Source organism: Hibiscus syriacus, unplaced genomic scaffold (assembly GCF_006381635.1).
Source record: "Hibiscus syriacus cultivar Baekdansim isolate YM2019G1 unplaced genomic scaffold, ASM638163v2 tig00113721_pilon, whole genome shotgun sequence".
NCBI classification, from domain to species: Eukaryota; Viridiplantae; Streptophyta; class Magnoliopsida; order Malvales; family Malvaceae; genus Hibiscus; species Hibiscus syriacus.
The window spans coordinates 1-130,803 of NW_024063468.1; the positions used below are offsets into that span (position 1 = coordinate 1).

The window sequence follows — 130,803 nt, forward strand, 5'->3', positions numbered from 1 at the left end:
CCCTGGAATATCATTTGACGTTTTTATTGATATGTACGCATGCTGGGGAAAGCCTCGAATATCCAATCTACAAACAATATAATAACAAAATTAGTATTGTTAAATAATTAATTATAATTTTAGAAACATTATAGAAATTCTTACCTTAAAGGCCCAAACAAGCCTGACAAAGTGATTTGGACCATCGCCCGCAAACTTTTGCGGTCATCAAAGGCAGACGACAACTTAGTCCAGTAGCTTTCCATATATAAGAACCCCACGGAAACAGATTCCATGCATTCAGGTCCTCTACCAATATTATTAGCTCCCGATGAATAGGTTGTCTGGCCTCTCTGCCTAAAAAGCCGGCATACACAAGTAGTAGAAGGCATACTCGGACAACATCGACGTCTTCCATCCGAGTGAAACCAGCTTTCTTATTAAATAATTTCTTCAGGTCGTCGACATGTAGGTTCGGCTTCTTCTCCATTGACTCATCCGGAAAACCCGGGATACCATGATGGGCGGGCGATATGACGAGTACCGGCCTATCATCGTGTCCGAATCGTAGACCAGTGATTAGAACTCCTTCCGCCCAAGCAAGTATACGCTGGTGGAAAATGAAACCATATCTCTTCCTCACCACGTTGTATACTGTCGGGTAGATTTGATGTCATGGTCTGAAGCCACAAATGGGTCAAATTAGCATCTCCACCGGATGCTGTACTCTCAGCCTGGCCCGAAGCAGGTTTCCTCAACAATTGTCTTTGAGCAGTGAAAGCTTCTTTGCAATTGTAGTGGCCAGGCTGACTTTATTTCTCAAGGTCAATTGAGCCGAAAAAAATTTCTACAAAAACAATAAACATACCAAGTTGATATACCAAAAACTACACTGTGAAGATATACCAAAACAATAAACATAAAAGTAGTAGTTTATTCTTGAAACTAAAATTGCAACACTGTTTTGTCTTTTGGTTGAAATGAAAATCGCAACGAGAGAATCGCAACGCGAGATGACAATCGCAACGAGAGAATCGCAACGCGAAATGAAATCGCAACGAGAGAATCGCAACGCGAAATGAAAATCGCAATGCGATTTTGGTTTCGCGTTGCGATTCTCTCGTTGCGATTTCATTTCGCGTTGCGATTCTCTCGTTGCGACAGTCATTCTCTCGTTGCGATTTTCATTTATCTCGTTGCGACTCTTCTGCAAATTGAAACTTGAATGGATTGCATTACTTCAACCAAAGACAGAACAAAGACAAAGACAAATACTAACTTGAAAATCGCAACGAGAGAATAGCAACGCGAAATGAAAATCGCAACGACAGAATCGTAACGCGAAATGAAATCTAAGTGAATGGTTAATCTATTATTGAAATGACCAGTAAACTTATCATCAGTTTCAATATGAAAAACCTACAATAATGCAAACATTTCAAAATAAAAATAATTAAAAAAACTAACCCTCGGAGGTTGATTTTCCATTTCTGAATATTGTGAGGGATTTCTGACCGTGAATGGTTGTGAGGGATTTCGCCGGAGATGGGGACGGAAATCTTCGGAGATGGGGACGGATTTCTTCGCCGTAGAGAGAGATGGAGATGGGACTGAGTTGTGATTTTAGGTTTTAGGTTATGAGTTGCGATTACGGGATTTTGTCTTAATATTCTTTTTGTAATTTGAAAATAAAATACGCGTAGCGATTATAATGGCGCTTTAAATATCGCGTTGCGATTTACGGATACGCGTTGCGATTTTATGTATTATCGTTGCGATTTACGGATACGCGTTGCGATATACGGATACGCATTGCGATTTACCCATACGCGTTGCGATTTACGGATACACGTTGCGATTTACGGATACGCGTTGCGATTTATGTGTTCGCGTTGCGATTTTCATATTCGCGTTGCGATTATGGAAAATCGCAATGCGAATTTGTACTATCGCATCGCGATTTTCAAGAATCGCGTTGCGATTTTGGAAACTGATTTGCGATTCTGGAAACTGATTTGCGATTCTGGGGATCGCGTTGCGATTTTTATTTCGCGTTGCGATTTTGTTGGTCATTTTGGCAAATCCAAAAAAAGTTGGTTAAAATCGTATATTATAACTTTTTTTTGGTCACTGAGGCGATTTTCTCTTTTATAAAATCCCGAATACTTTTGAGAGTTTATCGTGAATCATTATGGAAGTGTTAGTGAATCACGATGGGAATTTGAGGTCCATTCACGTTCGAAAATGGCAAATGAAATACCCAATTGCACCTCATGGTTTGTACTAAAATTAGAACCATTTGGTCTTTTTGCAACATGAATGTTGTGGTTATAACCAGAATGGTTTTGGATATTTTTGAGATCTTAAGGAAAGCTTAAAAATATATCATTTTACATATTTAAATTAAATAATTTTAAAATTTATTGTTTTTCCGATTTCTTGAGACTTTATTCTTCTCCGATTTGAAAGAATTGAATTGTGGATATAGCATGAATTTTAATTTTGAACATTAAATAAAAAAATTTGAAAAAGACTAAAATTAAAAGAATATTTGATAAATTGAAATAAAATAATTTAAGAGAAAAAATATAATTAAATGAATTAGTGAGAAGAAATAAAGACGACGAGAATTAAGAATTTTATGTGATCGAAAAATTGAAAGAGCCTAAGCCGTAAAGAAGGTGGGAATAGGTGTAGGGATGGCAACTCAACCCGAATCCGACGGGTTCTGACCTGATCCGACCCGATCGGTCGGATTTTTTTAAAAAAAATTCGGGTTCGGGTTCGGGTTTTTTTTAAATGCACTGTTTGGGTCGGGTCGGGTCGGGTTTAGGGTAAAAAATCCGACCCGACCCGAAAAATATATATAATTTTATCTTATATTTAGGGATAATTACAATAATATCCCTCCATATATAATTTTTTCAATTAAGTCACTGTTTTCATTGAATTAATTTTTTTTTATTATTTCGGGTCGGGTCGGGTCGGGTTTCTAAGTCATATTCGGGTCGGGTCAGGTCGAGTGAAACATTAATTTTGTCGGGTCGGGTCGGGTCACGGGTGGAGAACCATTTCTTCTCGGGTCGGGTCGGGTGGCCCAAAAACCCGACCCGACCCGACCCATTGCCATCCCTAAATAGGTGACGAAGCTGACATTACTTACTAATAATTGATAAGGAAAAAATAAAAACGAGATCATCAAGAAATAAATCACATAAAAAAAGAGTAGACTATACAAATGGTCCCCTGATTAGGTACTATTTAATAAGTCCATTGACTATATAGTTTATAAAATGATCATCTGACTATAGAATGTTACTTTGTTAAGTCCATCGACTATTAAAAGTTACAAAATACTCACTCGACTATTCATTACATTCCAGACTCGTCATTTTCAGTTAAAAATTGGCGGTTGTTTAAGCTGAACGTTAACATGATGATTGAGATATGATAATCGTTTGAGATTCTGTGATGAGATTTTATCATATCATAGTCAACGGGTTAACGTTAAGCTCGGAATATTGTCTATTTCTTTTTAAAAACATGACGAGTTTGAAATATAATGAATAATTGAGTGAACATTTTGTAACTTTTAATAGTTGAGAGACTTAAAAACGTAATACTTTATAGACAGGACCATTTGTGTACTTTACCCTAAAAATAATATAAAATTTGACGTTCAATTCTTTTTTATATTTACGAAGTAAAAGATCACTATAAACTTAAAAGTAACAATGATATCGAGAGGATGAGAAATTAAAAAGTGCACATCTCTAGATTGTAAACAAATGTGTCGAACTTCCAATTACAGAAACTAATAACATAGCCTTAAAACAAAATATGGCAACAAGATCAGCTCCCGCAAGATCGGTCGTCACTCAAAGATGCATTTGTTTTTGTTTTGCTTGTAGGGTCAAAGGGTTTGTCAATCAATGATGATCAGTAAGGTTCCTCTAAAGATTTCATCTGATCCTCAATGTCGGTCAGTAGCTGCAGTCGATGAAACGTAATATGCAGCAGAAAAGAGGCCATGGACGAAGCACAAAATGCCTCCGATGGACAGGAAATGGTGGTGCGTGAACCCACAGGAAGCTCTGGGTTTGTTGTTTGATACCATCCCTATCACCAGTGTCGACAATCCAACCGCCAGTATGATCCTGATCGACACACGAATTAAGTATGGAATAAGATACACTCAGGGATGGATCAGAATTTCAATGCTTGAAACTGCATTGCGAGCAAGGAAAGAATATAAAGAATACAGTATAAGTTTGGAAATATTATAGTAGTGCTGTAAAATGAAATGTTAGTTAACAGGAAAATAATATAATTAGAAAAAGGGGTAAATTACATCAGATACCGTTGAATTTTATGTATTATATCGTTTATATTACTGAACTTTCAATTTTATCAATTATAACACTGAACTTTGATTTTCGTTTGAATTATACCACTGAATCGTTAAATTGTTAATAGCGGGATGTGGTCGACGGCTGCCAATGTGGCTGATGACTGTCGATGTAGATATCTGATCAAACGACGTCGTTTTGATCCGATTGTTAACGATTTAACTGCCAAGTGGTATGATTGAAACAAAATCAAAATTCAGTGCTATTATTGGCAAAATTGAAAGCTCGATGCTATAAACGATACAACGCCTAAAGTGACACACAATCCACAAACTAGCCAATGCAGTGATGCATACAAAAGATATATTCACCAATGCTCAACCGAGAAAAGAGAAATAGATAGTTTATAAACAAATCACTTCCTTTTTCCTATTTCATGTGGGATTTAACTTTGCATATTCTTAACCTTTCTAACAGTATATGGCTAATTACCATGTGAAAACGAGACAAGCCAATGAGAGTTGCCTGTTGGGTGAGGCTCTTTGGAACTCTTCTTGAGAACAGACGCACATGCAGCCACCAAGAAGGTTAGTGAGAACGTGGGCTAGGCTAAGCAGTATGACTGCACCCAGAGCCAGCTTGAAAGCCTCATGGCTAGGGTCTCTGCACTCGAATATCCACCCTCAAGTGCTTAACCTGTTAAACCCAAAAAAACAAACTCACATTGAAAATATACCCTGGTGAATCAATTCATAGAGCATAAACAAATTTACGTAAATTCTTTGCCATGTGATCGGAAGATACCTTGTTTTGTGCAACTTCGGCTTGGATGCCGAGAATCCCAGCTGCAACATCCAGGGCCACAATCAGCAGACAAACGAGAAGGCCTTTGAGTTTAAGCATAGTTTTTTTTGTTCCAAGAAACTAAGAGCAACAAGATAATAAAAATGGAGTTGCATGTTAATTATATATATATATATATATATATGCTAGAAGATACCTTTGTTTGTGAATACTTAAGGTTGCTTTTGTGTTTTTTCTTCCCTTGTTGGATACCTTTCATGGGGAAGAAGGAAAGTAGGGTATAAATCAATGACCATAAAGGCACTTGGATTTTGGGATTGGCAAAACCTCCCATTTCTTGTTCATGGAGTCGGTGAATAGATGGGCACGGATTATGGTAATATGACAAGTACGTATGGATTAGGATATTACTTTAATATCTAAACTATCAGTTTTGGTCTATTTTAGTACGATTATTCAAAGTTTAAGTACTAAAACAGAGCAAAATTGATAGGCACTAAGTTTTTTAACAACGGGTACTAAAGTGAAATGAAAACTAAACATTATACATTATTTTAAAAAAAATTAAAAGTTTAAATACTAAACAGACTAAAATTATAGTTTAGATATTAATGCATAGTTTACACAATGGATTACGTATCTTTAAAATATGAAATTGAGCTTTGTATGCGTTGTATGAGCCAAATCACATCAAAACGAACCATGGATTGGAAGGAAATCACCAAACATATGTTAGTGGTAATTGATTGATTGTATACCACATACCAATAATTAAAAGGGTAAAATATAAATTTCATCATTCAACTTTAATCATATTATTGTTTTACCATTATATTTTTTAATTTTTTAATTTGATCATTCAATTGTTATTTTTTTGGTCACTGCGGCATTAAATCATAAATAATACGGTAGCATGACCTAATTTTTTTTGCTGATGTAGAAGTTATATGTTGTCTACTTTTTTTATTTCTCTTCTTTTTTTATTTCATTATCTTCCCAATAAATTTAAAACTTTTAGATTTTCATTTCTGTGTCATGTCGTCATTGAAATTGTTCTTCACCGACCACTCAAGGTACTAATGAATTTGTCTCATTATTCCTTATCTCTATCATTTAGATTAACTATGAAACTTCAACTCAAAACACAAAGAAAAATGACTCTAATCTATAATTTACGTTGTTGATCATCATAGAATCATGATATATTAGTTATTTTTTTCTTCTTCATCTCTCCAAGAAGAAAATGATCCGTTTGAAAATCAAAATGAATCCAAAAGGTAAGTTAAAATTTTAGAGAAAAAAATTTAAGGGTAAATTATGCGTTTAATATCTAAACCATTAATTTTGGTCCGTTTTAGTACCTAAATTTTCAATTTTTTCAAAATCATACCTAAAGTTTAGTTTTTGTTTCATTTTAGTACCCATGTTCAAAATTTAACGTTAATTTTTGGGGGGGAAATGAAAGTTTAGGTACTAAAATGAACCAAACTAATAGTTTAGGTACTCAATGCGTTAAGTTTTTAATGGTGGGGTACTAAAATGAAACAAAAACTAAACGTTAGGTATGGTTTTAAAAAAATTGAAAGTTTAGGTACTAAAACGAATCATAATTGATAGTTTAGGTATTAAATGCGTAATTTACCCAAATTTTAAGGATATTTCATAAATTCAAAAAAATTGAGATTCTTTTATAATTATTAAAATATAGATTTTTATTATAGTACCATTAAATAAAATAAAAAAATGTAACAATATCAAAATAAAGTTATTAAATTAAAAGTTAATATTTAGTGAAAAATACATAATGTTGAGGGATGAAATTTGTAGTTTATTTAAAAGCTAAAGTATACAAATGGTCCTAAGATATTATTTTGTTGACTCCCTCAACTACTACAAGTTACAAAATGATCTTCCGACTATAGGGTGACATTTGTTGAGTCCCTCGATTATTAAAAACTACAGAATGGTCATCCGACTATTCATATGTTTCAAACATATTCTATTTTGTTAAAAATTGACGGTCGTCTGAACTGAACATTAACATGCTATCTGGGATATAATAAAATCTGATGTCATAATCTCAAATGATTATACCATTCAAACATGTTATCTGGGATATAATAAAATCTGATGTCATAATCTCAAATGATTATACTATTCAAACATTTCTGAGATCATATTTTATTATATCTCAATTAACAAGTTAATGTTCAATTCAGACGATATTCAATTTTTTTAACGTAAAAGGACCATTTAGAACATATGAATGGTTGACCATTTTGTAACTTTTAATAATCGAATGACTCAACGGTACTCTTTAGTCGGAAAACTATTTTGTAACTTTTAATAGTTGGAGGACTCAAGAAAATAATAATCTATAGTCGAGGGACAATTTACATACTTTATCCTTAATTAAAACGAATGGAACATCTCTTGAGGAGGTGGTAGTGGTTGAGGAGGGCAACCTTGAGAAGGTTAGAATAAAGGAACGTGAGCTAGGTTAGCTATGCCTTCAATCTTACTCCTTTATTGGCATGTGACAAAAAAAACAGATCCAATAGTTCTTGAAATTATAGGAGTTCAGCAAAGGATGGGCACGGGATCTGAACTCGGGTTTCGACCTGATTTTATCATGTTGGATTTGAATTAAATCAGGTCGTGTTTTTAGAGATTATGTTGAGTTGGGTTGAGTTAGATTTTAGTTTAGGGTTAAAAATATTCGATTCAATTCAATTCGACTCGATTCAAATAAATTATAATTTTACCTTATATATTTAGATATAGTTACAATAAGATATCTTTATACATTACTTTTTAAATTAAATTCTTATTTTTTTTATTAAATAAAAGTAATATTTTTTTATAAATATATTATTTTGAGTCAAGTCAAGTTCGTTTTTATCTTAAAATGACGGGTCATATTCATATAAAGTGAAGGATATATAATTTTCAGATAGGTTCGGATTAGATGAAAGATGTATAATTTTTGGATCGGATCAAATTAATTGAAACCCGACTCAATCTGACCGATGACCATCCCTAGTTCAGTGGGCTGGGTTTGGAACATATTGGTTGGGTTTCGAGCTTTTGAAGTATATCTTGCATGCCCAGAACAAGTTCATGTATTGTCCACGAATCAAGCAATCAACACAAACTTTCTTGGAATCCAAACAAGATTTAACGATATACCAAAGCAAAAGGGGAAAACATCAAGCAATATAAGCATGAATCATTTATCCCGCCATATTTTAAGTAGTTGAACTTCTGGTTCAATATTATATTTCTCATCTCTGTCTTTACACGCCTTGTTGCTTATCGCTTGTTGCTTGCGCTCTTTCATGTCCGTTCACCCCATCATTTTTTAGAGTCTTCCCTTTGGTTATATTAGTTGAGAAATCACCACATTGATTCTGCATCGCTTTGATCGAAATTCCCTCATTTTCGCAGATCACCAATGTCAGTTCCGTGACTAAAGGAATCACTCTTTTCTCTTTGTCCTCTTGCCCTTATAAAGAATATGGTTAGTGGCTCTGTGACTTTGGCCTTTTGGGTGGTTAAAAATGTGATCTTTTTCTGAGGTGGGGTTTTGTTTATTTTGGGTCATGGCGGTTTGCTGTGATCTTGAAGTGGATGTTAATGGAGAAGAGACTTTCCTGCTAGACAAGGTGATTCTTAATTCTTGAACTTTGATTATAAAGTTCTACTTTTTAAGGGATTCTCTGAAAAGTCCTGGTACCCTGAATAGCTGAACTGGTTTTTGTGATTGTGAATGTATTATGAGCTTCGCTGCTTTTGTTTGTGTGTCTGACTTTTGTAGTGCGGAATTCATTTGATTCATTACAGCTCCATAATTGTTAGATTTTACTGTAAATTTTCTATGGTGCATCTCCAGTTGCACCTCTTAACATTTAATATCATGTGGGTCATAAGTTATTTGTAGTTTTCCAACATACTTTCCCAAGTCCCTGAATTATTATTAGTTCAGTCTTCTTAGCATAAAATTATGCGTCGGTCGTGTGGACGGAGGGTTGTTTTCATGGCATTGTTTTCATGGCTTGGCAGGAAATCATCTGTTCATTCTCGGGCAGGTTAAGCAAACTATTGGTAAATCCACAGGTGCCAAGAGAAGTAGAGTGATATTCCATGACTTTCCTGGAGGGGCAGGGAATTTTGAGCTTATATCAAGGTTCTGTTACAGCAATGGGAAAATCGACTAAATCCGTCCAACATTTCCTCGTTATATTCCGCAGCTCGATTCATGGAGATGAATGATTCGGTGTCGGGAAACCGTAGTCTATTCGAGAAGATTGAGAGATCCGTTGAAGAGATCGGTGCTGGACTTGGTCTGATCTTGTGGGCTTTGAAGCATGGCCAAGATTTACAGCAGGCAGCAACTTCTTCAGGTATACTCGAAAGATGCTTGGATTCACTTGTTTGCACGGCTGGTCACTGACAACGAAGCAAGTCCTTGTGCATCTACTTCTTCGGATAGCCTTGGGTTTCGGCTCTCGTGCGATACCAAAAGCCGAGTTCGAAACAAGGCTTCTCTCGAGCATCTTCGTGGTTCGAAGACCTTTCGGTTTTGAATCCCAACACGGTTGAAATGCTGATAAAATCTATGGTGTCTAAGAAGTACGATCATGTAATCATCAGCCGGTTCCTCGTCTACTACCAGAGTCGAAGTTTCGTAATGCCTCATCGGACAAGAAACACAAAGTTCTAGAAATCGTGATCGATATGCTCTGCATTCTCGATCCGAATTCTGCTTCGTGCAAGAGTTTGTTCGGGATTCTTCGGTGGTGCTGAATCTGAACATAAGCAAAAGTAGCAGGAGCAAGTTGGAGGATATGATCGGTTCTCAATTGGATCAAGCAACTTTAGATAACCTGCTAATTCCATCTCCATACGGGACAAGTTACATGTATGATGTGAATCTAGTTCTTAAGTTTCTGAAAGCGTTTCTTCGACGAGACCGGCAATCATCTCCGATTCGAACAAAAAAGGTCGGCAGCTTAATAGACAGCTACATAGCAGAAGTAGCTCCGGACCCTTATCTGAAACCCTCCAAGTTTCGAGCTTTGGTAACGGCCCTGCCGGATTCTGCAAGGGACTCCGAGGACGAACTATACCACTCCATCGACATTTACTTGGAGGTGCATACAGGGTTGTGTGAAGAAAGAATAAAGATATGTTGTGCACTGAACTATGAGAAGCTCTCAACAGATGCTTGCAACACCTTTCCCGAACGCGAAATTCGGATCCAAGAGCGCGGTGCAAGCTCTCGCCTCCAGGCAGTTGAAGCTAAAGAATTTTCTGCAGGGAACTAATCACACAGATTCATCTTGCAAGTTCACTGAAAATGAAAAGCTTGACATATCAGCTGACAATGAAAAGCTTAGAGAACATTTACAAGGGATGCAAAGCAGGGTGATGGAATTGGAGAAGGTCTGCACGAAATGCAGAACCAGATGGCCAAATTCATGAAATCAAAAGAGGCAGCAGCCCATACCCACTACAACGAGGTCAATGCCTAGATTCTGTTGATGAAAGAAAATGTGCATAATATGCATTTCTTGATTATTTCTTCAGATACTTCTTAATTTTTTTTAAGATAAAGCCTTTAAAATTTCACGTACTCACATTTTTAAACAACTCACAAGCATAAATCAGATATCATTGTTTTATGGTAAATTACGTATTTAGTACCTAAACTATCAGTTTTAGTACTTAAACTTTTAATTTTTTTAAAAATCATACATAAAATTTGGTTTTTGTTTCATTTTAGTACACTATCAAAAGTTTTGTGAAAAAAATAAAAGTATAGGTATAAAATGGATCAAAATTGATAGTTTAGGTACTAACGCGTTAAGTTTTTAACGATTGGTACTAAAATGAAAAAAAACTAAACTTAGGTATGATTTAAAAAAAGTTTAGTACTAAAACAAACCAAAATAATTTAGATACTAATATGTAATTTACTATTGTTTTTAATATACAAAGCAAAGCTTCTCGTATTAAAAGCTTAAAGATCATTCCATAACACTTTGAATTATTTATCATCATTTATGTATGATATGTCATTTTTATTATTATTTAATATAAAATAAAAACAGAAGGTGGGTGCTACCGTCGATCGTCGTAGATGGTGTTTGCAGGGATGGCAATTTCACCCGCATTTGACGGGTTTCCACCCGATTCGACTTGATCAGGATGGATTTTTTTTTAATTTTGAGTCGGGTCGGGTTCAGGTGGAGGGTGAAAAAACTTCGACCTAACTCGAGGATAATATGTAATTTCCTTAAAATTTTTATTATATTTTAATTAAATCCTTAATTTATACCAGGTCATGTCGGGTCGGATGTAGGATATAAAATTTTTGGGTCGGGTTTGGGTGGGGGAGTATATTTTCGGATTGGGTCGGATTGACCAAAAACCCAATCCGACCCATTGCCATCCCTAGGTGGTCGTTCAATCCCAAATTTCATGGGTCTCTTCGCCTTGACACATTGAGTCTGAATCCAACCTCCTTGCTCCAAAATCCACAAATTGAAAATTGAAAGTGAGAAAGTCGAAACGTTTTAGTCGAGATTTACGAGTTTTTGATGCATTTTTTTGTAAAAACACCCACCAGATTCCGATTCAAGTGGTTGAGACGAACCAACCCATGCAATTTGGGACTGAACGACAACCATCTACTATAGTCGACGGTGCCCGACGATGGCGTCTAGTCACATCCTATTTTTATTTTATATTTTTAATTATTTTATATTAAATAATAATAAAATACGATGTCATACATAAATACTAATAAAATAATTCAAAGTGATCAAAACATGAACAATTCCAAATTTCAATAAGTAAATTAAAAATTGAAAGTGTAATGAGTAAAATAGGATAGATAATCTAGTTAAGTGAGGAATGATATAATTTACTCATGAATGAAATTAAAGTTAGGGTACTAAGTTGAAAGTAAATTGTTTTAACTCCCAACTTAAAAGAAGGTACAAAGCTCAGGTACTAAATGTATATTTAAGCCATATATATAATCCATCCATTCTCAGTAGATGAGTGCCTTTCATGGCTGTACATTGCAATGAAAGAGGTTCAAATAAATAAGGGAGACAAATCCAAAAAAATGGAAAATTATACTGTAAGCATCCAAAATGAATAGTATATGCCACTTTGAGCGGTATTCTTCTCCATCCGGACCTCTAGTCCATACCTAAAAACATCCACCATTATACTGGAATAATTATTTTTATTTTATTTTATTTTATTTTATTTTATGTTGCGATTGCTTTGTTGTTTTATTTTATTTTATTTTATTTATATTTAGATAATTATTAGATTTCAACATATTTGTTATCTGAATTTACATTATTTATATGAATAGGTTTATTATAGGACGATCTTTTTAATTCAAATTTTTTCATTAACAACACTAAGATTCAAATACCTCATCCCACTAAACAAACTAGTTATTGATAGATTCGTATTTAAATAATTAAAAAAATTATAGACATCATATTCGTTTTGTTATTCCTATTATTTTAAAATTATAAAGTTGTGTATCGATAAAATTATATTTTAACCTTTGATAATTATAAAATTTAAATGTAATCCCTTTAAAATTATATGATTAACACAATGATAACATTGTATTTTTTTATTAATATGGATAAGTACAAGGTGATAGCTGTTCAAAGATAATTCTCAGTCTTTTGACGTTGAACGCTTACACCCCTGATATTTATGGTGTTCGAACCTAAGTTCTCAAGGAATAACAATAATTCTTTTATCACATAGACCACTTGATTAGAATAACGCATGGCTGCCGGTGTTCGTTACATAAAGATAAAACATTGAAAGTAGAGAGCCACATGCGGTGCTCCATTGTGGTGGTGCGAGTAGATGGAAGTGGCCGATTTCCGACACTCTGCCAAAATGTTTTCCATTTGATTTGATCGGATCTTTAGGCCACCAACTTCCTTTCAATTGCCTTTGCACTGACATGATGATCTAAACGACTATTCGATAGATCTTAACTCCGTTCGTGATGAATATCGATGAACATTTGAAATTTCTTATAAAAAAGGATGAATACATATCCCAAAGATACATTAAACCTGAGGCTCTGAGCAATGCAGACCAAATGTACACATGCGTTTTTGCAATTTGGTGATTCAAACAATATATAGAAACAGTGTGGTTGACTTTGTGGGTGGGAAACGAGTCGAGTTTGAGTATTGTTGAACTTGATTCGAATTTGAAATTATGAATTGAAGCTCGAAATGTAAAAAAAAATAAGCTTAAATCGATTGAAGCTCAAACTCAAACAGGAATTTGAACCTTAATACATGAAAACTTTATATTGTATTTTAAAAATCAACACATAATATTATTAATAATTTATTTTTTCAAAAATAAAATATTAACATATTATGTTTTCAAGTTTTTTTCACGAGCTTTTCGAGTCGAGCATCAAATAGTTTGTTTCGATTCATTAAAAACTCGAATCGAGTATTTATCAAGATTTGACTGAGTCAATCTCGAGTAACTCACGATCTCAATCTCATTTAACGCCTACGGGTTACAGCCTAGGGGGAATGCACCATGATGTTGATATTGGGTGGGTATGGGAAGTGTGCACCCAACCTAGGCGCCATAACAACACTTTAGTATTATCTCCATATGTATGCAATATTTTCATACCCTCAACTACCAATACAAAAGCACAGCTTCCCCTTGCCCATGGTTGAACCACATATCAGCCATGGCAGCAGACGCTTCTTCTTCTTGGTTCAGGGCTTTTCTTGTGGTGTCTTTCCTCCTCCTCATGCCTTTCTCCTTTGGTAGGTTCCAAGGCTTTCAGCAGGCGGAATACTCGGTTGAACAGGAATTCATCGTCTTTGATTTGCACTGCAGATAATGTAGGTATGGATTCAATTTAGTTTAGCAAATGGTGTTGATTTAGTGTACGTATATATATATATATATATATATATATATATATATATATATATATATATATATAGACATGTTATGAAGGAGATGATGGGATTCCAGATGAGTGCAACGAGGAAGCTTTTGGTGGTGGGTGGAATGCTGGATTATGATGATACTGGAGCTAACCAAAGCACGACCCTAGGAAAAAACCTGGCAAGCGTGATCATCCTTTTATATTTACTTAATAATAATCTAGTACTAGTATATAAGATCCAATTATGTTGATACTCCTGCTGGTTAAAAAGTATTGGTATTTTCTTACTTTGAGCCTCGTTCCTCTTCCGAAAAAAAAATGGGTTTAATGATTCCTGAAGTCCTCAAACTTTTTTTTGTGGGGGTTGGGGGGTATTCAATTCAATCTAAAAACTATTTTACATTCAATTAAGCTCTTAAATTTAGAAAACCAATCATGTGATCTTTTTGACCAACGAAAATTATTGTTAACTGTTACGGTACTAAGCTAACAGTTCATGACAATGACATAATAATCTATGGTGTTGATGAAATATCCACTTATAAATGATGATGTTTAAAGGCCACGTGATGGTCTACGTCAAAGGAACATATTGATTGATTTCCTGATTTTAAGATCTTAACTGAGTGCAAAAAGGTTTAATCATTGAAATGATTTTTTCCCTAAAATTCGAAGTCCTCAGGAACCATTAAGCATAAAAAATAAGATCCAAGTATTGAAGTGTATGTATATATATATATAACCGTGGGGATATTAAGTAGTTTTTAGGTTATAATTAGAGAGAGTAATAGTTACATTCTTAATGAGTAATGGGTATATATTTAGTAATAATTAATGAAGTTCTTGAACTCTCTTAATGTTGAGATTTATGCTTGTATAACTAATCCTCAAAAAAGAATGTTTCTATTAATATATTGTATTGTTTTTACATCTTATTTCTTTCATAAGAGAGACATGCTGAGTAGTACGGATCATATAATTTGTACCAGATATTCCATATGTTAAGAATTACTCAAAGAAGAAATGTTTGGAAAGTCAAATTTTATAATTGATCCATGCAGATTATAAAATTATGATATACTTTTATCAGCTCATCCTATGCAAATAAATATACGTATTTGGGGGAAATGGCCAATTATGTTTATTATGTGGGTCAAAATGCTCATTCATGGAGGAATTAGGTTTGCATTTTCTATTGGGAACAAATGCAAAATTGTTCTTAGTGGCATTGTAATCTATATGCTGTGCATTGCTTATCAATTATCATAGAGGCGATGTAATTTTTAAAAATCAACACAGAGAAACAAATATAACTAGACAGTAACATTCTGAATTTCATTAGCCTACATCAATTTCTCCACAAGTGCTAGCTAACACATACAGTTCCCATTATACAGACTATTTCGAATTCTTTCATTTGTATGTACACAACTGATAAACTCAAAAAGAAACCTGATACGACAACCATATTCCGAGTGACACGACACCAACTGTAGCTAAAGCTTGTCCGAATTCAAACAGAAATTTTGTTGTTCAACTGGCAAATTCTGCCACTCGGTATGCCTGAGCAATGGTCAAACCAAGGAACATAAAAGTTAACAGTGGCAGAGGAATGCGATGTAAATTCATAAAGCAAAGACTGATCAGATTCACTTCAAAGCTAAGACAAACTAGTAAGAGCAACAGCATTTTGTCACTTGATATCCATTTCCGTGTAGTTCCTATTATGTTTCCCCATGCTACCTAGATTCTAATGTTGTAATAAAGGACTGAGACCAAGGGCCAGAGACTGTTCTTTCTAATTTTTTAAAATTACATAGGATTTTGATTTACAGTTACTGCACATGTCATTCGGCTGGTGGCTCACTGGCAGCAATAAGCCTTTAAAGGGAAAGAGTTGGTAATGGTTAATTTAAAGACTAATATAATAGCTAAGCATAGGTTCTGTGGTAAGGTTAATCCAAACGATGTCCAGTCAGCTCAATTTATGCTTTACAAACATAACAGAAATCATTAACTGGTAGAAAAAGCTGCATACCCTAAATCAGCAATGATAATGCTGACATTGTCTTGTGAGCCTTTATCCTGCAGCAAATAAATCATTAACTTTTGCAGCAAATAAATATATACAAGTAAAATTAATTGAAAAATACAAATTACTCTTGCAATTAATTACCAGAGCAGCTTGTGCAAGTGCATCACATGCTACCTGAATCAGGAATAAGGGTAAAGTTACAACTAAACCAAGGTACGAATATCATCTGCAATTTTATTATGTATATCTGATAAAAACTGGAAGATATGATACAGTTATTTGTGATGAAGTTTTGTATAATGTATAAATCACCTGAACATCTCCATGTTCACGTAGTTGATTCCGAACAAAAGCAACTGCATCTGAACTGAAAGAGAAAAAATCATATATTTGTCAGACACATCCTGCTACAAACTGAATTTACAGTATACTAATAAAAAAAAGCTTTATGTGCAATAGCAAGAGTTTAAGAGCATATATAGTTAAGGAAACCTGTTTATGTAATCCCATAAACCATCAGATGCCAACAGGACAAATTCTGCATCTGACCCAATAGCTACTTTAAAAGTATCTGGAGATGCAATAACCAAGTCATCATTGAAGACTACTCTGAAATAAAATAAACATTGAAAACAAAGCAACCTTGTAATTTGAAACACGATTCAGATAGTCCGCCTTTTGCTAACTAAGGAAAACAACTTGAGCTAGATTTTACTCTAATTACTAGTATAACATAAACCAAGGCTCAATGAACCCACATTAAAAATGGGAAGATTAAACTGAAAGGAACTGTAGAAGATATACCGGGAAATAAATTTTTCAGACCATCTCCTTTCTTCAACTCCCTTCTTCAGCATTCTGAGCAAATTATCCAAACCATCATCATTATGTGTATGCATAAATGTATTCAACATAAACTACTACGAAAGAAGACTTTAAGTTGAGAGCAAGGAAAGAACCGAACTCATTCTTCTTTGTCTTAAATCGAGTGTCACCAAAAGCACGGGATACAGCAATGTCACCACAAATCCTACCATTGCTAATCTATATGGACATCATGGCAAAAAGATTTATGATCAGAGCAGTGTGAGTAAGTACAAACTTATTTTGAGGCACTCGAGTTCCGGACTATATTTTAATATAACTCACAATATATGGAATCTTGTTGGTACAAGAAAGATCAGTGATACAATTACTATTTAAAATAAAATCATCAAGAACAGAAAAAAGAAAAGAAAAATAATTAAAAAGAAAAAACACACCCATCCACCTGCTTCTCTAATTCTTTTAATTTCTTGCAAAGAGGCCTGGTTGCTCCCATAGGGTCGGTGAGAATCAGTCAAGACCTGTGCTTTTCCAGCACGAGACAGAACCTGCATCAATGTATCAGCTGACAAAAGAATGAAAAAGTGATATAATCCACTCAAAATAAAGGTTTTTTTGTCCAATTCTCATAGTGTTACTCTCTCGAAACCCAGAAGTATTAGTGTAAGGATTCTAATGTTAAAAAAACTTTAATACAAAAGCTGAAATAGGAACGGGCATCCATACCACACAAGATCACCAACATGAGAAATGAAGATCACTTCATTTCCAACTAACATGACAGTGGCTGTTGAACCGGAATCATCGTTGCCATCTCCAATCTTTTCAAGCCTTCAACAAAATGAAACACCAGCTAATCCTTCAACCATAATATACAAAATTCTACAATTATATCAAGACTACTAAACTAAAATCCAATTTCAATATTTGATTGTTCCAAAGCATATTTCCATTTTGCTCACCAGTTTAGCAACTTTTTATCAGTAATTTCAAAAGCATCCGCTAACGCTTTCTTAATAGAGTGTAAATCTCCGTTCAACAATACTCCACCTTGCAAAGCTGTAACACACTCTTTATACAGCTCATCTCTGCTTTAACCCGAACCATCTCAAATCAATTAGTATTTGCTAATTAGCTAACAATAGAAGATGCAAAAGGAAATTCATAATAATAATAATAATAATTTCCATGCCTGAGATACTTGACGGAAGATACGCCGCCATGGCCATCAAAGACAGCAGCGAAGGAGAATCCATCAAGGCCGTCCGATCGTAGAACCAAATCATCCTCCATCTCCTCGCGCCTGCCCTGCACGCTGGCGGACCCCAACGGATCCCGGAGACATCGGCTAGCGAAGAAGGAGCGTTGATTGCAATTGCGGAGCAACGGCATGGGATTCTGGATCTTATCGCCGTTGAGGTAGTTAATGGGTTCCTGTAAGCGGTTTTGGTATTGGAGCTGAAATTGAACTGGATTGCAAGGAATCTTTGTAACTGAGGAGCGGGTAACGCCATTGCTGTTGGCTGACTCAGTACGAACCGCTGAGTCAAAGCGGATAAGTTGGGGTTACGAGTTTCGGTTTTTGTGTGGATGATGAGAATCTCCTCTGTTAACTGTGGGGAAGGTGTGTGGCGATGATAAGAGAGTGAAATTAATCCTCAAACTGATTTAACGGATTGATTCCACGTGGGCTGTGATCTTCTACGGATTTTCCACTACACTTTGAGATAGTATTATCTGTTCTGCGGTTCAGATTTCGCCACATCAGATAATGAAATTAGCTTATTTGCCCTTATCATCGACTGGATACTTCACTTATAATGAAATTAAACTTGAGCTATGGGCACTCATGTTTCTGTAGCCTCAGCTCTTGCCAACACATTAAAAGTCTCATTGGTTCTCTTTATTTAGGGTATACTACATTATTAGTCATCCATGAACTAATATGTTTTCGTTTTGGTCACCATTCTCTATTGTTTTATATTTTGCCACCATTGATTTTTAATGTAACATTCTTCTAATTGTCATGACAACAGAATTTCACTCTCAAAACCTACATATTTTTCTATCTAATTTTGAAAAATACAACGTATTAATATTATTGATGGAAATAAGTTTAGTTATCGATCGTTAATGTTTCATCTCTTCTGATTTAAACGAGAGTTGTGACCTGTGAGAAAATAATTATTGACCTATATTTGAAAGGAGAAAAGAGTAGATTATCAAGAGGAAGAAGAAAGAAGGTCAACTGATTATGCATGATCCATCCTCCTTTCCCATCTTGATTCGAGTATTTATGATCCATCCTCCTTTCCAATCTTGATTCGAGTATTTATAACGACCTTTAGTGCGTATGACAATTGTAAGATCATCTTGATCTTGACTGTCTGTAGAATAACATATTAGGTAGATCAAATAAATTTTGACTTGATTTTTTTATGGAATGTCACATGAGCCTTTAAAAGATTTTATCTATACAAAGTAGTTGACTAGAAATTTGTATTCAAATCGACAAATTAATATTGTTTAATCGGAGGCCCAATATTTTTATATTTTTTATATTTTTATTACGTAAAATAGATATTTAATTAAAAAATATAGAGAAAAGTGTATTATAACAATTATTCTAAAATATATAAAAGTCAATTATATTATTATTCTTGGGTCGGGTCAAGAATTTTCAAAAGAAAATAACACTACAAGATCAAGTCGAAATCCGAAATCCATTGGGTTCGAGTCAAATGTCCTTCCCAAGTAAAGGCCAATTTCACCTCATTCAAATAACTTGCAAATACTAAACCCTAAATCAAGGAGGAACAAGGATCCATTAAAACAAAAAAGAAAGAGAAATGGTGAATTTGAAACTTAACCAACTGCTTAATACAATCATCAATAAGTCTTGAGCTTATTGTACACTATCATTCAACCTTTAATTGTTTTTATGTGCATATGCATGTAAAATGTTACCTTTTTAAAAACTTCAGGTGAATTCTTCCTTCAAATAACCTGCGGGCTTGAAAGGGTCGGATTCGGCGTATGCATCCAGACGGTAGAACCCGGAATCATTGACACGGTTATTGAGCACATGAAGTATAGCTTTCTTCGAGCCTCCGTATTCATCCCGGTTACTCTCGATGTATTCTTTGGCCTCAGCCGCTACATCATTCACGAAATCGAATCATATGGTATCGTTCGCCAAAGATCCTGGCATCTTTGTTTTCTTTCACTACTGCGCCGTTGATAGTTGATCTCCAGTTTCGTTGATGTTGTTCCGTTTCTTCCATTGATTGTTTTTTTTCCTTCATCCGCTGCTGCTATTTTCGTTTGTTGTAGATCTAAATCAGTTCAACTTTTGTTGCTTTCTCCATCGGATTGTCACTTTCCTCAGCTGCCTGCGCCAATTTTCTGCAACCCATTTTATTTTCATAGCAATACCAATTCTCTTCTTCAACAATTTATTCACTGAATCAACCTTCTGTTTTGAACCAATGGTGACAAACACCACTTTGGACAGAGTGTGCCCTTCCCAGGGATCCCATAACAATGTCGAACTCGAAAACCCTGCTCGCTTTTTCGTCGACGAGCACAACAAGAAAGAAAACGCGATGGTCGAGTTCGTGCGAGTTGTGAAAGCAAGCAAGCAAGTGGTGGCTGGGACGCTTCACCATTTGACGGTGGAAGCTATCAATCCCGAAAGATGTCCATATACTGTAAGCTGTGTCCACAAACGATCCTGTAGTTCATGGTGCTACAATCATGCTGTGAAGACTATACAACAGAGATCCAATTCGCTGCTGCCTTACGAACTTATAGAATTCGTTTATGCCAACGCCGAAGTATCAAAAGATTTCGCGAAACTAACATGCTTCTTAAGTTGAAGAGAGACAATGAAGATAAGAAGAAAGAAATGAAGGTAAACAAGATAACGGAAGGAAACGTCGCACTTCCGATTCAAAGTGAACGGAAGAAAGCATCGACACTTCCGATTCAAACTGAACGGAAGGAAGCATCGACACTTCCGATTCAACTGAACGGAAGGAAGCATCGACACTTTCGATTCAAGTCGACCGGAAGGAGGCGTCTGCACTTCGATTCAACTAGAACAGATAGTTTACTAAATCATTGTACAAATCTTCGTTTGAGCAATTTCGACCCAAAGTGCAGGATTTGTCATTTGATCAAGGAGAAGGAAAAGAGTAAGGAGAATATTGGAATATGTTCTGGAATACATGACTTCATTCTAGAATATGCAGTAACGTGTGTATGTGATGCTGATGTGAGCGTTGTGTGTGAGTAAGTTGTTATAGCTGTTAAGAAATATTGGATTCTGTTTATGAGTTTGTTATAGAGGTTGAGTACACTTGAAATTACAGCTTGTATATAAGCTGGCTGGTTGTAACGTAGTTAACAATGAGCTTAATGAATGTTATCAGAGGTTATTCATTGAATTCTATCTTCTCAACACAACATTTCATCTTCGCCTGAACAGACACAAGCAAACTGAACCTCCACTCCCACGTAAACATTGCAACTAAATGCCATTAAGCGCAATATTTTCACCATGACAACACATGCACATCCATACGAAGCAAGGACCAAAGATAGGTATAGCTCGAAATTCGTTTCGATACGTATAATAACCTTGACTGATCCTAAATGCCGGAAGATTTCCACCGTGTACGGGAACGTACAAATTAAACTAACATTTATTCGTGATTCAACTGCTAAATTAATCCAGTTTTGGTGAAATACAAGCAATGTTGAGTTGATTCACAATATATACAAAGCAACATTGAGCAGATATAACCCACAACAAGCAACTCAATCAATATCTAAGTTGTAATTTTAGCATGCAATTCCAATATGATTATACAATTGCTACTGAGAAAAAAAGGATGAATGCTCAAACATCTTATCATTTTTAACAGACACCAAAATTGTCTTGCCAAATCAATTAGGAAAAGTACACAAGAATTTAGGACTACTGAACTTTCAAAAATTACAAAATGGTCATAAAACTTATCGAATTGTTACATCATGTCATTGCAATGTATAATAATTGTAAAAATTCGATAAATTTAATGACCATTTTGTAACATTTCGATAAAATTTAATAATCATTTTGTAACAGTTCGATAAATTTAATTACCATTTTGTATTGTTTGAAGGGTAAATTACATGTTTAGTACTCAACTATCAATTTTAGTCCGTTTTAATACAAAAACTTTTAATTTTTTTCAAAATCATACCTAAAGTTTAGTTTTTATTTCATTTTAGTACCCCGTCGTTAAAACTTCAGTTCTTGTTTCATTTTAATAATTGTTCAAAATTAACATTAAGTTTTGAAAAAAATTAAAAATTTAGATACTAAAACGGACCAAAAATTATAATTTATGTACTAATCGCGTGAAAAACTTCACGGCGGGTACTAAAATGAAATGAAAACTGAAGATTAAGCATGCTTTTGAAATAATTGAAAGTTTAGGTACTAAAACGAACCAAACTGATAGTTTAGGTACTAAATGCGTAGTTTACCTTTTGTTTTTTAAGTTAAGTGACCAAAACGACTGTTTTAGCATACTTAAGTGAACTCGTGTGTTCTTTACCCAATAAATTATCATATTCACAAGAAAACAAAGAACTTAGAGATAAAAATATATAGCACAAACCAATTTTCTCCGACTCCAAACACGGCGACCACCGCCATCACTTTGTGACCGGCAAACAACCTGGAAAGAACTATTAATCAGAAAAAAAATATTTTCGGGTAATTCAACAATACAAATAAAATGGGTTTCGAAATATAAAACCTGTGAGCTAAATGGGTGTCGAGGTGCCGTTATTAGTCCCTGTTCTGGCCTGGGTCAAACCAAGGGGAAAAATCCCAGAAAAATGAATTGAATTTAATATTACAAAGAAGATGGAGGGGCCTAAATTGGAAAACAAAGAGGGTTGAACCTTTACCGATGTAAGAAGCGGTGAAGAAATTTGAGCTGGAAATTGCAAACGCCATGCCCTTGTTCGAGCTATGATAGTTCAGGATTAGGATGCTCTGAGCTAAGAGAATAAAAGGTAAGAGTACGAGAGTTTGAAACGGCAAATATAGATGCCGTTTTACTGCGAGTAAAATGTGCCTGAACCCAAAGATCCAAACTTGTTGGTAAACTACCTCATTAGTCATGAAACTATAGGTTTTGTTATATTTTGGTCATTAGACTAAAATCTTACAAATTAGTTTCGGGATGGAGAAGGGTTATGGGGGTGAAGTGTTTGGGTTATCTGTTAGGTAAAGAGTTTTTTGGGACCAGAATAATAAATTTATAATTATAAAGATTAAATTTATTAAATTATTTAGAACTAAGATTAATTATTATAATATATAATATTGAAGATGATTATATATCACATTATCATTTTCATTATCAATTTAAATGCGGTAGCCCAATTGACAGTAATTTGTAACATTGGTAACTAAATATACAAGATTTTTAATTTGGTGACCAAAATAAAACAGGCCCATGATTTGGTGATTAATGGGTTAGTTTAGCCAAGCAATTTTTATAGTATAAGTTATGTTGTTTTATAAAATAATAATCTAAGTGTTGAAATGTTGAGTATTGAAAATCAAATACTAAAAAGTTAAGGATTTTATGTAAACTTTTATCATACACAACCCTTGTAATGTCAAAAACATTAACATTATTAGCAGCCCAGTTCCATGTAAGACATATGACCTATGTTACCCGATCTATCCATGTAAATAAATTATGTTTTTATTCTAAAATATATTGGCAGTAACTTTTTTTATATCACCATATTCGATCTATTAAATTATTAATCCGAATCGGATAATACAGAACATTGCAGTCTTTCTTAATTTCAGGGGAAAAATGAAGCATTGCAGGAAAAAGCCAAAACAGAGACTCCTCATGTTACAATTTACAATAGCGTTCTCTCACCCTCCCCACAGTTCTTAATTCAAGACAGAGACTTAAATAAAACACACCATTGTTTTATGCCTACATGACATGCACAAAAGCTCATTATAAGTCCAGAATTATACCATCTGGAGTCGGATTACGTGGAGACGTCAGTTTAAGGTCCGAGTCCTAGGAATAGCTTAAGGTACATCTTCTTGTGCTGAATCAAAAACCGGTTGAGCCAAGTGAGACATCAGTTTACAATAACAGTGCTAAGAAACGAACAAAGACGATACGAGAGACTACTGCTTAGGATGAAGCCTTGAAGCAAGCTTTGGGCTCTCTCGGACTGCTCTGGAGTACCCGATATTTGATGATCTTTTGCGTCTCATCTGGTCTATCTTCTACCAGAGTCACATTGGCACCAGACAACTATACCAAAAATACATCCACCAAGAGATGAATTACTTGAGATCTAATTGAATCAAAGTAAACATAAACAAAATATGTACTTGAAAGCAGTGATGGTTACCTCGCTGATCTGCGCCAGTTTGTTTTTCGATTTTGCTATCAGCTTGGTAACAGCATAATCCGGTATGACAACTTCAAGTGTACTCCTAGTAACAAGTGGTACAGCGATCCTAATAGAAAATTACAAGCAAGAAAAGCACTATTTATTAGAATAGCCTTTAAAATACTGGAAGGAATTAAAAACCTTCATTCTCTAAATGGAATTTTCTTAAAAAATAATGCAAAACTTAGTCACCTGCTAATTGCACTTGGTACATCTTCACGCCGTTCATACAAGCAAGAAAAGCACTATTTATTAGAATAGCCTTTAAAATACTGGAAAGGAATTAAAAACCTTCATTCTCTAAATGGAATTTTCTTAAAAAATAATGCAAAACTTAGTCACCTGCTAATTGCACTTGGTACATCTTCACGCCGTTCAGATTCGGTCTGCTTCACTGTTTCCGCACCAGATTTCATAACTTCCTATAAAAAAATAATTAATTTCTATAACCATGTTCTTAGAATGAAGAAGATGGCCCTGATGCACTTCAAGATGTTCAGTTGTGCACCACATAGCCGTTAAAGATTTTCTTCTAAAGAAACTAAAGGAGAACTTGATGCTAAGATTGGAGAACTTTTTTTTTACTACATATGCAATGGAAAAAAAAATACCAGCGGTGAAGCAGTGAAAGGAAAGTCAAAATCAAAAGAAAGCACCATAAGTACAACCTTTGATGATGATGGCGTTGCTGGAGTTGGCACATTCTGATAGGCTCCAGCAGGATGGTCATTGGCAGTTTGTCCATCACGAGCTGGAGTTAGGTCTGGAGAATATTCCCAATGGATGTTGCAGTGATAGGTGTGCTAGAGGTGGAGGGTCCTGAGAGAATTCCCTATACAAGTAACTGCGTAATCGTGATGTGATCTCAACAAGAGCATCTCGAGCTGCCTTAATCTCCCCCACAATCTGCAGAGTAACTCAAAGAGCTATTCAGAATATACAAGGTAAATCCATCCTATAATCTCATCCATCATTTATTAAACTTGACAAACTCATGGCCAAGAGATAGAAAAACTTAAGACTCGAGAGTTTGAATCTTCCAGCCTTGATTTAACTAACACCGAGAAGCTAAGATCTCTTTGGTTCATAGGAATAGGTATCTAATTAGCAAACCTGCACAATGTCATTCAGTCCTGATACACAAGAAGGAAGTTCTTCTCCTGACAGTATCTGTATGTTTGCACCGGTTAATCTTTTCATTTCCGATAATGATCCATCTCTTCCCTCTAAACATCCAATTTCACTCGATGGAACAAGCAACCTAGTAGTTACTATGTTATCTTTATCAGGAACAAGGTCAACAATCTGAGTTTGGATATGCAATAAAGCCTCTTGAGCTGGAAACAACTCATCATCAGGACCCTAAGGACAAACAAAACCAAAGATATGTTAGAAACCTTTAAGAGTAAAACTTGTAATTGACAATATCTGATTCAAAAAGCTAAAATGTGACAGAATTTATCACCCAAAATCAGCTGTGGAAAAGAAAAAGTCCACAGGCTAAAGAAAAAACTATCCACCCAAGTGACTACATGTTATTAAATAAAAATAGAGAGACAGTAAGTACCTCCTCAGAAGAAATGGTAATTATCTGCTCATCTGACCCTGCCACGGGATCAGCAACCTTGACATCCACACCAATTTCAGTTTTGAAGTAAATCTACTATGCCATCTGGCTCCCCAAAAACACTATCAACCTTGTCAATAGGGCAAGTATCCGAAACACAAGATCCTCACCATACAGAGGTTGTCCACTGTCAGCCATAGGAGCAGTCCCAGCTTCAATGAAGCCAGATGAACGTGAGGAATAATTGTTGCCTCTGTAATTCATAGTAGAAATCCGAGAACCAAAGAACCATCCATAGATGATTTACGTGAATATGTTTACCGGTGGAATATAATCATCATCAGGGGAAAACCACTCTGGTGAATGCATCCGTCCATGGAAATTACTGCGGTCACGATGCTGACTCTCCCTTAAGCGTGATGAAATAATTGCTATAGCATTTTTTACAGCACTTGCATCACCTACAACCTGCATGACAAACAACAGTAGAAACATAAACCATTTTCAGTAACTTCCACAGAGGGAAATTGGGAGGGAGAAAGAAGTTCAAACTGAATATGCTTAGATAGATATTGTTGAACCAAAAAATCTTTCCAGAATAATCATGTTTGGTAGCCAAACCACCCATAACAAATAGCAGGATCAGAAGCATTATTCTTTGCAATGCATTAGGACAGTGGAAACAATTCAATTTATACGGATCTAAACTACCAACTTGTATACCCATTTGCAGCCTCAGCTGCATAGAATACCTAGATTTGGAACTTTATCAGCAATCATAGAAATATGGTTAAGTAGAAACACGGGATAAAGTGGAAGACGATAATATTATGCAGCATTCATATGAATGATGATAATATATTTAAAGATTAATAGAACTGACGGGACCATCAAAAGAACTTGGATCTGATAAGGAAGATACATTCAAATAATAGATAAGCATTATGTATAGAATGCCAATATAAATCCTGATAGCTTTCAAATACATGAAATATTCCATCAGTGAGCTATTATGAGAGGAAAAACTACATTGTGCGTATTTTTCTTGCCCAAGAACCCAAGTATCTACCGAAACAAAAGCAGATGAAAATTAAACCATGAATGTGGCAACAACTTGAATATTGATAAAGCCGCAGATTGGGAAAAAAACACAGGAATGCAATCAGACTACAAGGCAAAGAATTTGAAATTCCCAAATAGAAGAAGTCAATCTTATTTGAAACAATATGCCAGCTAAAACCTCCATAATGAAACCTTTTGAAGACCTTAAGCATCTATAGTTTAATAACAAATAATAGGTATTTGTTTCAGCAAAAAGGGCAACTTGTTTAACATGAAGACAATATTACCAGAGCCGCAGTCCAGCAATGCCACTGCCGATGTCATATACTAGTATTAGATTCTTAATAGAAGTTTCTCCAAAGGAAAAAGCAATGAAAGGAAACCACATTAGTAACTCCTATAATCCATGGGTAGCATTCATTCAGGTCAAGATTTTGGATTCAGCTCACCAAGACCTGAAATTCTTTAACTGGTGCATAAACATTTAACTGCCCAATCATTCCATTAAGCCATTGCATTTAAACACATCATCAAATTTTGAAAACCCCAAAGATTAGTATTTGTAATTACGCCTAATTTTTGTGCAATAAATGCAAATCCAAATGCAGTTGGTCGCAGACCTGAACAATCTCCTCAGACATGGAAACGCAACGGGGCAAGGTATGGTCTCTAGGCAGAATCCTAATCTGAGTCTTTGTTTCCATTCTCATTTGCTCAATAATCTTTCCTCCTTTCCCCAATAAAGAACCCACATGCATCCTCGAAACAACCAACCTCGTCGCCACCCTGTTCCCTCCTCCTCTCACCACCGCTCCGTATTCCTCATCCTCCTCTCCTCCGCCACCACCAAATCCAAACTGCGAATCACTCTCCAGAATCCTCTCATGTATAAGGAACAACGCCTCCTGAGAAGAGGAGAAAACGCCGGCATTCTCCCTTCAGGGTCACGGCGACGCGTGTCAGATATCTCGATGATACGTTCTTCGTCGCCGGGAATCAGCTCGTGCACGTTGATCCACGCGCCGGTGTGCTGTCTTATGGACTTGATAATGCTACCCGACTTACCGATTACACCCCCAGCCTTCATATCGTGGCATAGAATGCGGTAGCTAGTGGTGACCATAAGGGAAGAGTCTTGTCCACCTCCTCCTCCTCCACCCCCGCCGCCGCTACCGCCACTGCCTTTATTCGAAGGTCGACCGTTGTTTCCTCCGTTGTTATTGTTGTTGGGATTGTTTCCACGGTGGCGTTGACTATCAGGGAGGTAGTGACGGTTGTTGTACCGAGGTTTCGTCCTGCCCATGGTCTCCCATCATAGTCTTGGTCATAGTAATAGTTCCTCTTGGATCTAGATCTGTCCATCTAAAAATCACTACTAAACTTTCCCCCTTTTAAAGGTTCTCAACTTTCAAATAAAAATGATTCCAATCTGTTCCTTTCGTCAATGTTTCCCGGACGATGGCTCAGCTCCTTGTCATGGATCGGGTCTAGGGTTTTCACTTTTCAGAGTAGCAAATCTTTGCCCTCGAGATTTGTCCGTCTCCTCATACTGTACCTTCAGTTATCTTCTGTTTGTTTCTGGGGAAAATCTTCGAGAAAATGCAAGCGTTGATGGGACATCTAACTGGAGACGAAGAATCTGAAACGAGCACAGAGCTTCTTAATGCTAGCAGTCATACGGAATTTCAGCTGCAAAGGTTTTTATGCACTTTTTCCAGTTGAGATACTCTACTCGTGGACACGCTTCAACGGCGTCGTTTCTGATTTTATTTTCCTTATTTTTTGTGTGGAAATAAACTAGGAAATGAGTTCGGAACCAATTTAAACTAATGATGATGGGAGTCCACAGCGAAATTCATTATTACGGTCACTTGGTTTAGAAACTATCGCCACCCATAATATTGAGGACAATTTACATGAATGACCACTTAATTATGAGGCGTATTTAATTTGATCACTTATATATTATTTGTTTCAATTATATCAATTAATTATCTAAAATATATCAATTAAGTCATTTATCTTACTCGTTTAACGGGTGTAAAAATTGGTATATGTACACATTTAGTTATTGTTATTTATAGATTATATCCATTTGATCTTAATTTTAATTTAATTAAAATATTAATTTTTAAAAAATTAAAAATGAATACCAATTTGATATAATTTATAAGTAATAAATACCAGATGTATAATTATACCGGTTTTTGTAACTTTCATGTTAACATTTTTATTAAATGTTAACAACACGTGGTTTAACTGATATCATTTAAATAGTTAAATGATTTAATTGAAAAAATAATAAATCAATGATTAAATTGAAAGTGTCTCATAATTAAGTGGTCGTTCGTGTAATTTATCCAAAAATTAATTTTAAATTATTATATTTTTAAGTGTTGTGGTCCCTCGTAAAATTAAATGATTAATCTGATTATTAATAAAAATAAAAAAGGCTTTTTTTTTGGTACATATAAAGGTTTTTATTAATAGAAGGGAAATCATATTTTCAAAAAAGAGAAATAAAACGAGTTTATTTTTTTTTTACAATTTTTATTTAGGGGAATAGAACGAAGAATTTTGCTCTCAATAAATGTTGAACCTATGACTTAAAGAGAGGAAATAAGTCCCAATTAAATACTTTTAATCACTGATTCTAGAGATTGTTAACAATTTAATTTATAATTTTAATAATTTAATATGATGTTCATAATGTTACATTTTTTATAAGGAATTTATGTTTTTTTGTTTAGTTAATGTAATATGATATTTATTCAAATATTTTAGTATAATTATATATTTACACGTAATTTTTAAATAATTTTAAATTTAATTTTAATCCAATTCAGAGAGAAAGAAATGAAAAATTTTAGGGAAAAAAAGTAAAATACTCGTAATAGATTTATAACTTATAATTTAAGGGAGTTTGAAGAAATAAAGACAGATAATTTGATTATCTGACTAAATATACATGATCATTTACACATGATTATATTTATTATAATTGAATCAAATTGATTATATGTAACTTTATTATGAATTTTGGATAAGTTTATGACAAATATCATATATTAATATGTATATTATTATTTTATATTGATTTACATTATTATTTTTAGATTTATTTTAAAATTTTGAATATCGAAAGTATAATATTTTATTTAAAATTTAATTTTAATTATAATAAGATATTTTCATATATTATTTTTATAAATATTAGTTTAAAATAAAATTAACGATTCTAATTGAAATTTATAATAAATTTTTTATTAAACTTAATAACAATGTAAAGTAACTCGATTCTAACAACCCTCTAAAAACTTAATTATTTATATTATTATAAAATTAAAATTAAAATCTTATTCTAAATTAAATTAAATATAATTATTTTTGTTATGAAATAATATTTTATGATAAGAATAGATTAAAAGAGGATGTGAGGAAGAAGAAAAAAAACAAGTGTTTAATGGCAGAATCCTCTGAAATTATTCCCTCAAACTCTTCCGATCCAAAACTGCCTAAGAAGCAGCGCAGTCGAGAAGAGGCTCCCCTTGATCCTCCCATTGATGGCTCCCAAGCGCCTCCTCAACCCCGATCTCCTACAAGGATATGGTCACTCGAGGTAATATCACTGATTCGGCAGAACACCTTATCGACCTAGATGATGATGATATCGAGCATAACGAGGATGATGTCCGTTCCGGCTCATCGGAGGGGATTCCCACCATCGATTTTTTCTGAAAGAGTTCAGTCGCTAGCCATCAAGAGCATGGATCTCACGCTGGTTATCAAAATTCTCGGCCATCAAGTTGGCTACAACACTATCCAAAACAAATATGCGGCATTTGGAAACTCTCCCACCAGATAAATTTGATTACCAAACGGAGAACGGGTTTCGTGGTCGCTTCGTTCCCATGACCGTTAGCATCAACCTCTGGAAACCGCTCGTCTCTAAACTTGTTATTAATGGTCACACAACTTATTGAATATGAGTCACTGCCGACATCTGCTTCCATTGTGGTTCATATGGCCATTTAAAGGACTTATGCCGGAAGTTGTCCTCTTCTTCAATGCCAGATTCCATGCAAGAAGACAATAACCACCAGCCAACGCCGGTGCCTGAAGACCCCACTCCGGCAGGTCCCTTAAGGCCTTGGATGATAATCGAAAGTAGGAAACGAAATCCTAAAGCAACCATTCCGCTAATCAAGCCTCCAATTCAGCTGTTTCCAAATCTGTTAACCCATCTCTAATCCCGTGTTTGAAGATAACCTAGATTTCCAGCAATTAAAGATGACAACTTAGCAACCGGTGAATCTCATTCCAGGACCCAAACCTCTCAGCGTTCCTACTCCTGAAGTTTCGGCTGTTACTCCTAAGCAACAATTGGCCAAAACAAAGGGAAAACAGGAGGTCAATCTCAGGAAACCCGCGACCTTGACGTTGACCACCAAAAATCTGAGTAATTTGATTTCCAAAAATACGAAGCCATCCCATGCAGGGGATTGTGAACAACCCATGCAGATTGATGGCGCTTCCCACTCCAAAGACCGACATAAATCCTTAACTACCCTCGATCGCTTTAAGCATCAAGCTGTACTTCTCTCATCAGATGGTCACCTCTCTATTTTGGGTGTAATTTTATCGGGAACTCTCCTGCTCATAAACCTGAAGCCATGATCGAGTAGCTTTGTTTGTATCTCCTTTCATTATCTCATTTACTTTATTTTATTATGAATCTCAATATCTTTATTTGGAACGCCTAAGGTTGTGGGATATTGTTTGTTTTGTTAAAACACGTATCAGTAATTCCTCTACTGACAAGGCCATTGCTGCTCTCAGTATCCCTAATTCTTTTCGAGTCGAAGCTGAGGGGTTCTCTAGGTTTGACCATATCCATATCGAAGTCCTCTTTAGCCATTTCAATTCATCGATTGTAAGGTTCACTGTAACTCTAAAAATCGTACATTATTGGCCTCTTTCATTTACGCTAACCCTCATTTTGGGACTATCTCCGAACTCTCTGGTCACATCTCCGACCCTAGATTACTCTTGGTGACTTTAACGCCATGGTCTCCCCTGAGGACCGTAAGGGTTGTTCGATCAACTCTAACCTGATCAAAATTTTATTTCCACTTTTTTAGTACTGGTCTCCATGACTTGGGCTACCAGGGCTAGCTTCACTTGGTACAAATGAATTGTACTGTCCAGCTTGACCGTTGCCATTGCAACAACCACTGGCTTGAAACTTTTCCCGATACCATGGTCCTCCACTTACTTAGAATGAAATCAGACCATAGACCCCTTCTTATCTCCATTGGTAATTCTTCTTTTAAACGATGGAAAGGCCCTTCCCTTTATTTTGCTGGCTGGCTTCACCATACCGACTTTCATTGTCTTGTTAATGAAAACTGGAACAATAACCCTTACAGTCTATCCTGAGACCATCAGCAATTTCTCTGAATTGTTGCTACTTGGAATTACGAGGTCTTTGGCTCAATTGCTCGCCATAAACACTCTATCATGGTCAGGCTCTGTGGCATCCAGAAAAACCTGGGTCGGAATTGCAACCTGTACCTCTCTCGTCTTGAATCTTGTCTTCAACTTGATCTCGAGTAAATCCTTGACCAGGAGGAATTATTTTGAAAGTAAAATCTCGCTCAGGTTGGATCTCTTTTGGAGATAGAGACACCACTTACTTCCAAAAAAAGGTCATCCTCAATAAAGATCTAATCATATTTACTCTATTCAGCTTAAATTTAAGGATTGGTACACTGACGACGATTCTATCCGCGCTAACGCTATTAATTTCTTTCTAGATTTGTATTCCTCTAAAGGGCACACGATTGGAAAATTTCCTCTTTTTGGTTGTTTTCCTCATATTTCCTCTGATGAAATGCATCTCCTTGACCTCATTTTTGAACCCCTGAAATTAAAGATGCCCTGCTTGCTATGTCCCCCATTAAATCTCTGGGTGTGATGGCTTGCACGCCTATTTTTCTAAAAGAATTGGGAAATTACTGGGCCCTCCATTTGCAAAATGATCCAATATGTTTTGTTGCCTCTGACATTGACCCCTCATTTAATAGAATTATCCTTGTCCTTATTCCTAAATCCCCTAGCCCTAGGAATTTTAAAGAGTTTCATCCCATTAGTCTTTGCACTATTTTCTACAAACTCACCACCAAGATCCTTATTCGTAGACCCAAGCCTATCCTCCCCTGACTAATTGCTCCTAACCAAACCAGCTTCATCTCTGGTAGAAGCATCATGAAGAATGTGATCATCAACTAGGAACTTATCTACTCCATGAACTCTAAAAAGGACCACCTTGGTTGGATGGCCATCAAGGTTGACCTTGGAAAGGCTTTCGACTGCCTTCGTTGGGATTTCATCTTTAACATCTTACTTGAAGTTGACTTCCCCCGCTTGCCTCCTGTCTTATCTGTCATTCCTTCTCTTCACCCTCTTTCCAAATTCAGATCAATGGCTCCCTCTCCAAAGCCTTTACCCCTGAAAGAGATGTTTGTCAAGGCGATCCCTTTCTCCATGGCTTTTTGTTCTTACCATGAAAATGCTTGGTCATTATATCAAGCAAGCAGTTACTGATGATTCATGGATTCCCTTAAAGTTGGTTAGAGGAGGTCACCCGATCTCCCACCTCTTCTTCGATGATGATCTCATCTTGTATGCTAATAAAATCTTGGGTGAGTTTGGCCTTTTCTCTGGTCACAAGGTGAACAAATCCAAATCCTAGGTTTTTTTTCTACAAAAACACAAATCCTGAACACGCAAATGTTATTAACTCCTACCTTAGGGTCATTCAACTTCCCGACCTTGGTACCTATATAGGCATCTTGGTCATCCATAAACGAGCCACATGTGATTTCTATATTTATTCTTGATAAAATCTGTAAGAAACTTGAGGGTTGGCCGATGCAAACCCCTTTTATTGTCGGTTGGGTTACCTTAGCTAATTCTGTCCTTTCAGCTATCTGACCTACTTTATACAGTACGGTCGCTTACCCTCTCGCGTTTGTGATGACATTGAGAAACTCATTCAAAACTTCATTTGGGGATCAAACAACCACAACCATGGCATTCCTCTGGTCTGGTGGGATCTCCTTACCCAAACCTGCTCCATGGTGGCCTCGGGATCCGAAACTCCACACCCAAAACTCTGCTTTCCTGATGAAGATTTGTTATACCCTTGTGGCTAACCCTAATAGTTACTGAACCTCCTTCCTTCGGCAAAAGTATAAAATGACTGAAGCTTGCCTTTCTTCCATATCTCAGGCTAACTACTCATCTGTAGCGTACTCTACTAATATTTAGCCATCATTCCAAGGTTTTATTTCATGGTCTATTGATGACGATCATCCTATTCGTTTTTGGCATGAAATTTGGACTCCTCACCTCGATCCCCTCCTTAATTGGCAGAACCACTATTGTTGATGACAACCTTCTTGTTTGTGATGTGGTTCACCCGAATGGTTCTTGGAATTGGAACCTTCTTTCTCAACTTCTCCTCCCAGAAGTAGTCGAGCATATCCTGAACATTCACCACCGAAACCTTCCCTTAGTCGTGAACGTTGTTACTAGATCCCGAGAAAACATGGCCTCTTCTCTATCAAATCAACCTATCATCATATCTCCTCTGACGATTGGGATACTCGGGATAAGAAATGGAATATCATATGGTATTCTCCCATCCCTGAACTCATCTTGGCTCTCCTTAAAAGACAGGGTCTTCACCAATCTTAATCATTGGCACCGGTTCACCGATGAACGCTCCTGTCATGACTGCGATCTAGGTGAAGAAACTACTTTGCATATTCTTCTGATTGCAAAATCACGAAATACGTCTGGTGCTCTATTCCCCAATCTATCAGATCCTTTAATTTTTTGAGCTTCCCCTCTAAGATTGGCTCCTTAGAACCTCAACTCCACCACAGTGTTTCACATTCTGATAATTTAAAAATTTTAGTTAAATAAAAAATTGAAATTATATATATCTAAAAAACATAAATTTTTTGAAATAACACCAAAACTTTAAAAAATTTCATTTCAACTCCTAAACCCACGTTGGTCATTGTATTTTGCCATCAACGAAGCTCCTCTTGACCTCACCTCCACATGACGACCAAAATCCCTATAAAATCGTGATCGATTGATGATGAATCGATGTTATACCCCGCAAATCCTACGATGAAAATCATAATCCACGCGATTTCTATTGCCAATCGACAACAACTATGGCGACGTATGACTTGGAGGATGATAAGAATTATGTCGTGCAATAGTATTTGGGGCCAGAAAGGGCGGCAACAACAGGTTAATGTTAGGTTTTGTGGATTTTAGAGATTTTGGAGCTTTTATAATTTAAGATAATAAATCATCATATTGTGACACATATCACTTAACAGAATAAATTAACGTTGTTGACAACTCGACATCTAAAATAATAATGTTAAACACCAAGATGAATAAAAAATACTTTAGATATAATCGTGAAAAATAATATAGTTTGTACTTATATTTAAGCCTTTAATAAATTAGCTGTTGATGTTGTTAAAAAATTCTTACTTTTCATAATATTTTCTTAAATTATCATTTATTGGTAGAGTATCCCACGTGTACGGTCTGATAAGCTTTGGGACATGATTACCGCGGTCGGTGCTTTGCAATTTTAATAGGAACGAAATCTAAATTGCGACTTTGACCAATTTCGCGCCAACCAATTCTCCAACGTGGAGAAAACCAATTGGCGTCGAACACGTGTCGCGATCAATGCCCCAAAACCCTATAAGTATCATCGTCCTTGGACACCTTCTATTTTATCTTCCTTTATATTCTGGAAATGAAGAAGCCTGAATCATCTTAGTCTCAGATCGTATAAATAAAACTATAAATATAAAAAAGAATTAAAATCATATTATTTCAAAAGATTTGTATCTTCTCAGCAGACTAATTCTCAATTCAATCGGAAAGACGATGCCGTATTGCGAGGTAGGGAAGACGCAGAGCACCGAAGACGCAGCTCTAAACGATGGGATCCAAATTTATTACCGGACTTACGGTCACGGCCCTACCAAAGTCCTCTTAATAATAGGTGATTTTTTTTTTGCTTTACTTTCGAATGTTTGTTGAATGGTTCGTTGATATCGGGTAGCTGATATTTTGGTGAATGAATGGTCAGGATTGGCGGGGACACACGACTCATGGGGCCCGCAAATCAAGGATTGACCGGAACCGATACGCCCAACGACGATGAAGCCACGGCGGTTGATACGGAATCCGACGGAGCTCACAATGCGGTCGGTGGCATCGAGGTTTGTTCCTTTGATAATCGTGGGATGGGCCGGAGCTCCGTTCCCACCAAAAAATCAGACTATACGTGAGTCTTTTCCTTTGTTTTGTTTTTTGTAGCACCCAATTTTTACCATGCTTTGACTTTCAAAATATTTTCCCCCTGTTTTATTATTTTATTCAATAAAATCACTTTCCCCTGTTTCCTGGGAAATCTGTAGCTCGTAATTTGTTAAATTCAGTAAATATTTTTAAGTTAAGTATTAAGCATAGGATTTTGTAATGCGTTTGCTTACTTCCGGAAGTGAATTCTTAAAAAAAATTCGGGATGTTGAGTGCAGGACGAGAATTATGGCAAAAGATGCAATTGCCTTATTGGATCATCTGGGCTGGAAGAGAGCCCATGTTTTTGGACATTCTATGGGTGAGTGAGTTCATTGGAATTTTCATTGCTCAAATTCAATAAATTCAGAAAGGAAAAAAAAAAAAGCCTTCTAAGTTTGTATTAATGGCAGTTGTTCCTCTTTACTTTATCAAGAAATTGTAATCTTTCTTTTAATCTAAAGCTTGATTGAATTTGTTATACAAAAACAGGAGCTATGATTGCTTGTAAGATGGCGGCACTGGTGCCTGATAGAATTCTTTCTTTGGCATTACTTAATGTAACGGGTGGAGGTTTTGAATGTCTCCCAAAGGTATCTTTTTTATCTTCTATTTGGCCGTGGATTGTCTTCAATTTCTTTTTCAGTAGTCATCATTGATGTGCACGTGATCATTAAAAAAGATGAGATTTTACCTGCTGATGAAATGGGGGGCAGATGAGATAAGTTCAGGCCGATACAAGCAGTAGCCAAACAGAGTGGAAAATTCCTTGACACCTGCACCAAAGATTGCAACCGTTAGAAAGGACTGCCAGCTGTCATTCCTGGTTTGGTACATTGTGAATGAATAATACACTGAATTAAGAAAAGAGAGGCATGAATTGAATGAATGAAATCTCAATTTTTCTTAATCCCTTTCTTCTCTTCTGGAACCTTTTTTCTCGATAAATCTCTTTTCTACTTGAGCTATAACACACACTTGGAATCATGTGCTAAACAGTAGAACACAGAGGATAGATTTTGCTACTTTATAGCGGATCACTTTTCAGTTTTGGAAAACGAAACTATGAAAAGAAAAAGAAAAACCATTATTTGTAGTAAAAAAGGTTTATCATAATCTGCTAAGCAGTTCCTCTCTGAGTTTAGAAAGACTTCTTTGATCTATCAAGTTTCTCCAGATGTCAGTTCTCACTGTTACATCTTTGTTTCTGAGAAAGAAGCATAACAGTTAATTCCCAGTCATCATCCAATATGATGATGTTTGTACTGTTTATAACTAGGAATAGAATTATCTTATTGATATAAAGTTAATTTGTTCCCATTGGCTATACTTTTGGATCTTACATCTGCAGGACCTGGTGTATTTGTTTTACTCTCTTGCAGCTTGACCGGAAATCTATATCCATTGCAATTCAATTTTTGAAGGCAAAAACTCCTGAGCAAAGAGCAGCAGTGGACTTAGACACGCACTACTCAGAAGTAATTTTGTTCTTTGTTAACAATATCTGTTCCAAATTACCAATGTCTTACTCATATTTGGACATGGATATAGGGATCTGCCATTTCCAAAAAAGAATAAAATTAACATATTTGTTTCACGTACTCAAAAGCAGTATCCAATAATCACACCCCTATCTCTATTACATAGAATGTGAAATTGCAGATAACTGTATTTGGTTGTGAGTTATGACAGTGAGGTTTAGTTTAGCTTATGTTTTGTGACTCTCGGAACTAGTGGTCTGCAATGTCAAATTAAGAGTCTTGTCAGTTGAACAAGGTCAAATTTGATATTCAGTTATATATGTTTTTCATGCAAAAAAGCAACTCATAGAATTTCTTTGTACTTATGATTGCAGGAATTTCTTGAGGAGATCGTTGGTTCTAGCACTAGAAGAGCAATTTTGTATCAAGTAAGTACATAACCTAGTAATAAAAATATATTTGTTTGAGTGGATGTTCTGATTTTCTTGGTGATGGATACATGATACTGCACTATAGCATTAGCTGGGCAACATATTGAAGGGTAGCATTTTTTTCTGCATATTGAAGGTTCAACAATGTCCTGGTTGCTTTTGATTGAATACTCAGACATATGCTTCATATTAATTATAGTTGCAAGAAACCATCATCATTTTTCCTATTGAAAATGCCTCTAAAAATGAAATATGCTCGTCATCTTTATCTCAAGGATGATGCTGTACTTAACTGATTATCTATCAAAGTCATTAGACTTGGTTCTTTTTATTATTGTTTGTCAGGAGCAATGATGCAAGGTATCCAGCTAATTCGATGTTTTTCCAACAATATTACTGTTTATAAAATTCTAGATCAACCCTAAGATGGTAATGGCAAGATGCTTGCTTGTTCTTGGCAGGATTATGTAAAAGGCATAACAGCAAGTGGCATGCAATCTAACTATGGGTTTGAAGGTCAACTCAATGCATGCTGGAGACATAAAATGACCCAAGCAGAAATTGATTTAATCCGTTCAGGTGGATTTCTTATATCTGTCATACATGGCAGGTACTACATTTTTATGACCCTGAACAGTTTTCATAATACTTAATACTTTCAAATTCTCATAGGATGTATCAATCTATGGCTTTTGAAGAATATAAATATTTATAGTTAATTGAGTTTTTAGATTTTAGTTGCATTACACATATATTAGAATGATTCTATCTTTTTCCTAGTTTTAGCATGTGGTGAGAGAAAGAGAATAAAACCATCTTCTTTATAACATTCTTATCCTCAATGAATATGGCACGTTATTTGTGGGTTAGATTAATCAATTGTTAATGCTTCTAGTTCATACATAAATCTACTGGTGTTTCAGCAAGTTGCTGCTGATATTAGAATTAGATAATGTAATTTCTAGGCCTAGTAATAATTCTCTGCCTAAAATGGGGTATAATCTTTAATCTGTAGGTGCTCCCTTTTTTGTTTTTTCGTGTAAATGGACCTATTTTGGTAAGGTAATTTGACTCGATTGTTACATTAGTTATTCAATTAATTAACTGTGAGAATTGATTTTGATTAGAACTGTGGGTATAATTTTAAGCCATAACTTTAAAAAAACTTCAATTATTGAACAAAGTTCAGTGTGGGAATTTCCTGTTAAATATCAGTGTGCTTTATGATGGTTGGTCTGCTGTGAAATGAAATACAACTTAATTGCAAAACCAACCTTCTCATCTTCCTAACGGTTCCAATTTGCAAGTTGAACTTTGATACATATATATAGGATGATCCACTTACACTAGTGTAAAACCAAGTGAGCTTTACATACCTCCATAAGTTTTTATACGACTAATATTTTAATCATATACCATTGAATTTATCAATATCATTATACTTATTATGCATGTAAATTTCGAATCAATTCAATATCTTTATCATGTTGATCCAAAATAACTAATTCGTTAATATATTTAACAGATGAAAAGTTTTTACATAAAATAAATGGTTAGATATTTTCAATTTAATTAAAACTAGACATGCATAATCTACGGGAATAGAAAAATAAAAATTCAACAGTTGGCTGGTTAAAATATTAATTGTAGAAAATCTTATGAAGGTATGTAAAACTCACTTAGTTTTACACGAGAGTTGGTGGATCTCTCCTCATATATACAAACAAGTCTGACAGGGATTGTGATGTTCTATATCCGAAATAAACAGCAATATCCGAATTTCTTTTATGCATCATGATGATAATTAGAAATATATTACTCTGCTAATGTAACATTTTCTCAATGTGCAGGCAAGATGTCATTGCTCAAATAAATCATGCAAGGAGGCTTGCACAGAAGCTACAACCTGTTGCTAGAATGTTAGAGTTTCACGGGGGGCATCTAGTAACTCACGAGAGAACAGATGAGGTAACTTTTCGTCATCAAAGTGTCATTTGATGTAGGCATCACAGTCGTTCACCCCCGAGAATCTTTATGTGGTTCAAGAGAACTAAAAAGGCACTTTCAAGGTTGAAAATGTTAACAAAAGTACATGTAGAGCTAGTAGAATTGAGTGGTGAAAGTAATATTCTGGCATGTGAATGAATGATTAGTTGATGCATGAGAGTGGAATAATAACTTACAAAGTGGGTGCCTTATACTGTATCTCAGTACTGATAAAATTTATAGGTTCTAATTTACTGTATTTGCCTGAGGGAAGAACCTTTACTAGACTGAATTATTCACAAATTTTCAGGTCAATCAAGCTCTTCTTGACTTAGTAAAGGCATCGGAAATGAAGATGAGCCCGCATGACTGGAACAATTTCCCCAAGAAAAGTTCCGGTGTGTGTTCTTGTCTAAATTTGAAATTTCTTTTCTCCTGCACCGGTCCATCAGATTGAGTTCAATGCAGTAAATTTTAGTATTCCTCCCTAATCTACTTATGTTTGTAATATCTAATTTTGGCTTCTACTTTATTTGAGTTGTGTAACAGAAGCGTCAAGCAGAACAAGCGTAGAAAGGGAAACTAACAGAATCTTGGCAAAGATTCACGTTTACATATTATATATTCAGTCTATTTATGATAGCATTGAAGTATGCAAGAAGTGCTTTACGGAGGCTAAAACCAACTAGAGTTGAAGCTTCTTCCCAAAAATAGTCCCATTTTGTGAACTGGTAAATTCTGTGCATCTTTAACTAGGGTCTAAAACTAGGTTTAGGTTTTACTCCGTACAAAGGACGAAAATGAGCAAGGACAGAAAATTTGTTAATCAAATAGTTAAGATTCGTGACTATTTGATCAACTATTTTTCAGTCCAAAGCCTTAGTGTGGAATAAACCCAGACTCGACTTAATTTGCTTGAATCTTCATTGTTTTTATTTTTTGCAGGTTCTATAAATTTGTCACCATTGTGACACTACCCCCATCTACATGGTATGTTATCATGCAAACCATATAAATATGAGCCAAACCAGCAGGTGGAAGGTGGAAGAGAAGGCTAAGTTGGTGGATCTGAGCAATTAAAATGCTGTTTCCTGCCTGCCTTCCCATTGATTCTTTGTACCATATAAAGATGAGGAGATGACTTTTATATTAACCAACCCAAAGTATAAGATGAATAAATGTTGGCATGGAAGGGAACAAGTTTTCTTTCATAAAGCAGATTACATTTCTTTTAACTAAAATGTAAAGAGTTGCCTTCTGCATGCAGTTATGCATGTATGCTTCCATGATTTCCACTCACAAATTTATCTGTAGAAATTGAATAAGATTCTTAAGAACGTAATTGTTTGGTGTATACGGGGATGGAGTTAGGATTGAAGTTGATAACTACAAATTAGAATATAATGATGATTAAAATTCTAGGGTAAATTATGTGTTTAATTCCTAAACTATCAGTTTTGACCCGTTTCAGTACTTAATTTTTTAGTTCTTAAATTATTAGTTTTGGTCCATTCTAATATCTAAATTTTTTATTTTTTAAAAATCATACTTAAAATTCAATTTTTGTTTCATTTTAATACTATGTCGTTAAAAACTTTAGTTTTTGTTTTATTTTAATACCCATTCAAAATTTAACGGTAAGTTTTAAAAAATTGAAAATTTAAGTATTAAAACATATGAAAACTAATAGTTTAGGTATCTAAAATGAAATAAAAATTAAATATTAAGTATGATTTTTTTTTTAAAAAAAATTGAAGTTTAAGTACTAAAATGAATTAAAATTGATAGTTTAGGTATTAAATGTATAGTTTATCTAAAATTTAATTATTAACTAAAGTTATTTTGTTAACAAACATATAGTTCAATGTATTTGTTTTCAAACAATATTGATATGTTAGTTTTAAATAAAATAAATTAACAAATGATTAGATTTAAAAGTAAGGATAAAATTCAAATAGTTTAGGATACAATTTGTTTAAAAAAATGATAATTGATTTCTAAAATTAAGTGAAAAATAAATTTAAAGGATAAAAAGAAAAAGGAGGAAGTGAACATACCTGACTCTTGCCGCCTAGACGTGCTTTCCGTCGTTCCATACACATCATTCTTATCATCACGATTTAAATAGTGATCCGTTATCATAATAATATCTATTATATAGCGATAGTGAAGTCGTCTGAAACCGCTATTATATAATTATGATATTTATAATTACCGTAATAACATTTGTTATATTAACAATTATAATAAACACGACGTAATAAAAAATACGATCATAACCATAATTTAAATACCTACGTTGAACAACCGAACAAAGTTGCCCCCTACGAAGCCAGTATGGAAGAAAGAAAAAGCGCCCAAAGAGAGAAGAGATGGAGATACCTAAAATAAAGGAGAGGATTCTAATATTATGCCAAAATAATATACCCCTGATTTGGAATATCCTTCTCATTTATGCTATTCCCTTGGATCTCTCCATTATTTTATTTCAATGTCATATCTAAAATTTAAAATAAATTATATATTCGATATCTTAGTTATTTTTATATTTTTATATTTTTATTTCGATCACCTAACTATTTAAGATTATATATCGAACGATCGTTAACATTGTATCAATCCTTTTTGGCATTAGGACACTTCTAACCATGTGTTGCAATGCTTCATTAGCATGTTATTTGATGTTATTTTAGTTGACGACCAATGTGCATATGGATTAAACTGTTCTATGCTCACCCGCCGCCTTGCACCGGCTGAATTCGGAGTAGTAGGCCGGCTCTTATTCGGCGATTGAGGCCTGCTCATAGACCCCGAACGTAAAAGTGGGAATCGATGCGGTGATACCGTTGGCTTCTCTGGTTATACGTATAAACATCATCAGTGGCAGTATATACAAATACAGTTCGAAAATATAATGAAATCTAATATGCATCCAACCTAGTTCTTTCTTCGGTGTCGTGACGGTAAAGGAAAAGGTCGAAGATCGCTGTGGAGGCCGTGGAGACAGTGACGGAGAACGTCCTTTTCTGAAACTACCATTGCTTGAATAAATATCAGTGCTTCTAATCACACAACTGAGAGTACATAACATAAGGATTTTTTATGATGCAATGTTAATCCTTACCTGACTGAAGCTGTCGGGGTTTCCCGAACCGAAGATGTCGGTGTTTCTCGAATTGTTGCTCGGACAGCTTAAAGGAGTCGTTACAAGTAGGATCAAGTTAGATATGTATCTTGTCCAACAAGTAAAAGGGATGATAAAAGGATAGATAGAGCAACTACCATTCCTCAACTGATGCCAGTCATCTTCATCATCTAGGCTGCATCCAAGGTATTTCGACTTTGTTCGGTTCGCACCGTGCATGGCCTCCCCGACTGAAAAGAAATCCAAGACATTGAAAACAACCACATATCATTGTCTCTGTAATAGAGCAGGGTACATTACCTGGCAAGATGTATCGTTTATGGTACATTGGCGTATTAATTACCAGTGACTGTTGGGAAATGCCTTCACGATCGATATACTCTCGGCATGTCCGTAGTCTCTACAATTACCATACAGCAAATTTCAGTATACAAGCAAGGTTGAACATCAACCAACAAGAAAGAATTTGACTGATAAACCAAGTCAACCTGTTCGATACTAGATACTCGGATCTTGGTTCCCGAAACCTCTTCAACTTGTTCATCCGAAAGATTGTTAACCATGTATGTCACGGAACCTAAATGGAAGTAATTGCTCGGCAATATCGACGATTTAAGGTATGAACTACGATGAATTCGAGTTACTCACATCTGCTTTTGGTCATCATTGGTGTAGGACAGTTCAAAATACTCGGCTGCTGAGTATAGCTGTGATCTCAGATTTTTCAAATCCTGCAGCAAAGAAACCTTGTCATAAAACGAAAAGCGTAGAAGAAAACCATGATCGTCGTGCTCGGGTACGGCTCTCGGTGTCGGACACAGGTACTCGAAAAGTGCCAATGGGAACTAAGCTACTTTGAGAAACAAAGAACAAGCATTGTAAGTGGTATAACCTTAAGACTATCAGAGAACAACAAGCTCTGCTGCATGGAAATCTCATCATAATTGGATGGTTTTCGAGACACGGGCATCACAGCAGCCGGAGCCATTAAATCCGTGACCAAGATCGGACCGACCGAGCACGCCGTGATCTGCATCAATCGAAATAATCAAATACTAAGTCTCTTGAGCATTTTAAGCTCAAGGCACACCACCAAGAGAGTCAAAATGAACACCACGTTGAGCCTAGAGAATTATAAAACAAGAACCACCGGGAATCAATCAGCAGCAAGCATGATATTTGGAAAATAAGTTTCAACTAATAAGATACAATAAAATTGCAGATACTAACCTCGTTTTTGTACAAGCTTGTTCTTTTCTTTCTCACTAGTTGTGTAGCTATATCATATACATTTGTTTTAATTTTAATGGCAGGCCTACTCCTCTTATGATGATTCTATTTGCTTTACTAGTTGTACTTGGAATTTATAGAGAGTGTGTTTGGTTTGGGGGACCCCATTCCTGCTTTTAGATATGAGTGTGAGTCTTTCTTTTCTCCGCCTGTTGCGGAGGAACTGACGGTTTAATTTGCATGCCCCTCGTTTAACACACTATCATATATGAAAGACGTGGCCTTAGTCTGACAAAGAGGCGGCGGGGCTGTTGTTTATTCTAAAAGTTTAAATTATCACATATTAGTTTATTTTAATTTATTTTATATTAAAAATATATTCTCATCTCCTAAAATTTTAAAAATTAAAGTTTATTATCTAATATAAGATATTGTGTCCGTCCCTACTTAAATTGTTTGGTGTAAGGGTGTTCAAATTCAATGGGATGCATCTAGGGATGAACACGGGACGCAAACTCGACAGGTTTCGACCTGAAATCGACGGGTATCGACCCGACCTGATCGAGTTAGATTATTTTTAAAAAACTTTGGGTTCGGGTGGGTCGAGTTGTGTTTTTTCAGAGGTTATGTTCGGGTCGGGTCGTGTTTGGGTTTATGGTGAAAAAATATTCGACCCGATTTGGGAAAAAAATATAATTTTACCTTATATATTTAGGGATAATCACAACAATATCCATCTATATATTATTTTTTTAATTAAATTCATATTTTTATTGATTTTTTAATAAATATATTATTTCGAGTCAGCTCAAATTCGGATTTTATGTCAAAAAATTATATCGGTTTTAGATCGGGTAAAGGGTGTATAATTTTTGGATTAGATGAAGGATATATAATTTTCGGGTCGGGTCGGATTGATCGAAACCATTGAGGAAAACATTGAGGGGGTGTTTGGATTAAGGATTGTGGGAATCTTAAGTTCATATGTTTGGGTGGTCGGAAATCTCATTCCCGGTAATGTTTTATTATTAATAGTAGATTTTTTTGAGGTATATTACCGGGAATGTCATTACCTCTATTCCCTTAGGTATTGTAACATTATCGGCGTTTTGGACTAAAATGCCCTTAATTTTTTATTTTTTTCAAAAATATTTTTCTTCTGTCATTAAATAATAAAAATTCTACGAATGTTAAATTACAAATTTATCCTTAAATTATTTTAGATTTACAAAAAACAATTTATAATTAAAATTTTATATGAAGTTTAGGGGTTAATTTTTTTTTATTATTTCATTAAACCTTTTTTATATTTTTGATTTTGTAAAAAAATTATATAAATATTATGAATTTAATTTTTTAAATAAAATATATAAATATTTTACAACTTGTAATATTATACAAATATATAATAAGGACAATTTGGTCAAATATACATTCTAATAATCTTTTATTCCTTTAACCAAACACGATAATCTTACATTCCTGCTAAACCAACCAAACACAAAAAACAACATTTTCAGTAATCCTATTCCCTGGTAATCTTATATTCCCACTAGTAATCTTACATTCCGTGAACTAAACGCACCTGATTATCGAACTTTTGGGCAAAACTGTAGCGTACAAAACGGTCCTAAAATGTCCGTTTTCTTTCTTTATACTACAATATATATAGTCTCAATAATAATCTAGAGTAATATATGTAATTAATTAGTCTAATAAATTATTATTACACTCAAAAGCAATTTGTCGGAGTCAAAAGTTACATAATAAAACAAGAGTAGCCGGATATTTTGAATATTCTGAACTATTTTCCCTTCAGGGAATAAATAAATAAATAAAAGGAGTTAAGGTATTTAGACTACACTACAGCTGATATGATGGAGACTTTACTGCGTCAGGGAATAAATTTTCAAAGGTAATTCTCACCTAACGACACAAGTATTTTGTTCCTAAAAAAATAGGGTAAACTATGCCCCCAAACCATTAATTTTAATCTGTTTTACTATTTAATTTTTTTTTTCAAATCATATCTAACATTAATTTTTTTCATATTAGTTCTTTGTCGTTAAAAATTTAATGCGTTTAATACCTGAACTATTTATTTTGGTCCTTTTTAGTATCTAATTTTTTAATTTATTTTTAACGGGTACTAAAATGAAACAAAAATTAAATTATATATGATTTTGAAAAAATTAAAAGTTTAAATATTACAATGAACTAAAACTGATAGTTTAGGTACTAGATGTGTGATTTACCCAAAATAATATCAGATTGGATTACAAATGAGTGGTCGAATTTCATTTTTAATTAGTTTATGTTGTTGTAATTTCTCCTTAAATAAGTTTGTAATTCTTTGTTTATAATACGTGTAGTTACGTCATAGCAGAAACATTCTTCTTAGTTTGACATCACTCCTGTAAACGTTGAACTCAGTGCTACTATCATCTGCAAAAACATGGAGTTTCATTTATACTCAAATATTTATCTATATAAATAGATAAAGGATTAAGGCTATATATTAGGTTGTTCACGAGGATTTCTCTTATATTATTCTTCTATTAACATTAGTGAATTTTTTCTTCTTTAGTTTTTTACGTAAAATTTTAGTATCTATTTTGTTAGACGATCAATATGCATGTCGTTATCTTTAACGGGCTACGTGCAATATTAGTCTTATATTTCATAAAATCTACCATGTAAAAGCTTTTAAGGAGGTTTTTTTTTCCATGATAGTGGTATCTTCATTTGAAAATTGTAGGCTTTTGACCTGCTCCAAATGCTAAAGAAGGAAGAAGAGAAGCTTTATGCTATTAGAGAATAACAACTGAAGGTATTAATCTGCTCAAATTAGCCTAACATTTCTTCCTACAAGTTTTACTCCTGCCTACCAGTTATTTATTAATTCTTGATATTTCAAATATATCTAGAGATTGGATTGAATATAAGCAAATATAAACGAACAAATGTAAACGAACATGAATGAATGAACACAAACAAAAGGACGACCGAACGGTTCACAAACGATTAGCCCGTCGAACAGTTCACAAACGATCGTTTGTGTTTCCTATCGAACAGTTCACAAACGATTAGTTTAACGTTCAGTTCGTTTAAATCCTACATGTATATGTCGAATCTAGTGCTACTCAACAAATCGCTTCTATCAGCAAAATGCATCCAACAAGATAAGCCGTGATCTGCTCTCTTTCCTGAAAGAAATTTCCATTTGGTTTCCAAAAGGGAAAACAACCGTTGCAACAGGCAGTACCAGAAACTTGAGTTCATCACAAGCACAAAACAGTTAAATGATGAAAGATTGTAGTACATAAACCTATGGTACTCGGATATGGATGAAATATCAATTATTAAACAGAGTATCAGATAGATCCCAATACCCATGTCTTTTTAGGTACTGTCCACACCTACATGAACATTTTTTCACCAGAAAAAACGCAAATTATAATTATATTCTTATTGAAAGGTTGAAGACAATATTGATCATTAAACTGTTACATTGAAAAAAAGGGAATACTTGTACAAATGCAACAACCAAGCTCAATGGCAGTATGATGGTCTTTAATCGATTAAAGAGACAATAACATGAAGCATTCAACAACAATGGCAGCAGGTGGTGTTTTTGTTTATCTGTATGCTGTAGGTATGAACAGTTTTTGGTGCAATTACATCTCATTTTGCAAACCAATAACTGAAAAAAAAGAACTGAAAATCAACAACAAAAAGACTTCAATGAAGCCAGAACTGCAAAATCCAGAGAAGATCAACCACTTACAAATTACAATACTTCACAATTGAAAGAGAGAGAAGTTTCAACTTTCAAGCATCAATGCATTGAAGGCCTCTGCAAACCCACAACCAAATCCCGAATAGAGTAGCACAAACGAGCAGATCCAACACCAAAACCACCCATACATGTTTCTTCCAAGTTTTCTTGGCCTTTTGCCTTTCTCCGCCGCTACCCAAAGCGCCACCCTTCTGCATTGAAACCGAGAAATCTCTAAAATCATCACTCACGTCAACCATGTTATCCATCCCAATTCCACCGCCACAGTCTTTGCCCTCACCGCCGTTGATCTCCAAGCCCCCGAACCTCTTCTTCTTTTTTAACCCCTTAATCGGCTGCTCCAACAGCGGAGCCGCCATGGTTCCTTTGCCTCTGTCGGAATCCATACTTGGGTTCCGACTGTCTTTGCCTGGAGATCCAATGAACACCAAATCCAAGCCCATTAGCTCAGAAAAGATTGGATCGAAATGGGACTGGAGACAATTCGGGGTCAAATCATCAGTACCCACGATCAAACCTCTTCGAAGAAGATCCTCGGAAGCAGTTTTCAAGCGATTCAAGAACAAAAAGGACTCGGATTTGTCAAGATCCTCGTGGGATATGATGAAATAGACAAAAGGGTCGTCGATTAAGAAGGTGTGGGTTCTTTTACAAGCTGTGTGAGAGAACATGGAATGGAAAGGAGGGGTTTTCTCGATGCATTTCCGGCCCAACGATTCGATTCCCGGCTGTTCTTTGCTAGAGAATTCCGCAATAATCGTGGGTCCATTCGCAATGCAAGCATAGAGTACCAGATTTGGATCTGAAATCATTTGATGAGTTGTTCTTAAAACACCGGGTCAGCTCTTTTTCGGTTCCTGTTTACAGATTGAACGGTGTTCTTCGCTAGAGTTTCTTTGGAGAAGAACCAAAGGATCCAAAACAGAAATTAAGAAGAAGAGAAGCAAAGAATAATGACACCTCAATTCCCTTTTCAATAACCATGTTTCATGAAATTATACCCCCCAACCAATTTAAAGATTGTAATTACGGGCAATAACCTTTAGAATTTTATAATGTTTTCCGGCTTCTGTCGGCATCGGCAACTTCCAATAATACACTGTACTGTAGCAGATATACAGGTCAATTTATTGGCCTATATCCCAAAGTACCCCTAGAGAAACTAATGTGGTGTTTGTTTTTTCATAGGTAAAATGTCTGCAGTCTGCGGATCAAATCTGCAGGTATCTACAGTAGAAGAGGTGAACCAAAAGTCTACAGTCTGTAAGAATAAGACTGTTTGTTTTTTAACGTCTGCAAACTGCTAAAATGAACTGAAATTAAATAAACTGTTTTTTTAAACTTAAAAAAGTTTTGCAATACTGAGATTTAAATAATTTTAGTTTTACAATACTGAAATTTAAATAATTAATATAACTACAATAATAAATTATTTAAAATAAATCAATCCATATTTTAAAATAAATCAATCCATACTAATAAATTATTTAAAATATATCAATTCATACAACTACAATAATAAATCAATATATATTTTAAAATAAATCAATTCATACTAATAAATTATTTAAAATAAATCAATATATACAAATACAATAATAAATCAATCTATATTTTAAAATAAATCAATTCATACTAATAAATTATTTAAAATAAATCAATTCATACTAATAAATTATTTAAAATAAATCAATCCATATTTTAAAATAAATCAATTCATACTAATAAATTATTTAAAATAAATCAATCTATGTTTTAAAATAAATCAATCCATACTAATAAATTATTTAAAATAAATCAATCTATATTTTAAAATAAATTAATTCATACTAATAAATTATTTAAAATAAATCAATTCGTATTTTAAAATAAATCAATCTATACTAATAAATTATTTTATAATAAATTATTTTAAAATAAATTATTTTATAATAAATTAGTTTATAATAAATTATTTTAAAATAAATTATTTTATAATAAATTATTTTATAATAAATTATTTTAAAATAAATTAGTTTAAAATAAATTATTTAAAATTATTTTAATAAATAACCATATTTTATAATTGTTCTTGAAGAGGTTTGAAGACATTTGAAGACATAAAACCATGTCTGCACCAAGAAGAGCTCGCGCAGACGTTAGAAGAGTTTGTGTCTTTTAAAAAATAAACGGTCTGCAAAACCTAATGTTTGCGCGTGATCTGCGCGACACAGACATAAGAGGTTTGAAGAGGTTGCACAGTGAAAACAAACTAAGCCTAATTATCGAATTAATACCCTTCTCAAATTAAAAACATCTTTCAATTCATTCATATTAAGAAAGACTCTGTCTTCTTTTGTTAAATTCCATTTAATATTTTTAATCTTTTAGATTTTATTTTAATTTTTATGATTAATATAAAAATATGGTAATTTATGCTTAGGCATTTAGCTATCAAAATTTTAAATTTAATTAATATTATAATTAATTTAATTAAATATTTAAAACAGAGTAATAAACTTCTATATAAAAAATATTTTTTCAAGGGAATACATCTCCTCGCCAATATTCTTCTCTTCATTTGTTTACGAGGGAGAAGACCCGATAGAATCACGCCACGTCATTGATAGCATGGAAATCCTTGACGTGGCACTTGGGGAACTGATAGTTGGAAACGTGGTCAACTGTACAGAAAACAAGCAGAGTCACGATTGCGACCGGGGGGCATTTAAGAGGCCAAACGACAGCGTTTGATTCCAATCGTCTTTCCCGATGCGATCCATGCTCCCTCGGTCACATGAACTCTGACATTGATGGTTTCATACATATAAATATAGGGTATAAAACATAGGAAGTTGCTGAAATTAAAAAAAAAATCAACGTCTTTATCATATTATTTTACTTTTTAATATAGTCCTCTAACTTAAGAAAAAAATTAATATGATTTTTTAATTAATATGATTTTTGTAGTTAATTGTTATAATATTAATATGACGATTCACGATACTATTTGATATTTCACGTTCTAACATATTTAAATTATTAATTTAGTCTATCTATTATGTCATCTGACATATTATGAATTATCGTAGATTGCTACGTTATCATCATGGACCACAACATCAATATAATAAAGTCACATTGATTTTTTTTTTAAATTACATAAACCTAAAGTAATAAGGATAAGGCACACGATAAATCACAAAATTATAGTTAACTGATTAATTAAGCTACTGAATCTTTTAAAAGATTCCAAAATCATCATTAAATTATCGAATTACTACGATATAATAACAAATCGTAACAACTTCATATGATAAAAGCTTGAATACTCGAAGAGTTTATGGTTTTATTATCGTCATTACATCACTAACACGGATAGTGGCATGTCCGAAACACAACATAAACCAAAATCATTTCACCACCCATGATTTCCAATAGACAACCTCCAATCTTCTCCGCCGCCTACACCGGCATCCGGGCTACAGCCACCGATACGTCTAGATGGTACACGAGCACCGTTGCTCTTCGTACCAGGGCTCCTTGGGGGCTGGTAGACCGTTGTCCCTCCACCTGAACTTGATAAATCACAGCCGGGGATTTCTTAGTTGATGGGTTCCAGTGGGGTACATATGGTCCACGTTGCTGCTTCACTGGTCCTTGACTTCGCACCTTGGCTTTGGCGGATTGGGTTGGGGCCATATAGCTTGGTACATTACTAGACCCTGATTGCACCTGCTGCTGAGTTGAGTGCGAGTCTGAATCCATTGCCGTCACCACGTCCATTTCGACGGTTTTGTCAGACATGTTGTCTGTAATGGTCGTGGTCGCAGTGTTTGTTGGTAGTGTCGTGTAAGAACCCTCTTGAAGGCCTAATTGACGTGCATGTTACGGTTGCGATGACATCCAATGCTCGTGCCTGTTCCAACTCCATTGCGCCTTCTCACGATCATTGAGATGCTGTCCAACATCCTTGCCATTGGGGTGCGGTTGCAAGGGAAGCTGCTGCTGCTGCTGCTGCTGCAAAAAGTGAATTAAATGACCATTTAATCACTAAACAATGTGTTTTTCAAGTGCTTACGATTAACCATTAACCAACCTGATAGTTATAAGCATACGCAAGGGCCCTTTCTCGTCTCATTACAGCATCATGCTACTCTGAAGTACTTTCCATAATTTTCTTCGATGGGGTCTTCGGCTTTCGTTCTACTTCTTCGGTTCGTATTTTTACTTCATCGTCTTCATCCAATCTCTTTTGCATCTGTTCATTATCAGTTAGCTGCAGCCTACAAGCTCGAACTCTTGCCTGCACCCGTACTAATGCTTGCATGCACTTCATTGTCATTTGTGCTTGCTTGCGCACATTATAGCCTCTAACCAATGCCTGCAGCCTGACCAGTCCCTTCAAAGCACGCAATGCTCTCCGAGCCTACAAATCATCATCGGCAACATTTAGACAATCTAAGACTACAATGTCCCATTTCCTCCCTCAAGGAACTTATAAGCATGATCACCTATATTGTTCAATAATCCTTTTTAAGGTTTTTATCCTAGGAGAAAAGCTTGTGCATTCAAGTGCCGTAAGTGGTCCTCAAGAACCCTTATCTACGGTTTCTAAAATGTGAGTGATAAAGATGAATAGAGATGGATTTGTTTTACCAGGTAGCCTCTGTAATACGACTGTGTGAGTGTTGCAGCTCTTTCTTCCTTAGACTGGCGTCCATAACCCGCCAACCGGACAACTTCTCCACATTAGTGATGTCCGGTGAACTGTCCAACATTATAATAGTTGCAGAAAGAATGGAAGCCCAACATTATAATGTGGCCCCCAACCAGGGATTTAAATAGCGTTCGTGGTTGCGTTTTCGGTCGCGTCGCGTTTATCGCGGTTGCGAACATAACGGATGTCATCGCGGTCACCGCGGGTGTCGCGGTCGTAAATTTTCTTAAAGTTCTCACAACTTATCATAAACTATAATAATTATAATTATAATTTTAAAGAATCATTTTAATGATTTTTAGAATATTTTCTAAACGAAAATACATATATAATATAGTTTAATCAAATATTAAACTCAGTGATAGGATAAGATAATTAATTAATAATAATATAGTGAATACATTATTATTTAAAAGAAATAAGACTATCAATATAAGAAAAACTCAAAAAAATAAATATATAAAAATAAATTACCATTATTATTCATTTACCAAAACCAACATATTATAACTTAAAACTTATAAAATTAAAAATAACACATTATTTATTTTTAGAAAACCTATAACATAAGTAAAAAATACCAAATTCAAAAAATAATTAATTTATTATGTCTGTTTTGGTTCAAACCTATAAGTAAAAAAATAATTAACTTGTTATTGGGCCTGTTTTGGTCCAAACCTAAAACATTAAAAGTAAAAAATAATTATTTAAAACAAAATATAACTAAAAAATATTAAATCCCTTCTTCTTCATCTTCTTCTATATCGTGAGTGAGAGGGGAGGCATAAACGCAGAGCAAATATTATGAAAAATATAGATTTTTTTTTTGTTAAAATTCATCCCTATTCTTCTTTATTTTTCATATTTTTAACTTTTCTTTATTTGCTAGCTTGATTCCTACCAAAAATACCCAAAAATACTCAAAAAATATATATTTATTTGTTACCGTTATGGATGTTTCTCCCTCCAGTAAGAGGGCTAGCGAGCTTGATACGCAATTCCCACCTACAAAGTTTCATTCCCAGTTGGTAAGGTTAAGAGATAATATTGTTTTTCCGTCTTTGAATTACCTGTAAAAAAAAAAAAATACTATTTTTTTTGAAGTAACTGTGTTGTTGGTGATGTTTGGTGTTGTAACGGGAATTAACGGGAAAAACGGTCATGTATAGCCGCGATCGACTGTTACCCGTTAAATTGCGGCCGTTATAGGTGTGATTCCGTTTCACACCGTGATTTCGACTGATATCAGTAACGAGAGCCGCCGATACCGCAATATAACGGCCGTTATACCATTACACGGCCGTTTTTTGAATCCCTGCCCCAACAACCAAACTCACCATCATTCAAGTGGGAGAAAATTAGAAAAAAGAAATACATCAGTTGCTGAATCAAATAGTGTGTCTTGCTGTTAATGTCAATAAAAGGTTCCTCGTCTTTTTCTTCTTGCTTGTGTCGGTGTAACCCTAATTAGATGGTGCTGGTTCACATTATGTTATTAATTAGGGCTTCATCTTTGCTAAAACATATCAAGATTTCACTGGAATTCAACAGAAGTTTGAACTTTTCTCTTGGCTTTTATCTACACAAGCAAAATAATGATGATAAAAGAAGTGGGTATACACTAAAAAGTGATGCAGTGAGGTATATATGCCAAGTTCATGACTTTGACTGGGGACGTGTAATTATGGAGTATTGATGTGAACGTGAGTTCATCATACTTACCGGAACTCGTAGGCATATTCACCTAATTTTTCAGAGTTAGAGATTGACTTGGAAAAGTTGTAGTACTGCTTTAAATTCAGTTTGATGATTGGATAATTTATGCATTTGGTCACTCGGCTTTTATTGTTTTTATGTTTTAGTTATTTAACTTTACAAAAATTAATTTTACCACTCAGCAATCAGTTTTTTTTTCCACTCAGTCATTTCTGGGTCTAAGGGGAATAAGGATGGCAACATGCCGGGTTCGGGCCGGGTATTGGATCTCCCGTCCCCGTTTAAAATACCCGTATCAATCCCCGTTTAAAAAACTGCGGAGATTTAAATGGGATCCCCATCGGGTAATCGGGGAAAATTGTGGGGAAACGGATATCCTGTTTAGCATAAACGTTTATTTTAACGGATATCGGACCGAGTATATATATATTTAAATTAAATATATAAATATTATATATATATTTTAATTTAAATTAAATTTATTAATATTATATATATATATATATATATATATATAATAATTATTTTTAATATTTATCGGGCCGGATAATCGGGACGAAGATTACCAAACTCGACCATTTCCCTGTCCCCGTTTAACATAAACGATTTTTCCCTATCCTGTTCCCGTTTAACATAAACAATTTTTTCCGTCACCGTTTAATTCGATTTTTCCCGTCAAATCAATCTATATCTCGATTTGGGATTAATCATTCTATATCCCTAAAGGGAGCGCTTCACCCTCAAGCTTTGGGCTTTGAATTTCAAATCAATCTATATCTCGATTTGGGATTAATCAAGAAAATTCACAAGAAAAATCCAGTCAAATCAGAACACCATCTCTCTGCAACCCCAAATCAATTAGATATTTTTCTAAAGAGAAGGGGGGAAAGATGCAGAATACTGAAGGCAGCTGTCTGTCTTACATGGCGGCGTGGTTGGGAAGCAGCGTGGCCCAAGCTTTCTTCGCATCTCTGGAGCGTTGTTCTTGCATCAACCTTTCTACATCCGACGATGCCGATGATTCCGAGGCCCACGATCGACCTCTCATGATCACCAATTCCTCCTCCATCTCTTCATCTGTTACTTCTGTGGCCGCCGCCAACAGCAGCAGCAACTCTCACTCCAACGGCGTCGTTCATCTCCCCGTCTGAAAGTTTCCTTCTTTGACAGTTTGATCAGATGAGGACTATCGGTATCAAGAAGGATATAATTTCGTGGAACACATTGATTTCTGGATACATGAACAATTCCTTGCTTGATGAAGCTTTGAACTTATTTAAGCATGTTTTGACAGAGGACGGGATCGAACCTGATTCTTTCACTCTAGGGAGTGTTCTATACGCTTGCACGAACATGGCTTCTTTGAGTCTTGGGAAAGAGATACACACTCAAGCCATTGTTAGAGGCCTGCAATCTAATACCTTTGTTGGGGGAGCCTTGGTAGAAATGTACTGTAAATGCCAAGAGCTAAAGGCTGCTCAAATTGCTTTTAATGAAGTAAACGAACGTGATACGGCAACATGGAATGCTTTGATATCTGGCTATGCCCGCTGCAATCAGATTGAAGGCATTAAGCATCTGCTTAGAAAAATGAGAGAAGATGGTTTCGAGCCAAATGTTTATACGTGGAATGGTATTATTGCAGGTCATGTGGAGAACGACCTACATGATAAAGCCATGCAGTTGTTTTCTGAAATGCAAACTTCAAATATGAGGCCTGACGTTTATACTATTGGAATAATTCTACCTGCTTGTTCAAGGTCAGCTACCATTGAGAGGGTAAAACAGGTTCATGCGCATGCAATTAGATGTGGCTATGATGCCGATGTCTACGTAGGGGCAGCTCTTGTGGATATGTATGCCAAATGTGGGAGTATACAGCATGCACTACTAGCATATAATAGAATTTTAGAGCCAAATTTGGTGTCCCACAATGCAATGCTTACAGCATATGCCACGCATGGACAAGGGGAGGATGGGATTGCTCTCTTTAGAAGAATAATAACAAATGGCTCCAGGCCTGATCATGTCACTTTTCTTTCTGCTCTTACTTAATGTGTTCATGTCGGGTCAGTCGAGATGGGCCAGGAACTATTTGATCTGATGCAGCACTATGATGTCAAACCCACGATAAAACACTATACGTGCATGATTGATCTGTTGAGTCGAGCTGGTCAGCTTACTGAAGCTTATAAACTAATCAAGCGAGTTCCTCTGGAAGTTGATTCAGTGATGTGGGGCTCCTTGCTCGGCGGCTGATTTCTTCACGGCAATGTTGAGTTGGGGGAAGTTGCAGCAAAGAGACTTATAGCGTTGGAGACTAATAACACCGCAAACTATGTACTCTTGGCAAATTTATATGCTTATGCTGGAAAATGGTCTGATCTGGCAAGAACAAGACAAAAAATCAAAGATATTGGAATGCATAAGATCCCAGGATGTAGCTGGATTGAAGACAGGGATGATGTACATGTATTTCTCTCATATGACAAATCTCATAAGAGAACAGAAGAAATCTATGCTACATTGGATAAACTAACCCTCCACATGAAAACAACTGCATTGTAAATGCATCAAACTTTCTGCTTTGTATTATTTTGTAACAAGTATACAGTGAATCACAAATCTAAATTTCTGCAATATTCTCCTAACGTTAGCGATGATGACTTACTGTCATCCTGTGGTACCTGTAGCATAAACTGAACTTTCGTCTTCATCGGGGCAGTCCTTGCCTTGCCATTTTCATCTCCAACCTGAAACGATGAAACAGAGAGTTATTGGGGCCATGTAAACAATGTAAGCCTCGCCTTCAATGATCCATGTAAACAACATAAGCCTCGCCTTCAATGATCGGAGTTCAGCAAATAGAACTTGCCCATAAGGAAGCCCAGCCAACTAGCCGAGACGAACCTCTCATCATAGCCAGCTTTGAACTTGAAGTATTTCTCATATTTGTACTTGTACACAGCACTCCAATTGTTTGAATCAAGCCTGTACCAGTAGCTGCAGATAAATACGAATAAATACACTTCGATAGAAAGACCACTTACCATCCTTGCAATCGAATCAACTTCAAATGAAAAAATAAATAATAAACGAGTGCTTTGTAAATTATTTAGATTAAGCAATTGAATTAATTTAAATTTCCATTTTTAAGCAAAGCTTCCTTTGATAACAGATTCCACAATGGAGAATGTTCATATCTGCCAAAAGAACCTACATATGCAACTCGGTAAACTCCATTGATGTTTCACTGAAACTCCCAAATCCCAGTGTGAGTTCGAAGCTTCTGGGTTGCAGGTTTTGATCCACTGACAATTTTCAAAATTCTCTACATGTCTTTGAACTGTTATTAACTTAAATGGTTGCAGATCAACTTGACTGAGAGTTGGTTCTTAAATATGTTGATTAATCAAGTTTTTTCTCGAAATGATTGTGGGGTTTTCCCAATTGAAATGCTACAAGCTAAAGGAATTACAGAGCCTGAAGAAGATACAAACAAGGTTTCTGAACTGCCATGTTCATCATTTACAGGATTCTTTTCGATCAGGGGAGGATAAATTCATGGCGTAGAACTGTGGGGTTAAAGGGTATATACTAAAGGATGAAGGATGAAAGATAAAAGAGGAAATTTAGCAGAAGATTTGAGGGTTGAAAGAAGGCTGAAGAGCAAAGTGTGAAGCAGGAAAGATAAGAGTCCCATATTGCTAAGAGATAACACAGTGCAACCCAAGTGACTGTATAAATGAAGGCTCAAGTCCTTGGCTTCAACCTACGGAGCCGTGCGGTGAGTACAAAGCGAACTATTCTTTCGCCTTTTACTAAAGAATACCGTGTGCTCGCCGCTCACAGCGGCATACGCCTATTTTTGGAGGGTCGTTCTCTCGGGAACAGGCCCAACAGTTTCTAGTCTTAATGTTTTGGTTTCAATAACTGACAATTAATAACTTATCCTCTCTGAATGTAGTTCTCCTTCAAAGGTTTGTACTTGTCCAAGATATTATACAGACTTCCATGTACCAAGCACATATAAGTCCTGTATAAATACCTCGTAGCTCCGCCTCTAGAACCGAGTGATGTGTGGCTTCTTTTTCCATAGGTGTGCAATTGACAGAACAAGATATAATGGTTACCAGTGATAGATGATGATGATCGAGTATATTGGCATCATCTCATGATCTTTGATACCGAGAAGAAACTTACGGTTTTCATTTTGTTCTTTATTTTCTAATTGAAAATCTCATATCATGCTAGTTACTTGGGAACAGCTTACATTCTTAACCATATTAATTTTCTCTTGCTTTCTTAATAACATTAGACTGGATTGCTTGTAAGCCTAAAATTAGTACAGAAGGATTGGCTTATGTCCGGTTCTGTATATAACAGAAGCTGTCCTTTAGATCTATCTCGCAGTTTAGGTTCTTTTATTTTACTTTCCTCGCTAAATGTGGGTCTAAAGGATAGAGATGTAATATATTCTGATGTTACTTTCAGTGAAGGGGTAATCAGTGTACATATTTTTAATATAGTAGGAAGACACTAAAATGGGCTATCCAAGGATAGTGCAGCTTTGATGATACCGATTCACACCATTAAGAAACTTCAGGATTATTTTATGATTCTTTCTTAGGAGTACATAAATTGTAGTATTATTAGTAATGGATTGTATAGATTGATATGCATCAATCTTGATAGTTCTTGCTGTCTTCTACTACCTTGTACATTTTTATGTAGTTATGACCATCTTTAGATGATGTGATGACTATGAAAGTTTCCTTCTTTGACAGTGACAATCGCAAAACATCCATTGTCAATTTCCACAGAAGCTGTCCGAATCCTGATTGTTTTGCGGTCGAAACTTGTTCCCTCGAAACTTTTGCGGTCGTTAACGCCCAGATCGATCGAAAAGAAACCCTAAAAACCGTATTGTGGATGAATCACTGTCTTAGAAACAAAATCTTCATAGTTAACGTGTACATGAAATTTACATGATCCTTCGGAATTCGACAATACACTTAAGATTGTGAGAGCTTTACCTGATATAGGTACTTAGGAAAAGAAGAAGAGGCAGGTAGCTGCAGGTAGATGAAGTTCCACTTGTAACATTGCTTGCTCAATTGAGCATCACATAAACCAGAAACGCAAAGCATCATATAAGCCAAACATGGAGATATACACATGCAATTGAAACTGCCATTGGAATACTCATTTGAGCAAGAAACATTACAAAGAGGAACGAATTACTTCCTCTTTCTCTGATGATAAAAACCTAGTTCCATTGCCATATATAGAAGGTTCAGTATGAAGGGTCGTTTGGTGTAAACCGATCAAGCAGGAGAAATATGATTGGAGCATTGACAGTCGGTTTAAAGGGTCCAAAATAGTTGCAGAAAGAATGGCAGCCCAACATTATAATGTCGCCCCCAACAACCAAACTCACCATCATTCAAGTGGGAGAAAATTAGAAAAAAGAAATGCATCAGTTGCTGAATCAAATAGTGTGTCTTGCTGTTAATGTCAATAAAAGGTTCCTCGTCTTTTTCTTCTTGCTTGTGTCGGTGTAACCCTAATTAGATGGTGCTGGTTCACATTATGTTATTAATTAGGGCTTCATCTTTGCTAAAACATATCAAGATTTCACTGGAATTCAACAGAAGTTTGAACTTTTCTCGTGGCTTTTTTCAACACAAGCAAAATAATGATGATAAAAGAAGCGGGTATACACTAAAAAGTGATGCAGTGAGGTATATATGCCAAGTTCATGACTTTGACTGGGGAGGTGTAATTATGGAGTATTGATGTGAACGTGAGTTCATCATACTTACCGGAACTCGTAGGCATATTCACCTAATTTTTCAGAGTTAGAGATTGACTTGGAAAAGTTGTAGTACTGCTTTAAATTCAGTTTGATGATTGGATAATTTATGCATTTGGTCACTCGGCTTTTATTGTTTTTATGTTTTAGTTATTTAACTTTACAAAAATTAATTTTACCACTCAGCAATCAGTTTTTTTTTCACTCAGTCATTTCTGGGTCTAAGGGGAGTAGGATGGCAACAGGCCGGGTTCGGGTCGGGTATTGGATCTCCCGTCCCCGTTTAAAATACCCGTATCAGTCCCCATTTAAAAAACCGCGGAGATTTAAACGGGATCCCCATCGGGTAATCGGAGAAAATTGTGGAGAAACGGATATCCTGTTTAGTATAAACGTTTATTTTAACGGATATCGGACCGGGTATATATATATTTAAATTAAATATATAAATATTATATATATTTTTTAATTTAAATTAAATTTATTAATATTATATATATATATAAAATAATTATTTTTAAGATTTATCGGGCCGGATAATCAGGACGGAAATTACCAAACCCGACCCTTTCCCTGTCCCCGTTTAGCATAAACGATTTTTCCTTATCCTGTCCCCATAATAAACAACTTTTTTCCGTCGCCGTTTAATTCGATTTTCCCCGTCAAATCAATCTATATCTCGATTTGGGATTAATCATTCTATATCCCTAAAGGGGAGCGCTTCACCCTCAAGCTTTGGGCTTTGAATTTCAAATCAATCTATATCTCGATTTGGGATTAATCAAGAAAATTCATAAGAAAAATCCAGTCAAATCAGAACACCATCTCTCTGCAACCCCAAATCAATTAGATATTTTTCTAAAGAGAAGGGGGAAAGATGCAGAATACTGAAGGCAGCTGTCTGTCTTACGTGGCGGCGTGGTTGGGAAGCAGCGTGGCCCAAGCTTCTTCGCATCTCTGGAGCGTTGTTCTTGCATCAACCTTTCTACATCCGACGATGCCGATGATTCCGAGGCCCACGATCTCCCTCTCATGATCACCAATTCCTCCTCCATCTCTTCATCTGTTACTTCTGTGGCCGCCGCCAACAGCAGCAGCAACTCTCACTCCAACGGCGTCGTTCATCTCCCCGTCTGAAAGTTTCCTTCTTTGACAGTTTGATCAGATGAGGACTATCGGTATCAAGAAGGATATAATTTCGTGGAACACATTGATTTCTGGATACGTGAACAATTCCTTGCTTGATGAAGCTTTGAACTTATTTAAGCATGTTTTGACAGAGGACGGGATCGAACCTGATTCTTTCACTCTAGGGAGTGTTCTATCCGCTTGCACGAACATGGCTTCTTTGAGACTTGGGAAAGAGATACACACTCAAGCCATTGTTAGAGGCCTGCAATCTAATACCTTTGTTGGGGGAGCCTTGGTAGAAATGTACTGTAAATGCCAAGAGCTAAAGGCTGCTCAAATTGCTTTTAATGAAGTAAACGAACGTGATACGGCAACATGGAATGCTTTGATATCTGGCTATGCCCGCTGCAATCAGATTGAAGGCATTCAGCATCTGCTTAGAAAAATGAGAGAAGATGGTTTCGAGCCAAATGTTTATACGTGGAATGGTATTATTGCAGGTCATGTGGAGAACGACCTACATGATAAAGCCATGCAGTTGTTTTCTGAAATGCAAACTTCAAATATGAGGCCTGACATTTATACTATTGGAATAATTCTACCTGCTTGTTCAAGGTCAGCTACCATTGAGAGGGTAAAACAGGTTCATGCGCATGCAATTAGATGTGGCTATGATGCCGATGTCTACGTAGGGAAAGCTCTTGTGGATATGTATGCCAAATGTGGGAGTATACAGCATGCACTACTAGCATATAATAGAATTTTAGAGCCAAATTTGGTGTCCCACAATGCAATGCTTACAGCATATGCCACGCATGGACAAGGGGAGGATGGGATTGCTCTCTTTAGAAGAATAATAACAAATGGCTCCAGGCCTGATCATGTCACTTTTCTTTCTGCTCTTACTTAATGTGTTCATGTCGGGTCAGTCGAGATGGGCCAGGAACTATTTGATCTGATGCAGCACTATGATGTCAAACCCACGATAAAACACTATACGTGCATGATTGATCTGTTGAGTCGAGCTGGTCAGCTTACTGAAGCTTATAAACTAATCAAGCGAGTTCCTCTGGAAGTTGATTCAGTGATGTGGGGCTCCTTGCTCGGCGGCTGATTTCTTCACGGCAATGTTGAGTTGGGGGAAGTTGCAGCAAAGAGACTTATAGCGTTGGAGACTAATAACACCGCAAACTATGTACTCTTGGCAAATTTATATGCTTATGCTGGAAAATGGTCTGATCTGGCAAGAACAAGACAAAAAATCAAAGATATTGGAATGCATAAGATCCCAGGATGTAGCTGGATTGAAGACAGGGATGATGTACATGTATTTCTCTCATATGACAAATCTCATAAGAGAACAGAAGAAATCTATGCTACATTGGATAAACCAACCCTCCACATGAAAACAACTGCATTGTAAATGCATCAAACTTTCTGCTTTGTATTATTTTGTAACAAGTATACAGTGAATCACAAATCTAAATTTCTGCAATATTCTCCTAACGTTAGCGATGATGACTTACTGTCATCCTGTGGTACCTGTAGCATAAACTGAACTTTCGTCTTCATCGGGGCAGTCCTTGCCTTGCCATTTTCATCTCCAACCTGAAACGATGAAACAGAGAGTTATTGGGGCCATGTAAACAATGTAAACCTCGCCTTCAATGATCCATGTAAACAACATAAGCCTCGCCTTCAATGATCGGAGTTCAGCAAATAGAACTTGCCCATAAGGAAGCCCAGCCAACTAGCCGAGACGAACCTCTCATCATAGCCAGCTTTGAACTTGAAGTATTTCTCATATTTGTACTTGTACACAGCACTCCAATTGTTTGAATCAAGCCTGTACCAGTAGCTGCAGATAAATACGAATAAATACACTTCGATAGAAAGACCACTTACCATCCTTGCAATCGAATCAACTTCAAATGAAAAAATAAATAATAAACGAGTGCTTTGTAAATTATTTAGATTAAGCAATTGAATTAATTTAAATTTCCATTTGTTCTTCGCCAACAAGATTAAGCAAAGCTTCCTTTGAAACAGATTCCACAATGGCGAATGTTCATATCTGCCAAAAGAACCTACATATGCAACTCGGTAAACTCCATTGATGTTTCACTGAAACTCCCAAATCCCAGTGTGAGTTCGAAGCTTCTGGGTTGCAGGTTTTGATCCACTGACAATTTTCAAAATTCTCTACATGTCTTTGAACTGTTATTAACTTAAATGGTTGCAGATCAACTTGACTGAGAGTTGGTTCTTAAATATGTTGATTAATCAAGTTTTTGCTCGAAATGATTGTGGGGTTTTCCCAATTGAAATGCTACAAGCTAAAGGAATTACAGAGCCTGAAGAAGATACAAACAAGGTTTCTGAACTGCCATGTTCATCATTTACAGGATTCTTTTCGATCAGGGGAGGATAAATTCATGGCGTAGAACTGTGGGGTTAAAGGGTATATACTAAAGGATGAAGGATGAAAGATAAAAGAGGAAATTTAGCAGAAGATTTGAGGGTTGAAAGAAGGCTGAAGAGCAAAGTGTGAAGCAGGAAAGATAAGAGTCCCATATTGCTAAGAGATAATACAGTGCAACCCAAGTGACTATATAAATGAAGGCTCAAGTTCTTTGCTTCAACCTACGGTGCCGTGCAGTGAGTACAAAGCGAACTATTCTTTCGCCTTTTACTAAAGAATACCGTGTGCTTGCCGCTCACAGTGGCATACGCCTATTTTTGGAGGGTCGTTCTCTCGGGAACAGGCCCAACAGTTCCTAGTCTTAAAGTTTTGGTTTCAATAACTGACAATTAATAACTTATCCTCTCTGAATGTAGTTCTCCTTCAAAGGTTTGTACGTGTCCAAGATATTATACAGAACCGAGTGATGTGCGTCTTCTTTTTCCATAGGTGTGCAATTGACAGAACAAGATATAATGGTTACCAGTGATAGATGATGATGATCGAGTATATTGGCATCATCTCATGATCTTTGATACCGAGAAGAAATTTACGGTTTTCATTTTGTTCTTTATTTTCTAATTGAAAATCTCATATCATGCTAGTTACTTGGGAACAGCTTACATTCTTAACCATATTAATTTTCTCTTGCTTTCTTAATAAACATTAGACTGGATTGCTTGTAAGCCTAAAATTAGTACAGAAGGATTGGCTTATGTCCGGTATAATTTGTGAATTTTATCGTCTGATCATTATAGAATCGAGAATATATTTTTTCTCCTATTTCTTAATGTTCCAATATTTAGATTTAGATTCATAATATCATTTAGATTTACAATGAGCCAAATAAACCTTTCATGACCCACATTATCAGTTGTTAGTGTTAAGTGACCGATTTGTTACAAATTAATAATGTTAGCAACTAATTTGATACTTTTAAATTTTAATTGGGGGAAAATAAAAATTAATCAAATATTAATGATCATTTGTATAGTTTACCCTTCAATCAATTCTAACAAATTAGAATAAAGGGGCCGACTTATCAACATTCATAAAAACAAAAAGGGATGAAATTCGTCATTAGTTTATTTTTCACAAGGGTCTACAAACCAAGCAGCTCTGACTAAGCGCACAAGCCATCACTTTTTACCTTTGAGTCATTCGCTGAGCGCTTCACCCTCAAGCTTTGGGCTTTGAATTTCAAATCAATCTATATCTCGATTTGGGATTAATCAAGAAAATTCACAAGAAAAAATCCAGTCAAATCAGAACACCATCTCCCCGCAACCCCAAATCAATTAGATATTTCTTCTAAAGAGAAGGGGGGAAAGATGCAGAATACTGAAGGCAGCTGTCTGTCTTACGTGGCGGCGTGGTTGGGAAGCAGCGTGGCCCAAGCTTTCTTCGCATCTCTGGAGCGTTGTTCTTGCATCAACCTTTCTACTTCCGACGATGCCGATGATTCCGAGGCCCACGATCTCCCTCTCATGATCACCAATTCCTCCTCCATCTCTTCATCTGTTACCGCCGCCAACAGCAGCAGCAACTCTCACTCCAACGGCGTCGTTCATCTCCCCGTCTGAATCTTGGATTGCTAGCCGCAATCTTCCTGGGTACTATTTCTAGGGTTTCGATGTTCTCTTAGTTCTTCTAATCTTGTGAATTTTGATGTAAGCTTTTGTCTTCTTCTTTTTCTCCTTTGTTTGGCTGTCCATGAAAGTTTAAAAGCTACTTCTTTGATGTAATTTTGAATTTCAATATGTTGATGAGGAATGAACAGTAGCTAAGGTTTGTGAAAATCTTTTTTCCAGAACTGGCAGATTATCTTGTCAAAGTTCATCCGATAGCTTTGCAATCCCGTAAGAACATGCTTTCTTCGTAATCCTCCCGATCAATATAGTTCATGAATACTTCGATTTCTGTTTGTTTATCTCCATTAATAAGAATTCGAGAATCCTTTGATTTATGTTTGTTTATCTCCATTAATAAGAATTCGATAATTGTATGAAAGCGTCGATGATGTTTTAGTTGATGTACGTTTACACGTTTTCTTTCACGATCAAAGCCGTGAATTGAGTTTCAACTACCCCATACCAGTAATTAATTAAAAAAACATATTTAAATATATTTCACATAAAAATTAAGCTAACACCGACTTATATTTAGACTGATTAAAGAACGTTATTGATATAATAGTAATATTTTAAAATTTTAGAACCAATTTAACATTTGAAACATAGTCTAGGGACTCATGGGTGCAATAAACCCTTTCCTAGTTTAAATCCAACTTCCCTACATGCAAGTATCTTATCCTAGTGGGGTCGACACCTGAGAGTGACACCGTTAGAATTGGGATACTCTTGTACTGCGCATGTTGGCAATTCCCTTGTCTTCCGTTTCTGGCTCAAATTAAAAATGATTGCTCAGATGCTGGAATCCATCACCATCCCACAACTTTCATCCCCACTGAATCAAAATCCCCCTAAGCCTTGCTCTCACATGACCAACACCCTCTCCTTGCTTGATAAACCAGTCGGTGCAAGCACCTATGCTTCAATTTTTGAATCTTGCAATGACCCAATACTTGGAAAACAGGTTCATGCTCATACTCTCAAGACTGGGTTTTTCGGGCAGGAGTTTGTGGACACCAAGTTGCTCCAGATGTATGGGAAGTTGGGTTGTTTGGGTGATGCGGATCTATTGTTCGATAAAATGACGCTGAGAAACTTGTATTCCTGGACAGCCATGCTTAGCTTGTATGTCGACAACGGGCTTTTCGAAGAAGCTTTTTGTCTTTTCGAGAGATTACTATTCGACGATGTTTTATTGGACTTTTTTGTGTTTCCTGTTGTATTGAAAATTTCTAGCGGCCATGGCAACTTGGAAATAGGAAGACAATTGCATGGGATTCTGATTAAATATCAGTTTGTTTCTAATATTTATGTAGGTAATGCTTTGATTGATATGTATGGTAATGTGGAAGCTTGGATGATGCTAAGAAAGTCTTTGAGACGATGCCTAAAAAGGACTGTGTGTCGTGGAATGCTGTTCTCACTGCTTGTGCTGTCAACGGAAAGGTGTTAGAGGCGTTGTGTTTTTTCGAAACAATGTCATTGTCGTGCGAGAACACGAGACCGAATCTTGTTTCTTGGACTGCAGTCATTGGGGGTTTCTCACAAAATGGTTATGATGAGGAAGCCATTGAGATGTTGTTTAGAATGGTAAGAGAAGGCGTCGATCCGAATGCCCAAACTCTAGCAAGTGTTCTTCCAGCTTGTGCTAGATTACAGAAGTTGAGCCTTGGCAAAGAATTTCATGGATATATCACGAGGCATAGGTTAATGTCTAACCCCATTGTTGTCAATGGGTTAATTGACGTGTATAGGAGGTGTGGTGATATGACAAGTGCTTTCCAATTGTTTTCAAAGTTCTCACGGAAAAATGTGGTCTCTTGTAATACAATGATTGTTGGGTACTGTGAAAATGGTCTTGTGTCCAAGGCAAAGGCTCTGTTCAATCAGATGAGGACTATCGGTATCAAGAAGGATATAATTTCGTGGAACACATTGATTTCTGGATACGTGAACAATTCCTTGCTTGATGAAGCTTTGAACTTATTTAAGCATGTTTTAACAGAGGACGGGATCGAACCTGATTCTTTCACTCTAGGGAGTGTTCTATCCGCTTGCACAAACATGGCTTCTTTGAGACTTGGGAAAGAGATACACACTCAAGCCAATACCTTTGTTGGGGGAGCCTTGGTAGAAATGTACTGTAAATGCCAAGAGCTAAAGGCTGCTCAAATTGCTTTTAATGAAGTAAACGAACGTGATACGGCAACATGGAATGCTTTGATATCTGGCTATGCCCGCTGCAATCAGATTGAAGACATTCAGCGTCTGCTTAGAAAAATGAGAGAAGATGGTTTCGAGCCAAATGTTTATTCGTGGAATGGTATTATTGCAGGTCATGTGGAGAACGACCTACATGATAAAGCCATGCAGTTGTTTTCTGAAATGCAAACCTCAAATATGAGGCCTGACATTTATACTATTGGAATAATTCTAACTGCTTGTTCAAGGTCAGCTACCATTGAGAGGGGAAAACAGGTTCATGCGCATGCAATTAGATGTGGCTATGATGCCGATGTCTACGTAGGGGCAGCTCTTGTGGATATGTATGCCAAATGTGGGAGTATACAGCATGCACTACTAGCATATAATAGAATTTTAGAGCCAAATTTGGTGTCCCAGAATGCAATGCTTACAGCATATGCCATGCATGGACATGGGGAGGATGGGATTGCTCTCTTTAGAAGAATAATAACAAATGGCTCCAGGCCTGATCATGTCACTTTTCTTTCTGCTCTTACTTCATGTGTTCATGTCGGGTCAGTCGAGATGGGCCGGGAACTATTTGATCTGATGCAGCACTATGATGTCAAACCCACGATAAAACACTATACGTGCATGATTGATCTGTTAAGTCGAGCTGGTCAGCTTACTGAAGCTTATAAACTAATCAAGAGAGTTCCTGTGGAAGTTGATTCAGTGATGTGGGGCACCTTGCTCGGCGGCTGCGTTCTTCATGGCAATGTTGAGTTGGGGGAAGTCGCAGCAAAGAGACTTATAGCGTTGGAGACGAATAACACCGCAAGCTATGTACTCTTGGCAAATTTATATGCTTATGCTGGAAAATGGTCTGATCTAGCAAGAACAAGACGAAAAATCAAAGATATTGGAATGCATAAGATCCCAGGATGTAGTTGGATTGAAGACAGGGATGATGTACATGTATTTCTTGCATATGACAAATCTCATAAGAGAACAGAAGAAATCTGTGCTACATTGGATAAACTAACCCTCCACATGAAAACAACTGCATTGTAAATGCATCAAACTTTCTGCTTTGTATTATTTTGTAACAAGTATACAGTGAATCACAAATCTAAATTTCTGCAATATTCTCCTAACGTTAGCGATGATGACTTACCGTCATCCTGTGGTACCTGTAACATAAACTGAACTTTCATCTTCATCTGGGCCGTCCTTGCCTTGCCATTTTCATCTCCAGCCTGAAACGATGAAACGAAGGGTTATTGGGGCCATGTAAACAACGTAAGCCTCGCCTTCAATGATCCATGTAAACAACGTAAGCCTCTCCTTCAATGATCCATGTAAACAACATAAGCCTCGCCTTCAATGATCGGAGTTCAGCAAATAGAACTTACCCATATGGAAGCCCAGCCAACTAGCAGAGACGAACCTCTCATCATAGCCAGCTTTGAACTTGAAGTATTTCTCATGTGTACTTGTACACAGCACTCCAAATGTTTGAATCAAGCCTGTACCAGTAGCTGCAGATAAATACGAATAAATACACTTCGATAGAAAATACCACTTACCATCCTTGCAATCGAATCTACTTCAAATGAAAAAATAAATAATAAACGAGTGCTTTGTAAATTATTTAGATTAAACAATTGAATTAATTTAAATTTCCATTTTGTTCTTCGCCAACGAGATTAAGCAAAGCTTCCTTTGATAACAGATTCCACAATGGCGAATGTTCATATCTGCCAAAAGAACCTACATATGCAACCCGGTAAACTCCATTGACGTTTCACTGAAACTCCCAAATCCCAGTGTGAGTTCGAAGCTTTTGGGTTGCAGGTTTTGATCCACTGACAATTTTCAAAACTCTCTACGTCTTTGAACTGTTGTTAACTTAAATGGTTGCAGATCAACTTGACTGAGAGTTGGTTCTTAAATATGTTGATTAATCAAGTTTTTGCTTCGAAATGATTGTGGGGTTTTCCCAATTGAAATGCTACAAACTAAAGGAACTACAGAGCCTGAAGAAGATAAAAAAAAAAAAAAAACAAAATTTCTCAACTGCCATGTTCATCATTTAAAGAATTCTCTTCGATCAGAGGAGGATAAATTCATGCGTAGAACTGTGGGGTTAAAGGGTATATACCAAAGGATGAAAGATAAAAGATGATATTTAAGAAGATTTGAGGGTTGAAGGCTGAAGGCTGAAGGCTGAAGGCTGAAGAGCAACATGTGAAGCAGGAAAGATAAGAATCCCATATCGTTAAGAGATAACCCAGTGCAACCCAAGTGACTATATAAATTAAGGTTCAAGTGCTTTGCTTCAACTCACGGAGTCGTACGGTGAGTACAAAGCGAACTATTCTTTTTTGCCTTTTACTAAAGAATACCGTGTGCTCGCCGCTCATAGCGGCATACGCCTATTTTTGGAGGGTCGTTCTCTCGGGAACAGGCCCAACAATTCCTAGTCTTAAAGATTTGGTTTTAGAAACTAACAGTAAATGCTTTTCCTCTCTGAATGCAGTTAATTATAAGGTTGTACGTCTACAAGATAATTAGCAAAGCTCATTTTCATTAGTCCAACACCATAGCGAACCACTCCGCCACAAGTTGTCAGGCCAGTTTTTTTGTAGAGCTCCATCAGTTTTCATTTAAATCAATCGGTCGGAGGTGATCATCAACTTAAAACTTCATTGTTTCCTTTACCCAAGGAAATAGGGTGAGTCTCCCCCCCTATCCATCACCCAACCAATGACAATATAGTCAAAGATAAAATTGATATGAATTTTATTGTAAAATAAAACTAAATTTGAATTTAGAACGGAGACAGTAGCAGGCGGCCATGGAGGAATCCGTTAGAGAAGTGCTTTACGAAGCACTTCATCACGCGTCCGGGCCTTTCACTTCCAATTATCCTCCTATTCCTCTCCAACAGGTCTGCTCCTTTCGTTTCGACTTTTATTTTTATTCTTGACAAATCAACTCAGTTTTACAATTTTCTGCTTTTCTCTCTCTCTAAATTCAGTCAAGTGAAGCTGATAAAGGCGGTTTCTTATCGTTTCTTTCCGCTAGAGGTATACTAGATTTAAAAGCATTTTCTTTTTGGTCTAATTCAATTGGTGATACTGATATGATTAGTAACTATTTTTTTTTATAAAATAATTAATTCATTTGCAGGGCTGTTGTTCAATGAAGGTGTAAGTCAGCTTAAAGAGAAATGGGTTGGCTCCAAGAATCCGAAGAAGATAAAAAGACCAGTGGCTTTGATTGTATCCCCTAGAGGCGAGCGTGTTGCTGTGGCTGCTGGAAATCAAGTCACTATATTGTGCAAGGAGGAGGATTACCTGGAGCCTTTTGGCATTTTTACTAGTAAGATATATGTCATCAAATTTATGTTAAATTATTATTCCGATGAACATATGTTTGAGTTCTTTGTACTGATGGAAGCATAAAACCTTTTAGGGCAATTTAGATTCATAAAACCCTTGAGTTTTTATGACTACAGGAAACGTGTTCTTGCTATAGGATTGTACTCATCTTAGGTTATGGCACGAGGAAGAAGAAAAGATATTTCTTATAAGTTAAATTTAGATATATAAATGCTTTATAGAAGACAACCTTTGTTGTTTATTACTGTTTCCAACTTGGTTCCATGCATCAGGTACTAGCATTATTTCATGTACCTGTGGAGCTTGGTCAGAATCTCATGATATTCTTGGATTTGTTGATGATGCTGATGTAATATATTTTATTAAGGCAAATGGTGAAGAAATAACAAGGATTACCTCAAAGCATCTAAAAGTATCTTCAAAAGTAATTGGTCTAATTGCACCGGATGATTCTGATGTGAAGCAATCTTTCTTGTAAGCTTTTGTTTCCCCAGTGCTAGTTCCTTTACAATTTGAATTCATATAACCACCTTTGCTTGATGTTCAGATTGCCTGGATTTCTAAATTTACTTGAGTAATGTAAAAGGTGAAGAATTAGAGCTTGCATGAAATTAATGGGCTTGTTTTCAGGTGTAGCTTCACTGTTTTGACATCTGACGGAGCTTTTCATCATATTGAGATCAGTCATGACCCAAGGGCCTCTATTTTCTCCACAATCAACAGGGACTTAGCTTTAAAAAGGCAATTCCTTCAGAATGTTTTCTGCTTTGACTATTATCCAGAATCTTCTTTTCTTGTTATTGTTGGTGGTGCTGGTGGCAGCGCAATTACTACTGATAGGAAATCTGGTATGGTTTTATACTTTATTCTCCTTGACCTTAAATGAAAACTCAGATTTTAAATTTGAACAGTCATTTATTAGACTGAATAAATGAAGCATCTGTATCCGTAAGATAGAGGATTGGGATGAACAGTTGAATTTTTACCATTTTCACTTTTTAGTTTCAGACTTCATGATTTTTCTTTAAATCTTTTTTCCCTAGGGTCCTGTTATCTTTCTCTTTGGCGTAAAGGTCGGGATTTGGTTTTGGACCCAGTAGCCTCTACTCAATTTGAGGGCTTTTACGATGAACTAAAAGATTATGCAGCTCATCTTGCTTACCCAAAGGTGTTAATCTCACCCCAAGGGAACTATATTGCCGCTTTAGTATGAATGGATGTTTGCATATCTTTAAGCTGGATAAAGAAAGCTATTTGGTTACAAATTTTGCTTTCGAAGTGAGAACTAATTCTCAAGTGACTGATAAACTGTTAAATGAATGCTCAGAAAATTTAGCCAAAATTGTTGATTTTACTTGGTGGTCTGACCACATTCTCACTCTTGGTAAAAGAAATGGCTTTGTTACTATGCTTGACATTCTTAGTGGTCTGAAACTAACAGAGAATGAACCTGTATATTCTCAGCCTGTTTTAGAAAGGGTGCATCAGTTTGAAGGATATCTTTTTGTTTTAGAGAGTTTATCATCTGAAGGTGGGCTTGATTTATCTAATGGTAATAGAATAACAAATGAGTTGCATCAACAAGAGGAAACTTATGAAGATGCATCCAAGCAATCTGACATTTCTAAGTTGCGTTGGAGTTTGATATCATTCTCAGAGAGATCTGTTCCTGAAATGTATAAGATGCTAATTGATAATTCCAAGCATCAAGCTGCCTTGGACTTTGCTGATCGTCATGGATTAGACAGGGATGAAGTTCTAAAATCACAGTGGTTAGGTTCTGACCAGGGATTCAATGAAATAAATGCATTTCTGTCAAACATTAAAGATAAAGCTTTTGTGCTTTCTGAGTGTGTAAATAAAGTTGGAGCATCGGAAGAAGCAGCAAAGGCTTTACTTGCATATGGCCTGCAGATAACTAGCAAATTCAAATTTTCTGAATCAAACAACCAAGAATCTGACGAGATTTGGGATTTCCGTATGTCTAGACTTCAGCTGTTGCAATTCCGTGACAGGTTGGAAACGTTTCTTGGGATAAACATGAGCAGGTACGTGCTTTCCAAATTTTAATAGTTAATTCTGCTACTTCTAGATTTGGCTGTATGGAGGTTTTCCACTTTCTGTTGTTTCTACTGATTAACCATTTAATGACATGGGGTTTGTAGGTTTTCCATGCAGGAGTATAGCAAATTCCGTGTTATGCCAATGAATGAAGCAGCCATTAGACTTGCTGAAAATGGAAAAATTGGGGCTTTAAACCTCCTGTTCAAGCGTCATCCATATTCACTGGTTCATTTCATGTTAGATATCTTGGCTGCTATTCCTGAAACAATTCCTGTGCAAACATATGTGCAGCTGCTTCCTGGGAAGTCACCTCCAGGAAGTACCACTATGAGGGAAGAAGATTGGGTTGAATGTGACAATATGATAAGCTTTATTAATAAATTAACTGTGAACCAAGACACGAGCAGTCAAATCAGAACTGAACATGTTGTCAAGAGGTTGCTAGGATCATTTTGGCCTTCAACAGACAAACTTGCAGTTTGGTATAAGCATAGAGCTAGAGATATTGATTCCTACAGTGGGTTGCTAGACAACTGCCTCTGCTTGATTGACTTTGCTTGCCAGAAGGGTATATATGAGCTAAAGCAGTTTCATGAGGATATCTCGTACCTGCACCAGTTGGTTTATGCTGATAATGATGGTGAAATGAGTATCAATATGAGCCTTGTTTCATGGGAACAATTATCTGACTATGAAAAATTTAAAACAATGCTTCATGGGTGCAAAGAGCAAAATGTGGTGGAATCATTACGGAACAAGGCAATCCCATTTATGCACAAAAGGTCCTACAGTGTTACCTTGGCTAACCAAGATCAGATTGCAGATGGCCATTCTGTAGTGGATCGTACTGAGGCTGGCTCATTCCTGGTTAGATGGCTAAAAGAGATTTCTTTGGCCAATAAATTAGACATAAGCTTGATGGTCATTGAGGAAGGGTGTCGGGAGCTCCAAAGCAGTGGCTTCTTCAAGAATGAGGTTGAAGTTGTAGATTGTGCTTTGGAATGTGTGTACTTATTTACAGTTACAGATAGGTGGAGCACTATGTCGGCAATATTGTCAAAGCTTCCACATAAGCAAGGTAGTTTTTTCCCCAAATGAATCCAACTTCCCAAAATATTATTCACTTTACTTATTTCGTATCTGTTTTTGCATTTTTTTCCATCACTTATTAGCTTTATGATTGCACGAAGTTTGAAGGGACAGAAAAAATTATGAATCTCATTTTTCTTGGTCTTGTTCTTGAATTGTGCAGACTAGTTATATCCTCCATGCTGTTAGGGGTATTTAAAAAGCTCATACTTTAGGAGATAAGTGTATATAAGGTTTTTAATTTTTGGATGAATTAAGATTTAGTAGAACCTATCTGCTCCGGTTTTCTGTCCTCTTTTCATCCTGTAAGGGTTTGAGTTGTTTTTGTTTCTCTACCTGGGTCTCCCAACTTCTTCGATTCCATATCCCTTTATAATATTAGGCCTCGGTTTTTTTCACCTTGATCTCTTATTCTCCATGTATAATTACTTTTCAGATTCTGAAATATGTATTGGCATCCTTGAGCAAAGATGTAAAGTAGCAGAAGGCCATATTGAAGCAAGGAGGCTTTTGGCTTTTTACCAGGTTTGTCTTCACTCTTCTATGCTTTTAGCATGCCAACTGTGAGTATGGATTTTATTTTAAATCGTTTCCTGTTTAAGCATCAGTCTGAGGTGTTTAAGCATCAGTATGGGTAGACTAAGTCTATGTTGGTGATATTTTTCTACAGGTCCCAAAACCAATGAACTTTTTCTTAGAAGCCCATTCAGATGAAAAAGGTGTAAAACAGATTATCCGCCTCATACTTTCAAAATTTATTCGCAGACAGCCTAGCCGATCTGATAATGAGTGGGCGAACATGTGGCGTGATATGCTGTGCTTGCGGGAGAAGGCTTTTCCTTTTCTTGATCTTGAATATCTGTTAACAGAGTTCTGCAGAGGACTTCTAAAAGCAGGGAAGTTTTCGCTTGCAAGAAGTTACCTAAGGGGTACAAGTTCAGCATCCTTAGCAACAGAAAAAGCAGAAAATCTTGTTACTCAAGCTGCAAGGGAGTATTTCTTCTCAGCTTCAAGACTGTCTTGCTCAGAAGTAAGTTTGGAGTCGGTTCATGGTTTAGTATACACAGGATATTATAATAAGTCCGAAATTCTGGTAACTTCCTTATAAAAGATTTGATCACATGCATGGTTCAATTGAATTTAGCTATTTTAGTCACAAGCTGATGACAGCATTGATTCACATTTGTGGTTCAATGATGTCAAAAGGAACGAAATATACTGATTTATCTTCTTCTCTTCGTTCAAAAAGCAAAGTATTGATTGTGTTGCTGTAACTTGTTTCAGATCTGGAAGGCTAAGGAATGTCTGAATTTATTTCCTAGTAGCAGAAATGTTAAAGCAGAGGCTGATATCATTGATGCACTTACAGTTAAACTCCCATACCTTGGAGTGACTCTTCTACCAGTGCAATTTAGGCAAATAAAAGATCCTATGGAAATTATTAAAATGGCAGTCTCAAGTCAAGCTGGAGCATATCTACATGTTGATGAACTAATTGAGGTGGCCAAACTTCTTGGATTGAACTCCTTGGATGAAATATCAGCCGTGGAGGAAATTATTGCTAGAGAAGCTGCGGTTGCTGGTGATCTGCAGTTGGCCTTTGATCTCTGCCTTGGTTTGGCCAAAAAGGGTCATGGTCTTGTTTGGGATTTATGTGCTGCACTAGCAAGGGGTCCTCTTGAGAATATGGATATAAGTTCTCGAAAGCAGCTATTGGGTTTTGCTTTGAGCCATTGTGATGAGGAGTCAATTAATGAGTTGCTCCATGCATGGAAAGATTTAGACATGCAAGGGCAATGTGAGACTTTGATGGCATTGTCGGGGACAAATTATCCAAATTTCTCCATTCAAGGTTCCTCAGTCATCTCACTTCCAGGCTACAGTGTTCAAGTTATTGTTGACCTGAAAAATTCATCTGAACTGGTTGATGAGTTTAATAGTACTGATCAAGAAATTCATATCAGTAGTATTAAAAATACACTTTCTATTGTTGCTAAAATTCCTCCTGTTGAAAATGGGACAAATTGGGACCTGCTTTTGCAAGAAAATGGAAAGATTTTATCTTTTGCTGCCATACAACTTCCTTGGTTGCTTAAATTAACTAGAAAAGAAGATTTCAGTAAGAAATTCACTTCTGGCTTGATTCCTGGGAAGCTATATGTAAGTGTAAGAACACATGCTGTAATAACTATTTTGTCCTGGTTGGCAAGGAACGGTTTTGCTCCCAGAGATGATTTGATTACTTCTCTGGCAAAATCAATTCTAGAACCACCAGTTATTGAAGAGGAAGATGTCATCGGTTGCTCCTTCCTATTAAATCTTGTGGATGCTTTTAGTGGGGTGCAAGTGATTGAAGAGCAGTTGAGAACAGGGAAAACTACCTTGAAACTTGTAGTATTGTGAAAGTTGGAATGACCTATAGCATATTACATAATACTGGAGTTGATTGTGAAGGTCCTACTCAGAGGAGGGAGTTGCTCCTTGGAAAGTTTAGAGCAAAGAACTCGCCACTTAATGCTGGTAACAGACTTAATTCCCGTTGTTAACTGCTTAAAGCAAGACCACTTAATTTTGCTCACACTATCCTACATGCACTTCCATGTGATGATGATATTCCTTTTCACTTTTGCTTGTTTTCAGATGATATAAATAGGATCGATCAAGTACAATCCTCATTTTGGAGGGAATGGAAATTGAAATTAGAAGAGAAAAAGCGTGTAGCAGAACATTCTAGATTCTTAGAGCAAATAATCCCTGGGGTTGAAAATGCACGTTTTTTGTCTGGTGATTCCAGTTACATTGAGTGTCATCTTTTCTCTAATTGATTCTCTACAGTTGGAGAAGAAGCACATTTTGAAGGATATTTTGAAATTGACCGATACCTATGGTCTGAACAGAGAAGAGGTATGTGGCCACACGTGTATACTTCTTTTAACTCAATGGTAGATCATTGTGGTCTGCCCTTTTAAACTATTAAATGACATTTTTTTCAGGTAATCCTTAGGTACTTAACTTTAATCCTTATTTCTGAGATCTGGACCAATGATGATATAATGGCTGAGATCTCAGAAATTAAAGGAGAAATACTTGATTATGCTGCTGAAACTATCAAAACCATATCATTGATCGTATACCCTGCAGTTGATGGTTGCAATAAGCATCGCCTTGCTTACATCTATAGCCTCCTCTCTGACTGCTATAAGAAATTAGATGAAAGCAAAGAACCTTTACCAATGATACTCTCCGATCAATCACGTGGATTTTCTCTGGGATTAAGTCATTACTACAAGGTTATTGAGCAAGAATGTAAAAGAATTTCCTTTGTGAAAGGCCTAAACTTCAAAAATATTACTGGATTAGGTGGTTTGAATCTGCAGTGTTTCAGTAATGAAGTCTATGCTCATACAGACGAATTTAGATTGGAAGCTTTGTCTGAAATGGTAAAGACTCTGGTAAGCATCTAAAAGGATCCAGTGTCTGAAGGTCTCATATCATGGCAGGATGTCCACAAACATTATATACTGCGTTCATTGACAAATTTGAAGGACAGAATCAGAAGAGTTTAGCATCAAGAACCCCGAAAATTTTCTGAACATAAGCAGTGAACTAGAGCAGATATATGACTTGTGTAGGAAACATATTAAACTGTTGGAACCTTCGGAGGCATTGGACATTATGAAGCAATATTTCATTGTAATTATACCGCCAGATGGTGCTTACGGGAATATACCTGATAACTCAACATGGCAGGACTGCCTGATCTTCCTTTTGAATTTCTGGCTCAGATTGACTGAAGAAATGCAAGAATTTGCTTCCACCAAGATTTCTGTTGAGAAAAACAGCTTCCACCCAGATTGCTTAATGAGTTGTTTAAAGGTTTTCATGAGGTTGGTAATGGAGGACTCTGTTTCTCCTAGTCAGGGCTGGAGCACCATTGTTGACTACGTCAACCATGGTTTAATTGGTAACCCTTCTCTTGACATCTTTACTTTCTGCAGAGCCATGATATTTTCTGGTTGTGGTTTTGCATCTGTTTCCGAACTTTTTGTGGAAGCGCTACAACACCATGTAACCACTCTTACTGCACCAGCTGCCACTGAATTCCAGGACATTTCTCATCTTTACTTGAAAGTATTAGAGCCAATTTTACAAGATTTGGCTATTGGACGTAAGGAACACCAAAAATTATATCAGTTGATGTCATCTCTGAGCAATTTGGAAGATGATTTGGATAAGTTAAAGAAAGTAAGGTCTGCAGTTTGGGAAAGAATTGCCAGATTCACCGTAGATCTGCTGCTTGCTAGTAATGTTCGAGTTAATGTCCTAGAGCTTATGCAATTTATAACTGGTAAAAGTATGAAGGGTTTATCGTCTGAGCTGCAGCTAAATGTTCATCCATGGATAGGGTGGGATGAGCCTCTTTATGCTGGTAACAAGGGCCGAAATACATTAAACGAGGGGTAGCCTGAGCAAATAGATACTTCCAGCAGGTTTACAAGTACTTTAGTAGCCCTCAGGTCTTCTCAACTTATGGCAGCCATTTCTCCGGGCTTTGAAATTACGCCTGACTACCTCTCAACTGTTGATACAGCAGTTTCTTGCTTCTTGAAATTGTGTGGTGTTGCCAATGCGTATCCTCATTATGATGTTTTGGTAGCCATTTTGGATGAATGGGAAGGGCTTTTTGTGATTAAGAAAGAAGAGGAAGCCTCCGCAGTATTAACTAATGCAGAAAATAACTGGAGCAACGATGATTGGGATGAAGGATGGGAGAGCTTTCAGGAAATTGAACCTTTGGAGAACGAAAAGAAAGGGGACCATCTTTTGATCCATCCTTTACACAAGTGCTGGACAGAGGTTTTCAAGGGCCTTATTAAAGCATCTCGAGTTAGAGATGTCCTAAAGTTGATTGACCAGTCCATTTCCAAATCCGGTGGAGTATTGCTCGATGAAGGTGATGCGAGGAGCTTGAATGACATTGTAGTCGGAGTGGATTTTTTCGTGGCTTCAAAGATGATGCTTTTACTGCCTTATGAAGGTTTGCAGTTAGAGTCATTGACTGCGCTCGAAAGCAGGTTGAAACAGGAAGGTACATCCAACATAGGCAGTGACCATGAGTTCTTAATGCCGGTCCTCTCCTCGGGGATTTTATGACTGTTATCAACAAACCTTCCTTCGGCACGGTTTTCTCGTATGTCTGCTATGTAGTAGGCAATCTCTCTCGCCAGTTCCAAGAAGCACAATTGCCAAGGCTTGGAAAGAAAGGAAGCAATGAGCATGGGAACACCAAGGGAGACATCTTGTTTCTATTTGCAAGAATCTTGTTCCCCATGTTCGTATCGGAGCTTGTCAAGGCAGATCAGCAGATTTTGGCTGGATTTATCGTCACGAAATTCATGCACACAAACGCCTCATTCCGACTCGTCAACATTGCAGAGGTAAGTCTCGGGAGATATTTGGAGAGAGAACTTCAGGTCCCAGAACACGACAAGACCGCTCCCGACGAAACGAGTTATGAACCATTAAAGAACACAGTTTCAAGCTTGACAGAAAAGATGGGGGATTCACTTCAATCCGCCATGTCACTACTTCCTAGGAATGAAAGCCATAGATAAGCTTGCGGAGCGGATGTTCAAAACTCATGGAGGATTGTAGAATCATTGTGGAAACCGGCAAAAGACCATGAAAATTAATGATCATCTCTTGTAATTTTGGATAATGTATACGCGGTCATCTTTGACCCAAAATACCTGAGTGGACAATTCTTTAATATACTTGGAGGCTCTAGTCATGTGATTTCTTGAATATTGCAATCATCTTCAAGCCATCCCCCTGGGCTGCTCTTAAATTCCTTAGGTTACAGTTGTAGTAACAAATTTGTTTGTGAACTTCAAAATTTTGAAAATTATACAAAGAAAGAGATTGTTTTGACAATCTTAAAGAAGTTCAGGCAAGAGAATATTATCAGATTCGGAAAGACTTGGTATTTACTCCACTATTTTTAATGCCCAAAACAAATCATGAAGACTAAAAAGACCCCACATCTTCTTTATTGAGCAGAGACTACTATTTTCTAACAAAATTGTAATCATTACCATGAAACCAAACGTACAAACTCTCCGATCATCAACTGCAACTGCATGGGGAATTGGTTATGTTGTTGCTTTCAACCTACCAAGAACCCAGGCCTGTAGACTCAATCATTTAGTGGCTCTGCCTCTGTGTCCCTTTCCTTCATAGCTGTCCAATTTTCAATCTCTGAAAGAGAGAACCATCGACACGTTCAGAATAGAAAAATCTGAAGATGAAGGATGTTTGGTGTGATATGGTATCGTGTACTTACTCGGCTTGTCTGAGATTGCCATCAGCCGTCTTTGCAAGATAGATGCCACAAAGAGGAAGATCGAGCACATACCTAACATAACAGTGATGGGAAATGCATTAACCTACACAGCAAAAATCAATACAGCTAGTTAGTAATAGAGTTGAAGCTTGGTGAGTCCGAGGCATGCATGTATCCGTCTATGGCACATGATCAGGTGAAGCTTATTATAGCAAAGCATTTTTGTGTTTTTTGGTCAGAAGAAGTGTATAGCATACATTGTACAACACAACGCAGACAAAGATGTTGAGAGGAATGCGGAAAAAGTTCATAATGGTGCTCCTAGCCTCCTCCGGGATGTACTGGGATCTCATTTTCATAATGGATGGCCAGAATATCCCAACACATGCCTCAAAAGTACAGAAGCCAAGAAGCTGTAGACAACCTGCAAACGAGATGCTTCCACCTTTCACTTCAGGAGGTGCCACCAAAAACTGTTACAGATTCGTCCAGTTAGGAATAATTCAATAGAATATTCCAGAGAGGGGGAGGAGAGGGAGAGGAGAGGATGTCCGAACATACATTAGTTATAATTGGAAGCAAGAGAGAGGCCGAGGAAACTACAAAAACAATCTGCATGTAGCTTTCTACCCTGGGTGACGAGTGAGCCATCAATCGAGATGCAAGGGAACTTCCCAACATAGAAGCCAACATGAATGTGGCAAAAATAAAACCATGAGGGATATTCTCATCATTGGGGCTCAAAGCAGGAGTCCAAAGGAACACAAAGGTGTACATTGAACCTTCAAACAGAGACTGGATGGCACCCAGCAAGGCAATTTTTTCATCTGAAGTGCGAAAAGATTAGACTAAGAAAGAGGACAAAGGGAAAACAAAGGAAAGAATTAATGCATGATGAAGGATGACTGACAACAAGGTATCAAGAGACAATACTTGGCCTGTAACATGTCAATCAGATAATGCATGAGTCTAAATTAAGTGTTGAACTCTACCAGAAGCTATTGCTACAGCAGCACCCTTAAATTGGGAAAGCAGGTCCTTATTTTCCGAGGGATCTCCAAAATTCTCAGTCCATGATGATAAAATAATGGCCATTCCAATAGCAAGAAAACACGCAGCAGCATCAAAAGGAGCCACAGGTCCAAGGGATAATGAATCAACAAGTAGGTTCCCAAACAACCCAGACAAAATGGCAACAAGACCATTTCCAAGAAATATTGCCTTAGAAAATGTTAGTGACAGCCATTGTTGCTCGAAGCCTCTCTGCAAAGATTAGAAGTGGAAATAGTATTGTCAGATCATGATTAAAGTTAAAGGGATATCGACATCAATGATGCAGTGTGATTGCAGACACAGCTCGTTGACAAATGAAGCTAATCAGAAACAGATGATTCAGTCCTTGACATCTTTGAAAACAATGATGGAAAATTCAAGAAACGATGTTAGAATATTCCTAGGTACCATGCGCAGTATGAGATGTAAACTAGATATCTCAAACATTGTTATTTTCCCCCAAAATAGGGCATGGAGGAAAACAACCTGACAGAGACCAACACATAGCATCCAGAATATTAAAGAGTAAGGGGCACATAAGCAAAAACACATATATGATGTTAACTTGTAAGCTTCACTGATATGCACTAAGAGTAAAGGGCACAAAAGCAATTGCTCACCTTATTATGTTCAGCAACAAGCCACGACTCAAATGCTGAAAACAGAAGGGAGGTGGCAATACCTCCCAAAACACGACCTATCATCAAAATTTTGTATTGAGGAGAATGCTTGGTGATGCAGCTAAGAATGTAAGTTATGCAGTAAGTAACACATGCCCTCCTTCGTCCCCTGAATAAAACGCAAGGCATTTTAACATTTAAGACAAGACCTTTCATCAATTAAGTATGAAAAGATAGCAACAGAAGCCAGATGAAAAGCTTACTGTTTGTCAGCTAGAGATCCAACAATTGTACCAAACAACATGGATGACCCAAAACCAGCAATAAAAAGCTGTCCAATCTCCCCTTTTCCAAAGCCATATGTACTGTAAAGATAGTAAACATATGGACCCTGCAGCCAGTCTCCAGCTATTGATACATAAACACAATTTATCAGTCCAATAACCACAATTAGGAAATTTTCTTTCAAAAGAAAGATCACTCAAATAGAAGTCGTAATATGTTTATGATGCGTATTTGAATAAGAAAGTTACTAATACATCATCACGAAAGACTTGTATCAAAAGCTAGAATAACCACAAACTTTGATGGAGTTCAAATCCATGATTAACGGCATCTCAGACTGTTTAATCCAGAGTATCATCCCAACAACTATTTCCCTGAAACTTATTAAAGAAGTTAATGCAACTGTACAGAACTCAAGAATCAGGAGTTTATGACTTCCTCTCTAAGCTCTAAGAACAAATGATAGTTTGATCCTCACAATTTCGGCTGTTTCTTTATCAGAACCATCATCAACCAAAAGCAATAGCAACATATCTCCAACTCCCCCCCACACACAAAAAAATCAGTTTCTCAACCACAAAACAGAGAAGGACCGAAAATCCACATTACACTTATTGGAGTCATTTTCTTTAATCTTTCCTTTTCTTATAAAAGCTAACAAAACACGCATGTATCCTGTTTTCCGTTTTCTTTATCTAGATGAACCCATTCTCCATTTCCAAAGCACAGAAAAAACGGTAAGGACATTTAAAAGTAACGATTAATATAGCAAAACACATTATCCACTAAAAGTAAAACCAAATCACAAAAAAAATCATTCAGATCACACTCGAAAAATGCAAATCTAGGGAATAGGTTCTGGAATCACACACGCAACGCACAAAAGCCAGCATTAGATCAGAGACATGTTAGAGCCTAATAAAAGTGATATCTAAAACATATAAAATGAAGGAAAAAAACAGATCTGGTAAATAGAAAGAGGGAAAAAACAATAAGTGGGAGTTAGTTACCCATCATGAGAGAGTAAACAACAAGGTAATTGTTCTTTAAGGAATTGAAGGCAGGTGAACTGTTGATTCGATCTTTGTTGTTCTTGCTCAGCTCTAGAGCTGCCACCACCGCTCCCAATGCACCGAACACCACGAAATAGAAGAGCTCCATTGTTTCTCTCTGTCAACTAACAAACCGCCCAGATTATCCCTCTTACTTGTAGAAGAGGACGCAGTGATCTTATACGACGGCGTGAAAACAAAAGCCAATGTTGTCCTCTGCACACTTGAGGTAGAAAGATCTTAAGGTTTGAAGGGAATTCTGAAGAGTTACGAGCAATGGAGTAATATCTCGTAGATGGGTGTGGTATAAATGATGGGGACGACCGACGGTGGATGAAACTAAGGACGCGTTTGGCTCAACTTAATTGGAATTTTGTATTGCGAATTTGACACGTGGAGAGATCTGGGTTGTCCGATCTGAAAATGAGGTGTCGGTGGTTCAGATGGCGCAAGCATCATTTTGTAGGTGTCAGTGAATAGATTATTAAACCGGATTAATCAACTAAATAAAGGGTAAAAGAACTGTGAGAATATTCTCATTTGCTTTCGATCTAATCGATTTTAATCATCAATTCAAAAATTAAATTCGTTTGGTCTTTTGTTCGATTTTAGTCTCTCACCCGTTAATTTTTATTAACCCATTAGCATAAGTATGACATAGCAATTAAACTTTTGCGTAAATTATGTCAACAATCCCCTTTGATTTCAGTCGACTTTGATCACCGATTTTTTAATTAAGTACGCTTGATCCCTTACGTAAATCCCTTAGTCGTTAACTTTCGTTAATCGATTAATTTAAATTACCAACTTAGACTTCCGTTATTGATTTAACAAAAGTTAACACCAAAGGACTTAAATCAAGCGGACTAATAACTTAAAGGACCAAGAACACTTAATTAAAAAATCGGTGATTAAAGTTGATCAGAACGAAAACAAAGGACTATTGAAATAGTTTATGCTTAAGTAAATTAGATTTAATTTTAATTGTTTTAATTGATTTTAAATGTTAAATATAATCGTTTACATTATAAGAATACCATACTGCAATAATTTACATAATTTGAGAATTACGCAAATTATTGTGAAAATTATAATAATCTTGAAATTTGATGATGTTTCATTTAACTGTTTCCCTTGAAGTACTAAAAAAAACTAAACTCGAATAATTTTAATTTAATTAAATTTGATCATAGAAAATATAAATTCACTTGAATCCATCTAACTTAAACGATTCAAAGTTGAAATAATTCGCACTCTAACTATATCAAAACGATCCAAATAAAAATAGTTAAAATACACAAATGATCACCGACTATAGAATAATATTTTATTGAATCTTTTACTATTAAAAATTATAAAATAATCCCTCAACTATAGGAAATTACTTTGTTGAGTTCCTATACTATTAAAAGTTACAAAATAATCACTAGACTATTCATCGTGTTGTCTGAGTTAGACGTTAACATATTGATTAAAATATTAGTCATTTGAGATTATAATATCAGATTTTATCATATCTCAGTTTGTGATAAAAAAATTAACAAAAAATGAGAACATAATTAATGACATGAATCTAAAAATTACCCAAAAATTATAACAATCAAATGGCCTCCTCGATCTAAAACCTTCCCAACCAACCAATTGTCCCATTTATGAATTTATATATTGGGTATTTATATAAATTTTGATATATTTTATATCATCATATTTCGTGTCGGATAATTTTGGGCTTGGAACGGGAAGTTTTAAGTTTTACTTGAAAGATTAGAAAGAAATGAGAGAAAAATCATGCCATTGTTAAGTAATGCACATGGAACATGAACCGACTGTAAACCATAATGTCCTTCGGCGGTGGCAGCCTCGTGATGACCGTATCAAAATATAGTTACACCCTCGGCAACGGCACGACTGCAGTGGAGCGAAGTATAAAAAGCCATTATAGCTCTTCCAAATAAACAAACCGTCTTCCAGTACTTTTAAACTTTTAACCCTAAGCTTCAAGGCTTTACAAAGATACCGAAGTTAGTTAATCATTGTTGTTCTTTACGGGATGGAATGTCAAAGTTTACATGTATGTAGATTGCTTGATCAGGAATCCTGCAACCTGTACATCGTAATTTCCTGCTGTTTGAAATACCGACGATCCTCTTCATCGACAAGCACAAGATTCAAGTAATACTTCACGCTGAATTTGTTGTTTATGTTGCGATGTGTTGGAGTCAGCTCATATGGACTGAGAAACAGCCTGATCGGAATCGATTCACCTTCAATACCAAGCACGACTGTCAGCATTATGCTTTAGGAAAATGGTGTCTAAATATTTATCGGAACAAGAAAATTTCAGCCCAAATTAACATCCGTCGAAGAATACAAGTTCAATCTATATATTTTCAAGTAATGAACATACCTCTGACTGGAGCACCATCCATCAACTCATATTTAGCTAGCGTCTCGGTTTCAACATGGGTATTTGCTCCTGATCCTGTTGACTCTCGACGCCTTATCTCAAGATCCATATTCTTAATCTTGATTCTCACAAGAAGAAAATATATCTTGCCAATAATAACATCTTTAAGATGATATCTACAAGCAAATTCAATCCCAATGAGTAAGCCAGCCTATTATATCAGGTTTGAGCTAGATCCATACATGTTCAACTTACTTGCTTTTGTTGTACTCAAACTCGATGTGCAGGCAGTCTTCGATTCCAACTTCCATCTGTAGATGAAATTTGTTTTTTTTTTGTTAGAATTAAATACTATGAACGAAATCAGTGGTGGGCAGCTCATTAGAAAATGGTAAAATGATCAATGTAATGTTCATAAGAATCAATCCATACACCAATCAAATCTACAATGCAATCACCATATAAGAACTAAAATAATTGCACCGACCTTGATGCTATTGTTGATTGATGGAGGTGGAGAGTAATTGTGAACCTGATATACGTATAAACCAAGTAAAAGATAAGCTGCTAAGACCACATAACTGACAAACCGAATACAAACATGTAGATTGATGCTAACTTTCCTGTATATGAGTATTATATCAGGTATGAGGGAGGGAAGCACTCCAATCTTTACATAAGACGGACATTTAAGTTCTGCCTTTAGTGGTACATATAAAACTTTGTACGTGCTTATTTGCTTAATGATGTTAGTGCGTATGAGAGTGAGGCACCATGTTATGCTAAGCAAAAGAGAAAGAGATTCGAGAAAGAAAAAAATTAAAGAGAAAAGAACGAAGTAATTAGGTGCTTCTTACAAAAAATTAAAGAGAAAAGAACGAAGTAATTAGGTGCTTCTTACCATAAAGTCCTGGTGTTCCACTATGCTTCCACCATAATTGCGGCTAACTGTTACTTTCAGGACATACCTGATGAAAGGAAATAGTCAAACTATAATAGGATGAGTAATTTATAATCTTTATTAAGGTAAGTACACAAAACTATTACCAAGATAAGAAACTGATTTATAATCCTTGAAATTACATAGAAAACGAACTTTTAGTAATCAAGGAACCACTTCATTCAAATTGACCAGAAGAAATGAGTTTAAGCAGTGAGTAGCATACCTAAGCCGCACATTCACACCACTATAAGTTTCATACGGCATTTCAACCGTAGAAAATTCAAATGGGTAAGTTTTCCTTTCATATATATCACCAGGGACATCTAACTCACGCACTGCAAATATTAGAAATATACAAAAGGTAAACAATATAGGGAAGGTAAAAAATATCAACAAAAAATAAAATCAATCAACAGCCAACAAGAACTTATTATACGCGGAAATTTTTTTCATGCGCATTTGAGCCTCTAAAAGAGTGAAATACTATACAAATATCATAAACTCCAAAGAACAAATTCATCTCTTAAGCTCTTATTTTTAACCTCATCCATGCCACATGCAACTAATGGAAATAATTCCTGAAGCTGCTTAAGGAAAATCTAATGGTTTCCGGGCAGAGTAAACAAGGTAAGCACAGAGTACAGTACTCACCAAGAGAGGTAAAATCGTAAAAGTTGCCTCTGTCAAAATAAATCTCTGAAAAGAAAAATCAAAGTTAATGTAAATTCATTAGAACAGAGAAAAACAACACTCTTAAATGTTCAACCCTACTTTCTACTACATCAGAATGATATTTAAAACTTGGAAAGACCTAAGAACAAGAGGCAAGGACCAACCTATTTGACCAAGGAGCTCAACCTTCACACCATTATGTTCAATTTTCTTCCCTTGAAGTGGTTCTATGGAAATCTGAAGGCAAAAATGAAAGAAAAATCTTCAAAAATTTGAGGTTGATAAGAGTAAATTTAAAGCTATAAACACAAAACTCCAATACTATGAGCCTCAATATGTTTGAAAAAAATACCTTGCCAGCAATATTTTCTTGACTTTGGAAAAGCGGTACCATAACCGTTTGGCCATTTTCCTTTTTCATTGGGACCTAATAACAAAATAATAATCCAGATTCCAGCACTACGATTCGTGAAAATTTTGGATAAACAAATCACAACAGTTAAAACATAACATGAAAATTGAATGTTCAATTTAAAAGAGACTAAACCTTAGATGATCTAGAAGCATACCTGCTTGCGAGTCTTTGCATCGGAAAATGTGATCAAGATATTACATGCCGGCTTGAAAGCTCCAAGCAGGAAATTCTAGTTTAACAAAGTTAAGAAATCCGAATTGCATTCAATGCAAGGCATGTTAAACTGACTGGAAATCCAGCCAAAGTAAAATAATAATAAAAAGAAAAGTAGGATCTTACCATGCTGTTACGGTTCAGTTCTTGTAAACCACTGGGAAAATATACTGATTGAGATCGGAAATTGCGATAAGAATCGAAAACCCTAGACAGCAGCGATAAAACCGAGGTTAGCGAGGAAGGGGAACTCAACAACTCCTGAGATTTTGACAGTTGGGAAACGGAAGCAAAGATTGGCGTCCACTAGTACCAAACTCGTCATCACCGTCGCGACAAAACTAAATAACATGGGCCTAAAAGCCCCTGCCGGCTCTTTGATTCCCAGACTTAGTGGCTAACATACCGGTGAAATTGGCCCAATAGGCCAGGTGGGCAAAAGTTTGGCCTATTAGATCATTTTCATAATTAATTTGAGATCTATCGTATTTGTTATAATGATTCAGAATTTATTACGTCGACGTGATAAGTTTGAATAAAAAATATTATTTGAAAAAATCCGTCATGAGAAAGTGACGAATTTACCCTATACGATAACACTTGTCGTAGATTCGAAATAAAATCCAAATTAATCTAATAAACTAATTTTTTTTACTCACTTGACTTATTGTCAGTTTTGCGTATTACTTGTTGTGTCAATTTTGCCCAATATAATTGCTCTATGAGCCCCTTAGCTTGTCTTAAAAGAGATGAAACGATATCTTAAAGGCCCAACGAGCAAAAATAAGGTTGAATGCATGGATAAGATTAGCGATTGATACAGGTCTGGTTGGGTTTTGAATCATTGTAATTTGACTTGAGTATTATATCATTTCATTTGTTACGTAATTTAACTTAAATTTGAAAAAAAATTATTCGATCTAAAATTTAATTCTATTTTTGAGAAAATAATATATATATATATATATATACTTACAATCGCTCAATCACTTTGGTACTCAAATTCGTAATTTCTTCGAACAACAACGACTCCTATAACCAGTGAGTTAAGTTGTTTTGTACGACAAGAACTACAATTATTAATAGATTTTTATGAAATATTTTTTTAAATAAAAAAAACTATTTTTTTAAATTTAAAAATATTTAAATATTTCTTCCAATATGGTAAGTTGTATTAAAAATAAATATCAACTTAAAAAATAATTATTTTAATGATGATACGTAGGGTTAAAAAATCATATTTGAAGACTTTTGGGCTTCTTTTAGCTTTAGAGAGCATTTCTTTTGTATTTATTTTGGTAGCTTTCTTTCTGTGGCTGCTTCAGATCTAATCGGGCGTGTGGTTCGGGAGTTTTGGTGTTTTATTCGATTGCCAAGGGTGCACACTTTCGAGGAGGTTGCAGTCCACAACAAAACCAAAGATTGTTGGCTGATTATTTCTGGGAAGGTCGGATCTTTCACTTCCTATTATTTCATCACTGTTTCTGCTCTTTCTCGGCCGGATTGTTTACTTCCTTTTTCCTGTTTTGAACTGTTCTTTTGGGTTGATTATTGATGAATCGTGAGCTTATTTCACCTTCAATTGTAATGTTTCATTGGGTCTGGCATGGGTGTTTGCACGGATGAATATTCTCAAATCTATTTCATACATTCGCTGATGATATACCCATATCACTGTATCAGAGAATACGCGGATGTCGGATATAAGATTTTATGTTGAGTATAGATTAAGGAACCTGCGATTATAGAATTCTAGGTTTATAAAATTAGATTATCAATACAAAATATTTAAATTGTATAGGATTTTAAAATTTTAAAGACTGTGATCGCATCTCAACACCCTCAGTGTATGAACATTTTAGTTTAATGTGTTTGTTTTCTGCAAATTTTGATGCCATTCATGTGGTTGTGCATGTCAGACAGATTGGATGTCTTATGCTGACGGATTGATCACATAAATATACTAATAAAAAACTCAAGTACTTTCATCATCTGTAATTGATTGCTACCGTATACCAAACAATCATTAGATATGTATGATGTACTCTCGGTTGTAGAAAGAGCTTTATGTCGATAGAATGTTTCACGTTCCGAAGTCGATTGCTGAACATGTCAAGAACAAGGTATTTGGGGTTGAACCGTTTTTTATAATTGAGATTTCTCTCTATGTAGGTATATGACGTAACTTCATTCATGGAAGGTCATCCCGGCGGTGATGAAGTTTTGCTGTCCACAACGGGTAAATTCTCGCGACCGATTTCGTACTCGGTTCTTCCAAGTAATTAAGCCTGAATTTGGTAGTTTGATCATAATGTTTCAGGGAAGGATGCCACATGATTTTGAAGATGTTGGTCACAGTGATTCCGCTAGAGATCGATTCGAAAACCGTCCCGGCGAAGCATACCTACATTCCTCCACAGCAAGCGGCTTACAATCCTGATAAGACCCCAGAGTTTGTCATTAAGATACTACAATTTCTCGTCCCCCTCTTGATTCTGGGCTTGGCTACTGCGGTACGTCACTACACTAAGAAAGAGTAGCTTATTACTTCACTGGAGTTAGCTGTTTTGAGGGGAGAAGGTATGTGTTTCATAGTTTAAAAAGGACAATCGTATCTTTTGTTTGGTTTTTCCTTATAGCATCTGGTGTCAAAATGTGGTCCACTGTCAAAAGACAATACTATATTGAACTTTTTTGAGCTCCCCCATTTATGTCTGCAGGGAGACAAGACCATGGTTTGTATTTGTTGGAATTAAAAGCAGGAGCATTATTATTTTAACATTGTGTCTTCTTCCCCTTATGTTCCAACTTGTCAAATAACAATGTGAATCAATCACTTCTACAAGTACCTAATATCAAGGGTGCAAGGCTCACTCTAGGTGCTATAAAATTCTTCAAAATCGAACACTCACCTACATGAAAGATCACAACCCGAAATCACAGGATCAATAATTATTGCATCAAGGCTAATAACTCAAACACAGTTGATACACCGGGAAATACATTTTATTAACGAAACATGTCTTGGCAGTCGATAACTATACTGGGAGATAAATCCAATAGCACAACCACTGCTCAGACCACGGAGGTCGAACTTAAAAGAAACTTGGATAAATTATAACATACAACTTACAGCTTGGAAGCTGCATCCTTGTCCAAAAACCAATCCAACTCCCCTTCTGGTGAAACCATTTGAACAGGCAACATATCAGAATTTTGACCATTTCCTAATGCGGCATTCACTGGAGCAGCTTTACCAGCACCGCACACCACGAGCGCAATGTGAGCAGATGAGTTGATAACCGGGAAAGTGAAGGTGATTCTCTCTGGGGGTGGTTTTGGTGAGTCTTTAATGAAGGTAACCCACTTTTCGTTCTCCTTGACCAGAGGGTGGCCTGGAAAAAGAGAAGCCACATGACCATCTGGTCCCATTCCCAGAAGCATGAGATCGAACTTCGGAAACCCAGTAGCCGCTGAGACGCTAATCACGTTGCTTTTAACCAAGTGCTTGAGACAAGTCTCGTAGTCATCAGCTGCACCTTCAGCAGACAATGCATCATTGATGGCATAGACATTACCCGGGAGAACTGGTATCTGCAGAGGAGAGCATAACATGTTTAACTTGTTTTGCCTCGGAAAAACTGGAATACTAACATCATCCTAGAACCAGCAGCGGCAGTGCCACAAAGAAAAGCATATTGCAACAGCAACAAGCACATCAACTATAGCTAAGACATCTCCCTACTCATCCCCTAATCGACAACGGACACACACCTTACAAGACCAACTGTTCAAACCCTTGTCCTGAGAATAATATTCTCTTTTACCACTTAAGAAGAATAATAAACTAAAAGTATCAAATTCTTTGATCATACCTTTGAAAGAAACCCATCAAAAGCTAGCTTATAGTTACTGTCATCATGATCCTTAGGAACAACTCTTTCATCCACCCAGAAAACATGCCATGTTGACCAATCCACCGCATCAACATACGGAGGTTCCACCAGTTTCCTGAAAGTTCAATTGTCAAATTGTGGGGAAAAATGAAATGGTAAAAGTAAGAAAATAAAGGGCAGTTTAAGACCTGAGAGACTTGATGAGAGAGCCACCAGACAAAACCACAGTAAAACTGCCTTTCTCTTTGGAGAACTTATCAGCCAGATCGGCGGTGTATTTACCTAGCGACACCGACAGATCCTCCTCGGAATCAAAAACCTCCACCTTTCCTTTCCCTTTCTCCGCCATGGTTCTCCAACAATATCTTCCAGAACCCGAAACGCCTCTTATCCCGGTCGAGAAAACGAGCGCCTTGTGGGTCAGGGGGTGCGATGATCGTGAAACGAGCAAAGGAATACGATGTAAATTTGGCAGTGACGGCGATGATGGGAGTGTGCGAAATGGAGCGATGAAATAAAGGTGCGAAGATGACATCCGTAATGCGCACTTTGAACTTATAAATTGACCGTCGACGAAACCTGACTGGTAAGTGGTTAGTGGGTTTGGTTTGTGGGTTTGGTTTGGGTCGTGTCGGAGGGTTTTTTTTTGGGGCAAAACTTTTAGGGGTAATTTACGTATTTAATACTTAAATTATTAATTTTAATTTATTTTAGTATTTAAATTTTTATTTTTTAAATTATACCTAAAGTTTAGTTTTTATTTTATTTTAATACCTTACAGTTAAAAACTTAATACATTTAATACATAAACTATTAGTTTTAGTCTGTTCTGGTACCTAAACTTTCAATTTTTTTCAAAATTTAATATTAAATTTTGAACATATACTAAAATGAAATAAAATAAAACTTAAGTATGATTTTAAAAAAAATTAAAAGTTTAAATACTAAAACGGATAAAATTTGATAATTTAAATACTAAACACGTAATTTATTCAAACTTTTAGTTTGTTGAAATGGTGACGGTGAGGTGGCGGTACTTACGTGAGAAAGGAGTTAAATTATCTACTTAATATTTATATCATAGTTAAATTAAAATAATTTAATTTGTTATATTATTAAATTTAAGTGATTTATTTTAGGGTTGATAAAATCCAAGCCGTTTTATAAGGGTAAAAAATAATAATTTAATTTGTTATATAATTAAATTTAAGTGATTTTAATTTGTCACACAAATATGCTTATTAAATCAATACGTCAATAACCACATTCATGAATTTAACTAATATTTTAATATGGCTCAGATTGAGTCGAATGGGCTGTGAGATTATACCCGATACTAGGGACCAAAATGACAGCTGTGGGATTTGAACCCACGCCCTTTCGGACCAGAGCCTAAATCTGGCGCCTTAGACCACTCGGCCAAACTGTCATATATAAATTGCTCACCACTAATATTATTTAAAACTTTTATTTGATGTACACAAGATAAGCTATTATCGCAAGTTGATTTTAATGATTTCAACTTCAGTTATTATATTTCAAAATCTATAATAATTACGAGCACAGATAGAATCAAACATTCAAAGGAACAAAGATTTATTAAATATTTGAATTTAAAAATTAAGAGGAAATTTTGAAATTAAAATCAGGGACGATTTTTTATTATTTGAAAGGGAAATCCATTCCTCCATCTCCTGTGTTTAAGAGAGCAAGGAGTCTCCAAGAGGGCTTTAAGGTGCATGATCATACAAAGAGATCAATTCTCTCATTGACACCGAAAGAGGTTAAAGCGGAGCACCCTACATGGCGAGAGTAGAGAATCAAACTTACTGCAAATGGAGCCTTAAAGGTGAAAGATTGGGGTGGCATCATCGGCTTTATAGCTAAGAGATGGGGACGGCTTTGTGCTAGAAGGCGGTGCCTTTTACATTCGGTCAGCCCCTTCGGCTGAAATTGCTGAGGCCCATTTGGTTATTCATGCACTTCACCTTACGTGGCCCTTGCCTAGGGGATGCAAAAACTTATGTTTTATCTCTATCTTATGCTCCTAAGTTTGTTAACCTACGAAACGAGGATGGATTAGATGGAGCCTTTCATGCAACCCATAAAACGAACTTAATAATTAAATAGAACATTCTTTTTTTTAAAAAATTGAGTTTAAATAATCGATCTGCAAAGTGTGTATTATTAACAATTAAAAAATATATAAACAAATTTTATTTTTCTACTCACCATAAACTATTAAAAAAAATAAGGTAACTCATGCATTAAACTTTGGTTTTGATTGTGATGTCTATTTCTAAATTATATAATTAGAAAATTTATCTTGTGATGTTAAGCGATTGGGGTAAATCTATATTTTTAAATACCCTGCAGTCTCAGATGCTCAAATCACTGATATAATTTGATTTGTATCATTATTATTTATCATATTATACTCACCCGACGAAAGGATTAATATTAAATTTGGCCTTTAAACTGTAATTAAAATATTAATTTAATTCTTTTTATAATTTTTTAACTATAATTCTTAAAAGAAATTAAAGTATCAAATATATATATAAACTTGTATGCTTGAAGAAGTTTTAAAATATCAGTATTATGTTAAATAATTTCATTTAGTTATTAATTTAGATGTTAAATATATTTTTAAAAATATTTGTTGTGAGTATTAATTTTATTTGAATTCATCTATCAAACTAAGAAACAATATTTTCCCGAGCTTAATAAGTTGTCTCAATAATAATAAAAATGTTGTTATTCTTAAAAGTCTCGAATTTAAACAATTACATTTGTATGTCGTGTATTTGTCAATAACTGACAATAATACCAACTACGAAGATAATGATACCAACTACAAAAGATACGACGATTGACGAAGATATTTGCCATAGATTTTTAATATTTCTCAATCTAACATGTAAACATAATTTTTTGTTCTTTTATTTTACTTTTTTTTCCTCTTTATCTTTATTATAAATATTATTATTCAGATTAGTTATTTTTTTCAATCATTTATTCTTTTTGAAAAAATGAGATAATATGTAATTTATTAAATATAAATTTTTAAAAATATTTTTTTATCAATCTGGAGTAAGTACAGGGTAGTATCTGTTTAAAATAATTTTTAACCTTTCGACATTAAATGTTCACACTCCTGACATTAAATATATAAACTTTTAAATTTTTTAAAAGCATACCTAACATTTATTTTTGTTTCATTTTATTACTTCGTCGTTAAAAACTCAACAACACTGCACTTTTATAGTTAAATTACATTATTCATCACTCAACTATCTTCTCACTCCTATTTTGGTACTATAATTTAAAAATTTTCAATTTAACTACTCAACTTTTAAATTTCTCATATTTTAATCACTCTAATTTATTTTATTAATAATTTTTGTTACATGACATTTTATATTGTTATTTATTAATATATCATCAAAAGTAAAACAATTAAATTTGAAAGTTAGAGTGATTAAATTATGAGTAATTTGAAAGTTAAGTAATTAAATTTAAAAAAAAATAAACTTTAGTGACCAAAATAGAAATGACAAGATAGTTGAGTGATGAATGATGCAATTTACTTATAAAAAATGTCACATACAAATCTTATGTTAAGTTTTAACCCCGAAACACTAAAACGAAAGAAAAACTAATGTTAGGTATGATTTTAAAAAGAATAAAAGTTTAAGTACTTAAACGAACTAAAATTAATAATTTAGATACTAAACAAGTAATTTAACCTTTAGATTAAAAGAATGGTTTTTAAGCGAACGCAACTTTTCGTGATTGGTTACACTGGAACAATGACTCGTGGTACAGATGCCAACAGTGTAGGCCACAAATTGTAAGCCCCACTGCTGCCATTGTAGCGAAACCTTCGCCGCTCGCTCAGCAACGCGTTTGCCTGCCCCCTTGCCATTCGGCCACGCCACATAATTTACTAGTATTACCCAACCCTTCGGTTGGATGATGTTAAAAGTATTTTTTTTTTTGTAATTTTAGGTCCATTTTTTTTATTTTTTGATTAGTTAGGTCCATTCTTAATCCATAAGAAAAAGAGATATTTTACCCACGAGATAACACCTTATCACCCACCGAATTAGCTAGAACGTATAATAACGTTTGTTTGATATAGTATAATAAGAAGGGATAAATGTTAAAACTTTTTTTACTCTCAGTATTTGGTCTTGGTTAATTCAGACTGACCCACATTATACACCTATTTTAGTAGGAGAATCTTTTTGCGAAGATTTTCTACCGACACAAGGCTTTAAACTCGAGACATGCTTAAATAATATTAAATTATTTATCACTTGAATCAACCTCATTGATATCGTTAAATTATTATTATATCGAGTTTAAATTCATGCCAGAAAATCCACACTTAAAGATTCACCTATCAAAGTCCATATACGACCTAGATTTGATTAATCATGACAAAGCTACGAGAACAGTAGGAAAAACACTAAATTAGTAATCAAAATAATTTAATTGAAAAATATCTTTAAAGGAGGGAGGTTGACTTCCAAATTTGTAAGATATTGCCAACAATAGTTGTTTAAGTATAGCAAAAATTCTTTGTATGAATTAGCCTATAAACTTTCTTAGCCAAGCCAATACAAACGACCTTTTCAGCCGATGCCCTTTCCAAAGGCAATCATCGTCTAGAAATCTCCCATCCAAAACGCTTTGTGTATAAACTAAGCAACCCCCCCCCCCCCCAAAGAAGCCATCTTTCTGCATTCATCTCTTTTTAGGGTATAAATACCTAAATCAGTTCTCCTCCATCCTTTCGCTTGTTTTCTTCCTTGTTCATATGTGGGTTATATTGTTGATTCTCGAATTATCATGAGCAACGTTCCCAGTTCTTTAACCGACTCTTCTTTGACCCTTTTCAAGCTCGCCATTTCTGCATCTGATCCCTGGCCTTTCTCCCTCGTTTTCTTATAACGTTTTTACTTTGATCTCATCTCTTTTTGAGCAATAACCGTAGAGAAAAGGGGTTCTTCTTTTTCTTTCGTTGATTGTTGAAGATAAGAATGGGGATCGGAGACAAACACCATGTGAATTTTCACCTTCATCATCATGAGAGGAAGGAGGTGAAAGATATTCCGAAAGGGTGTGTGGCGATCATGGTGGGTCAAGGGGAGGAGCAGCAGCGGTTCGTGATCCCAGTGATTCACGTCAACCACCCGCTCTTCATGCAGCTGCTCAAGGTTGCCGAGGAAGAGTATGGATTCGATCAGAAAGGACTCATCACCATTCCTTGCCATGTGGAGGAGTTTCGCAATGTTCAAGGCATGATCGATAGAGATCGTCACCACCACCACCACCACGTCTGGTGTTTTAGGGTTTGAGGAAAAGTATCCGTGGATATTTGATTCCAAAATGATGAAAGACATTTGGGTTGCCTTTGCTTTCCTTTTCTTTTTCCATTGTCATGTGAAAACATTAAAAAAATGCATGGAATCGAATAAATTTGAGGAGAATATTAAAGTTGTGGTGGGAACTCGGATGGGGCAAAGGGTTTTCGTTGGAGCCATTTGATTTAGCTAGTGGTGGATGGGCCCTTAATTGAAAGGGTAAAAATACAATACACATCCTTCAATTAGTTTTTAAAATATTATAATTTAAAACAATAATATTTTTTGGGTACTAAAAAATTAGGTTAGAGTGCCTCCTTCAGTCCAGTGTCAGGACATATTTAAGATTCAATTGAGATTTACATAGAAATTTATAGATTACTCATCAAGAGTGACGGTGGTAGGATTCGAACTTGATCTTATAAACTCAAATTCTTAAATCTCAATCACTTATATCAACACTCGTTGACGATAAAACAATAATATAAACTAATATAATGTTCCTTGTATTCCATTATTTTGTCATATTGGTCAAGCTCGGAGTTGTAAGAGATAAATTTGATCAAATCTCAAGTCATATAAAATAAAAAATAACTATTATTATTTTCAAAAAGTAATCTATATATTTAATATATTTATTTTAATAGAAGTAAAATAATGTGATATATAAAAATAGAAAATATATTGTTATTTATTGACTTTTTTTTAACAATAACAATCGAATTTCACTACTAAAAACAAATGAAGCAATCATAATTACAACGCATTCAATCATAAAGAGAAAACTGGAGACACTGATCGTCAAAAAAACTCATACAAAAATACAAATTAAGCCCAAAGATACCCACTCAATCATATATTGTTATTTATTGACTTTTTCTAATAAGATATTTTAAATGAGATAATTTTAAAATGTAAAAAGACTAATTTAGTGGGTGGAGGGAAAAATAAGAGTAAATTATTTATTTAATACTCCAACTATCATTTTATTTTGTTTTGGTCACCCAACCAAAATCATACATGACATTTAGTTTAAATTTCATTTTGATTACCCACCATTAAAAATTAATAACGTGTCACCATAAGATATGACATGTCATCATTGAAAAAAACAAAAATATCACGTAAGTAGTTCTGTTAATTTTTTTTAACAAGGGTGACACAAAATGTAACTTTAAGTATGATTTTGAAAAATAAAATAGTTAAATGATTGAAACGAACTAAAAGTGATAATTGAGGTATTAAACGTACAATTTACCCCGAAAATCAATTTATAATCAAATTAATAATAATGAATGAATATTTTATTTCAATTAATACGGATAAACACGGCGTCCCCTCAACCAAATCTAGTTTTAGATCTCCTTTTTGAGACTTGAGAGACCAAGGAATTTGAGTGGATGGAAGATGGGGGTTGTTTAGGATTCCATGAAATATGGGTACGAATATGCACGAGACCCGAATCCTATGGTTTCAATCTGATCGGTTGATTTTTTTTAATTAGATTTGGGTTGGATTTTTTTAAAGATGGTGTTCGAGTTGATTCGGATTTAGATTTAAAGTGAAAAATACTTGAATTGACAAAAAAATAATATAATTTTATCTTATATATTTAGGGATAATTACAATAATACCCCTATATATATTATTATTTTTAATTAAATCACTATTTTTATTGAATAAAAATAATATTTTTTTATTATTTAGGATCAGATTGGGTTCAGATTATATTTCAAAAAGTTAAGTCGGGTCAGATTTCGGGTGGATGAGTTATTATTCTCGGATCGAGTTGGATAGAACAAAAATCCGTCCCTACTTCCACAGTCTTACGACCTTGTCTTTCTCTAATCTCTCGGACCCTTTTCGGCTTTGCCTATCGGGGCGTTTATATTTTGTATTGTGGTGGGCTCAGCTCCCCCCCCCCCAAACCCGCGTTTATATTTGTATTGTGGTGGGCTCAGCTCCCCCCCCCCCCCCCAAACCCAAATTTTCAAACTTCAGCTCTTTGGAAATAGGGATTTTTCGGCGGTTTCATACATGATCCGTCTTATTATTAGGAGAGAATAATCACCAACTAATCCTTGTATCAATAAGGGACAACTGATGTTTAGGGCTTGGAACTTGGAGGGCACTTGTCCCTGAGATTTTGGGAATTTTGATTTTACTCCCTTAAATATTTTTAAAAGCTAATTAGACCTTAAAAAGTTTTGAATATTTTAATTTAACCCAAAATTGATTTCCTAAAATTCATCATTGACCATATCATTATTGTTGATTAGGGATGGACATGGGTTGGGTCGGGTTTTCGATCAACATGACCTGAAAATAAATTTCCTCCACCTAAATTTTTTTCGATTCGACTTTTTGTGATTTTATCTTATTCGAAATCTGACTCGAGTTTCTGAGATAAAACTTGAATATGATCTGACTTGAACCAAAATAAATATATTTATAAAAATTATTAATTTTCTTCAATAAAATAGGAATCTAATTGGGAAAAAATAATATAAACATGGGTATTATCACAACTGTCCTTAAATATAAGATATAATTATATTATTTTTGGATAGAATAGGATAAGATATTTTTCACCCTAAACACAAACATGAACATGACCCTATCTTAATCTCTAAAAAACTTAACTCAATTTAAACCCAATTTTTTTTAAAAAAATATCAACATAATCAACTTAGATAAAGTCGAAAACAGTCAAATCCGAGTTATCTTTCGTGTTGATAATTGGGTATCATTACTCATTTAATGGGAATCAATACGAGTTCTTCCGATATAAGTGAACAATCTCGGGCTTAATTTTTTTAAATCAACTTTTTATGCCCAAAAAAATAACTTGTAAAGCACCAACATGCAAGGAATGATTTAGGCAATTCGTGAGGTAAAAAAAAACTATTGAAAGGCCCTTAAAAACACTTGATAAAACCTTGAGATTAGACTTTGGTTACCTACCAAATTAGAACAATATTGCTTGCTTCAACCATTCAAAACAAGAAGATAATAAGAAAGTGGCCTCTACCTGCATGTATGCAGGGATGATCGAGAAGATAGGTAGGGACAGTCGTCCCTTAAAATTTTAAAATTATTATATATTTTAAATTTTTCTATGTAATTTTTATTGAAAATATAATTTTACCTCAAAAAATTTTATAAATTTAAATTTATTCACTAAAATATTATAAATTTAAATTCATTTTTCTTAACATAAAATCTTACGTCATTAATAGTTTTGTGACCATAAAACCCAATCATAAGGTGAAGTAAGTTAAAACAATTGATGAATTACGTAAGAGACTCAATCCCATAAGTCATTTCTATCACGTCACATCAAGACTAAGAGCATATTTACCTTTGAGTACCAAGAGACAACTACAGCCTTAGCTTTCCCTTTCGAAGAACCTGCTCGAAGACACTGTTTGGAAGCTTCCACACATAGGAAAACACATGATCGAACAGTTTAGTTGGCTTCTCTTCAAACCTTCAATACAACTATGATTTATACATTACATACCATCGTGCCATGTTTTTCGATCAAACATAACTTTTATGAAGACAGAGAACATGTCACAGAATGAACTGAAAACTAGCTAGCACGCTGGCCAAAACACCCCCACTAAAGTAGCATGCATAGATGGAGGCCATTAATCGAATCATGTCGAAGATCATCATCGACAGTGCTAAGGAGTTCGAAATTGAGAGAGTTCCATTGACGAAGGCTTCTCCCAACCAGTAAAAAAGAGTCTTAGTCATCGACCAAAAATATTTTGTAATTATCATCGAGATTATTTAATGAGTTAATTTAAAATATTACAAAGTTGGAAGAAATGGGCCTAAAAGCTTGTTTGTAGGCTTTTTTGGCCCAATACGGTAGACCGGAAAAAAATATAAAAATAGAGCACATTGACTTTTAATTTGAGATCTACGACATTTGTTATAGTATATGGAGCTCGTCACCTCAAAATACGAGTTTCAATAAAAAAAATATTTTTTTTTAAAAGTTATCCTTGATGTGAGAAAAACTAATAAAAAATATTTTTTTATTAGACCTTATCACATCGAGATGATGAGTTCAAAAAAATATTATTTAAATAAACTCGTCACCTCAACGTGATAATAAATCTCCAATTAAAAAATTAAGCTACCCTATTTCCCTAATTTTTTCCTCTCTGACCTATTGGGCCAAAAAAATACCCCTTGTTCGTATATATCATTTCATGTCCCATGAACAATTGTATGCATAGTCATGTATTTAAACGGAACATATAATTATTATATTTTAAGATGCAACTTTTATGAGAATTTAGAACTTTTAAAGCGTACGTCCGTCTTCAATGCATGTACTATAATGAGTGGGGTAATACAAGAGAGCCCCACCAATAAAATTAATATGGACCAATGGAATGATCAAAGTGGTAAGTACTTCAAACTATGACAACTTGTACACTTTGGACTTAAGACTGCTATTACTCTTCACCATCTTATTTCTATGACAACTTGTACACTTTGTACTTAAGACTACTATTATGGGAAGTCTCATATGCAAGCAGCTTAATATAAAATTAAAAAAATGTGTTATCTGAAATATTATTATTATTTAAATATTTTTTGTAAAAAATTTATTTAAAATATTATTATTTTTTCCGGAAATATTATTATTGGACGTTTTTTCGGATTTGCTAAAATATTGGGTAAAACATTACCTAAAACATTATTTTTTCTATCGAAAATGTTAATATTAGACATTTTACCGGAAATATTAAAAACATTAATGTTTTAGGTAATCTTTTACTGAAAATGTTAAAAAAATAATAACATTTCCGATAACGTATTTTCTTAGTCATATATTAAAACTATCGTACGGTAAAATTTACCATTATTACTCTTCATCATCCTATTAATATTTTATCTCCCTCTTTATTTATTTTATCCTCAATTAATGAAAGGGGTGATGCTGGTACCACCAAACCAAGTTCCATTCCATTTGGATGACCCCTTTGAATCAAACAATAAAACAAACTACCTTGACTTGTCCCTTTGCTGCCCTAAATTCTAACCAAACGTTCACGTCACGGACGAACATATGATTTTTATGTTAAGAGATAAATTTAAACTTTTAAAATTTCATAAAGCGAAAATTAATTTTTAATAAATTTAAATTTTCAACGACGGCTGTCCTACTACCGCTCTCCTTCCATATTAACGTCCGCATCCACATTCCCTCCACCGATACACCCTACTTATTGCTCAGTTAACCCTAAATCTCAACTTCAATATACCAAATTGGTAGTGGAAAAGACATTCTAGATTATTTAATTATATGTTTGTTACCAAGTGAGTTACTTTAAAAAATATATAAATGAACTATTCAATTAAAATATTATTATAAATAAATAATTCAATCATTAAAAATGTATACATTGAGATTAGTATAATAATATTTGTAGTCTAAAAATTTGTGTATTTTATCAGTTTAGTATTAATTCAAAATAAACCAATAAATTTAATTTTTAATACGTAAAACTTTCACCGATTTAGTTTGTTTATTAAACAGTGGCTCGTCGGATCAAAATAACAGTTGAATAACTTAAATTATTTTAAATTAAATTTATGATGGATAAATTAATGCATTGTATAATTTTTAAGGTGAAAAATATCATTATATTGAATCATAATATTATTCCATTTAATATTTAGAAAATATTTACTAATTATAATAATATTTTAATTAAATAATCGATTAGTGATATTTTAAAAATAATTTATTTATAATAAACACGTAATTAAACCGCATGAGATTGCCCTCTCATATATTATGGAAAGCTTTGTTAAAAAAATAAATAATATATTTTTTAATAAAAGAAAAATATCTTTATGGATTTTTGTGTGTTTTATTGCAACTTGCATCCGAGGGAGGACAGCCTCTTCCAGCTGTCTCCGCCTCCGCCTCCGCCTCCGCCTCCGCTCCTGTTAAATTTGCATTCTCAGCAACCTCATGCATCCATTAATTACTCTTTTATTTTATTGTTATTTTATATTATTACGTATATATTTCTCCATGGGATTTTTTTAAAGAACTCAATGGAAATTAAAACTTCCACAATCCACACCTTTAAAAAAAATAAATTTAATGAATAAAATTAAGATGTGTTTTATTTACCTTTTTAACTAATTAATTTTTAAAACTTTTAAATTTCACGAAATAGTACTTATTATAAAGGATAAATTATGTGAATAGTCCATTTTGTTTTCAGTCTGAATGACTTTGGTCACCGATTTAAAAATTAAGGGTACATGGTCCCTAATGTTATTGATTTATTCGGTTTTAGTCCCTAATATTATCGATCCGTTCAATTTTAACCCCTCAACTATTAACTCCCGTTCGACTTTAGTCTCTCAGTTATGTCACGTATTCGTTAAGGGTTAACAACGAATGGACTTAAACCTGACAGACCGATAATGTTAGGTACTATTTATCCTTAAATTTTAAATTGATGACCAAAATCGGATAGATCATAAATAAAATGGACTATTCACATAGTTTACCTTATTATAAATTCAATCCTACCTTTGGTATCTGGTACTCGTAATTATACATTTTTTGACTTTTGAATACATAATTTTAAGGACGAGCAAAATTTTATTTGACAATAAAATAATTATTTTAAAATTTGAATTAAATATGAAAATAATATAAATTTATTTTTAATTAAGTATTTTTTTGAACTTCTATCTCTATTTTTTTACTTTTTAATTATTCTTTCGTTTTAAATATGTTTTGATCAAATTTAAATCATACTCTTCTAAGTCATTGTATAATATGTTTAAACTTTAATTTATCTATTTGATAATAAATTTATTATTTTTACAACTTAATCTATTAATTTTATATTTTATACAATCTGGTCCTCCAACCGTAAGTTTTTATCAATTATTTCTTTCTATTTATTCATTGACTCATTTATACTCTGTCATCAAAATCTCTTATTTTAAAATAATACTATAAACATATTATTTAATTGTAGTTTGTATATATTTATTTATTTGAGTATATAAAATTTAAGTGAGTTAAATATATTTATTTGAGCTTACGTTAAAAATTAAATATAATTGTTTATAATATTAATTTATTAAAATTTAAATGAATCTCTCTAATTATATATAAAATATACACATGTATATTTTATATTTTTTAAATATGTAAGTAAAAATCATAAAGAATTATGGTCTGAGGATCAAATTGAATAAAAAATAAAACTACATTACTAAAAAAATATTAAAAATATTATTTCTTAATACTAATATTAAAATGATATTAATCTTAATATTGGTTGCTCACCGGTGACCATTAGTTTTCTTATTTTCTATATTATGTTTTTTCTTTTTTTTCTTGAGTCTTTTTAATTTTAAATAAAAATCTATGTTCTTGTGACTTTTTTTTTTACTTTTATGGCACGATTTTTATGATTTTTTTGTACATTTTCCGCATACCTCTACGGTCATTTTAGTTCTCGCACAAAAAACATCACGACATTTATTTCTTATTGGTTTTTTGGTGGTCACATATAGTCATATCCCTAATTAGAATTTTGTAGCGAAGCATCCCGCCAGATTGTTTGGTTCGCTCACCACTCTTTTATCACTACGTAAAAGTGTCTCATTCGACAGAGACAATGAATTTTTTACGAAGGTTATTGGGTTTTGATATTAGTCGTCATTCTCAATGAAATGTTTTATTTTGCTTTATATCTTTAAGTTTAATATTTTACTTTTGAATGAGTATTTTGATAATTATTGTCTTTAAATTTCTCTATATATTTTGATGCGTTATAATTTTGATTCATTCTATTATTAATAAAATCTAATTTTCATTGTTAAAAAAATATGATTGGTCCAATTTGATTATGAAATGTCCACAACACATACTCAAAATTAATTGAAATTTAACCTTATCAAATTATCTCAATTATTAAATAATTAAATAATAGAATCTCAAGTTCAAATAATAAATTCTATAAAAAACATTATAAAAATATAATATTTTATTTTCACTTTAAAATATTAAAAAATATCATATAATTGAAAGATGATTTACATATTTTACCCTATAATATAGGAACAAAATGTACCAAAGAGTAAAATAAACAAAATATTCAATTCAATATCAAGGTTAAAAGGCTTTATGGGGAAATGATGATATCGAGAACTTAAAGTGTAGCATTATAGGGAGTAAATCGATGTTCAATCAAACCACAGCCCTCACTTTATCTGACTCCATTAGTGAAATTGAACCCCAAAAAAAAATGTTGACTTGGTTTGTTAAGCTTTAAAGCAAAGTATCACATGGGGGTGGGTGTTAGCGAATATTGGGTGCCCAAATCCTGTCCCTGGTTGGCTTTCTAAGTGGCAAAGTACGGTGTTTTTTTTATCTTAGCATGCAGAAAACGATAGGCTGGGCACAATAATGATATGCTGCTGAATCAGAGAGAGAGAGAAAGAGAAGAGCTTTTTACTATTTTGTCGACTACTGTGGTGTGAATGTTGGAAGCATGGAAGCATGGCAAATGCCGAGAATGGCGGCACATTTTTGTTGGTTTTCCGAAGGATTTATAAGCTCCTGGTGTCTCCTTTCTAGAGAGAAAAAAGAATACTCATCTTCGGCTTTAAGTTTCTTCCTTTCTTTCTCCACTCGAAAGGGTGGTTGGGTTTTGCAAGTTTAGGGGAGATTCGTGGTTCGGTTGATGAAAAAAGCGGTTTCCTAAAAGAGGAAAGTGGTTTCTTTATGAGCGTTACACAGCCAAAGAGGGTTTAAGTAGGCATTAAAGGTGTTGGTTTTGGTACCTTTGAAGATGATGATGGGTCACTACGACAATCATCGTCGTCCGTTTCCATCACATGGAGATGGTGATGGTCCCATGGGGAATAACAACAGGGCTAAGACAAGTAATATGTACCATGTTTTAGCTAGCAGTAGTGATTGTGGTTCTGGTGCAGCTGCGGCTACTGTTGGTAATGGCGGTGCAGTTGGGTTAAGGATTCTGCAGCCTTTTGACATTTCTTCCACTTCAACGTCTACTGCTCACACCGCCATCAAATCCCTAGGTAGAAATTTCCTTGCCTTTTCTCTTCTGGTCAATGCAAAGTCTTAAAGTTTTGCCTGTTTGACTGAGGCAAACAATGGGGATGTTTGATTTGTGTTGTAGCAGGAAAGATGGCGGTTTTTTTAGAGTTTCCTTTTACCTTTTCACAGAGGAAGGAGCTTGAGATACAAGTCATGATATTCAAATACTTGATGGCTTCCGTTCCTGTGCCTAGTGATCTCCTTCTTTCCTCGGTTCCAGTTGCTTCCCACTCTGCCTGTAATCTCCATTCTATTTACCTTGCCTTTTTGTTCATCAATTTTTGTCTATCTTTAATTATATCTACTTGGTTTTGTTTGTTTTTTGGTGTGTGGGCAGTGGGTGGTGGTGCTCTGAATCTAAGGCTGACAGGTAGAGGGGATGTTGAGCCAGGGAGGTGCAAGAGAACAGACGGGAAAAAATGGCGGTGCTCTAGAGATGTGGTGCCTGATCACAAGTACTGTGAGCGCCACCTGCATAGAGGTCGTCCCCGTTCAAGAAAGCATGTGGAAACTCCTAATAAGAGGACACGCCACACCCATGGTCAAGCTCTTCCTTCATCTTCACCCGCCGTTCTCACCAAGATTGCTTATCCTCCTCTAGCTCAGACCTGTCACCAGAGTCAGACCATCTGGTTTCTTGATAAGCCAGATGAAAAAGCTGCAACCTTTTGGCCTCTAACGTCTGTTTCTTCATACAAGGAACTCAGGTGAGTAAAACAAGTACGTTTTTGTGTTTTTTTAGCATCATGGTTCACTTTTATCAATTTGGGCTATGTTTTTGTAGGATCTCAGACTGGACCATGAATGAACTCATTCCCTTGGCTGAACAGCAGTGGCATCAGCTCATGCAAATAGGGTCAGCTTCTGATGGTTCCATCTCCGATTCCAGCAACTCCTCCGTTCTGGGCCAAAATTATGCCGCAGGAGATCAACAGCCGAGCAGTTGCCCTTGGTTTCTCAATTCTGAAATAGTTCCGTCCAGTGAAGGTACACCTAGAGGCTTCATCGATGCGTGGTCTAATGGTGTATCAGGTGACAACTCTGGAGCTGAAGCCTCTGTTTCCTGTAATGGAAAACTCTCTCTATCCTCCCTTTCCCTGTCAATGGGGATCAGTAACTTCACGGATAATGAGATGGGTGCTTCCAAATCACGCCTTTCAAGCTGGTTAGACCCTCCATCCACACCCGGAGGCCCACTAGCCGAGGTTTTAAGGCCGAGCGCCACCGCCACCAAAAGCAGCTCTGACCTATCATCTCCCATTACCGGAACTGGAAATTATTGTGGCCCACCGGTGACTGCAGTGTCTTCACCGTTTGGTGTTTTACAGAAAGATCTTACTTCAATGTCTGATAGCAGAGGTAGTAGCAGCCCAACACTTGTTAGTTCAAGAGTCAACCCTGAGATCAGTTTGATGCTGGCTTAATGGAAATAATCACCTTCTCTTGTTTGAAATGAACCCAAATTTTTCTACAAAGTTTTTGCTTTTTGTATGGTCTTAATCACTTGTGTTGGTTTATCGGTTGTTCAAGAATTGAGGTTTCTCAGAACTTATTATAGTTCTTGCTTTCTCTCTCTCTCTCTTGAAAATCTATGTTATATCATAGTGTCTCATCTCATCGAATATAATTGACGAGAATAGTTCCCTACTCTCAATCTCTTAAACTTTTAAATTCTCAAGTTCTCTAAAATTGAAATTATCAAACACTCCAACTTTCAAACTCTCGAATTCTTAAAATGACTTCTATTTCAACGATTGTTTATTACGATGAAATTCGAGAAGATAAAATTATACTGTCTCTACCCAACTAATTGAGTTAAATCTAATCGGTTAATTATATTTTATCAATTAAATGAGTATGATATAATATAACTATAAATTGACATAATTATTTGGTAAATTATGTGGGTCATCATATTATTATCTGTTAAATATTTTTATGATGACCAAAGCAATAAAAAATATATACGAACTAATTTATCTTAATAATTACAGAAAATATTGTTATTTCTAGAGGTAATGAGTTCGAATACCAACAGTTGCATCATGATGATTGAGCATTTCATTGTCAAATAATTAAGAGTATTTAAAACTTTATAATCTCCTTAACTTTATAAAAAAATATTTAAATGATTACTTTATAAAATCCAAAGTTAAAATTAAAATAAATAGAGTTCTAGTGTTAAGATGTAAGTCCTGGATCCTTCAGGAAACAAAAGGAAGCCCAAATGTATTATAAGTGACGACAAGTCCAGGTGCTGGGTCTAGAACTTCCACAGCTTTCGGGATCCCTCTCCAAGTTTCACCTTCGTTCTCTTCTTCTATATATATTCACCTTCCACCTTTCTCCTTTGATCAGTTGAAACACAGTCGTCGGAAAAACAAACTCTTCTCTTCTCATTACCATTTAAGATACACATTTCCCGGTTCTCTAAATCTGTCATGGCAATGGCTTCAACTTTGTCTTGCTCATCATCACCACTGGTATCAAACAGAGCCACTCTTCCTTCTTCCGTTAAACCCATAATGCCATTCTCCGTGTCATTTCCGTCCAAGAATTGTCACAGCAATCGGATATCTGTTGTAAGGGCACAGGCTGCAGGTGATCATAACAAAGATACTTATGTGGACGTGCACGTCAACAAGGATAACAAAGGCCAAGGGACAGCCGTCGAGAAAAGACCTAAACGGTTGGCTATGGACATCTCTCCTTTCGGTAAGCGATTTTAGCTCAGTTCCAACTCAGTGCAATTTCTTTTACTCGGTAGAATCAAATATCAATCGTAACGTGATTCGGGGATGACAGGTTTGTTGGACCCGATGTCGCCGATGAGATCAATGCGTCAAATGCTGGACACGATGGACCGGTTGTTCGAGGACAGCATGGCGTATCCGACCACCGGACGAAGAGAAGGAGGGGTGCGTTCCCCTTGGGACATCAAAGAAGATGAACATGAGATCAAGATGCGGTTCGACATGCCGGGGCTGGAGAAAGACGACGTTAAGGTCTCCGTGGAGGACGATGTTCTGGTTATAAAGGGAGAGCAGAAGAAGGAAGAGAGCCACGATGATTGGAGGAACAGTAACTACAGTTCTTATGATACTCGTCTTCAACTACCCGACAACTGCGATAAGGATAAAATCAAGGCGGAGCTGAAGAATGGAGTTCTCTTCATCTCCATCCCCAAGACCAAAGTTGAACGCAAAGTTATTGATGTAGAAATTCAGTAAAAACGCTAAAGTCATAATATTTGCTCAGAACATGGCGTCACTGCTGTAATTTCTTATTTGCAGAACAAGGTTTTTACATATACATATATATCATACAGTTACTCATTTACTTCCATTATGGATTCGAGCTTTGGCTTCCAACTTCTTGGAGACGAACTCCCATTTCTTTTCTCGACCCCTACAATGACCTCTGCTGCAGATATCTGCTTAGTCAACAGCTGCTGAAGCTCTTGCTTTGTGATCAATACTTTTATTCTCTTAACACCACCAGCCCGCCGTGCATCGTCTGCGAATGACGTCGAATCACCGGCTTTGGACTCTAACATCTTCCCATTCATCTTCATCACCCGAACAACGTTCTGGTCAGACTCCCCCTCCACGCCTCGCAGGCAAGAAACCCCACTCGGTCTACGAATAACCTAACAATTACCCATACTAGTTTCAAAATTTAGTGCCGATAACACAGTATAAAACACAACGAGACACCCTTTATATATGAAGTAAAAGTAGGCAGAAACAAAACAAATAATGGGTTTGTTTTGCAATTTACAGATTTTGGTGTGGCGGTATCTTTCTTATTTTATCTAAAAGAAATGGGATTTGTCAGCCACGCATGCAAAGAGGGTCGGTTAGTGGATTGCGCATTCGCATTGGCATTACTCAAAGATAATTCATACAAAATTTAGTTCTTTATGTGTATGTGTATCTAAAATATTTTTATTGAAAGATTTATCCATCAAAGTCAAATATACGATATCGGTTGATTTAGATTAGTTAAGGTGAAACTTTGAAATTTGGGTATCTAAAAAAATCATTAATTTCCTTTTGGATACATGTTGGAGTCCTAATGGTGTATCTAAAAATCTCAATTTTACCAGATTTTTAAACACGAAGGGTGCTCTTTGATATTTATGCACGTACAAAGTGGTCTGAGAATGCAACCTCTGTTGTATTTTGCGTTATTACATCATCCTGCTGGTTTGATGGTGTTAAAATGAAGCATAATTAGGTACATGATTAAGACTAGTTTTGCCAATATATTATACTCCATTAGATCAAACCCTCGACTATTTATATATTTAGACATCCTTTTCCATTTTTAACTCCTAATAACTACTACAACTTAACTGAACAAACAAACAAAAAAGTCTTATTGCTTTAGGTGCTCGTAGGTAAAATACTGGGTGTTCCACAAGGGGAATGTCATCATCAATTTGTGAGAGAAAAGGGAAAGGGCTTTAGAAATATCCGGTGAGACTGTCCTAATTTTATAATTTGAAATGGTTGACATATGTCCTTGGACCATGTCCAACTAACCTACCTGACCTTCTAACAAGGGGCACCATTACCCTACAAACCCAGCTAGGTCCCGACTCCCTACCTATTGCAGTATAAGTTTGCAAGAGGAATGCTCATTGAATCCTTTTACTTCAAAGACAGCAGAGATAAGAGCCACCTATCTTGCTCAGTGATTAGATTATATAATAATCTTTTCAAATTTAAATATCGCATCTTTTCATTTTAATAATTATCTTTATACTCCATTAAGCTAAATTATGATTATAATAGTATCTCCTTTATCTTTCACTTTTCTGGTGCACCCTTTCAGCTCACATCTTTCAATATAGATGAGTAAAGATCGTAAATACCCCAAAGGTTATAGTACTAAATTGTGATTGTGATTGCGGTTGCGAATGCGATATTATGATCACGGATGCCTAATCAAACTCGATCAAAGTGGCTGATCATAGCAGATGACTAGTTATGTTCCAGTGGTTCAGCGGCCAGTGGTTCAGCGGCTTTCATGTGAGAATTCCGGGATTCTCACAAGAATCCACTTCCCATATCAGTCGGCCTATTATGACTTCCCTGTCACTACAAAAGAATGGAGACTGAGCCACGAAGAATTAGAAAAAGAAAAGTTATGGCAAGGTTATAACGTATTTATAAAAGATTAGCTTATCAAACATAATGTATCCATGTGTATATAAAAGCATGTTGCTTCGGCTCTGATGAGTGGTTTTGCTTTGATACGGAATTCGATCCCCGTTTCCGATATCGTACTGCATGTCGAGCCTCGTTTCGGAAAAGAAATGCATTAGGATGCCTGAAGAAATAAGGAACAAACCGAGACTGGGATTGATGCTCAGGCCAATGCTCTCAATCTGTCATTTGAAGTTCGTTTTCTGATTGCTCAGCACATTTCTTATATCCAAAATTGGCCTAACATTTTCATATGTACCGATTCAAGTAGAGATCTGTATGTATTGAAGATGTCACTCATAAGAAGTTGTTTTAGTTTAAATTGGGTCATGAAACTTGCAAGATTGCATGTTTGCTGTCTCTTGTAGAGGCTCTTGGATGCCACACTAATCTCTCGGAGAAACATGATTCATTCGACTATCAGAGCTGCCGATCAATCTTGAGCAATAACCCGAACTCGAAACCTGTTTAAACGATATTAAGCTGCTTACCACTCGAACCAACCCCGTTGGTATATAAATACCGATTTATGAAAATGAAAATGTGAGCTGTCTACTTGCCCGTTGCCATATGCAAGGGAATAAGTACTTTCAAGTCCAGTCGTTGTCTAAATAATTGAAAATAGTTCAAGTAACCCATGCTTCACTATACCACCAACATTCCAGAATACATCTTTCAAGTCCTAGATGATCCATATTGGCATTTTCTCATTTAATTTCGTAATATTATCAGACAATAGTACTATAAGATTATAAATCATTAATAATAATAATATTTGAAAATACAAATTTGTTATTTCTCATTTTTGTACGATTTTTTTGGTAAATAATCACATTGTCTCTTATTCTTTTCAGCAATTTATCCATAATATTTTATATTGGAGCAAACAATTTTCTCGTTGGATGAGAATTGGTATTTGACTAACTATCAATGTTTTCTATTGACGTGACAGATATACATGTGATGTCACGTCAGTAAAAAATATTTTTAAAATAAATTATAACTGTAATTAATTGCATATACGCTTGTTAAATATATTTAAAAATAATTTTTTTGATGATGTGGTATTACATGTGGACTTTCCACTTCAATAGGAAACATTAATCGCTGCTTAACTAATAATTTTCATCCAATCAGAGAATATTTTGCATTAAAATAAAATGTTATAGTCTAAAATACTTCAAAAAAAGAATAGGGGTAAAATGATCATTTGTGCAAACGTTGGGGTAATATTGTTATTATGCCACTTTATTCGTATAATTTTATATCTGAATTTTATTATTTTTTTCAACTTAATTCTTTTAAATTAAATATGTTTATGGGTCAAGTGAGTTTTTTATCCGGTTTGAATATAATTTTAAATTATATTTTTATTTAAATATTATAATTTTAAATATTTTCAAACTTTTTTGAATTTTGAATTAGTTATGACGTCATATATAAGTTAAAATAGTATTAAGTATAGATGAAGTGTCATATTGGTTGTTAGTTAATTTACGTCTCTGATAATTTGTTTCATCCAAACCTAACCTATTTGACAAAGTTGACAGATTAAGGGTATAAATGAAAAAAAAGAAACAATGACCAAGGTGAAAAAAGAGGAAAAGGTGAAGGGTGAAACCTAAATTAAGCCTTTTTAAAATGCTAGTTGTGCACAAGTGGTGCGATTGAATTAAAAGAAAAAAGAGGCAAATGTTAAGGGCGAAACTTACATTAACATTTTTTTAAACGCAAGATGTGTTTAAGGGTGCAATTGAATAATAAAGGAATAATGGACAAATTGAAAAAAAGAGGGTAAAGATTAAGGATGAAATTTAAATTAAGCCTTTTGTTAAATGCAAGTTGCGTTTGTCTTTATGGTTATGACGTTACAGTATAACGTATAGACCTTGCCTTGTTGATGATGTCATAATAGTATTCTACATTTTCACAATTTCAATAATGGAGAAGTTCAACGAACTGTTCGTAAACCGTTTGACAGAAAGTTCGTTTATATTAGTTTATTTATTAAACTAATGAACATTAATAATATTTTATATTCGTTTAATTAAATGAACAAACATGAACAGAGGGTTTATTCGTTCCTTTACGTTTGTGAATATTCAGTAATATGTTCATTTATGTTCGTTTATATGCATTAATTTATGTTTAACCCAATCTCCTAGACACATTTAAAATATTAAAGCTTAATAAATTTTAATCTGATACCAATAAATACAAATTAAAAAAAAGCTCAAAACAATAAAATATATAATCCTAAAATTGTTAGGAAATAAAAAATATATATTTTCATTTATTTTGTTTACGTTAATTTATGTTCATTTATTGTGTTCGTTTACGTTCATTCATTTGTGTTCATTTACGTTTGTTTATTGTGTTCGATTATGTTCGTTTACATACGTTCGTTTATGTTCGTTTATTTATGTTCGTGTATCATTTAAATGAACGAACATGAACGAACACGAACAAACTACGTTCTTTAACGAACGAACACAAACAAGAAATTTTTCGTTCGTTTATGTTTGTGTTCGTTCATTTGTTAGGTTAAAGTTAAACGAACGAACATGAACATACCCATTCGTATTTGTTCGGTTCATTTACATGCCTAGGGAGAATGAAACCTATACTAGTTTAATTGATTAATTAATTGACATTTATTAACGATTAACATGCCCTCGGAAATGTTTTTTTATAACCACATGTATCCGATTTATTAATTGATTAATCTAGATCGGGTACTGTAGAGGCAATGACGATCCTCCCAACCCAATTTGCTCCATTCGTTATCGTCGGAATTTAAATCATTGACCTTGTTTAAGGGATTTAATGCTTCGTCCCACTAGATCAACTGATTTTCGGTATATTTTGGTTTTATTTTTAAATCGTGAAACAAATTGATTATCATGGATGGGTTTAGGGTCGATTGAAATGGTATCATAATCTTGATAATGCTCGATTATACCTTCAAATTTTACATGTTCTTGATAATTGTCGACACCGTTTTTCACCCGGGTGGGAGAAAAACGGTGTCGACAGCTTGACAATAATACTTAAATAATGCATCAATTCTATTAAATCACATTTTTAGTAGAAGTCTAGATTATAAATTCGAATTAGATTCTTTATGTGTACTTTAAAAGCATTGCAAAAGAATTCTTATAACCTTTTTTAAAAGAAAATCTATTTACAGTACGTGTTGAAGACACGAATATATATATGAACCAAATTGGTCGATCAAAGGATACTAGGGTCAGGGCATACCTAAGACCCAATTGGAATTTACATAGGACTTTACAGATTGCCTACCAAGATTGACAGTGGTGAAATTCGAACTTAGCCTTACAAGATCAAATTCCTGAATCCCAAACACTTGTACCAACAATCGTTGGCGTAACTCTTTAAGCATTACTAACATGATTATTGTTTTCTGTTAGAAAAGGACATAATAACAATATTATGCTTAATATTTGAATAAATAATCACTTTGGTCTTTATATTTTTTAGTATTTTAATTCTTAACGTTTTAATTTTTTTATCAAAACACTTTTATTAGAAGAAAATTGTTAGTCAATGTTACTTACATGACATTTTTATCATACAACATGTGTTGATCGTTCGTTAATTAATATTTTTTTCAATAAAAAGACTAAAATGTTAAAATTTAAAATATTTAAAAAATAATAATGGGCCAAAATAATTATTTACACTAACGTTGGGGATAATTAAAAAAATATATCTAAATTTTCTTGTATGCATGATCTTAAAAACTTGGGTAAAGTTATTGATTTTAGTGGACATCAATCTTACTAGTTGATGATTACTACGTACAATATTAGTAGAAAAATATATCTTAATTTATAAAATTAATTTTCTGAATTAATTAAAATAAACTTATTATATCTTTAATAAACCTTGCTGGTTTTAATGATAAAATCAAATATTATTTTCTAAAAAATTATGAGTTCAATTAATTACGTTTGCAGGATGTGTGTAAAATTTCCGTCATAATTGTTGAAAAAAAGGATGAAATACATTGATGGATTTAATATTTATATTAAATTCAGAGTCCTTTTAGATATTGTAAATTAAAAGATATTGTTTAATTTGAATATCAGGAGGATAATTACTCTTTTAATATGTCAATTTAAAATTGTATGTGTTACATTTTTAACTTTGAATATTAAAAGATAATTATATATTTTTGTGTATTTCAAATTAAAATAATATTTGTTTAATTTGAAAAATAAAAAGAGTGTATATCTGTTTATTATTTAAAATTTAAAAGATATTATTATCTATTTAAATTTATATATTAAAAGATATATGGTTGAAGTAAATCTCTCAGGTTTAATATTTTAAATTTAAAAGATATTATTATATGTTTAAATTTAGATATTAAAAGAGGTTTAGTTGGAGAAAAACTCTCTCGAAATTCTCCTATAAATACTGAGCAAATCTTTATGTTTTTTTTACAACTCTAAATTCAAGAAGCTTTCTTCTCTTGAAAGTATTTTCTCTCATTCTCAGAAAATATCCTTTTCCCTTAGTTTTTTCGGTGATAGTCGAAGGCAAGAAAAGTTCATGATCTTCATTGTTGTGCTACTATAGCTGATTATTTAGTAGTTGTATCATGGGAGACAGACGACTAAAGAATATCGAGCACCAAGGAGTGGTCGAAAATCTGTCTTAAGGAAACTGTGTAGCGACATACCTCAACTAATTTCGATCTCAGGATCAAAATACAGAGTATTGTATTTCATGTAATTCTCTTTTTTTTTTAAAGAATTTGATTCTTTCTTCTACTTTTTTCAGGTTCCAATTTAGTCTCAGATTGTTACTCTTGGCTAACAATAATATGGTGGAAAAATATTTTTGTTTATATGGAGTGTTGAAAAATTCAATTAGGGTGGAATGAACGGTGTCCGATGGAATATGCATGAACGACATGATATCTTTGGAAAGACATTTGAAATACACGACGATCTCTTCTCCAAATCACTTGCAGTTGGAACGTCAAATTCAACAAAGTAATAAAAGGGGAGATATTGTGTCTTTCAGGTATCTTCTCAAATACGACAAGTGATCCCTACGTCTTCCATCGAGCATTGTTCATTCTCTCTTATCTCAAAAAAATAATTCTCCCACTATCCTATACGAATCCATCTTTTTTTCCAATCATCCACCTGATTAACTTTTTGAAATATATATCATTAATTAATTAAAACTTTTAAAATAAAGACAATTTTATATTTGTTTTATAATATATGACGAGGATCTATGGATAACGAGGTTGGGAGTAAAACATATATTGTAGGGTTGCTTGACCAAAACCATACTCTTTAAGTGGTAATGACTAAAAGGATGAGGATGGGTGACATTGATGAGTCATGCAAATTAATTACGTACCACCCAAAAAGTGAAATTGAATGGCTACCCTTTTCTCTCCACGTTTCCCCAGGTCGGAGCGTTTCCCCAGGTCGGAGCCGCCCATTATAATCCCACATGGCACGTGCACCGCCCCGAACCTGCTTCCTGACCTGATGCTTTGGATCCCCTATATGTTGACAGGGTCAGACGTGACTCAGATTTTAACACACTCATGTGCATTTGTTGTCCACCTCGATTCAAATATAAACATTTAATGTCAAATAATTAATAATTATTTTTAAATATATATTATTTTATGTTTATCTAAGATTAATTTGAAAAAAGAAATCTATTCTTCCTTTTAACTTAATAAAATATTCAATATATTAATGATGTACAATTTATATATTATTAATAAATAAAATAATTACATATTATTAAAATTAAAGTTATTTTGACATTTATGATTACTATGACGCCATGCTAGTATTATTTGAATATTATGTTGACTATATGATATTATTTTATAGTAATATATTGTTAGTATTATATATGAATATTATGTTGACTATATGATATTATTTTATTAAGTTTTTTGATTATTAAAATTTATAAAATGGTCATTTAACTATGGAGTGGTGTTTTATTAACATGATGATTGGAATATGATAGTCACTTGAGATTTGAGATCAAATTTTATCATATTACAGTTAACAATTTAACGTTTAGCTTATAATATCTTCAATTTTTCTAACGGAAAATGACGAGTTTAGAATATAATGAATAGTCATATGACCATTTTATAACTTTTAATAGTCGAGTGACTCAATAAAATAACACTTAATAATCAAAATCCCATTTTATAAATTTTAATAGTCAATAAATTTAATAAAATGATATCCTAGGGGACCTTTCGCATTCTTTACCCTAAATAATGTAGGCGGCTTCAAAAATCTTTAAAAATTAAAGTCAGACACCGTTAAAGACACATCTAGGTTGGACACAATAATGTACCAATAATCATCTCAAAAGAATAGTAAAAAGGAATTTTCTTCGGAGGAATTAAGGCGGACATTGGCTCAACGTGGAATGCAGAATATCCATAAACTTTAATAGCAAACGAAAAGGGCAGACAAATGAGGAAAACGTCGTGGGTGATTATGTTGTACGGTAATTTAATATAAGGATAAAAATAATAATTTTGGGAAGTAATAGAAAATATAATAAAATTTATGATATTTTATGTTAGACGTAATTTAAAATGTTAAAAATATTTTTTATTAGATTTAAAATATTACGAAGAATAATATTTTCAGCTGCCAACCGAAAATGTTATTTCTAAAATTACCATACAACCTAAAATGTTAAGAATATCATAAGATTTTGGATTGCGACCAATCTAAAATATTGTTATTATTATCATATTTTTTATTCCGTCTAAAAATTATCATTTTTAACCTTAAATTAAATTATCGTACCTTGTACTTCCCCAATCGTTCTAATCAAGTAAAAATTCGAAATAATAAGAAAAACACCTTTTGTACAAAGTGTAGAGCTTTGATGCGAGGTTGAATGATCCAGTAATGTTTAATAATTTGAATCATAATGAATTTTGATACTCTAAAATTGATTTATATTCAATCATCGAAAATTCAAAAAATAATTAAATTATTTGAATTCGAATGTGATAAATTTATATTTGTGACAGTGATAATTTGATAATGGACATTAGAATACCCATAAATATTAATGATTAACATGTTCGAAGTGTGCAGTCATTAAATGTGTTTTTGGAAAGCTTTTTATCAGATGAGTGTAATTTAATTGTTTGATTAGTGGTATGTATATGTAGATGTGTTTTTTTTAATGTTGGCAATGGATAGGTATTGTAAAAAACTAACAGTTTGATGATTAAAGTGATATCTACGTGTTTGTTTGTTTCTCTGTAGTTGGTTTTTCGGAAAATGTTTTCCACATTTTTTAGTGTTTGGTTGGCGGAAAACAGATGATCAATGTAATTCATTTTCCTGATCAACTGAATTTCCTTTTCATTTTCTGAAAAATGACTTACGGTCTAATTTTCCGAAAGTCATTTTATGAAATTTTCACTTCAAAACATAAACACCCAAAACATTATTATTTTATATATTTAATATTAATATATTATTTTAGTATCATTTTAATAAAAATATTAATTATATTTATTGATAATTTTTATAATATAATATTTTTATTTTAATATTATAAAATAAATTATTAATTAAACTAATATTATTTATTAATTTCATAAAAATAATATTATTGAATTGTTAAATATTTAAAATATATTCCTTAAAATATAATATAATATTCTTATTTTAATATTACAAGTTTTAATAGTTTAATAATATTATTAAAAATAATAAGTAATTAATATACTTAATAATATATTATTTTTATTTTAATAAATATTTAATATAATTATTATATTTTTATTATAATAAAGAATTTTTAAAAAATTTACCAACTAATAAAAAATGAATTACACAGTATTATCCAAACACTATAAAATGATTTCTACACAATATTTTTCAAGAAATGTAATTCATTTTACAGAATCTATTTTAGGTGAAACAAACGGACCCTAAATGTGTAATTTAGTGTTTAAATTATCAAACAAGGATGTATATTTACTCTAAATGTGTTAATTAAAGCTACGATTTATCTGATGTTGTCCGAAATTAATGAGTGATCCATTGATGTGCTATGATTTTGGAGAATCGCATTGCGATTTTGGAAATTATATTGTGAAACTGGAGTTCGCGTTGCGAATTTGTTGGTTATTTTCACAAATTCAAAAAAAGTTGGTTAAAATCGTATATTATAAGGCATTTTCGGTTACTGAAATTATTTTCTCTTGTTTTTAATCATTATGTTACTTTTTTTTATCAATTAATATGAATCATATACTACAGAGGTGAGAGCGATCGTCTCATCTCAATTTCTTTAATTTGCAAACACTAAAATTAGAATATTTAATATTGTTTAAGAGATTTAGTGTCTCTTTCCACTAGACCAACTCAATATTTGAATATAGTCTTTTAACATATACTTATTAAGTGATTGAAGAAAATGATCATTCCTGTCCGTTGCAGCCTGACTCATTGTAATATGTATTTTTGACAAGAATCGTATTTTTTAAAATATATATATATATATTATTATTTTATCTATTTTTTAATTTAGTTATTCGAAGCATCATTCTAGTGCCATGCGGGGTAATAACTCATAAGATCACATACAATAATCAAAATGTACGATTAATGTGGCGCGTCTGACATGATATCCTTTTGTCTATGTGACAGTAAAGAATGTCACTCAATAAAATCATTATAATTTGGGCAAACCGAATAATGGATAGGTTAAAGGGTGATTTTATCGAAATATCACCCATACAAATAATAATTACTTATAAGACATATTTTCTCCTAATATTACTTCTCAGACACATCTGGTCCTTTAGTATGTTAGTGAACAGCGTTGCTTACAACAGTAATAGCGAATCATGTTGCTCAGAATTTTGGTAATAAAATATAGGATAAATTACATATGTGACCCTTTAATTATGAGAAAGTTTTAATTTAACTATCAGTTTTTTATTTTATTGATAAAACCATTTAATTATTTAAACAATATCAATTAAATCATCAATATTTATCAGATAAGATGAGATAAAATTAGGCAAATAATGCATGCAAAATTACGCAATTAATTAGTAAAATAGGGTGTCTTCCTATTATTTTGAAATATAGATTATTTGTTAGAGTGCATGTGTGACGAGTTTCATAAAATATATTAAAAATAAAAATCATCGTATAAAATAGATCAAAATTATATGAAACTTATCATCTCAACATGACAAATTTCAAACTCATCACCTCCACATGACGAGTTTCACGTAACAGGGTAGAAGGAAAACACCACACAATTAAAACCCCTGACACACGTAAAAGTTGCATAGATGGGTCTCAACAATTTGTAACCTCATATTCTAAAATGCATGTGAAATTGACTCGGTCTATCAAAATTACCATCTAGAGCTTTCAAGATCAAGATATTATCAATCATGGCCCCATAAATGAACTTGTATAGTTATTAACAAATAAAATACTTACCTTTCAATGTAAATGTTAAATTTATAATTATTAAATTATTTTGAATTAAAATAAAAGTTTCTATTTTTAAAATAATAAATTTATTACATTAAATTTTAATTATAGAATAAAAGGATATATGCGGTGCGAATGTGTTCCGTAGGGAGGTGGTTGTCTCTCTCGAGGAGGATTTCTTTATAACTAGTTGTGACTCCTCACTATCATCATCATCACCATCATCGTCGTCGTCGTCGTCCTCAAGAGCATATACATTTTGTTGATGAGGAACTGATGACGATGTACACCTCCATAGAATAAGGACCCTGGAGGTGTATGACCAACTAAGCCACCACTCATAGAAAACTGGGAAAACTCATAATACACAGACATCAATGAATGAGAAAACTGTACAAGAGGTGTCTGTGCGGCGACCATTGGTGATGAGGCTGCACCCGCCAAATAACCAGGATATGAACCCCACGTCGGATCTGTAAACATAGACCCATAATATCCTCAGGAGGGGTCATATAACTTTGTGACGATGGCGGCGGTGACGTCTAGTAAGGGAAAAGCGGTGGCGGCACCATATATGGCTACGACATATAAGTCGCTGCAGACGGTGGTTGTTGTGAAGGTCCTGGTGATGCAACTGAGGACGAACCGGAAACACATGCTCTCCGTCCACGAGTCGGGGGACGATGGGGTTGTGACAATGCACGTCTCTGTCGACGTCGATGAAAGCTCCGCCCTCGTGCATCCTCGGAAAGCATAAACGGTTTCCCGTTACTATTGAACCACTCATAATAATCATCTGCAACTGTTAAGAGGTCATCATAAATGGGTTATCTATGAGGAAGGCACCGATGTCGATCATCCCATATCACGACCCACTCATGATGCTTCACCAGCCAATCTGTATCCAAATTGCCGGAGCACACGATCAGTGGAGTGCCACTCGACAAATCGCATAATAGATCAAATGGACCACTGCCATCCAAACATCTGATGGGCCTCTCAACTCAGGTGGGATGCACATCATCACATCATCATTAGAATATGGAACACATTCAAACTAAAACAAATATATATATAATTCTTATCAAATTAATAATCTAATTATATAACTATAATACAAAATCGATTTTTAAACATTAAAATGCATAACTATGTTCCAGCCTTCTGATCGATTAGTAGTCTGATTATTTCTAATTCATTAGGTAGATCCCCATGATTTTTCTTGTCAGTAGACTACCTATTCAAGGAAAATAATTATTATATACTTGATAAAATGATTAATATACGAAATCAGTTTTATAATTACCTCAATAGCAGCGGAAATACGAACGAGTTCTTCACAACAGGACATAAAAAGGGCAAGTGATACCATGCCCAAAACTGTAGCAGAAAGAGACATCCGCCGATAGTATTTTTCCTGTAGTCAGTCGCTCGACACATCTACCTATACAAGAATGCCAAAACTGTCGAGCCCCAACTCAGTGATCCGGCCAGATGAAAGTCGTCAAGATGTCGCAACAACATACAATCAACTAGGTTATGTGATTTGTCCGGCATCAGTAACCCTCCTATCAGCTGCATATGCATGCCCGTGCATACATTTTAACTTGATCCTTTGAGGCGTCCTCACTCAAATTCTGAAAATTTGCATCTAACCAATTTAACGGTATCCGACCACCGTTAAAATTTCGCGGGACACCTCCTAAATAATCCTGGCACAAAGTAGTCTAGTTACCGTGTGCCATCCTTGAAATCACATCTCCATCCACCGAAAGCCCCAAGTGCATAGAAACATCCTCAAGCGTAATCGTACACTCTCCGCACGAAAGATGAAATGTGTGGGTCTTCGGCATCCACCGCTCCAGTAATGCAGAAATCATGTTTGATTCTATCTTACAATGACTTTCATATCTAGCTATGTGACCAAATCAAGCCTCAACTAAATAGGGCCATACACAGGTAGGTATCGTTAACTTAAGGTTCCTAATAAAAGGATCTAATAAATGGTCGCTCTCCTAAAATGTTAATAATTACAAAAATTAATTTATAAACTAATAATCATGTATTAAATAAATAATTAATTACTAATAATTTAATTAATTTAAAATGTAAAAATGTTACCTTATCAGCAAAATGTCGAGATATATAATTTTCATCCAAACGAAGTAGACCGCCTTCCATTTTATAACTGCAAAAAATTAATTAAATAAAATATTAAAATTTTTAAATATTTAAATAAAATACTAACAAAATATTAAATATAATAAAATATACCTTAACGAGCTATGAGATAATATAATAGTATTTGAGAGAAGTTGAGAGGATTTAGTGTGATGAAAGTGATTGAGAATTGATGTATTTATAGGGGGAATGAGGGTGTGAACGGTCGGGGGGATGAGAAATTAATGGAAGATGCGACACATGCACCGTGCCTTCCTGACACGCGTCAGACTATCAGAAAGGCGTGACCCATGAACCGCGCTATACCCCTACGTGGCATAAGGTGCGCCCCATGCAGCGCGCCTTAGCCAACGTGTACCCATGTCAGCATAAGGCGCGCGCCTTACCACACGTGGTGCCAGATCATTATAAGGCGCGCTTCATGGGGCGCGCCTTTATGCAATGGGTGTTAGATCGATAAATAAAGATGAAAAGGTATATGACAGTGTTGAAAACATTTTGATATTTCGATATAACAAATTAAATTAAATGAATCTTAAGATTTTCCAAATGATTTTCTAAGTATATTCGATAGAATTATTCGAATATCAAAATATTACTCCAAATCTTTGAAAGATCATTTTTAATCCTTACTCAAAGTGTAAATTAAGTTTTAATCTTAAAATAATTTCAAAATAATTTTACAAAGTATTTCGAACCATTTCAAAGCCAAAAATTCCAGATTGCTCAGAGGGAACCGATTTCCCCCCAAGGGGGTACCGATTCCCCCCTGAATGGTTTGGCTCCGAGAATTCCAGTATGCTCGGAGTGAACCGATTCCCCCCAGGGGGTACCGATTCCCCCCACGCTCCAAACTTTTTTATTAATTGTTTTCACACTAAAACGGCTATATTATTTTCTCTAATCATCCTCAACGTTCAGAAGTGATTCAAGGTGTATTTAAGCAAGCTTAGAAGCCATTGATCAACAACAAGAAACATCAAGCAATTAGAATCAAGAGAAGAATCAAAGAGAAATCATCAAACCTCAAGTTTGAGCATTTCAAGCCTATTTTTCGTTCAATATTCATTTTGCTTTCAAGAACACTTATTGTGCTCAATTGTATTTATTCTTGAGTGTTCTTTCTTTGTTCTAGAATTGTGCAAACATATTTGCCTTGTGAGGTTTTTCTTGTAAGTTTGTAAATTTGTATTTCTCTTTGAGAAAAGAGTGTTCTCAAGAATTGGGGTATATTCTTGAGGGAGTTGTAAGGTTATCTCTTTGGCCTCAAAAGAAAGAACAAATTAGTGAATTTGTTGGAAAATCCTTAGTGTGGATAGCTAAGGTAGTGGACGTAGACTTTGGTTGATAAAGTCGAACCACTCTAAATCGCTGTGCAATTTCTTTCAATTTTCTGAAAAAGCTTCCACAAAATTTTTATTGCCAATTCACCCCCTCTTGGCCGATTCAGTCAATCGATTAACTCAACAATTGGCATCAGAGCCTAACTCATTTGAAGGTTTAATCGCCTCTTGAGTCGATTCGGGAAGAGTTATATCGATAATCAAAGTCATCAATGGCCTCCGCTTCAAACTTCGACTCTGGTCTCGATTCGATGCTCGTCAACAAACCTCCTTTCTTCAATGGAGCTAACTATGCCTATTGGAAGAATAGAATGATGTACTTCATTAAAGCAAGTGAAATGGGAGCATGGAACGCTGTAGAAGAAGGATACATCAAACCTCTCACTCATCCAAGGTTGTGGAGTTAAGGAGAGACAAGAATGTTCCAGCTCAACTCCAAAGCTATCCATATCATTTTTTTTTCTCTTGGACCAGATGAATACGGAAGAGTTTCATCGTGTACAACCGCCAAAGAAATATGGGACAAACTTCAAGTCACTCATGAAGGTACCGATGAGGTAAAGAAATCTAAAATTAGTATTCTAACGCATAGCTATGAAAATTTCAAGATGAAACCAAATGAAGATATCAAAGCTATGACGGATAGATTTTCAACGATTGTCAATGGTCTCAAATCATATGGAGAGATCATTTCAAATGAAAAGCTTGTGAGGAAGTTAGTCTACTCCCTCCCAAAATTGTGGCAATCAAAGAATACGGCAATCATCGAGTCTAAGGACTTAACGTCCTTAACTCTTGAAGAGCTAATTGGGTCACTCCTCACTCATGAAATGATGCTCAAAGATGAGGTGGACTCGACAAGATTGACGAGACACCAAAGGAAAGGAGAAGAAGAAAACATTGGAGTTGCTCTCAAATCCACAAAAGATGAGAGTGATTCGAATGACGATGACGAGGAAATGACATTGTTTGCCAAACGGTTTAGAAAAATGATGAGACCTTATTGAGGAAGAAAATTCAAACGAAATGAAGGCATCAAAAATGAACTGAAATAGAAGGACCCAATCATTTGCTACGAATGCAAAAAGCCAGGGCATGTCAAATATGATTGCCCACAATTGAAGAAAAAGGGTCAATCAAAGAATAAGCACATGGCTCATGTGGCTACATGGAGCGATGAACAAAGTTCCGATGAAGAGGAACAAGAAGTAGCTAACTTGTGCTTGATGGCACTTGGGGAAGATTCTAAGGTAACCTCTAACTCATCCGATTTTGATGATTTATCCTATGATGAGTTATTAGAGGAATATAATGGGTTGGCTTCGGATTATGAGAAATTATTTTTAAAATATAAAAATGATGTTTCAAAATTGAAAAATGAAAACAAACTCATATCCAAAACCAACAACGATCTTGAAAGTAAAATCAAAGATTTGCAAATCAAACTAGAAGAGTTTGAAAAGAAAAATTTAGATTTGCAAAATTTACTTTCAAAGATCAATGATGATCATCAAAAGAAAATTGATGATCTTAAAACTTCTTTTGATAAAGTTGGAACAAAACATTTTGAAAAAGGTGGAAATTCAAAATCCAACTTTGTTAGAAAAAGTTTTAGAAACTACAATCATAGAGGTCCCCAAAGAACCTCTAATGGAAAAATCATTAGAAGTATATGGGTTACTAAAGAACTCATTACTACTAAAGATAAAAATATCCTACACAAATGGATACTTAAGGGGACTAGGATTTTGGAAACTAATGAATATGGACCCAAAAGAATTTGGGTACCAAAAATTAAAAATTAATCTATGTTTGTAGGGAAATGAGCATTGCTACAAGGCACGGGAAACAAATTCACATTCATGGTACCTTGATAGTGGATGCTCAAGACACATGACCGGAGACAAAAGCCGGTTCATTGAGCTTAACGCCAAAAATGGAGGAGAAGTGACTTTTGGAGACAATTCAAAAGGTCACATTGAAGGTATTGGTACAATAGGTAATACCTCTTCCATACAAATTAAAAATGTTTTATATGTGAATGGATTAAAGCATAATATATTAGTATTAGTCAATTATGCGATAAAGGATTCAATGTCTTATTTGAAAATAATGGTTGTAAAGTCATTGACATTGCATCTAATCGGATTATGCTTGTTGGTCATAGAATAGGAAACATATACATGGTGCATTTAGATTCTTTTGATATGACTAATTTATGCCTAGTTGCTAAGGATGAACATGATAGTTGGTTATGGCATAGGAGACTAGGACATGCTAGTATGAGTGTTTTGCAACGGTTAATTCAAGGAGACCTAGTAAGAGGGTTGCCTAAGCTTAAATTTGATAATGATAAAATCTGTGATGCTTGTGCTAAAGGAAAACAAAAGCGAGTTTCTTTTAAATCCATTAATGATGTATCAACTAGTAGAGTTTTACAATTGATCCATTTAGATCTTTTTGGGCCAACTAGAACTACTAGCTTGGGTGGAAAACAATATGCATTTGTCTTGGTAGATGACTATTCTAGATATATTTGGGTTCTATTTTTAAGTACTAAAGATGAAGCATTAGAACAATTCATCACGTTTTCAAAAGTAATCCAAAATGAAAAAGGTTACTCTATAACTAGTGTTAGGAGTGATCATGGAACTGAATTTGAAAATCTTGGATTTACTGAATTTTTTTAAATCTAACGGTATTAGCCATAATTTTTCAACACCTAGAACCCCTCAACAAAATGGAGTTGTTGAGAGGAAAAATCGAACTTTAGAAGAAATGGCTAGAACCATGCTTTGTGAAAATAATTTGCCAAAATATTTTTGGGCGGAAGCCACAAATACCGCTTGTTTTGTTGTAAATCGAGTTATGATTAGGCCAATTTTAAAGAAAACTCCATATGAAATTTTCAAAAATAAAAAGCCTAACATTAGTTATTTTCATCCTTTTGGATGTAAATGTTTTGTTTTAAACAACGGTAAAGAAAACCTTGGCAAATTTGATGCTAAAAGTGATGAAGGAATTTTTCTGGGTTATTCCTTAAATTCTAAAGCCTATCGTGTATTTAATAAAAGAACTTTAGTTGTAGAAGAGTCTATACATGTTGTTTTCGATGATAATCCCATTCCGATGAATGATTCTTGTGTGAATAATGATGTAGGTGTTATAAATACAAATGACGTTAGACATGACGTTGGAGAACCATCATCAAAGGAAGAAACGAAAAATGAGGAAACTCATGATCCTCTTGAGAATCCAACCATTGAAGAAAGGGAAGTATCTTATCCAAGAGAGTACAACTATGTCAAGGATTGTGAAATTATAGGTGATCCATCCAAATGGGTAACAACTCGATCTTTTCTTAGAAATATTTGTAATTATGTTGCATTTATCTCATGAATAGAGCCTAAGAATATTAAAGAAGCTTTAAATGATGAACATTGGATTATGGCTATGCAAGAAGCGTTAAATCAATTTGAGAGAAGTAAAGTATGGACATTAGTTAAAGGCCTAGTAATAATCTACTGTAGGTACTAGATGGGTATTTAGGAATAAGCTTGATGAGAGTGGTAATATAGTGAGAAACAAGGCTATACTTGTTGCTCAAGGGTATACTCAAGAAGAGGGCATAGACTATGATGAAACATACGCTCTCGTAGCTAGGATGGAAGCAATTAGAATGTTATTAGCATTTGCATGTTTCAATGAATTTAAATTATATCAAATGGATATTAAAAGTGCATTTTTAAATGGTTTTATAAAAGAATAAGTGTATGTGGAACAACCTCCAGGTTTTGAAGATTCAAATTTTTCGGATCATGTTTTAAAATTGACAAAAGTTCTTTATGGTTTAAAGCAACTCATAGAGCTTGGTATGAAAGATTGTCAAATTTTTTAATTAAAAAAGGTTTTTCAAAAGGGAAGGTTGACACTACATTGTTTTGAAGCATAAAGGTAAAGATTTATTAGTAGTTCAAATTTATGTTGATGATATAATATTTGGTTCTGCTAATGATGTTCTTTGCCAAGAATTTTCTAAGCTAATGCAAAGTGAGTTTGAGATGAGCATGATGGGGGAGCTCTCATTTTCTTGGGACTCCAAATCAAGCAAAGAAAAGATTTCATCTTCATCAATCAAGCTAAGTACGTCAAGATATTCTCAAGAAGTTTGGACTGGAAAATGGGAAACCTCATGACACTTCAATGAGCTCTTCAACAAGTTTAACTTAGATGAAGGAGGTAAATGTGTAGATGTTAAATTATATAGGTCAATGATTGGATCTCTACTTTATCTAATTGCAAGTAGACCGAACATTATGTTTAGTGTTTGCTTATGTGCTAGATTTCAATCATGTCCTAAGGAATCACATTTACTAGCTGTTAAGAGAATCTTTAGATACCTTAAGGACACTCCTAGTTTAGGACTTTGGTATCCTAGAGACTCTAGCTTTAGCTTGCATGCTTTTTCTGATGCGTATTATGGAGGATGCAAATTAGATAGGAAAAGCACCTCCGGTACTTGCCAATTCCTTGGAAATATGCTAATTTCTTGGTTTTCAAAGAAACAAAATTGTGTTGCATTATCTACCACTGAAGCCGAATACATTTCAGCTGGTAGTTGATGTGCATAAGTTTTATGGATGAAACAACAACTTTTTGATAATGGAATTGAAGTAGGTACCATTCCTATCAAGTGTGACAATACTAGTGCTATTTGTCTCACTAAAAATCCCATCCAACACTCTAGAACTAAGCACATTGAAATAAGATATCTTTTCATTAGAGACCATGTCACTAAGGAAGATGTAATTCTAGAATTTGTTGATACTTTGCACCAATTAGCGGATATCTTTACAAAACCTTTAGACAAGGAACGATTTTGGACACTTAGGAGAGAATTAGGTTTGACCAACCTATCTTCACTGAGTGTTTAAAATAATTTTAGCACTTTTAATAATAAATGAAAAATGATTATAATAGTAATTTTTGATTGCATTCATTGCTATTAGTTAGGGGGAGTTTATGATTCTTGATGAATATGTTCAAATATCGTTTAAAGATTAATTGAATTGTTTGAACATGATTAATTTTCAATATATGAGTTGCCAATACCACTAGAGGAAATTAATTTAGCATTTTGGGTGTTTAAAATCGGATTTTAGCATTTTGGTGCAGAGGGAATCGATCCCCCCTTGAGGGAACCGATTCCCCCTGGGGTTCTGGTTATACACGGGCAGAACCCTTATTTTTACTCAAAACCCTCATTTCTCTTCACACCGTTTCTTCCCTCAACTCTCTCCCTATCTCCATTCTTGCCTCAAATCATCGATTTTAATCGGAATTCACTTCAAATATCATCTCCTAAACTTGCAATCATC

At 34.9% G+C, this 130,803-nt stretch overlaps 9 protein-coding genes, 1 long non-coding RNA gene, 4 other non-coding genes and 11 pseudogenes across 15 annotated transcripts; 14 read left to right on the plus strand and 11 right to left on the minus strand.

Moving 5' to 3' along the window:
- Positions 1-3,952: 3,952 nt before the first annotated feature.
- On the minus strand, positions 3,953-5,238 carry LOC120186898 (annotated as a pseudogene).
- A 3,466-nt stretch (positions 5,239-8,704) lies between these two features.
- Positions 8,705-10,712, plus strand: LOC120186821 (annotated as a pseudogene).
- A 4,702-nt stretch (positions 10,713-15,414) lies between these two features.
- On the minus strand, positions 15,415-18,649 carry LOC120186822 (annotated as a pseudogene).
- A 1,811-nt stretch (positions 18,650-20,460) lies between these two features.
- On the plus strand, positions 20,461-20,879 carry LOC120186918 (cysteine proteinase inhibitor 12-like). Its single transcript, XM_039190747.1, has one exon. The coding sequence runs from the start codon at positions 20,461-20,463 to the stop codon at positions 20,848-20,850; it is 390 nt and encodes a 129-aa protein (XP_039046678.1). The 3' UTR covers positions 20,851-20,879.
- A 1,624-nt stretch (positions 20,880-22,503) lies between these two features.
- LOC120186823 lies at positions 22,504-23,017 on the minus strand. The gene is made up of 3 exons (XR_005522242.1): positions 22,937-23,017; positions 22,783-22,831; positions 22,504-22,701 (listed from the first exon to the last, which is right to left on the minus strand). It is a non-coding gene; the product is annotated as an uncharacterized LOC120186823 (long non-coding RNA).
- Positions 23,018-24,041: 1,024 nt separating this feature from the next.
- LOC120186966 lies at positions 24,042-28,818 on the minus strand (annotated as a pseudogene).
- A 7,179-nt stretch (positions 28,819-35,997) lies between these two features.
- On the plus strand, positions 35,998-41,394 carry LOC120186916 (annotated as a pseudogene).
- Positions 41,395-43,032: 1,638 nt separating this feature from the next.
- Positions 43,033-44,851, minus strand: LOC120186919 (annotated as a pseudogene).
- A 3,486-nt stretch (positions 44,852-48,337) lies between these two features.
- On the minus strand, positions 48,338-49,569 carry LOC120186917 (phytolongin Phyl2.2-like). 2 transcript variants are annotated; one of them, XM_039190746.1, is made up of 2 exons: positions 48,564-49,569; positions 48,338-48,479 (listed from the first exon to the last, which is right to left on the minus strand). In XM_039190746.1, the coding sequence occupies exon 1, from the start codon at positions 49,385-49,387 to the stop codon at positions 48,608-48,610; it is 780 nt and encodes a 259-aa protein (XP_039046677.1). In that variant the 5' UTR covers positions 49,388-49,569; the 3' UTR covers positions 48,338-48,479; positions 48,564-48,607. The 2 variants fall into 2 exon arrangements, with proteins under 2 accessions (XP_039046677.1, XP_039046676.1); XM_039190745.1 differs by having other exon boundaries at positions 48,343-48,532; positions 48,581-49,569.
- Positions 49,570-51,938: 2,369 nt separating this feature from the next.
- On the minus strand, positions 51,939-54,293 carry LOC120186920 (annotated as a pseudogene).
- Positions 54,294-56,169: 1,876 nt separating this feature from the next.
- LOC120186921 (pentatricopeptide repeat-containing protein At3g02330, mitochondrial-like) lies at positions 56,170-57,045 on the plus strand. The gene has a single exon (XM_039190748.1). It carries the CDS (start codon positions 56,170-56,172, stop codon positions 57,043-57,045), a length of 876 nt encoding a protein of 291 aa, XP_039046679.1.
- Positions 57,046-57,069: 24 nt separating this feature from the next.
- LOC120186922 lies at positions 57,070-63,429 on the plus strand (annotated as a pseudogene).
- LOC120186967 lies at positions 58,769-58,885 on the plus strand. The gene has a single exon (XR_005522245.1). It is a non-coding gene; the product is annotated as a U5 spliceosomal RNA (small nuclear RNA).
- A 1,156-nt stretch (positions 63,430-64,585) lies between the features above and the next one.
- On the plus strand, positions 64,586-64,702 carry LOC120186968. The gene has a single exon (XR_005522246.1). It is a non-coding gene; the product is annotated as a U5 spliceosomal RNA (small nuclear RNA).
- A 2,100-nt stretch (positions 64,703-66,802) lies between these two features.
- LOC120186838 lies at positions 66,803-73,543 on the plus strand (annotated as a pseudogene).
- On the plus strand, positions 70,565-70,683 carry LOC120186969. The gene has a single exon (XR_005522247.1). It is a non-coding gene; the product is annotated as a U5 spliceosomal RNA (small nuclear RNA).
- Positions 71,010-80,543, plus strand: LOC120186842 (MAG2-interacting protein 2-like). The gene is given in 17 exon segments (XM_039190675.1): positions 71,010-71,165; positions 71,256-71,304; positions 71,426-71,599; positions 71,892-72,093; positions 72,250-72,467; positions 72,663-72,824; positions 72,827-73,667; positions 73,785-74,761; positions 75,209-75,297; positions 75,443-75,802; positions 76,057-77,137; positions 77,140-77,292; positions 77,413-77,575; positions 77,577-77,676; positions 77,766-78,328; positions 78,330-79,921; positions 79,924-80,543. Coding segments are annotated over 17 exon segments (7,281 nt in total). The 5' UTR covers positions 71,010-71,072; the 3' UTR covers positions 80,388-80,543.
- A 196-nt stretch (positions 80,544-80,739) lies between these two features.
- LOC120186839 (molybdate-anion transporter-like) lies at positions 80,740-84,400 on the minus strand. The gene is made up of 8 exons (XM_039190672.1): positions 84,084-84,400; positions 83,052-83,196; positions 82,789-82,957; positions 82,108-82,378; positions 81,677-81,942; positions 81,373-81,588; positions 81,116-81,218; positions 80,740-81,030 (listed from the first exon to the last, which is right to left on the minus strand). Exons 1-8 carry the CDS (start codon positions 84,232-84,234, stop codon positions 80,969-80,971), a joined length of 1,383 nt encoding a protein of 460 aa, XP_039046603.1. The 5' UTR covers positions 84,235-84,400; the 3' UTR covers positions 80,740-80,968.
- Positions 84,401-86,072: 1,672 nt separating this feature from the next.
- On the minus strand, positions 86,073-89,123 carry LOC120186841 (vacuolar protein sorting-associated protein 26A-like). Its single transcript, XM_039190674.1, has 11 exons — positions 88,902-89,123; positions 88,717-88,791; positions 88,500-88,574; positions 88,312-88,384; positions 88,127-88,171; positions 87,699-87,810; positions 87,434-87,500; positions 87,020-87,064; positions 86,788-86,843; positions 86,533-86,708; positions 86,073-86,389 (listed from the first exon to the last, which is right to left on the minus strand). The coding sequence occupies exons 1-11, from the start codon at positions 88,902-88,904 to the stop codon at positions 86,214-86,216; spliced, it is 903 nt and encodes a 300-aa protein (XP_039046605.1). The 5' UTR covers positions 88,905-89,123; the 3' UTR covers positions 86,073-86,213.
- Positions 89,124-90,015: 892 nt separating this feature from the next.
- Positions 90,016-91,529, plus strand: LOC120186924 (annotated as a pseudogene).
- A 234-nt stretch (positions 91,530-91,763) lies between these two features.
- LOC120186840 (probable 6-phosphogluconolactonase 4, chloroplastic) lies at positions 91,764-93,197 on the minus strand. The gene is made up of 3 exons (XM_039190673.1): positions 92,860-93,197; positions 92,651-92,786; positions 91,764-92,369 (listed from the first exon to the last, which is right to left on the minus strand). Exons 1-3 carry the CDS (start codon positions 93,018-93,020, stop codon positions 91,905-91,907), a joined length of 762 nt encoding a protein of 253 aa, XP_039046604.1. The 5' UTR covers positions 93,021-93,197; the 3' UTR covers positions 91,764-91,904.
- An 823-nt stretch (positions 93,198-94,020) lies between these two features.
- Positions 94,021-94,100, minus strand: TRNAL-UAG. Its single transcript has one exon. It is a non-coding gene; the product is annotated as a tRNA-Leu (tRNA).
- Positions 94,101-97,629: 3,529 nt separating this feature from the next.
- Positions 97,630-98,054, plus strand: LOC120186866 (auxin-responsive protein SAUR32-like). Its single transcript, XM_039190700.1, has one exon. It carries the CDS (start codon positions 97,720-97,722, stop codon positions 98,035-98,037), a length of 318 nt encoding a protein of 105 aa, XP_039046631.1. The 5' UTR covers positions 97,630-97,719; the 3' UTR covers positions 98,038-98,054.
- An 8,555-nt stretch (positions 98,055-106,609) lies between these two features.
- On the plus strand, positions 106,610-108,673 carry LOC120186925 (annotated as a pseudogene).
- Positions 108,674-109,579: 906 nt separating this feature from the next.
- On the plus strand, positions 109,580-110,403 carry LOC120186887 (small heat shock protein, chloroplastic-like). Its single transcript, XM_039190718.1, has 2 exons — positions 109,580-109,888; positions 109,979-110,403. Exons 1-2 carry the CDS (start codon positions 109,615-109,617, stop codon positions 110,401-110,403), a joined length of 699 nt encoding a protein of 232 aa, XP_039046649.1. The 5' UTR covers positions 109,580-109,614.
- Positions 110,404-130,803: the final 20,400 nt, after the last annotated feature.

What these genes read in the sequence shown, in the direction of transcription:
- LOC120186841 (XM_039190674.1), bottom strand. An exon ending in ATGCAAAGACTCGCAAGCAG is followed by an intron (nt 88,575 to 88,716) that starts GTATGCTTCTAG and finishes TTTTGTTATTAG; the next exon opens with GTCCCAATGAAAAAGGAAAA. An exon ending in TGGAACACCAGGACTTTATG is followed by an intron (nt 87,065 to 87,433) that starts GTAAGAAGCACC and finishes TACGTATATCAG; the next exon opens with GTTCACAATTACTCTCCACC.
- LOC120186887 (XM_039190718.1), top strand. Translation starts at nt 109,615, where the DNA reads ATGGCAATGGCTTCAACTTTGTCTTGCTCATCATCACCACTGGTATCA. An exon ending in TATGGACATCTCTCCTTTCG is followed by an intron (nt 109,889 to 109,978) that starts GTAAGCGATTTT and finishes CGGGGATGACAG; the next exon opens with GTTTGTTGGACCCGATGTCG.
- LOC120186840 (XM_039190673.1), bottom strand. Translation starts at nt 93,020, where the DNA reads ATGGCGGAGAAAGGGAAAGGAAAGGTGGAGGTTTTTGATTCCGAGGAG. An exon ending in TCTCTCATCAAGTCTCTCAG is followed by an intron (nt 92,787 to 92,859) that starts GTCTTAAACTGC and finishes TTGAACTTTCAG; the next exon opens with GAAACTGGTGGAACCTCCGT. An exon ending in TTGATGGGTTTCTTTCAAAG is followed by an intron (nt 92,370 to 92,650) that starts GTATGATCAAAG and finishes TCTCCTCTGCAG; the next exon opens with ATACCAGTTCTCCCGGGTAA.
- LOC120186917 (XM_039190746.1), bottom strand. Translation starts at nt 49,387, where the DNA reads ATGATTTCAGATCCAAATCTGGTACTCTATGCTTGCATTGCGAATGGA.
- LOC120186918 (XM_039190747.1), top strand. Translation starts at nt 20,461, where the DNA reads ATGGTGACAAACACCACTTTGGACAGAGTGTGCCCTTCCCAGGGATCC.
- LOC120186921 (XM_039190748.1), top strand. Translation starts at nt 56,170, where the DNA reads ATGAGGACTATCGGTATCAAGAAGGATATAATTTCGTGGAACACATTG.
- LOC120186839 (XM_039190672.1), bottom strand. Translation starts at nt 84,234, where the DNA reads ATGGAGCTCTTCTATTTCGTGGTGTTCGGTGCATTGGGAGCGGTGGTG. An exon ending in GGATCTCTAGCTGACAAACA is followed by an intron (nt 82,958 to 83,051) that starts GTAAGCTTTTCA and finishes CGTTTTATTCAG; the next exon opens with GGGACGAAGGAGGGCATGTG. An exon ending in TTGTTGCTGAACATAATAAG is followed by an intron (nt 82,379 to 82,788) that starts GTGAGCAATTGC and finishes TAATCTTTGCAG; the next exon opens with AGAGGCTTCGAGCAACAATG.
- LOC120186866 (XM_039190700.1), top strand. Translation starts at nt 97,720, where the DNA reads ATGGGGATCGGAGACAAACACCATGTGAATTTTCACCTTCATCATCAT.